At 35.2% G+C, this 121,896-nt stretch overlaps 6 protein-coding genes across 11 annotated transcripts; 4 read left to right on the top strand and 2 right to left on the bottom strand.

The window, feature by feature from the left end:
* Nucleotides 1–1,423: 1,423 nt before the first annotated feature.
* LOC121420377 lies at nt 1,424–33,255 on the bottom strand. 5 transcript variants are annotated; one of them, XM_041614999.1, is made up of 10 exons: nt 33,046–33,255; nt 29,922–29,980; nt 28,416–28,525; nt 23,362–23,504; nt 22,768–22,942; nt 21,920–22,038; nt 20,618–20,626; nt 18,648–18,695; nt 14,722–14,772; nt 5,932–6,021 (listed from the first exon to the last, which is right to left on the bottom strand). In XM_041614999.1, exons 1-9 carry the CDS (start codon nt 33,137–33,139, stop codon nt 14,759–14,761), a joined length of 771 nt encoding a protein of 256 aa, XP_041470933.1. In that variant the 5' UTR covers nt 33,140–33,255; the 3' UTR covers nt 5,932–6,021; nt 14,722–14,758. The 5 variants fall into 5 exon arrangements, with proteins under 5 accessions (XP_041470921.1, XP_041470926.1, XP_041470933.1 ...); XM_041615012.1 differs by lacking the exons at nt 14,722–14,772; nt 18,648–18,695 and adding an exon at nt 11,989–12,047 and having other exon boundaries at nt 5,935–6,021; XM_041614987.1 differs by lacking the exons at nt 14,722–14,772; nt 18,648–18,695 and having other exon boundaries at nt 1,424–6,021.
* A 485-nt stretch (nt 33,256–33,740) lies between these two features.
* LOC121420403 (enoyl-CoA hydratase domain-containing protein 3, mitochondrial-like) lies at nt 33,741–43,921 on the top strand. Its single transcript, XM_041615024.1, has 9 exons — nt 33,741–33,841; nt 36,378–36,520; nt 37,376–37,511; nt 38,841–38,946; nt 39,508–39,592; nt 40,830–40,939; nt 42,254–42,312; nt 42,904–43,010; nt 43,785–43,921. Exons 1-9 carry the CDS (start codon nt 33,758–33,760, stop codon nt 43,903–43,905), a joined length of 951 nt encoding a protein of 316 aa, XP_041470958.1. The 5' UTR covers nt 33,741–33,757; the 3' UTR covers nt 43,906–43,921.
* A 3,231-nt stretch (nt 43,922–47,152) lies between these two features.
* Nucleotides 47,153–60,477, bottom strand: LOC121420368 (leucine zipper putative tumor suppressor 2 homolog). Its single transcript, XM_041614975.1, has 12 exons — nt 60,355–60,477; nt 57,171–57,303; nt 56,665–56,763; nt 56,308–56,386; nt 55,424–55,538; nt 54,608–54,792; nt 53,492–53,647; nt 52,701–52,778; nt 52,000–52,083; nt 51,196–51,354; nt 49,980–50,147; nt 47,153–49,306 (listed from the first exon to the last, which is right to left on the bottom strand). Exons 1-12 carry the CDS (start codon nt 60,407–60,409, stop codon nt 49,103–49,105), a joined length of 1,515 nt encoding a protein of 504 aa, XP_041470909.1. The 5' UTR covers nt 60,410–60,477; the 3' UTR covers nt 47,153–49,102.
* A 50-nt stretch (nt 60,478–60,527) lies between these two features.
* On the top strand, nt 60,528–88,643 carry LOC121420358 (vacuolar protein sorting-associated protein 11 homolog). The gene is made up of 26 exons (XM_041614964.1): nt 60,528–60,607; nt 61,573–61,647; nt 64,217–64,390; nt 65,187–65,237; nt 66,041–66,210; nt 66,802–66,949; nt 67,639–67,728; nt 68,091–68,227; nt 69,215–69,276; nt 69,802–69,881; nt 70,420–70,499; nt 71,200–71,353; nt 72,001–72,147; nt 72,541–72,585; nt 73,497–73,643; nt 74,482–74,587; nt 76,606–76,739; nt 77,263–77,397; nt 78,144–78,232; nt 78,641–78,715; nt 79,708–79,885; nt 80,493–80,614; nt 81,223–81,318; nt 82,071–82,197; nt 83,201–83,266; nt 86,997–88,643. Exons 1-26 carry the CDS (start codon nt 60,533–60,535, stop codon nt 87,771–87,773), a joined length of 3,540 nt encoding a protein of 1,179 aa, XP_041470898.1. The 5' UTR covers nt 60,528–60,532; the 3' UTR covers nt 87,774–88,643.
* Nucleotides 88,644–91,206: 2,563 nt separating this feature from the next.
* Nucleotides 91,207–103,523, top strand: LOC121420353 (cytochrome P450 2U1-like). Its single transcript, XM_041614952.1, has 8 exons — nt 91,207–91,893; nt 92,684–92,857; nt 93,899–94,058; nt 94,688–94,821; nt 95,390–95,625; nt 96,164–96,280; nt 98,312–98,639; nt 102,512–103,523. The coding sequence occupies exons 1-8, from the start codon at nt 91,701–91,703 to the stop codon at nt 102,733–102,735; spliced, it is 1,566 nt and encodes a 521-aa protein (XP_041470886.1). The 5' UTR covers nt 91,207–91,700; the 3' UTR covers nt 102,736–103,523.
* A 2,219-nt stretch (nt 103,524–105,742) lies between these two features.
* On the top strand, nt 105,743–117,782 carry LOC121420339 (telomeric repeat-binding factor 2-like). Of its 2 annotated transcripts, none has more exons than XM_041614934.1 (9): nt 105,743–105,890; nt 109,617–109,858; nt 110,887–110,985; nt 111,675–111,821; nt 113,783–113,905; nt 114,698–114,749; nt 115,155–115,215; nt 116,406–116,551; nt 117,354–117,782. In XM_041614934.1, the coding sequence occupies exons 1-9, from the start codon at nt 105,743–105,745 to the stop codon at nt 117,617–117,619; spliced, it is 1,284 nt and encodes a 427-aa protein (XP_041470868.1). In that variant the 3' UTR covers nt 117,620–117,782. The 2 variants fall into 2 exon arrangements, with proteins under 2 accessions (XP_041470868.1, XP_041470874.1); XM_041614940.1 differs by having other exon boundaries at nt 105,771–105,890; nt 113,783–113,854.
* The last annotated feature ends 4,114 nt before the right edge of the window (nt 117,783–121,896 follow it).

Below are 121,896 nucleotides of genomic sequence, written 5' to 3'. Positions count from 1 at the left end.
GTGTTTATATGTGAGACAGACATTGTGTGTAATGTTTTCTGAAATACTTGACAAGGATTTGAATGGATGTTTGTCCTTTGATAATAAGGAAGGCTAATAAATTTTGTACTTTTTGTCACCAACAGGAATACTGGTCAGGTGTTGTCTTTTTCTGGTTCTGTATAGTCCATGGCTCTGTAACGCATGATTAGCAATCAATCACTGAATGACCAATCAAGATCAGTGCATGCACATTGGGCTCTATCCACTGAGCAGGATCCAATCAAAATCATTCTTTCATATCTGCAATTATTTGCAAGCCTTTGTGTTACAGGGCCCTGGGTAACATTTCACGAAGTGTCGTTAGTTTTACAGATTGCTTTACAAGCAGTAATCAACATCCATGCATCTGATAGGCTTTATAGAGTAAATAAGTCAGAATAATAAAAATGAGATGCTGTATGGAATATCTGTCAAACTGGTGGGCCGGTGTATCATGAATCTGTATACAATTAATATTTCCCCAAGAAACACATTCCAGTCGTCCATCAAGTTGGCGTAACAGCTTCATGAAACACCCACTGGGTCCACGGTTCATGAAACTTGGATAAGGTAGGGATGTGACGAGGGAGAAGTGAGCTCATGAAATGAAGGGTCATTTGAAGAGAATTCTCAGACTGTCAGGAGTGAGAGGGACAGAAAGGGCCAACAATCCGAGAGGGGAAACGGACAAGAGAGAAGGTAGTAAAAATGAGCTCATGAAATAGGATTAAAATGAGAGGGAAATAAAAATCACAGTGAGCTTTGAGACTATTATTGACATACATACATAAAAGAGACTATTTTGATGAAAAGGTTTGAGGTTCAAATCAAAGGCAGGTGATGTCAATTCTTTTAGATTATTAAATGTGGGGCATCAATTGCATTTATTTTGCTGATGAGGTATTTGCAAACCTGAAAAGTATATGAGCCTGCCATATCTACACGGGGTAGAGAGAGGGTTGAGGGAAAAAAATGAGAGGAAATGGTCCGTGGAGTGTATTTTAATTTGTCATCATTAGCATGTGTGGGCAATTTAGTCTGGAGACATCTGAATACTATGAACAAATAGGAGAGCCTCAGTCAGTTTTGCATGCATTATGCAATTCAGTAAAATATCCAACATTTTTTTTTCTTTTCCATTTATTCAATGTAATATTCCAAGGCCACAAATGGGCTATCCTTGATGCCCTATTCACAGGCCCCACTGTTCCTCTATATTAGGGGAAACATTTGGTGCCATTTTGATTTTGCCCATTTGTGATGTAATAAAAAAATGTGCACTGTAGAAATAATGGAAATATTGATTAAACGATCATGTGAAAATATGAACGTAGACGCTCAACATACTATTTGACAGGCACAAAGTTTCGACTAGAATGAAAGAAACATCACACAGTCCAAATAAGTCTACTACTACCTTTAATGGTAAAAAGATGATAGAAAAATCATTGCAATATAAATACTGCCCATAAATAATGTGAAGTCATACATCTTGTATCCCATAGAAAGTTAAATACAATTTAAAAAACATAACAAAAAACCCCATGAATTTGAAAAGTTTTACAAATTAATGATTCTCTGGATGAGACTTTCTTGTACAGTACAATATGTCAATGTAACTGCACTTTCTTTGAAAAGTGAAATGATAGATATAAACTGGACAAAAATTTAATACAAAGCAAAATTTCTATCTGCCATTACTTTCTTTGAAAAATGAAATCATAAAGATATACATATATCTTGTTATAATATACACAGCAAAAACAATATTGGTCAAATGTCTAATTGCACAATGTGATAAGTACATGTATATACTTTTCTCCATAGGGCTAAAAATGAAAAGGCATCCCGAATCACACTTCAAAAATACAATAATTGTCTTTTTAAAATTTTCCTTATTGCATTAAGATTCATTTTGGTCCAGAATACAGGTTATTATTAAGGTAGTGATACTGCATTTATGATACTTCCATTACTTTAGCAAATATTGATAAGCCTTGTAAGAATACAAAACAAAATGAACTAATTAATGCAGCACATTCCATACTACAAACGAATGTGATGGGAATATATAAATGACATTTTAAGAGACTTTTTCAAATAGATAAATGTTATTTCAATGTATTAGCACAAACCTATACCCATGTTTCCATATTACATTTCGAAATATATACCCATTTTTTTTATATTTAAGATGTTTCCTCCATGATACTCTTGTTTTCTTCTCATATTTCAAATTTCAAACAAATAATAGCAATATTGGTAAGATGTTTATGGTATTCCGAGAGAACAAACAGATCCAATACCTTTATACTCAATCTAAGGTCACATCAAAAACTAATTTTTTCTAGAAGTGATCTTTTTAAATAGATATTAAAACAATGAAAGACATACTCTATTTCTAGTTACCTAAACACGTACATACTGCAAGTAATTGTAAAACCATGCTCAATTTAAATTTGGGTATCTGTTATATTCATGGTACATTAGTTTAACATGCACAAACATTTACTCATTAAATGCTACAATGATTCAACATGCATGCTATTGTGATCATTACATAATGTTTTCAACAAATCATTTATTGCTGGTAAATATAAATATGAAGATATTATACAAAGAGTTAAACTGTACAGTACATGTGCATGAATATCCACATGTACTGTAAATTGTGGATTTTCCAGAATCCAAAATCAGGGTTTAACCTGAAAGCTGAGACACTTGTAGTAGTACTTGATATGATAACCTTTTCATTAGTTTCATGGAAAGAGGTTATTGAAGTACTTCAGAATAATTTGATAAAGTGCTTGAGCTTCAAGTGAAGATATGAACATTCATGATGGCATAAGTGTAGTACTATTGATTTATATAATTACTTGAATATTAATACTATATCACTGTCTCATATTACTGTGAAGAGGAATCACAGGCACATATATTCATATTATGCCAATTTCCAACTGTTATAAACAATATCCTCACGGACTGGTCAATATCATTCAAACTGCTCATTTTTCCTTCAAGAGTTTCTAATTACATTTATTTAAAAAAAAATTCTCAATTATTCCAAACACCAATTTGATGACAGTTTCTACACGTACCAACCACCACCATGTTTAGCAATCTTAGAAAAAATTTTAAGTAAGCACACCCAATATTTGGTATTGATGAGTTCAAACAAAATCATGAATATTTTTTTCTGCTATGAAACAATGGACCAGACGACACTTTCAGCTAGATTCAGGTTTTAATACAGTAAGTGGTAAAGAATTGCTCAAGGTTCCAGGCCCAAAATCACCACTTTCACAGGTAACACATTTGCTCCGGCGGTCTTAATATATCAGAGGGCAGAGGGTTTGAGAAAGGATTGTAAGAGAATAATGTTTCAGAATAATGTAAAGATAAGGATTCTGGTTTATTTAGTTTTGTAGGTTAGATTATGTTTGGGTTTAACATGCAGATTTTCCGTTGGAGCAATTGTCGCTGGAGCAAATGTCATGGAACCCTTCCACAAAGGTTAATTTAGGTACATGAAATTGATCATAAGGCTGATTTAATTGATCATTACATGCAATCAATTGTACAAATCGACTCTACGATCAATCCCTACGCTTTGTGATACAGGCTGTTGTGGCAAAACATGGCTCAAGTACATGTACCTTAAATAGAGCTACAAGGTTTGAACTTTGCCAGATGAGACATTAAGAATAGATTACCACTGAATTGGACACTGGACTTCACAACAGAATGATGCAAATTCAAAACACTGATCATTTTAATCTTAATATTGGGCAGTAGACACAAATAATATGAAATTTAGATTTTTAATAACTATATCCACCTACATGTATGTACATGATTCCCCATTACGGTTTTCTTTGACCTTTCACAGAAAGGAGAACGAGAAGTTATTTTCATTTTTTTCTTTTAAAGTACAGTTTAACATACCCGTGCCTGTAGACATCACTAAACAACATAAAACAAGTTGACAGTTTTCTTGCTTTTTATAGTGTAAAGTACCTATTTAAAGCATCTTTTTATGGTCCATATTGGACATTTTTGCATTTTTTTTACTTGAATTTGCAATCCTTAAAACATTTAATTTACAAAAATAGGAATTAGTCTTGTCATTGACAACTTCCCAACAAACAATTCTGGACGGATATATAGATAAGAAGAATAATGCATGTGAGAAGAAATGAACCTGAATTTTTCATCTTCTAGACTAGTGTATAAATGCATAACGTCAATGGGATGATAAGCCTAGTGTCTCGTAAAAGGTCAAATTTGTATAAGAGCCAGGAGTCAAGTTTGCCATATCTTTGGTACATACAATGGTGACCTTGTCTATGAACAGGACCACATCATCGACTCCATTTTTGCAGCAAATTGAGACTGGGTTCTGGCGAGCAAACCAATACTCACTAGAACTTGAGATAGGAATCCTATAAACCCCATTGATGTTATGCAGAAAATCCTTCAGCTTTTTGAAAGACAATACATTGATTGTTGTGTCTTCAGGCATTTCTTACCACATGAAATACAGCCTTCGACGCACTCTGGCTGTGGTTCATCATCGTAAGCTCATTGTCGCAAAATCATCACAGCAAACGTACACCACCCCTTGAGGACAACTTGAGGAAATATCTTTGGCACAGTTAGACCCCTTGACATCAAGCTTGGAGATTGAGGGTGGGGCTTTTTTATTACAACTTGGCCCCGTCTTACAAAGAGTTAAAATTGATCCAATCAATATGGAATTCTTTTTCTTCAGATAATAAGAACAATGTCCTTTGTAAATAAAGAGAAGCTCACTGAAATTTCTATAAAAATATGAATATACATCATAACTGGAAAATATTTTAAACAATCATGTAGTTTAGATGTTGACGTTGCTGGCTTTCCATAGTTGTGATTGATTGATTGGATCAATCGTAACTCTTTGTAAGACGGGGCCCTGATCATACAGAATAATCTATGCAATCAATCATAAAAACCAGCCCCGAGATCAATCACTAAGCCTAAGTTAGTGACGGCCCCTGGCATCATCAGAAGATATGTTGTTAATTGTGAGTACTATTTTTAGAGAGATGTCACAGATTGCTCACCAAGTTGTCCACATTACAAGGATGGAAAAGTACAGGAAACAAAGGCGAGCTTTCGGCAAATGTGTATTTGAGATAGCACTATGCAGGAGAAACCCACCTACAATATGGCGTTATCGGGACTGCTATTTGGCATCTATCAGCATCCTTTGATAGCTGTGAAACTTCTTTAAAACCAAACATGGCTATAAAAACATATTATCCAAAGATCTAAGCTGACCTTTAGGAATGATGCCAATGTTACATTATAAAAAATATCTTTAAATCTGGGTCTCCATTTTGACGAGAGCCTAGATTTCACCAATGACAGCCAGAAATTCACTATCTCCTTTATAGTTCTCTCTAAATCACCCTTTCAGCGATAACCTGGACGGTTTAAAAGTTCCAAAGCACAGTTAATAATACTGACCCCAATATTAAAAGAGGGTAAAGGTAGAGGGCAATTGATTGACCTACGACCCTTGATTATTTTCAGAGAGTGTTGCAAGTGATTTATCATCCCCCTGGTCATCATCCTTGTCAATAGCATCGACCAGGGCTTGCTTACTGAGCTTACGATGATGCTTCTTCTTCCTCTTATCTTTTTTCCTATCCTTGTCATCCGAATCGCTGCCATCGAGGGACATTGTCCTCGGCGTGCTTGATGTCACAAGCGGGGGCAACTCGATAGCATGTCTTGACCCTCTTTGCTGGAAGAGGTCATTGGAGTTGTTCGATGAGAAGTTGTCTAGCTGTTTCGCGGGCTTGACCTCAATGGGGGTTGTGGTACCGTTGGCGCTGGACTGGACTTCTGGTTGGACCTGGACTGGGGTATGGGCTCGAGCTTCTCGTCCTTCTTTGAGCTTCTTTTGTCGTCGGAATCTCTTGGTGGTTGTTGCAGTTGTGGTGGTGTCGGCTGAGGGGGGTTCAAAAGAATGGATAATGAAAAGAAAAAAAAAGCTTGATAATTTATTTTGTCTACATCAAATAGGCCTACCATCAGTTCTATGTGTATGGAGTTCTTAAGTGGTTTTAAGAACATTATTATTGCAACTGACAATGCAAAACTCCAAAAGCTGTCCTGTGCAAAGCTCATTACATTTCATATATCTTAAAAAATGACAAAGCAAAACAAAGTCAAATTAAGTTTCTTGTGAATTATCGACAATCGTCAATCTTGATATAAAAACAAATTGAAGTTTAAATATGCATGTTAAAGGTTAAATATGCATGAAATTAAATACTGCATGTTATTCATGTAATACATGGATATATGGGTAGCAAAAATATGATGCTGTTAAACAAGTGACAAAAATGGAGACATACAGTAAATGAAATGGATAAAAATGTTAGAATGTTAAGATGTACAGTAATAATGCAGTCTAACAAGTGAAACCCTGATATCAAATCAACAAAAGATATTATAGGGCCCATAACACAAGCCTTGCAATCATCTTAGAACATATTTTTTACAATTGATTGCATTGACTATAGTGTACAATCAATCGCAAAAATCAAGTGTATGATTAATCACTAACCTTGTGTTACGGGACCCTGTTAATAAGATCATTGACATACCATTGGTTGGTTGGGAGTCAGTTTTCGAGTGTTATTAGGATGTAGTAGGGCAGTTTGCATTGTTAAGCACTTGTAATGAGTGATATTGTATAAGAAAGTTGCTAAATACACAATGGAGAATACATTCAAATTGTTTTTTATTTGAGTTTTTTAAACAATATTATGTCATGCACTTTTCAATTTGAATGCATTTAACAATATTGAGAGCAGAAAAACTCACTCATGAAGGGCTGTTTCATAAAATCCAGATTTCTATGACAATTTCAAAGTGAGCATTAAAAGCAACTGAAACGGTGGCATTCGAATGGCCAAAAGCAACTTTGTCATTGTATTCCATCTAGCATTCATAATTAATTTCAGACAAATTTTACAATTCAGCACTGAGATCTTGGGCTTATTTAATGTCATAAAGAGTGAGAGAAAACTGTCTAATATTTTTGAAATTTACTTAATACATTATATAATTCAAATGGAAATTGTACAGTATTTTTAGTTCTCTGATAACCAGCAATACAGCTTTAATACACACATGTAAACAAAGATATGATATGATATGAAATAGTACATGTAGCTGTTATTACAGGCTGATTCCAGAAAGTAGAGCGAAAATGATTTAAAAAGAGGTCAAAGCAGAATGAAGGGACTTAAGCAGAAGACTGTAGAAAAAAGGATGAAGATTAAAAAGAAGGAAAGTTCTATATCCTGCCAATTTTACAAAAGTAAAGCTTTGCTTCATTTACCCTTTATAATCATACATGACTTCTAAATGAAAAAGAGAATCTCCAGTATCTTAAATAATCATCTATTGCAAAATGGTCAATATCCAAAGTGATAATCAAAGACCTATCCAATTTGATATTTTATGGAAATTATAGATCTGGGGCCCATTTCATAAAGAGCTACAACTGTTGTAACTTTGCTATTATGGCAACTACCATGGCAACAGGGCCCAGCAGCCAATCAAAATCAAGGTTACCATGGTAGTTGCCATAATGGGAAAGTTACAACAGTTGCAACTCTTTATGAAACTGGCCCCTGGGGGCATTTCACCAAGAGCTTGAGAGTGACATGCTTAAACCCCAATGCGCACATGTACATGTAATTTAACGCTTAATAGGCTGATCATTCACCATAGTGCACATCCCATGCGCATGATCTGAGCAACATACAACACGCAACTGAAATTTTAGTGAAATCTTTGCGAAACACCCCCCTCCCCTGCATTTCGACATGTTGCATTCACAGAACTCTGCAAAAAGTAGCACGGTTTATTTTCAATATCTCCGATGTGAAAATGATATTTCACTAGAAAAAAAAATTGAATCATGAAGGACATATTCCCTCAAACAAAGATTTATATGGTCCAGCCAAGAAAGGCTATTCCAAGAGAAACAAAATAGAGCATGTGAATACAAGATTTTGTTTGCAGATTGGTGGGCAAAAAGTCTCTTCCTGACCGCAGAGAAAAAATAGAAATATTCTACAGAAATGGAAGGCTGTTTGAACTCTAGCTCCTTGGTACAGCAAATGAAATACATTTTTACACATTGACAATGGTCTTGTTTTTTATAACAAAAATGGTAACATTACAGGTATATTATTTTTATATGTTAAATCATGTTTGTAGACATCTCCATAAGCTTTCAAAAGATTTTGGTTAGTATAACTAATGAGCCTGCAGAGAGTTAGCACATATGATAATCTTATCATTACTGCATTTCAAATAAGGCATTTCAAATAAGGTAAACCAGAAATGTAAAGGTAAGAGACAGTACAATAAAATAACCCTCCTTAATTGGTTCTATTGTGATTGCTGAGTTACATTTATTGGTAGCAGAATTCTATACAATTATTACAGAAACTACATCTTGAATGATCGCAATTTTTTTGCTAAACAGTTAGTATAGCGAAATTTGCTTCAATTCTTCCTCAACAGTTGTGTATAATGAATATAAATTATAACATTCCAAGCTTATCTTTTTTATTCTCTCTCTTGTCCAAGTCCATGTTTTAGCTACAATAAGTTAAATATGGGAGATTGATGTTTAAACATTTACCAATCTTGTGGGTAGTTTATATCCTGAAATCTAACCTTGAAATGCCTGGGAAAAAAAATCTAATTGAATTCCTCATTGGAATTACCCAAAAATTGTTTCATTTTTTTAAATAAATAATTTACTTGAACTGAAATATCGACTTGGGTCATTCTAATATTCATATACTAGTACTCAATTGATAATGGAAGAACTGCTGCACTGTGAGTGCTATAAATATAACACTGCCCACACTATTGGATCCTAACATCATGGAGGGTCCATGCTAACATATACCTACATGTACATGGTAAATTGAGGGGAGGGGGGCAGATGAAGGCAGGAAATAGGAAGGGGAATAGAGGCCAAAAGTTAATATACGCCCATGGAATTCAGTGAAATTTGTTTGTTTGTCAAACATTGCAAAATTTACTATATCTTCAGAAATATAAATACTACCGTGACAAATTTGATATCAAACAATTGGGATGCCGTTGGAATTAGTATATTTCATGTGAAATTCTCTTTGAAGATAAACAAGTAATATTCCTGCCAAATGTATTCTATTATTGTTATTATATTTTCAAACAACGTTTCATAGAAATATAAAATGTCAAATCTGTGATTTCTATTACATTTTCTATCATTATATGTCACCACTGAACAAATAAGTGTAATCTGAAATATTTGGGTTGAGAAGTAACTAGCAAAAGTATGTTTTTGTCAATTTTTTATTTCTAATTTGTCTAAATTATTAAGATTTTTGGGGAAAAAATGACACCATAGTATTCATCAGCTCCTGATGACAAAGCAATGTGATGAAGGGGCATGACGTACTCATTTGTTTGATATCAAATTCATCATGATAGCATAAACATTTTTCTAAGATACATTAAATTTTATGATGTTTGGCAAGGGTAAACATTTTCTATTTTCCTGGGTGTATGTAAACTTCTGGCCTCAACTGTATGTATGAGACCCTCTGAAATTATCTTATTTCTTTTTTTTGAGGAAAATTATGGCGGATTTCGCCATCAGCCCAGAGAACCATGGTTGTGGTTATTGTACATGGTACAAAACATTAACCCATCGCCTATTGTGATCCTTGTGCACAGCCTTTGGGAATCATAAAAATTCAGTGGTAAATGGGTTAACGTCTTGCAAAAAAGGTTAGTGGTTTTCCATAATAGGTTTATAAATTTTGGTATCCCCATGTCATACAAAATGGACAGTTTCTTATATATATGTAAAACGGTATTGCCGATTATATTATGTACACATGAAATAGAAAGTTGGAACATGGGCTTTGTTATTGTTATGTATGACAGCTACATGTAGATGGATCCTTGTCATTTGATTGGTTGTTTGATGTCGATCATTCAGCCCACTTTACAATGACATCACCATCCATGCAATTTTGGATCCATACGATTTAGTCCATTGCACGCTCGCCAAGATCACCTGCACCGGCGCTCAATGTTAAAAACACTCATGTTTGCAGTGAACATATTGAAAATGCAACAATCAACAGACAGCGCTCGTACTGCATGCACTTTTGCATTCAAATGTATAAATTTCAAATGACAAGGATTTTTTTTTTCAGGTGTCATAAAACAAATGTTCCCTTTTATTCATGCAAGGACAGAATACTTCATTCAGTGAAATACAAAATGAATGATCCATTCAACGAGGCGTAACCAAGTTGAATGGATCTTTCACCTCGTGAAGTAATCTGTCCAATGCACTCAGAAACATTTATTATTTGTAAAGAGGTATAGAAAGATTGAAACAGAACAAAAATTTTAATTCACATCAGTACAACAGAAATTATTTTTTACACAGGTTGTGGGGGCTAGCCAGGGTTTCTAAGATTGCATTATTTATTTGTTGGAGAAAGGGGTGACATCAGTTTATATTTTCTTTAGTGAGTTTCTTTTTAATTACAGCCAAAGTTTGATGAATGCTGAATGCTCTATAAGCTAAATGCAATTTATGTGTGCCAATTAGAATGCATTTATTACTACACCAAACCACCCACATAAATGATGCATATTACTATGAATATAAGTAAGAACTGGTCACTTAGAAATAATGATGAAAATTATTTTTCTGATATCATTTATCTCACCTTTTTTCATGACTCTATAAATTTAAGAACCTCAAGGAAAAAATAAGAATCAACCAATTTTACCATCATCATTACACTATTGGTGACCAGCCCTTATATCAAATGTACCCAACTATACTGTACTAATGATATATTGCATGTCGATCAATGCATTTCAGAGAAGAAAATATACCCAACTGTGGCAGATTTTTATTCAACTATAACTTGAACTGAAATGACATTTTCTTTTGAATATAATCAAACAATTGCACACACACTTTGATTTTCAATATTGACTCCCATCCGACCTATACATCTATTTATTTGTGGGTGGAAATCAATTAATTTTGGGTGAATCTATATAGATAGCTTCACATCCAGGGGTATTCAAAAATGAAATCTATAGGAGTATTTATTCATCTTCATTTCAAGGATGATAGAGTAAGATTTTTTTTTAATCTTGTCAAAATACTCTCTACCAATCTTCAGATATAAATGTAATACACAAAAATATTCTGTTGTGTATTTCATGTGTAATCTGCTATGATGGAATGCCAATACCTGTAATTTGCAATACTAATTCTCAATTGAATACCTCGGATTACTTTCATCCTGTTATGTCACTTCACCTAGAATGTAATGTACATCTATCCTGTAGTTATATCCTACTTATTTCTTCACGTACATCTTTAAGTGTTTATCGCTTTATGCTACCATCTCCTTGGCCTACTAAAGTGATTTAATTCATCTTAAGAATTTGTAAATAAACTTTACATCACATAACAACCTTCGATTTAATAATTTGAAATAACTTTATGCCTCAAGATATCTCTTACGTCCTACTTTTTGTTTAAAAAGAAAATGTAACTGAAGACGTATTTATTTTATTGTCTGGTACAATTGTAAGCATACTAGTAGCGCATACTGATGGAGTAGGTTTAAATGATTATGCGATATGTGAATGTCAGCAACTTTTTATTTCTTTTCTTTTTATTATACCTTCAAGTTTTCAGCTTCAGAATTTACACATCTGCATGAAGCTGGGTATACATTTTTTTCTTCAAAGATATGCACTGTCGACATGTAAGTAAATTTGTGTATTATCCCAAATAGATGTTATACATGTAGAATATAAAACTTTTGACTTGCATGAGGATCAACTGACCTGGTCATAAAATCATATTTAAGATGTCAACGCAACATTGACACCTGTAACATCTTCACCTGACAAGGAACATAGAAACAAAATCTCACGCATGAAACTGTTCTATTGAGATAAAACCATAAGCAAAAAAATGGATATATATATATATCAAACAACAAAAAAGGAACAAAAATAACAATGAGAAAATAACATTACAACTGATGGAATGGTAAAAAAAGAATCTGCAGTTTCAGCAAATATGGACCAAAATGTCATACTCATAAACTTATAAATACTACAATTTGGAAATTAATTTCAAGAAAATAAAGAATTACAGGCAATACTGGTAATCAGAAATACCAAATTATAAATGAAATTTACTTTCAAAAACTTTTCACGACTCTTTCATTCTAATGGAAATCAAAGCTTTCCCAGATATACACCAAAAGGGAGAGTAGAGCAAGTGATGAAAAATAAAAACAAATTGAAAATAAAAAAATAACATATATTAAACAATCTTTCAATACAATAATGCAATTGTTCACGCATGTGACATTTTTCCTATATCGCATAGGAGACAAAGTCTTACTCCTTGGAAAGATGAATTTGGGTTTAGGGGTTCTATGCTGACAAATAAAAAGGCTTACAAGTTACAAAAATATGAGGATGAAGCCAGTGGCGGACCATGACCCGGAGGAGACAAAGCATTGGAGGGGCACAGCATGCAGTGCCCCTCCAATCATTTGTCTCCTTCGGGTCACGGTCCGCCACTGGATGAAGCATGTACAGTTGTTAAAATAATGAAAATGTGACACCATATTATACAGTGAAAAAGCACTGCAGAAACTAATAGGTGAGAGAGGGGCTATGTGTACACCACAAGCCAAGTGCTGTCAGAATTCATGGTATTTTAGACCATGGAGATTTGTCATAAAAAAACATTTATTATGAATTTGTTTGACAATTTTCAATGAATTGAATTCATTCATTGCCAAATCATAATTTGTTGTGTAGAAAATACATTTTCATAAGACATCTCCCCAGAGCATTAATTTAGCCGTGGTGTAGAACTCTAAAGAATAAAATTTTGAAATAGGAACAAGAATAATTGAGCTTTCAAATGATTCACCTTCACAAAAATGCTCCTCTCTAAAATAGGTGTACTGTTATTCTAATTCTCTCTAGATCACTAATTATTCTTTCTTTTAAACTGCAAAATATTCTACTCTTTTGATAATAAATAGCAATTCGTTAGTGAGAAAAGGTCTGGTTTTCCTTTAAAATATACATATAGAAAAAAAATTCCAAGATCTGTAACCCATGTCAGCAAAATTATTGACCTTCTGGGATAGTAAATGAACCTAATTTCAAGAAGAAAAGGTATGAATTAATACATGCACAGAAAGCAAAATCTTACAAAAAATATAAAAAATAACACCTAAAAAACACCCAGAAACATCAGCATGCATCTAAATACATAATTTGAGAAAATAAGTGGAAAATATGTACATTGAACAAACAAATGCAGATTACAGTAACAGATCCTCAATCTCATACATCGCATACAAAATAAACCCCTTGCAACCACCTAATGTATGGTGGGCGGAGATGCAGAGTCAGTATAAGGAAACCATGTATACATGTACACTGTTGAATCTCTATACTCCAATCGCCAATGTTCTTCGACCATTTATATAAAAACAAAATTCCCGCATTTCTAATGCATAATATAGCTTTAATATATCGGCCACCAATTGCTTCCCTTTTTAAAGCCAACAGAGTTTTAAGACAATAACATAGATATGTATTATAAAACTACTTTTAAGGAAACCAACAATGAAAACCAATGCATGCAATGCTATACTATCTTAAGAGTAATTGTTGCAGGAAAGAATAATGTCAAGACACCAATGATGAACCCTCTTGAAGGTTTATCTCTGTACATGCTACAGTAATTTCATTCATCCCAACCAGGTTCAACATAAAGTACAGTATTTGACAGAAAAGGGGTACACAATCACACACAAAAATCAGGTTATCAGTGTAGCTCTTTCTTCAGTTTTAATTTCTTGAAATCAAACAATAATTCAAGAATAGAGAAGACACGAAGCGTTGGTCCTACAGAGCAAGCTGCAAACTATACTACATCAACTTATCCATAATGGGGTGTTATTACTTCATCTTAAGCTAAGTGTTTGATTGTAAGACTCATTTCTATGATTGATTGCATTGAGCATTTTGTGATCAATCTAGAAATCATTTTTTGGGCGGTCCTGTTTAATACTCTACATACAGTATATCACATTTCAGTTTTTGTGTTTATCTGACTCTTCAAGAGACATTTCTAGTGTTCACTTACAATTTGTATCCACTCCTGAAATTGATAGTGGATTGACTCCCCCCCCCCCCCGAAAAAAAAATAAATAGCATATATTGTAGCATAAAAAAAATCAAAGATGCTCATGAATGATAATACTCCCCACATACCAATCAATGCACAAGCCCAAATAAATTATAGCATGCTAAGCTTTTAACACATAATTTAAACCAAAGAATGAAATAAATGTTAGTAAAGCAAATGCATTTTCTTTAATGTGTGAATTTCTTTCTTAAAACCAGGAATACAACAAGCAAGGAAATCATAAAGACAAATGAAACAGAAACAAGCAAGAAGTCATGGCATCAGGCAAGAGGAAAAACTGGAATTATTTCTAGGAAAAAAAAACAAACACAAGGTGCGACGAACCTCTATACCTTTGTATGTGAGAACGGTGTCGAAGTATTGCCTATTTTATGCCTTCACCTCTGCCGATTTGTTACAAGTGAAGTAAAGAAGTGAGGTGAAAGTGAAAAAAGAAAGAAAACAATTAGTACAACCATTTCGGGAATGAATGATAAGAATTTAAGAAAATGGGGAGAGGGAGGGATATTAGAATATTTCAAGGTCAAAGACAGATAAATTTAGGACTTTGGACTGAGAACGACAGAGAGTTACCTCTACATAATGATACAGATATGTTCCAGTGTAATAGGATTGATACAGGAGTTCTTTTTCCAACCTGTCCCCTGAGTCGTCAATCAAAGTTTACCATTCAATCTATCAAACTTTAAGCGGTCATTGGTAACTTTTAAATTTAGAGCTTAGAGCTAACTCAATGAAATTGAAACCCTTGAACAAACAATAAGAATTAATCAAGGTTATCATGAGCATTAGAATGTCAAGGTCAGTAATGCAATACCCATCCTCCCATTGGCAATGCGACCCATATTTATGATGTCACACATGAACTCTCCCCTTTGTACACTGAAAATATGCATGTACCCCAAAACAGCTATTTTTGCTCATGAATTCTCATTTGATACAAAGTATTTATCCATTAAATATGTTTGATGAAGCCTGTATTATGTCCTCCCATGAAAAAAAATACCCAACTCTGTAAAAAGAGAGAATTCAAAATACATAGATAAACGTAGAATAGGAAATTATCAAAATGAGGCATCACACATCATGGTCATATTGCCAATAGGAGGATGACTCTAACATAAATAGTGATCAAAACATTCAAATGCTAATAACTTGTCCACACAAGCTAACTTGTTCCAATGGCTTCCATCTCCTTTAGACACTAGTAACATTAAATTAAACATTAAAAGTACTCATTAAATTTCAAAATGAAATGGCATAGCTTAAACTGAAATACATGTACGCCCTCAATAATGAAAAAATATATATTAGCAATACTGGTGAAATTTTCAATGAAACCAGACAAAATGGGAAAATGATTTCATGATTTTTTCTAAATGATACAAATATAGTAGGATTTGCTTCTTGTAAACAAGCAATGAAATGTAAACAAGCAAAAAAAAAAAACACCCTCACCATCTGTTGCAAAAATGATTGAATTCGCAAAGCATTTGAAACAGTGAAACTTGGGTAATTGATCACTTTTTCAGGGAAAGTTCAAACAATAGCTTCCTACCTTTAGTGAAAAGAGCTACATTTGACTTCTTCATAAAACTTTTTTTCAATAACTAATGCTGAAATACATAAATTGACTCTTAGCCAATCAAACACCATGATGTCAGTACAGTATACATTGTATCATTATTTTGTCATTGATACATTTGTAAGTTTTACGAACTAAGAAGTGCCCCAGGGACAGCTAAACTTGGAAGAACAACAAATACTGCAAAAAACAAACTACATGTACATGTAGTGTCATATATATTCTCACTAGTTGCAGTTCACTGGAAAGAAATGCCTAACTGAAATTTTCAGTGCAGTGGGGATCCCATCTTGCAAAGCATTCATGATTTCCACAATGTTCTTGTTATTCTGCCTTTTAAATGAACTTTGAAGAGCAATATGGTGGCAATAAGGTGGCAATAAGGTGGCAATAAGCCTATTCATGTGCATCATAAAATGATCATATACCATCTATATATCTAGACCTGTGCACAAATTGAGGGCTTCAATATCATACGGTAAAACGGGGAATTGGGTGACTTTCCCCCTGAAATTGTAAAAAAAGAGACTTGTAAGATAAAAAAAAAGAGCCTGGAAAATCCCCATTCAATGCAATGTTAAAGGGGAAGTTCACCCTGACAAAAAGTTTATTGTAAAAATAGCAGAAAAAATAATAAAAAATATTGCCGAAGGTTTGAGAAAAATTCATCAAGTGATTAAAAAGTTATTAGAATTTCAATTATTTGATTTGTGACGTCATATGCGAGCAGCATTTCTACATAGCGAATGGTAAAAAATCAATAAAATGTCATTTTCTCAGAAAATTGAAAATGGTTTTCACTGTACCTTTTGTATATCAATAGGCAAATCATTTCACACCCGATCATGAATAGAAAACAAAATTAAGGCATCAGGAACCATACAAAATTTGAATTTCATGCATTTTATATTACATAACACATGGGGCAGCTGCTCGTTTATGACGTCACAAATCCAAAACTTTGAACTCTAATAACTTTCTTACTCTTTAACGAATTTTCCTCAAACCTTCACCAATATTTTTTACTATTTTTTCTGCTATTTTTACAACAAAGTTTTCTTCAGGGTGAACTTCCCCTTTAAAGCTTATCCAGTCTTGCAGATTTATGCAGTAGGTTGTCTAATGTACCCACCAAAAAAAAAAAAAAAAAAAACATTGCCTGCAGTAAATGAAAAAAAAATACAGTATCAAAAAGTAACTGTATATTCACCCACAAGCGTAAATACACATACATTTGCAATTGCATTATTAAAATTATGAAACTTCAGCAACATGCACAAATGCTTCCGGAATGCACATTTCTGATTAAAAGTGTATTAAAGGTTGAAGCATTCTTGAATGTTCTTTTATATACTCAGGAAAATTTAATTTTTTTCTATGAACAGGAAACTAGTTTTAATGAAGATGCCAGGTTTCTGATAAAGCTTATTGGTGAGTGTGAATGAGTATGAAATTTACGGAGAAATGATTGAAATCATTACCACACAGGCCCTTCAACCCACCTTACAACACTTGAATTATGGTACATGTACCTCACATCCAACATACATGTATTTAACCCCAACGCTTTCCCCACTCTCATGTACTCATCATCACGCAGTCCTATTTACTATTAATTACGACAGATAACCATCCAAATTATGTATGTAGTCACTAAAAGTCATTAAAAGGGTTTCAGTTAGAAGATCACTAATATCACTGTCACAGTTAGCATCTGGAAATACACTAAACTCTTAAACATAATATCTTTTAATTTATGCTTGGCAATATGACTTTAAAAATATTAGATGACTTTCTGATAATAAGAATATGTTAAACATTTTAAATATTAAGGACAAGTGATTAAGAATATTATCAAAACACCCCCACCCCTTTAATCCATTTTTAAGTCCAAGATGCATTGTCTTTCAATCTGAGGGGCATGGTTCAATTCCCAGCCATGGCGTGTCTCCCATTAGCAAGAAATTTACCCACATTGTGCTGCGCTCAACCCAGGTGAGGTGAATGGGTACCCGGGCTGGTAGGATGAAATTCCTTGAATGCTTCAGTGCCTATATGGCAGCACGGCTAAAGCAGTGCTTTGTATCCTCGGGCAAATAGCAGTTTATAAATCACGCTATTATCATTTTGAGTCCACATTCGGCAAAAAGCAAACATTTCACAAATGTTGATGGCTATGGTATGATCATGATGTACATTGATATCAAACTGTTGGCCCAGTTATTAATTCCAGAGGGGCAAAAGAGAAGATTCTTAACCATTTACATGAGGCATTATATCTGGAGCCCATCAGCACAATGTTTGAATATTTCATTACAGGTTTAAAATAAATTGGGTTTTTGCCTTGCTGGAATGCTTACATTGCATCCAACAAGAATTGAATGTACTAGCAAAACAATATCAATAGAATATTTTTTGCATATGCAGTAAATTCAGTTTGTAACACACACCAATGCAGCAGAAAATAGTCAGTAGTTTCACTTTGGCATAGATAGTTATATGCATGAGATATAACAATAGTTTTTGATACTTTTCAAACAAATCCAGAACAACACACAAACATTGACAAATACATGCCCTTTAATGGAAAATGTAAAGCTGTGTATAAATAGATCAGATCAAGGCATACACATGTAGCTGTACAGTTTAAAACCAAGCAATTGCTTAGGTTACCTTTTTCTTCTTCCGGTTTAGCAACATTATCACTGACTTGTACATCTTCTGTATGTACAAAGATACAGGAAATGTTGAGATTATGAACAATGTCATCTGTAAGTACTACCATCAATTAGAACGGCACAAACTATGCGATTTCTTGAGATCAGAATTTCAAAGAAATTGTAAATAACATTAATATATGGACATTCAAACCAATAAAATTTTGGCGATCAAGAGTTCAGAACAATGGTAGGACCAGTGAAATCGATATTCAGTCTAGATAGAGCCTCCCTGTAGGAATAAGAACAAATTCAATTCCAAACAGTAATGATGACATCATCGGCTGTGTCTTGAAGCCGATTTGGATTTTACTCCAACCACAGGGCTTGCGCAAAGCAAAATTATGATTTCATTCTTCCTAACATTATGCCGAACAAAAAATGTAATCATTTTGCTTCTTTGATTTTTCACATTTAATGCAGACTGCGATTTATTACATAAATTGTGTCGCATAGTGTTTGCTGGGCTTGAAGTTAATTTCTTCCTTTTTTTAAAACACACCGGTACACTGTACAGTACTCATTGGCGGCGGAAGCCAAAAATCTTAGGAGGGGACAACCAAAAAAATTTTGACAAGCCCAAAAAAAAAAGGTTCTCAACCCAAAAATTTTAGGGGGGACGTAGGAAAATAAATTGACAAGCAAAAAAAAAAAAAAAAAAAAAAAAGGGTTATCAACAACAAATTTAGGGGGGGACCGTCGTCCCTCCCTCCTCAAATTTAGGGGGGGACACGTCCCCCCCGCTTCCGCCACCTATGACAGTACTCCAACAATGTAGGGAATACATGAGCCTCAAGGCATCAGGTAATTTTACCCTTATGACAGCCAATATCAAACCTTAAATTTACAAAAAGGAGTGTTTTTGGGTAACCATCTTTTCTAAGGTTGCCCTAATATCTACCACAAACATTATTTAAGAACATTTAGAAAATCAATATTCTAGTATTCTACATGTACACACAGCAGAATAAAGGCTATGCCTTTACAACATAATTACTCATTGAACAATAAAACTAGCCCTTGAAATGAAAGATAAAGCCCCAGAAATTCGGCAATCACCCCCAATGTGACTGAAATAGCCTCTAGAAACAAACAAAGATTCTTACCCGGTGATATTATCATAACGGCCTAATTGTTTTTTAAAAAGAGGCAGGTTATGTGAAAAAAAGAGGGAGCAGGGCAGGAGTGAAAAAATACATTAGGAAAATTTTCAATGAGATAAGAAAAGATAGAGATAGAGGTTGATTTTTTAGAAGTTTTTGACAGAAAAGAAAGAGGGATATGATACAAAACAGAGGAAAAACATAGAGAATTGATTTGCAAAAGAAAAGAATAAACAAAACAAATACAAGAGAAGAAAATAACAGAACAGGGCATGGAGATAGAAGAGGAGATAGGGAGGGAGCAATAGAACAAGAAAAAGAAAAAGGAAGAGAGAGAGCAAGAGAAGGATAAGGAGAAAGAAAAAAAATGTAGATAAAGAAAAAGAGGATGAGAAAGAAAACTAAAGAAAAATATGGAAAGAGGAGAAATGGCCAGATGGGTGGAGTGAGTGGGGTGGGGGGTAAGAAAGAGGAGGAAGAGTTCAGAAAAAGGACCCCAAAAAATGTGAAGAATAATAAGGAGAAGGAAAAGATCTCCCTGAACCATCAACAGAGGACAGTACAACATGGATGAAAAAAAAGATTACATACAGTGTAGAGGTACATAGATGAGGTACAGTGTGTACAATTCAACATGATATTTGAACAAACTAGTAATTGTATCAATTGAATGTTGAATGATACCAGCTACATGTAAAAGCCCATATAACATAGCTAGTATTACAGTTTGGCAGAAATGTCCCATTGGTATAGTATGCAAAGTGCAATGAATAGCACATTATATTATTGTTTACAATTCTTGAAATGTTCAGAATCAAATTACCTTGTTTCGCTGGAAGTTATTAATGCAAAAGAGAGAAATAGTGGATTAAAAAAGCACACAATACTAATTTCTACAATGACACAAGATAAAGAGCATGGTGACTGAAATGATATCACACGGCAGATCTTCGGTCCTTCAATTACAAAAGACATTAATAGACTGAAATATTAATGATTAAAGGGTGTTTTATAAGATGGAAATTTGAAATTCAAATTCAAATTTAAATCGTAACATATGCTCTCAGGCGGCCGTGAGCCGAGTCAAAATCAGCCGTTATGACATATTAACATGTAATAGCTACATATACATGGTTTAAATAAAAATGGATAAAACGGCTGTTATCAACTCGCTGCACGGCCACCGTTGAGCAAATGTGTCTGAGGTATAAGATAATGTTTTAACTCAAAATACACCAGATAAGCCATAACTTGCTTGCCGGAACTGCCATGCAATTAATAACCTTGCACCAAGATTCTTGCGTTAGAAGAGTTTACACATGTCATGTACAGGAAATATATGTACAGTGCCTGATCACTCATGCATGGAAAAAAATTATGCTTGGCATTTTGCGAGGACAAACGTCCATTAACCCGGCACTTTAGTATAGGCCTGAAAAATGAACATTGCAACCCTGCAAAGGCACAAAATTGGTTTGATAAGGATAGCACTAAGCCCTGATACATATTAATTGATTGGTTGATTGTGGTTTAAGAGCATTGGACCCATAATTGCAAGGTTGTGAGTTCAAATCACAGCTCTGCCATTGCCTCCACTTTGATAAAAATACCCAAGAGTAATATCTGTCATCTAATAAGGTAAACCACTGCCCGATTAACTTAGACGGAAAACATTTCCTATGCTATTGGTTATATACCAGCTTGATGTTTGCCAGCAAAAAGAGCTGTCCTGCTGGGTTCCTAGGGAGCTACCATGAACAGAAACAGAAACATTTTTACAATTGATTACATTGACTCTGGTTTATGAGGCGAGACACAATTCACAAAATGTGAACAATCTCCTCCCTCCCACAAAAGAAAAAAAAATAGTGAAGTGGAGAGGCAGTTTTCCGGACTAACCATAGCAAGGTCTCATTTCTTCTCCAACCCATTCCAAGTTGTGTTGGCTTAATCATGGAAATTCCTCAAACTCTGAGAGGTGGGACCTTTAATGTGCTCACTGAGGGAAGAAAGTTCAAACAACAGTGTAATTTAATAGTTTGGAAAACAAGAGATCAATTCCTGCCATGAGGCAAAGAGGTCAGCCATCAGTCAATGGGAAGCTACCTGTTTTATTCATACTCACCATTGTTATCTTCGCTGCTGTATCCACCGCTCTTGACGGCTGTGAGAGTGATCCCTTCATCTCCCTTGGATCCAAACTGCTTTTGTCTCTGCTCTTGGATCTTCTTCTCCCCACGCGACCTGAAAACAAGGGTAGTAACATTTAACTGATCTCACACACAGTCTGCCACTTAGAACAATTCACACAGAAGGACAGTTAGCGCTTCGATGGGAATTACAATAAACAGTACGACATTATTTGAGATTCGAAGTAATTTTCTTATCATTCAACACTGAAAATGCGTCAGGATCTCGTTTTGTAGATTTTGACATGGAGTTCAACATGTCATACATGTATATGCAGGTCAAACTTTGCATTTGTGAGTGAAAAGCAACACTTTGTTTGGATTTTACATAAAGTACATGTAGGCAATTTGTTAGTGTCTACAGGCATCTCCTACATGTATGTCAAAGAAACACTCTCATTCAATACACAGTATATCTGAACCATGGAAGCAAAGAAGAATGCTGAAGTCGTTTAAGCTCAAACGTATCAACTCTGAGATTTTTGCAGAAATTTCAAGTGGAAGTTTGATTCTAGTATAAGTGGTGAAATTCTATGTTCCATTTTTTCGTGATATAAAAAGATTTTGTTCAATACAAAATTCAGATTCAGACATTGTACTATCAAATACATAAAAAAGCATTCAGCAAACTCCCATCTTTGCACATATGACTGCCACCAATCCTTGCAGCATTTAAGAAATTCTTTCCAAATTCATCCCCCGGGTGGAGAGCGGCAAATGTGGATTCATGTTTCATGAGTTTCATGACTACTTTGACCATGAGAACAGTCATTATAATACTCACTGCATGCAGGTCAGACAGACGGCCAGGAGCACAACAAGGACAAAGAGCACGCAGACGATCGGGATCATGATTTTGTCAAGGCCGGTGTCCAGCGCAATGATGCGCTTGTCACCGATGAACACAAGTGCCTGGCCAGTGGCATTGTTGATGTCTGCTGCATTCTCCTCCACAATGGCTACAAAGAGACAAGATATTGATTTTTCGAGAAGAAAAAATTTGATAGTTCAGTTAAATATTTCTGTCTCCATAAACCATAATCAAATAGATTTTAACTTTATACTTCATTTGAAGAAAAAAAAATACAGCTCATACAGTGTAAACATGTTGAAGGTATATGGGCGTACAGTATTGTGACATTGTGGGGTAGGGGTAGCAAAATATTTAAAACCAAATAAAAATATGAAAAAATATTTCAAAAATCAGATATAGAGTCTGCACAATCACATTTGCTATACTGTAAATTATAGTTTTGCTTTAAATATGTAACATAGTGAAGTCAAAATTTAGGCCAGAAATGTAATTTTTTTATGATAGCGGTCTTCAAAATTTACGAAAACAAAACCATCTCAATACTGCAGATAGTAGAGCTCTTACTTGCAACTGTGGCTTTAGGAACGACATACTCCATGGCGGCGTCAGAAGCCCTGTCGGCCTCAGGAATCCTTACGTAAAAGGTCATTTTGATGTCCCCATTGAAATACTCAGGAGAATTTGCAGAGAGTACAACGGTAAAGGGGCTGCAGAAAGATTGAAAAATATATAAGAAAATATGATTTACATATATCATCATTTTACAATGTATGTAACTATATTAAAATCCTGTTGGACTAGGTTGCTGATTAAAAGATAAATTTCATTATTAAGTACAAATTTAGCTTTATGCTTGAGGAAAACATTACTACAAAAAATCTACAAGACAAATGCATTTTCATGGATTTCCTATCAAAGCTATATTCATGTTTAGCAGACAACTATGCATGGCTGATCGCTATAAATTAGCTAGCTTGTATAGGTCTTCATTTCTTAAAGTTATTTTTGAAGTAACACAACTTTGGTGATTCCTTCATCATTTTCTTTGATTAAGGTATCAAACTTTTGAGACATGCTATTTTCTTTTTGACGTCCAGATACTGTAAGCCAAATGATTTCAAAAAATATTCTTTCTTCAGATTGTTTCTACTCACTCATGAGTGAGTAAGTAATCACATAATCATAAAAAGGAGACTTAAAGCATTACACTGATCATTTTATTTGTGACCAATACATTGTAAGTTGGGGGTGTAGTGGTTAAGACTCTAGTCTGTCAATTTGAGAGATTCCCAGCCATGACGTGTTTTCCTTTGATCAGCAAGAAATTTACCCACATTGTGCTGAACTCAACCCAGGTGAGGTAAACAGGTACCTGTGGGAAATGATTCCTAAAAAAGCTGTTAGAACTGGAATCGGTAGACTAGCTTTAGGAAAAATACAATCCTCACAAAGTTTAAAACTATCCTTTCCATTTCAACCATATTCTACATGTTAATAATTATCTTCAAAACAAACAGAGAAACTATAGTTAACAATATACATGTAGTAGCATGCAATACACATATTTGCTAAATGATCAATGTGCAACATGTAGGTAAATAACTTAATTGATGGACTAGCTTAAATGCTACAGCTACATGTACACTGTATATGCACGTCTATAATATTTCACGCTATTAAAAATAAACCTCAAAATCACCATAGAAAATGTTTCAAATGTGATAAAGACAATCAAGAAATAAATTGGAAAAAGAACAATAAACTAAAACTGAATGCTCAATGAATGAGTGCATGTATGAGTATGATTGACGAATATCAAGCATACACAAGCCTTGTAAAGGGCGTCTGTGTACATATATGCACTCTCGATGATTAATCTATCAATAATTAAACACCCCCACACATGCTCACCCAACAGAGTTCTTTCAGCAAAGCATACAATGAATAGAACCATGCTTTTACTGTATCACAATCCAACATTTCATTAATCATGATCAGTGATCAGTATTGTCAATGTTTTACATGCATCTATGCAAATTTCCAACACAAGAATTATGAGTAAAGTCTGAGGATTATTATTTTATTACACATCATGTAGCTCCGTGGAACTCCATGCCTGTACATTGTAAATTTTATTGTATTTTATGAATCATCCAATTTTATTCATTTTATGCATTATAATCCATTTGGGTTTATGTAGAATAAAGTATATACTGACTTTTAGAAGTATCCTTTTGGCCCCGGGGGGGGGGGGGTGGGGGTGGTACTTCCATTGACAAGTGGATACCAGGTGCAACCATGGGTTTCAAAAAGCACCCTAAACAAGTATTTTCCATATTCTGAATATGCATCCCTTAACAAGTATTGGCCCTTTGAAACCTTACCCTTGACAAGTATTCAAAACTAGTACCCTTGATAAGTATTTCCTGAACAAGTACATGACCAGCGATATTTAAATTGTTACGTCACATGTACATGTACCTGAACACGGACTTCGGCTTTACCTTTTTTACATTGGGTTTTGTACCATCCCACCTCCCAAATCGGATTATAAACATGTACATGTACATGTAGTGTTGGGGCAAAAAGTACATCCTTTATATAAAGCATTTCATTCTTTTTTACCCTCGCAAATTTGACCATAACCACGTATGTAGCTTTCCTAGCAAAATATACCCTTTTTTCAGGGTTTTTTTTTTGACACCCTTATAACGTAACATACTTGACGTGCCCAATCTTAAAAAAAAAAATCATTTTATATGCCCCCCCTCCCCGGCTTTTGGCCTACAAATGAATACTGTTTTATTATTTAATTCAACCTCTGAGGTGATGCCTGGGTAATTTGATAGGGGGTGGTGTTGAACTAAAGGTGTTGTCTGCCATTTTCCCCGGGGGGGGGGGGGGCCACTTCCATTCACGAGTGGATACCATGCGCGACCATGGGGTCTGGAAAAGCACCCTAAACACGTAATTTCCATATTCTGAAAATGCACCCCTTAACAAGTATTGGCGTGTGAAACTCTACCTTAAACAAGTATTGGAAACAAAACGATACTCTTGGCAAATACTCCCTGAAATGAACCCCTAAACAAGTACAGGAATGTTTTATTGTTACGGGTCCTTCGGTCGTAGGCTTTATCTTATTTGGTTTAGTACGACCCCACCATCTACACCTCGCGCAAATCGGACTGTGAGCACGAAGTGTTGGGGCAAAAAGGACATCCTTTATAAAACATTTTAATTTTGTTTTATCATCCCGACAATTTCGACCCTAAACACGTAATTTTCCTAGCGAAATAGATACCCTTTTTTCATTATTTTTGTGTTTTTGACACCCTTATCACGTTACGTACGTAACGTGCCCTATCGTGAAAAAGACATCCTTTTTACGTGTTTTTTTGGTCGCGCATGGTATCCACTCGTCAACGTAAGTGGCCCACCCCCCCCCCCCGGCCATTTTCAACACCCAGCCCTCTCAATTCACATTTTTTTCATATCCCCCCTCTTCTTTTTTTTTCTTCATGTTTATTGCACTGAGGGCTTTAACTTCCCACCTTCTGCCTCTCTCTTCCAGCAGCACCTCCTTGTTCATCCTGCTTGACGAGTAGAAAATGTAAATAGTAGTCTATTGTCTATCATTACAATAGACAGTAGCCTACTCACAATGTACATGCAACTCTGTATGCATGCGCTTCATGTAATAATGGAGTGTACAATATACTACCACTTATAACACAAACACAGGGAGATACTATGCTTTGACAAATTATACCATGCTTGAGTGATTCTGGTCCACTGGATGTACAGTATACATCCCTGAGGCTGTTTAATGATCCAATGCACTATAAAAAGTGTCATCTTCAGATGGCAAATACAGGGTGAATAGTTAATCCCTCTTCCTCTTTTACTACTGAACTACATACACATGCAATAAATAGAAGTAGACACACATGTAGGAAATGATATATATATAAAAACATTATTGTTTATCTATCAGGGTAATCCTTTTTTTGTAGATATATACATGTAGCTATCAGTAGTGCAATTGGTACAACATTCTCCTTTTGAGAATTAGGGGAAGGGGGGATACAGCATGAATGAGTGATCTACGTGTAGTACTTGTATGAAGAATACTACTTTTATAAATTTATGAAGATCATACCTGAGATATCAGAAAAAATTAAAAAGAAGTAAATTAAGTACCTGTGGTCTAGAAAAGCCCTCACCTACATGTATTTCACTTATGTGGGCATACCAGCATTTTACCAGATTGGAATTATTACAGCATAGTACATACTGTATAAGTAAACATTACATTAGACAGTTGTCTCACATACAGTGTAGGAGATATTTATAATTTAATTATTTAGTTACTTGTCAGTAGTTATTTATTTGGGCAGGGCATTACACCTTTAAATAAAGGCCTTCATGTAACTCTGATGCCCTTGTGATTTGCATCAATGTCCCTCTTAATGACATTGCATTTCATGAAGTCCTTTTGTAATGTTCCCCATTCTATACTCTTATATAAAAGTACATGAACCCTTCAAAAAGAGTTCTTGTCCTGCTAGAATATCAACTATGAAAGGTAATTTTTCATTTGTATCTCAGATAGATGCCTTGCCATAAAAATAAACAATTCATCAACACAACAAGAACATACAATGTATATATACCGCTCAATTATTATGGAATTACGGTAGTAAACGATCTGAATGACCTAATTGCAGATCCCATATGACCAAATGTATGTATCCAAAGTTGTCAAGACTACATGTAGTTCTAAAATGGATACAATATGGATCAGTCCACTAATTCTTCAAACTTTAAATATAATTGTCATCCAAGTATGTCTGAGTTACCCATTATTCCATTCACATACTATGAGTGAACAAGTCCTCTTCAAGCAAATATCCATACTGTGTAACTTACATGTATTCATCTTTTATTCAAAGCAGCACTCATACAGAAACTATTTTGAGAATATTTGCCCTATCAAATATTCCTCCCACTTCCTGAATTGGTAGACTGTGACCTTCAACTAAACCAAACTATTAAAACACAGCAGAAAAATACCAGTCTTAATTTGGATATATAAACAGAAATACAATTCTCAAATCAAAATGCACTGTCTTAAAACTTTTTTGTAATAATTGAGGCATATTTTTTTTATTTAGGTCACATCTTTATATCAAAAATTTAAGTCACTTTCAATTATCTTTACATACAATTTCTATGATAATCTAGACATAAAGAACAACATATTGGCTTGTAACAAATCCAATCTTTATGTGCATTTAAAGGCAAGATTCACACAAAGCAAACTTTAGATTTGATAATCAATAACAGAATAAAAAGGAAAACAGTATTGTGAAATTGATTAAAACTTGCAAGCAAAATGCCCTTTTTTGTTTTGTTTTTTTTTATCTGGAAACAGTAATAAGCATGATATTGATAGAATACAATGAAGTGTAGCTGATGACATTACACACTCACTTTTCCTGATCTATTTGATGGATGAAATCTCATCTTTCCTTTCCTAATTTCTGGGATTAAATTAATTTTTCATTTCATTCTTCATCAAGACAATACATCTGAACAAGGCTTTTACAACTTACTCATTGTATGCAGATATCTGACAGGAGGCAAAGTTACTTGAATCCATACAATAGTTGTTCACACTTGCAGTTACTGATGATGTAAATCCAACAGTCATGTCCTGGTCCCACTAAAGATTATAAACAACAAAGAATGATTCATATTAAAATGTATGCAAAGCGGAGGGAGGAGGGATAATTGATGCGAGTGTGAGGTGAATCTGGCGGCCCCGATCATAACAGCAGATTTATTACTTCTGACTTTTATTGAATAATAATTTCAAGTTCCCTCTGAAATAAAATAATTTGATACAATTGTATCAAGCAACTTATAAGAAAACAATAGCAGCAACATTCCCAGAAAGTTTGAGTATGCCTTGCCTAACCAGTCATCAAGTATGTACTCACACTGCCAATTAAAGAATCATGGAATATGTGAACCCTAATAACATAACATGTCATGAACAACACACTGGTAAATACAAAGCTAATTTTTTTGTAATCCCAAAACTTTTCATTTTGAATTTTACTTCTCTTTTATGTAACTGAATCAAGTCACTTGTGTGCCATCCATTATACAATTGGGTATCTCTTCAAAGATCAAAGCATCATCCCTTTTTCTACTATTTTCCTTCATATGCATTTCTTAGAAACTGGAAACTGAATCCATAACTGCCAACTCTGGCAAACAAGAAATAGGTACAGATTTCTACGAACTTTCCCCAAATAGGAATAATTCCTCTCCAAGACTACATAAACATTTTCAAAAAATATGAACGTGTAGATTCCATTCTTTTTCCAAAAATAAGAATTATAAATGTGAAGTTTATCCTGACAATATTGGTTTTAATAAAATCAGAAACATTACAAAAAATATTAGAAATGGTCTGATAAAAATTCAAAGAATAAGACAGTTATGATTTTTTTACATTTTATAATTTGTGATGTTATATATGAGCAGCTCTCTAATATATAATGTCATTTCCATATTTATGATTGATAAAAATGGTTCCATTATGGATGGGGATATGAGTTGACGTGCTTGATATGCGCACTGCACTATCACTTTGATTTTTCTTTTTTAGAAAATGGCATTTCTGAGGGTTTATATCACATAATGTATATTATGGAGGAGCTGTCCACCTGTGACGTCATGAAAGCTCAACTTTAGACACTCATATTAAAATCCCTTATTCTATTAAGGATTTTCATAAAACTTTCATAAATAATTTTCTTTTAATTTTTTCCACTTCAATTGAAACCAAAGCTGTCAGGATGAATTTCCATTGTAATATGAACAGTTTGCAGGTACATATATGTGAATTATGAAGAAAAAAAATAAAAGTTCAGACCCACTCAGCAATCTTTCACAATACATTACATTCAACTTTGCACTCGTAGCCAGAACGAAAAAAAATGACTGTAAATCAATTCTTCTGCCTCGGCCAATTGTCCTGGTCCTGAGTATAGAGTCAAGTGTAATTACACTCAAAAGATTGCTGACGGCCATTGTATACCATTACTTACATTATCAATGTCATAGATTTCATCAAATCTGACTTCAAGGGAGTCACTACTAATTTCATCTGATAAATAGAAATTAAAAAAAGTAAAGGAAATCTTTTTAAATTCACACATAAAATCATAATTGAAAACAAATGAGTTTCAAATGTACTTGTTGTTCATTAAGAAGATGAAATAAAGTTCTAAAAAACCAAAAAAAAAACAAAACATAGATCCATATCTGACTATATACCGTTCACCATTTCAATCATTTTGGGGGTTTCCTTCACACAAGCATTTATTTTACCATCTCTTTAATAACCTCTGCAAACATAAGCAATCATACAAAAAACAACTTAGAATCAAGTACTGTACCAAAATTTACCGAGGATAGGACAAACCCGGGGCAAATCCTTTTCCTCTCTAAAATATGCCAAGTCTGTCAGGGGTATATAATTCAAACACATGTAAGAACTTGGTTCATACTTTATTCTAAAATACAGTATATAGTTTAAGACGGAAATGACTTTTTTTAACTTTGTGTCACATCTCTCGCGTGTATTCCCTTTAAATCATTTAAACAGATTGAAAATGTTACAATGAGTAACCCTATATTGCATTCAAAACTGTAATCCATTTATACAATAATCCCTCAGCCAGGGATTCATAACACTGTATCAGCCCAAAGATTGTGCAATTGTTTCACCATGACAAACACCAAGATAGCAGCGCGGCGTCACCATCAGCAAATTTTTCTTGTAGGGACAGTGATTTTACGCGATTGCGGAAAACGGACGGAATTCACAGAAATGGCCTTTTGAAACGGAAAGTGGCATTTCAAACTGAAAATCAAGGAAAACATATTTTTCTTCAGAATACACACAACAGTATCAGAAATAACTACAAAATCTCAACAAAATATGAATATTAAATGGCCAAAACATGATCTCACTTCACTACAATCACGACAATCCACACATCGTGACAGCTCTTCACTCCATCACAGTCGATTGTACCCCTCACCCTGGCTCTTCCCAGCCGCGCCGGCGGGGTACGGTTGATCTGCCATATTGAAAACATTTTTTGTTTTGAATAATATTTCATTTTCTTCCTCTTTCAAATCAATAAGTTTACTATCGCAATTGATATAAATAAAGATTCTTTGCATGTATACAATAAATAAACAATCAATCAAACAAATAAATATATCAATATCAATGAGATTACAAATATTTTTAAAATGATTACAAATGAAGTATAAACTGCCAAATTTGTCTTCTATAACGATGTGAAAGCAGAGGGGAAAACCCATATCAATAAAAGATTTTAAAAAATACTTTTTTTCCCTGAATAGAATAGAAATAATCTCTTTTGAACATATCAATTGTACAAGAATAAAAAAAAGGGTAAAATACTATTTCAAAGGTTGATTAGAGGAAGGTAATTATCCTAAACGTCCCTACACACTCACCTTACCCCAATACCTCCTCCCCCCCCCAATCTCTCTCTCCCCAGACACTCATACAAGCTCACTTCAAACTCAACACCACCCATAGCTCCCCCCCCCCCCCTCTTCCCCGTCAAAAAACTCACACATCCATCTACACACGTACACCCACACACGATGCATCCTGCTCTGGCACAACTATCTGTATTTGAAGAAATAAACAAAACAAAACAGAAACAAAATGAAGCAACCAATACATCCATATAGTATTAAGAAAGGTACATGTATGCATTGATTTGTTCCCATTTCCTTAAGTGCACCCCCGGCTTCCCTTATTTGAACGCTATTTGATATTCCGTATCTCTATACTTTCTGTACGGTTGGCAATATTCCGTTTTCTTGAACTAAAAATAATATACTTAATTAAGAATATAATATAGTTTATTTAAGTTACTCTTGTAATATTTCCAGATATCCCCATGAAAATTGCTTTCCAACTGTCACTGCCAAGTTCATTCAGTTGAAATATTTGACTCATCTCTTCTCATAATCGCCTAACCTCAGGACAATAAAAAAATAAATGTTGGTAAGACTCAACTTCTTTTTTACAAAAGGAACACAAATTATCTGTCTCAAACCCAAATTTAAAAGGTTCCCTTTTCGTGTACACAGCCCATTGTAATTGTTTGTATTGAAATTCTGTGTTTATTGCATAGCAGGGAAAAAATTAATAATTTATTTTCCAGAGCTATTTTGAGCTCACTAGCCCAAATATCCTAATTTGTGTTAAAGTTTACATTGGACCCTATATGAATTTCAGGGGCTCCATTTTAGTTTTCCAGGGCTCTTTAGGGCATTTCGGGGAAAAATCGCCCCGAGCCCCCATGTACTTTTTCCCTGTTGCATAGCATTGCACATTTCAGTTTCAGATATATATATTTTTTTTTAAACAAGTGCACACCTATTTACCAATAATGCACATAGCATTTCCATTTATTTGAAAGCAGGATAAAAGAGCATTGTAGATTAAATGCCTTGCTCACGGGCATAGGTGCCGCGGCCTGGGATCGAACCCAGGACTTTCCATGTATAGTCAGGCGCCTTAGACCACTCGGCCACGGCACCTCCATAACATGTACATGCAGATCGTGTGTTGCTGCTCTCTACATTAGTGTCACAGCACGATCTCGAGATCCAAAATGGCGGATAGAACAAAATTGTTGACTGCTCAAAACGATGTCCAAAAACAACCCCAAAAGTATCTTAAAATTTCATTCAACCGTAATAATGCTTAAAATGTGAAAGGTGAGGATTTATTCATGTTAAATGTGTTTGTCAAAATATTTTGTATACCCGCATAGATCCAATTAGAGCGGATTCTACTGCGTTGTTGGTACAGTGGCAGTACAAATTTTGACCAGCGCAAGTGTTGCGTTTATTAGTGCTACTGAATGGGGAAACGGAATCGTTAATTTTTTATGTACACAAAGTCTATGGGGAAACAGAATTTCCGTTTTCTGACATGCTGAAATTGAATTCAAGATTTTCTGAAACAGAAAAAGCAATTTTTTTACACAAAAAATCACTGTCCCTATTCTTGCGATTCTAAAAAACAAACAAACAAGGCACAGTCAAACCCCATGTGTCTCCAAATTAACCATATTTCCGTTTTCTGACATTTCGTAGAAATAACACACCAACCTTGCAATGTACACAAAGCTACATTAAAAAATGCTCCAAGGATTAGAAAGAGCTGCACAAGCAGCTTTTCACTCAGGTATCCACGCCCTTCCATCGCTTGTTAATGCCGCTCCGCTCTGCTGACCCGAGCTGATTGAGGTACACTGCCGCACTGTTGCTGTATAGGCTCCCGGCTGGCGGCTTCCCTGACCCTGTGTAGTGTGTAACGGTACCGTACTGTAATTGTAAAAAGAGATGAGGGCAAGTCCGGGATAAGAACATTCATAAAGCTAAAAAATAATCACTAATATGATTGATATTATAGCTTGAAGTGTGACTTGACATCTATGATTTCATTAAAAGCTAAATGATTAGAAAAATACAGTTACATTCAACAAAATAACTGAAAATAAGACTTACTTTGATATGTCTATGATGACTTGCGAGGGATAGGATCTCTGTTATGTTGCCAAGCCTTTTATCATTTAGACAAATCCATTTTATGTAGAGGGAAATATTTTATTATTGAGAGGAATAATTCTATAAAAAAAGGTTCATGTTGAATTTATGCAAGAAGTATTACAAAATTGCACTAAAATTGCGCTATAATCATGTAATTAATGGAAATTTTCTTTGAAAGATACAAATTTACTATGGTGATAGAAGGAGATATACCCCCACGTAAATTTATAGTGTGCTTGGCATGTGGGCGTGTCTTCGTGTTAACATCAAAATGGCTGCGCCCATGGCCTCGTATTCTGCGGTAAAACTGGCTCTAAATCCAGTAAAAACATGCCACTTGTGGAACTCTGTATCGGTAATATCTCCCTTTCATATCTCAGTAAAATGAATTCGTATCATTGCCCATGTTTTTTCTACAGGATGCACTGCAGCTGCCCGATCTAGGTTCGCATGACTGATGATCGCTTCCGTTTGTACCCACCATCCTACCCACTCATTCTACCCGACGAGTCGCACTGCACTCCGTAGACTAACTACAGCCCACACACAGCCAGGGCCGATTGCACGAAAGGGTCTTTCCAAGGCCAGGACAGTCTTTCGTGTCGCCCTTCTTTTAATTTATGATATGCTATAAGCGGGTGTTTTTTGAAAGGCAGTGTATACAGCCACACGCGTGTGTCTTTACCATCCAGCCACACGCGTGTGGTTATATCCAGAACACCTATCTGTGGATACCGCCACACGCCGCCAGTAATAACAGTAAAACACGTACCGCGGTATGTAGGTCTGACCGTCTATATCACGATCAAAATAACCTCATTTCTTCATTAAATTCTTACATTCTAAACCCCTTTGATATCCTTAGATCGTTTCAATTTCATTCTCACCGTCTTCTCTTCTCTCCTTGCTTTTCTTGTCTTGTTACAAACGGTCGTCTGTTTAACAGCAAATTCTCTTTTTCTACTTGTGTCGATTCTGGCTTCCTTCACGGTGGCAGACCCATACAGCGTTAGCGCAGCGCAGTAGTAGACACAGTTTGGGTTTCGTACGCGCACATAGCCTAGAGTCAGTAGAGAATCGACACAAGTAGAAAAAGTGTGGAAATTTGCTATTTAATAGGCGGCCTTTTGTAACAAGAAAAGCAAGGAAAGAAGACGGTGAGAATGAAATTGAAACGATTTAAAGAAATCAGAGTGGTTTAGAATGTAAGAATTTAATGAAGAAATGAGGTTATTTTGATCGTGATATAGACGGTCAGACCTACAAACGCGTTTTACTGTTATTACTGGCGGCGTGTGGCGGTATCCACAGATAGGTGTTCTGGATATAACATAGAGTTATATAAACCTAAACACTTATAACCACACGCGTGTGGCTGGATGGTAAAGACACACGCGTGTGGCTGTATACACTGCCTTTTTGAAATTTATGATAAAGAATAAGATTCTTTAGCTTGCTTTTCAATCAAATATTATACAATTTCATGATATAGGCCTATCACATCATTTTATAAAAAAAACATTTTGTATTATTTAACGGACGAATAAAATATGTTTGCAGATGATTTATTTAAAATGCTTTTCACAATCACATGGCGCATCATAAAAGATGGGCGACACGAAAGACGGTCCTTGCAAAGATGCTTTCGTGCAATCAGCCACATACCATAGCTGTACGACCGTCATGACCGTAGGCGTAGCCAACGGCCAGCTAGTCGGTCGGTGTGTTTGCGAAATCGCTCTGACTTAGCGGCTCACAATTTGTGGCAAGATTTGAAGTCAAGACAACACTTTAGTTTAAATGCACCACGCCGACCACGGCCACCCCACTGTTATAAACATTTGTTAAAAACTTGCTTGTGCAGTTAATGAACAATGGAATTTAATTTGTCGAGTCCAGATAAAGTGCCCAAAACAATAGACCAAAAGCTTCGGTCTTTGTTATGTTGGTTGTTCAGCTGAACTCCGTTGGCTTCACTCACCAAATACAGAGACCGAAGTTCTAGCGCGATCTGTACAGGGGACTCAATGGCCATATGTTTATGTACTTAAGATCGGATAAAACGGGGAAGTGAATTTGCGCGACAGCCGAGGTAAATCACTGTTTTTGTTCCTTTTAACTTCATTTTTCTCTGTTTTTTGGCAATTAATGCCAAGAGGGAATATGAATTTGCATTTTGGTAGCGTTTATTTTCAAAAATTTTATTCATTAAAGACAAAAATTGAAGAGCCCCGACGGGGGGATTTTGCATTGCAAGTCCCCTAATGGTGGCTGCACGCTAGCGAGCCGTCTGTGTACGAGGAGAAGTTAAAAAAAAAATGTTAAAAACTCCTCGAAACAGACGGCTGCCAGCTGTCTACCAAAACAAGTGACAAAAGACTGAAAAGTCAAAACAATAATGTATTGTTACTGACACTGTTACTGTTAGTGTTAGACCTTTATTCATTATTGTTAGATGCAATCTAATCGTAGACTGAAGTTTTAAGTTCAATTTCTAGTGAGTTTTGAAGATGATTGTTACCTCAATTCACTCAATATTTTATTTTTTGATTTTGCTTGACAATACCAGTACGACAATAGTAATACACCAGGCGGTGCATGGACTGTACTGTTTCCAGAAGAAGAAGAAGACAATGTATTTCTATGGGAATTGTTTGTATTTAACTGATGTTGCTACACATATTACAATATTATGTAAAAAAAGCCTCATATTTTTATTATTAGATTTGAACAAAAAAAGTCAGCATTTGTCTCTGAGAATTTGACAAGCAAAGGGGACTAGGGCCTACACACTGAGAAATAGAACCCTCTAAAGAGCAAGCAAAGACTGCAGTATTATGATACTGTGAGTGACTATGTTGTTGTTGTTTTTTATTAATAAATCCAAACAGGCAAGAAACGTTCTTCCATCTTTCAACCAGGCAATCTTTCACAATGAGAAGAGGAGATTCTGTGCAGAGAGTAGTCAACCTCTCACCCAGGTCACTCAGGTAGACGGCATCAGGAAGATTACTCTTAGCAATCCTAAAAAGAGGTAAGTGGCAGGTCTTTGGTACTGAGTGGTAGTCAGATTTGGTTTGAGGGGCAGGGGGCTTCCCCCCCCCCCCCGAAAAAACACCCCAAAACAATAATGATGAATAATAATCTTACAACTCATAGATTATGAGTTGTATTATTATTAATTATGATTGTAACAATGGTGATGATGATGATGATGATGATGATAATGATGATGATGGTGGTGGTGGTTGTGGTGGTGGTGATGATTGTGGTGGTGATGATTGCGATGGTGATAGAATGAGAATGATGATGAAATTATGATTTTGCTGCTTCTACTAGTTCTTCTGCTGATGATGATGATGTTCTTGACAAGTATGGTGATAATGATAAAGATGATAATGCTACAATGAGAATTGAATAAGAATAAAACTCTTCCAAGTTCCAACACCGTTTTTCCAATTCCAATTTTCTAATGCACCAGATCAAAAATTCATTGTTTGACCAGTCTATGCAGATCAAAGCAAATATTTGCTTCTCTTCTTTTACTTAACATCACCTTTTGAATATTACAATTCTTTTTAAAATCTGGTCAAACATTGAATTATGATATTAAAAAAAATATCCCTCCATGATGATACACTATATTGTGTATCTTTGTATTGTGTATCACAGAGGAGCTATGTGTACCAGATCAAAATAAATTAATTTTTTTTCCTCGCTTTTTCCACTTTACGACACCTCTTGAATATTACAATTATATTCTTTTCAAAATCTGGTCAAACAATGAATTATGATATTAAAAAAAAATCCCTCTATGATGATAGACTTTATTGTGTATCTTTGTGCCTGAGTCTCCCTTGAATTATAGTTTTGTCATTCTTTACAACAGGAATGCTCTTTCACTTGCCATGCTTAGCAGAGTCACAGAGGAGCTAACTCAAGATGTTGATGATGGCAACCTAAGGGCAATCATCATTGCTTCCCAGGGACCAGTCTATTCAGCAGGTCATGACCTCAGGGAATTGGTGAGTTCAGGGCCTAGTCTTACCTAATGTGGAGCGTTGTGGCCCAGTGGATCAGTCTCCGGACTTTGAAACAGAGGGTCGTGGGTTTGAATCCCAGCCATGGCGTAATTTCCTTCGACAAGAAATTTATCCACATTGTGCTGCACTCAATTCAGGTGAGGTGAATGGGTACCTGGCAGGAATTTGTTCCTTGAAATGCGTGTGCGCTGTAATCTTACTAATTACAGCTGCCAAGCTACAGCTGGGGTAATATTATCCAAGTCCTTTGGAAGCGCATAGAGACATTATTCATGATTATGATATGCGCTATACAAGAACTGTTTATCATTATTATTATTATTACCTAGGAGTTTGATTGATCCAGTCCATCTAAAGTATAGAATTCTTGGCCCGAATTACAAAGGTGATTTTGAAATCCATCAGTTAAACCCATAGTTAATGCAGATTTCATGTATAAATTATGCTTATTTATGTGTACTAAAAATATCCAATACTGATGCACGCTTTTGTCACAGTACACAAAATTGACGCCTGTTGCCATCGTTGAGTACGCTATTTTATATATGAGTCCACTGTTATGAAGCGTGAACTCAGGAATAAAATCATTTGAATAACCATGGTAACAGGTGTCAATTTTGCACACTGTGACCACACTGCGCATCAGTATTGGTAATTTTTTGAGATGCATGGTAAATTAAGCAGAAATTATACTGGTAATCTGCATAAACTATGGGTTCAACCAAGGTTTTCAAAGCCACCTTTGTGAATTAGGGCTCTGATGATGTATGACTTGAATGTCATGCATCACATTATTGATCCTTTGCCGAAGCCAGGCCTAATAGGCGATTCCAAAGTCCTTTCTCAAGATTTACATCATGTTATTAAGCCACTGCTGAAGCTTTAGCTGGGTTTTAAAAGCGATTCCGAAGACCTTACAAAAGTTATATAACATATTATTGACTGTGTGCTCAAGTTTTAGCCTTGCTTTAAAGGCAATTCCCAAGCAATTACGCAAGTTCACATTTATAACCTTGCCAAAGACTTAGCCGGGCTATAGAGATGACTCCCAATCACCAAGTCCTTCAGAGAGGACTCAAAACCAATGGTCCTCTTCTTACTTGTATTCATAGACTCTGATACATCCAACCAATTATTTTTGCCGGGCAATAATATCCAAATCCGTTAGAAGCTACTGGAGATGTTAAATGGTATACGATATTTGATGCACAAGAACTAAATATTACTATCATTATTATTGTAACCCAGGAGAATATTAAAAGTAATCAGTATATTGTGTATTTCTCAAAATCAATGTCTTTCTGTCTACAGACCACCAGGACAGGTCGTGCCTACCATACAGAGGTGTTTAAGAAGTGCTCTGAAATGATGATGCTCATTGAAGATCTTCCTGTGCCTGTCATTGCTCAAGTCAAAGGTATACCACACGAATAGGCCTTTTTACTAGCTATTAAAGTGATTCAAATTTATGCATGTTTCTCTCCTGGTAGCCTACATGTAGTAAAAAAAATTGGTATTTTCACCGAAAGTGAGAAAAAGAATACAACATTAATTGTTGCTATGTCTGGCAAACTTTCAGGATGTCGGAACAACCTTTCTTTAAAGAGCATCCCTAAAATTAAATTGTTATAGTGAATTTTATAGTTACATGTTTATTATTATTATTTTTTCGGGGGGGGGGGGCTTATTGGGCCATCATGCCAGAAGACTTCATGTACCTTCTCTATCCTTTTTGGAGAGGGGAGGGGAGCATTATTCTTGATTGAAGCTTTAATAGGTGCTTATTATTCTAGTAGAAATAGTGTTAGCACAATGACCAATAGTTCACAATCACAAAATCCCACTTTTGAATGCCATAATAAACAATACTTTATACTGCACAATATAGACTAATGAACCCCTATAAGCAACAACTCTGCTTTATTCTGCTTTATTCATATCCAATATATCATTATTTCTTGGTTATGTTTTCTTTTAGGTCTTGCCACTGCAGCTGGATGCCAACTGGTAGCCAGTTGTGACATTGCCGTAGCTGCAGAGACAGCTAGATTTGCTACCCCAGGGTGAGCATCGCAACTATACTGCTATAGGAGACATGCCCCCCCAAAAAAAAAAAAAAGCTAACAACTGGTCGTCCAATAATAATAATAATAATAGATCATTATTATGCTTGAAAAAGCACATTCCAAGCTTTAAAATGATAAAATACTTGTCAAAATTGATCAGCAACCACCCACACAAGTACTGTTTTGAATATAGAAGAAATTCTGTATGAGGAAGCAGGACTTTCCTCATGAGGGAAGCATTTCCTTAACTGTTGTGAGATAAGCCCGAATTGTTATTTTGACTACCAACTTTAACTGATTTTGTATTTTTCTTGTCAGTTTGTTCAATTTTTTGTATTTATTTATTTCATTTCTGTTTTATATAAGTTAATTGTGCGCCTTGAGTGTCATCGACAGATATGTGCGCTATACAAATCTTTAATTATTATTATTATTATTATCTTGAAATAGATGAACTTTATGAAAATAATGGCAATATACCTCTGGTCTAGTCTGCAGGCATAGACTTATATTTGATGCTTCAACCAATAACAGGTCTAGAGTAAAGACTAGACTCCAAAGACTCTATCTGTGTCAAATAGAGCCAGCCACAGAACATAGTGAATCTAGTCTCACTAATTCAGAATCTGCATTATGCACTATGCGATTGCAAAAACCATGGGTCTGTGCCCGCAGACTACCTCTGGTCTGCATCATCCCTCATCCCCCCCTCAAAAAAAAGGCTGTTCTATGAATTGATTGAACTCAGGGCTACAAACGAATTTAGTTTTATGGTTTTAGTATCTTGCAAGCTTGCATTTTATCAACTGGTCACTTTTCAAGATGTGTCCTGAGGAGCTGCCATCAACATTGTTGTCTGACAACTTCCCTTGATTTTGATTGGCTGAGAAACACAGTTGTCATGACTGTTACAGGGGTAATGGCTGGATAAAACAGACATGGGAAGCATTTTGTCAAAGAACTTGTTGAATGTTTGATGACTAAAAAAAATGTTTTTTATCCTAGAGGATCTATTGTCCTCGGCCAATCAAACTCAAAGAATGTTGTCAGAGCCAACAACTTGTAAGACAAATATGTTGATGAATTGCTTTCCTAGCCAGATAAAACATGCACCGGGTCCTTCCATGATAGCTCCTCCAAAGAAAAGTAGAACAAATCTGAATCACCTCCATAAAATAATCACTTTATTCCTCAAAGATTTTTAATAGATCTCTAATTTCATTTCATTATTCAGTATATCAGTAGGTCTGTTTTGTTCCACACCTGCTGTTGCTATGGGCCGAGCAGTCCCTAAGAAGATTGCGATGCAGATGCTCCTTACAGCCGAACCCATCACTGCTGAAGGTGAGTGGAGCATTACTTCAGTTTTGAGAGTAATGATAATACCATGTGAGGAAAAGATTGTCTCCCCAAAAATTCTCAATTTAAGAAACAAATATATGAATGCATAACTATTACATATGGCCAGAAAGAGTATATTCTCAAATAATTTGATACTATATTTATGTGGTATGTGTTAACACGTGGATGACCAGGAGGTATTCTTTGCAGTATGTAAATTTTGATTTGCCCCAAATTAAGGCATGACTGCAATAATGTCAGTGATGTCATAATCCTACAAGGGTTCCATTAAAATCCATTTCAAAACAATTTTTCAGTAATTTACATTATGATTTTTTGATAAATGCATTTTAGTATCCATTTTAAAGTTAAAATCATTGAAAATGGATTAGCAATTATGTTTCCTAACCCATGTAGGATTATGACATTGCCATCTGGATTCATTCATTGCAGTCATGCCTTAATTTGGCTCAAGTCAAAATTCACATCACTGCAAATAATACCTCCTGATTATCGAAGCGTGAAGACATACAACGTAAATGTGGTATCAAATTATTTGGGCGAAGATACTCTTTCCAGCTATTTCTATTGATTATGCATTCATGATACATTTATTCCTTAAATTAGGAATTTGTGAGGTGTGAATTATTTCTTACTCTCATGGTAGTTTAATTCTTTGTGTATATCAATCTTTTTTTATGAAATGGTGATTAGGATCCTAATCGATTGATTGGCTGAATTATCATAATAATAATATAGAGTATTTCTAAAGCGCCAAATCCACATTGATTATGTGCTCAAGGCGCTGAAATATACTTGGTATATCATTATTACCCCGGCTGTAGCTGAGCGGCCATATAGGCGCTAAAGCATTCAAGGAATAAATCCTACCGGGTACCCATTCACCTCACCTGGGTCGAGTGCAGCACAATGTGGATTAATTTCTTGCCGAAGGAAATTACGCCATGGCTGGGATTCGAACCCACGACCCTCTGTTTCAAAGTCCGAAGACTAATCCACTGGGCCACAACGCTCCACATTATGTCATTATTATGTCACATGACCCGTTTGCTAATGACTGGAGCTAGTGGCTAGTACTATCGACCAGTCATGGTTTTGAGATGCGAATGGATAATCAAATAACCGGTTTCCACATCACTATATTATAAAACAAATAATACACATCATTTTGCTCAACAATCCAAATGATTTTAAAGTAGGTACAGTACTTTGTGTGTGTTTTTCTTACTGGTCCTCCTGATGATATGTAATATCTTTATGTTGATCTATTCTATGCTCTTATTTTTTCATTTACAGAGGCTCTGAGACATGGCTTGATCAGCAATGTGGTACCTGAAGAAACAGTGGAAGAAGAAGTAAGAATGTGAATTTCCTCCTCAAGAACTTTTTCAATGCAAAGATTATTCCAAACCTTGAAAATAGATTGGATATTTGCAGGGAAGTTTTGATATTTTTCTAACAGGATATGCAAACTTTACAAAGAGTCAATGATAAACTTGTATAAATCTCCATTGGAAAGCTTATTATAATCATTTCTTATATGAAAATAAAGTATAATGAATTTTTATTTATGATATACATTCCTAGCAGACTACTATGTGTGTGATGACCATTTTACTTTGTTAAAGAAGAGTTCTTGGGTCCTATTCTGTATAGGTGCTGTGGCTGAGTGGATATTAGTCTCCAGACTTTGAACTGCAAGGTCTAGGATTCAAATCCCACCACAGCACGTGTGTCCTTAGGCAAGGCATTTATCTACATTTGCCACTCTCCACCAAGGTGGAGTAAATGGGTTCCAAGTAGGAAGTTTATGTATTTCTTTGAATGTTTGAGTGCCTGATCAGAGTATCCATGCTAAAGCTGGCGTAGAATTATGCACCCATTAAAAATATGTAAAGCACTATATAATGTTGGATATTATTATTATCATCATTATTATATAACAGACTATGAGGATAGCCCAAAAGATATGCGAGTACAGTGGATCTGTCATCTCTCTTGGAAAAGCCTGCTTCAACACACAAATGAAGATGGACAGAAACTCAGCTTATGAGTAAGATACAGTTTTAAATTCGTAATCACAGTTTAATAAAAAAGAGGTTCACTTATTTGTTTTTCACTCAAATTTGTTACAAATATATTTTTTTTTACTCTCTTCTTTAGAAAGAAAATTATTCAATTCAATTCTTTTTTTCCATTTCCATTCAAAACATAATACAAAGTAATACAAAGTTATATAAATCAATTACAATTTTACAGACGAGCATTCTTACTTTGTAAAACAATAAATATGAGTAAAACATATTAAACTTGAAATGAATAATGATGTAAACATTTCCTCTTCAAAATGTTGGCACTTGGCATTTTTGGCATTTTTATATGGAAAGTAAAAAAAATCCAAAACATTGCCAAGACAGTGTAATGATTGATAAGCTACTACTTTTTATTTGGGAATGGCACTGTACTGTCTGTTGTATCAATTTATTTCCAACACTTTTTTTTCCGTCAAATTCTGTTTATATCTTATTCCATTTGGGATATCTAGTATTGTCTCTTGAAGGAGACGTGGTATCTCTATGGGTAACCATTGTGCATGCAAATGATTTTCGCTATATATTGACTGACTTAATGCGTAATGTGGCATTATGCTCAGTGAAACTGGTATATAAAAGACCACAATGTTGGATTTTCAGCCAGTCAGATGTAGGCCTATAGTTATAATTATTAAACATTTAAATTGATAGTGTGAAATATCTCAGTAGTCTCATTTCATTGCTTCTCATAGTTTAACTTAAACTTTTCACATTCTCTTTTTTTTTACCTGCAGCCATGCAAGTGATGTAATGGTGAACAATTTATCTCTGGTGGAAGGGCAGGAGGGAATTGATGCATTCGTCAATAAAAGGTCACCAGTCTGGAAGCATGGCTTTGATAAAGCGCATGATTGAGACATTTCTCCCCTTCTACTTACTAGCTGTCTTTCTCTCTTCTCTCTTTTTTTTCTCTTCTCCCTCCCCCTTTCTCTCTCTCTCTCTCTTTCATTGCCCCTTTCTTTCTTCTTGTATTTCATTCTCTTTCTATGAAAGGTGATTACAAGATAACAGTACCAAGTCTTCCATGAGCACGAATTGTAATATTGTATTTGCACCTCCAACTCATAACTTACCCATTTTAACAAAGATTATTGTTTGTATGCATAGATTTAATTAATCATTAAGACACAATAAGCAATTAAATGGTTATATTTGTCTCAGTCAAATCTCTTGAAAATTTCTTCAATTTACCAAGATTTTACTTTGAAGATTCAAATAACGCATTTTTAATATTCTTGTGTGAAAATTGCGAGCTTGTGCATTTATTTGACTTATGAAAGGCTGAGTTGTGCAGACCGTCACTGCATATTTTTAATTCATAACTTGTCAGGAATTATGAGAAGAAACTTCCCCCCCCCCCCCCCCCCCCGTGACTGATAACTATGATCACCTCTTGGACATTGATAAATTTATTTGCTTTTATTCTTTGGTTTTACTTTTCTCTACAGTGTTTTGATGAAGGTGGTAGGTCTCTATATTTCTTGAAAGTCGGTGATATGCTTTGTCAGTTTTCACCAGTCAAGAAAATTTGGATTTTAAAGTTTTATTAATAGTTTGTACATGTACATGTATGTGAGGAGTAAAGTGTGCTACAAATTTCATCAACCTACTTGTGTTCTGAACAGCAGAGAAAAATAAACATCCAAATAAATGTATTCCAATGAAATTCAATTTGCATAAATTAAAATGCTTGATAAATCATGGGTATCCAAGGATTTCTCTTTAATTTATGTGTGGAACATATATTTGAAGCAAATTCTGACATACCAATGAATTCATTGCATGGATTGATGACTTATTTCTGAAGTTGCGATGTACTTGTTATCCAGACTTGCTAGGTCTCACACCCTAGGCGTGAGATTCCAGCACTTCCAAACTCTTACTCATCCCCCCAAATCTCTTTCTCATGCCTCTATCACAGCCTATCCCCGAGTCAGGGTCCAGTCCCCCCCCTGAAATTTTTGTGACACTGGTCTTTGAATTTGGCATCTCTGGTCATCAAGTATCTTGGATTTTGAGAATAACTTGTCTGTAGATTCATAGTCTAGTTCATACCACTGCCAAACAAATCAGTGCTCATGACTGAATGACTCTACTGTTGTGTATATTTTTAATTTGAAAAGAAATCATGTAAAAATTGTATATTTTCAGAGAATAAATATAATTTATCAGATCTATAACTGTTTTCTCTATTTAGAGTTCTTGTGTGCTACATCATGTGGTAAAAATGCTTTATATGAAACTACCATGGGTCAAAATTCAACAACAGGTAATTCATGTCATTATGAAATTGAGAAAAATTCAAATTTTTCATAAATCAATGTTGCCGCATGTAACACACATGCGAGCAAGTACTTTTTTAATGATTTATTACCCATGAAGATTGAATATATTTTGGTTATAAAGCATGTATGAAATCATCGTGTCGATGCAAGAACGCCATGAACACCACACTTTCGCGCATCACATGTGCACAAAAACACCTTTAGCAGCACGCATAAGGGCATTGCATAAATGGGATGCGCGAAAAATGTTTTGCTGAAGGTGTTCTTGCTCGACACGACGATAATTGTCTGACAACAGGAGCAGCGTGTCTGGGGCCCCTCTTACAAAGAGTTGCGATTGATCAGCTCCATCTTATTTTGTATAAAAAACAAAGAGCTTGTCATGCTCTTTCATGCAGAGGCTTTTCTCCTAAAACCTAATATTTGGTGAATATTTATGTTGATATAAATTTTCTCAACGAAAGGCAACTAATCACATTTTCATTTTTGCTGCAAATTGAGGTGAATGGAACTAAACAAAATACATGTATACACTTTCAATTTTCATTTTTATGTTTCACTATAAAAAAATACTTGAAATCAGAATTTTCTTTTATTTAAAAACAACTTACTCAATGTAATGTTTGTGAAGATTTATGTAGATTTTATGGTTTGGGCAAATTTACAATGTTTGTAATATGTAAATCAACAAATGTATGAATGAATAAAAACAAAGTAGACTAATACTGACTGATTGGAAAATTTTATTTTGAAATATATGTTTAGAATATATATTTACATTTACAAATTACAATGTAATACATTTGACAATTTCAAATAACATCTAATAGCTTTTCTTCAGTAAATGAATACAGCAGAAGCTGGAATGCTTTACACACTGAAAATAATATAAATATATATGTGACACTGCAAACATGGGAAATAAACAAATCAGGAATGAATTATACTCGCACCAATGGATTTGGTGTGTACATTAATTTCCATTGAATAAAGGAATGTAAATGGTCTTTGAAATCAACAATCTTTGGAGTAAAATTTCTTTCTAAATACGACATCCACTATCACTGTTGAGTATTATGACCTTGTATCTCAAATTTTAATGAAAATTACTTGATTTATTTGGATCCTCAAAGTAACATAAGCAAGTTACATTCTCTCCAAATGCAGCACTCTATCATCCAAAATGAAGCAACTGGCATGTTAAAGATGGGATTTGTATTCCTTAACTTTTTGCACTTGTATTTCTTTATGCTCTCCTTCATAATGACCTGTAATAGATAATATTTAGTAATGTTGCCAAGCAATTATATTTTACTGTTATATGAATTTATTGTTCACAGGTAACATCAAAATAAATCAGTTATCTACATGCAAAAAAAAATAAAGGTTGAGTCCATAAAAGAACACAATTGGAATTCATGTTTGGTGTTTTCTTCCAATAATGCACAACAAATTAAATCATACTTTTCACACTTGCAAAAGGTAAAGAGACAGCCTCAATATACTTGTTATAGATGTAATGGCAATAGGATTAAAATGACCCAAATAAAAGGAAATTGCAAAAAGAATCACACATAATATAGATATTAATTTTTTACAGAGCATGGTGACATTGTTCTAATACAATATCTATAGAACTGGAAAATGAGTGGAATGATCAACTATTTTGTTGAAAAAGATTAGAAAAATGGATGAGGTACTTGTTTATGATAAGAGGCTACAAAACACACTGCAACATATAAACTTTTATTCTCTCTGTCTCTCTTTCTTTATTCATGAGTGAGAAGATTCAATAAAAATATACATACACACATATCGTTCTGAAACATTTTATTTCCAAGAATACTGTTGTGGGCATTTCATAAAGCTGATTGTGAAGTTACGCACAACTTTAAGAACTACTGGAACATATTTCTTCAGTGGAAAGTCAATTACAGGTGTACATAGTGATTATCATGAAGCACAAGAAAGGGTCACTTGTCATTAATAAAGTCACTTGTAACTTACAAACAGCTTTATAAAACTCAAACCCACCTGGTGTTAATGTCCTAATACGAGATACACTAAATTTTGCCCTATGGAAAAAGAAACTGTGGTGTTTTCTTTAAACCTAATGAAAGTTTTGAAATAATAATTTTAATGTTAAAACAGTGTATGCTTCTTAATACAAAGATTGGATTTCAACGAAAAAAATGGTTACCAGTCGTGTGTAAATGTGGGTACCGTAACTTACAAACACCTTTATAAAAAGACCGAGCATAATGTTAAGAGTAGCCACATACGGCTTAGTTTTGCTGACAATAAAGTTCTAATCCTATTCTAATCACACGCTTTGATTCTAACTTTCTTTCATTTCGCAAAACATTTACAGAATGCACAAAGACAGATTCTAAACAACTTTGCATGTATGCACCGCAAACCTCTAATACTACATGTATATACTCGTAGGTAACAAAAACAAATCTGAACTTTCTTGCAGCTAGAAATCACAAGTACGTGGACCATCAACTTTGAGCCATTCGATGGCTAGTATTGTACAAAAAACGATGATGTAGGCACAAGTAAACAGACTTATGAACTTGATGCACTTGTAATTACATGTGGTTCCTTGGATGCTTGTTCATGCATTCAACTTGATATTCCTAAGTTGTCTTCCATGTTCTGGGGCCGGTTGCTATCAAACCCAACTCCAAAAATTAAACGTAACTTCATTTTCATTTTTCAACCAATGAAATGCGCTTATTAGGGACTTGCGCTTGATTTCTTTAGTCGCATTTCAAACCAGCACTTTTGGTAACGGGCTCCAGAACAGAGTCATGCTGTAGGCATCTTGTCAAAAAAATCCCCCAGAGGAATTATTTCCTCTTTTGCATGAATTCATGATACACCGTAAGTCCAAGATGAAAACACCACAAGATCAAGTATGATCACATGCGCAGCGATGTAACTAAGATACACAGTCCTGTGTGTAATAGACATTTTTGCAGCATTTGGATGGGTTTGCCACTGCACAATGTATTAATAAGTGTGTATTAAATGTGTACATACATAGTAGCGCTAAAAAGCATGACGATTAAGGTAGTAAGTGTAATAGCGTGATTAGGAATGAAAATCGTAGTAATTACAACCTTTTCTGAACAGCTCTGGGAATACTTTGAAAATTAAGGCACACAAGCTTCAGGTAGATATGTCCTGTCCACACAATACAATCATTTAAACAATGAAAACAGCATGAACTAATAACAGCATCATTAATTACATTGACAATCACCAACATTCACTCAAGTTGGGTGAGTTATCTAAGCACTGATGAAAAACCTCTTTTCCTTCTTGGATTCACAGAAAATATTGTTTTAATAGCACCACTCATGGATACTTTTATGAAGTGAAATCTTCCAAACAAAATTCTTCTTTGTTTTTACAATATTACTTGAGGTTGATCAAATCATATCATCTGGATGCACAATTCATCTAGAACTATATCTGTGAGTGCAGATTTCATGGATATGAATCACATCTTGACAGAATAAATTCTTCTTTTGAAACTCACCAAACCTTGTGTTTGAGATCATTTTCTTTTACTAGTGTATTTTGGATATTTCATTGATATCTGTTTCAGACATTTCCCACACCAGAAAAACTGCCTCTGTGCTACTTTTGGTGTGCGGTCACGATATTCATGCAAAGCCGACATCAGTGACTACAGAATTTTCTACCCCCACCCCTTCCCCTTTCCAAAAACTCCTATGGTGTCTGGTACCCATGTTTCATGAATATTCTGGGGTAATGGACCTGGCTGTCATGCTCTGGGAGAGCTTCTTCATGCTTTCAGCCATCTTCTCGAACTCCGACCATTTCTGAGTCTGGATGGTGCTTTCTGCAGCAGACTGCCTAGAGGTCTCGTCCAGCCTGATCTCCAAGGTGTGGATATGACTGTGAAGCCTCATCACCTCGTGCTCCTTCTCTGCAAGCTGATCCAAAATAAATTTTGGGGTAAATGTAAGGATTCGATTGTGTTTGAACAGGATATGAATAAGGTTACGATCAAAAGTTGGTTTACAACTTATTTGTCGCTGGTTTGGGTAAACTTACATCACAGGACACACACCCACACAGACATGTATTAAATTCATTAACAATTTAATTCAATATGAATAAAGCATTATGCTCTTGTAGAGTACACCACCAGTAAAAGCAAAGAGTCTGTAACATGTGTGATATTACACAGAAAAAAATATACAAATCTATCATGATGCACAAGGATCTGAGAAACATATTCACATCAAAGGAACAAAGAGAGGGAGAATGGTACTGTCAATGTTTCCGAGTGTGCAGAGTTATAGCTTGCTCTGAGAATTAGTCATCATATATTGTTTTAACCCTTCTACCTGCACCATTCCTCATCAAAAAAAAATTATAAAGATAAAAATGAAGAAAATTTCATCTAACATTTTAGATATGCTGCTAGCAACATTAGGAGCACCAATTGAGCACGGGATGCGCACCGTGCCTGGAGCTGCCAGGTGCAGTGCACATTCAATGGAAATGGCTTTTGTTTTTTCAATATGCATTACAAATTGAAGAAAAAAGCCCTGAAAAATTAGTCCTAGCTTAAATTTCAAGAGTAATCAAAAGCAATTTTACCTGCTTTTGAAGGTCAGAGACATGATCAACAAGCAGCATCTTATCCCGCCTGAGCTGGGCGTTCTCCTGTTCTACCCCGCCCTGTCTGCCCTCAAGCTCAGCAAGTCGACTCTTAGTGGTGTTATGGGTGAGGGTGTTGTGGGTGTGTCTCTCGTCCTGCTTCGACAGCTGATTGGAAAAATGTCAAAATGAATGAACTCACATGATTCAATTAGTCAAAAACTTTCAAACTATTCTTTCAAGCATATATACATCATTGATTAAATGTTAGCATATTTACAATAATTTAACCTAATATACCTTCTGTATGAAAGAAATCATAAGAAATACTGTGATAAGTTAAGTTGGGTGAAATACAAGCTTTGACAAGCATGTTACATACTTTCAGACTGTAGATTTCACCTTCCTGGATTGATAGATACAGGATCTTGACCCTCTTCTGTTTTCTAAATCTGTAATATGTATATGACCTTTTACTACCCCTTGCCTGTCACCTTTCACACTTTATAGTCTTAGATATGTTTTGTTTCATTCTTGTTCAGCCCTATGGTCCCCTCCTGTTTTCATTTTGTTTTGCCAGTTTTTTTTTTACTACTTTATATGATAAGCTTGTCATGGGGTAATAAGAGGGACAGACCTTGATAGGTCAATGGTCTCCTGCCTACCCCTCACATCTACCTCATGACAGTTTTGCCAGTAAATTGCCAATTCGTCCACTGCTAACTCGTCCATTCGCCACATGGTCTACCTTCATATAGTCTAATGCCATTCCATCCATTAACATTTAGTCTAACAACCATTTGGTCCAATAACCATTTGGTCCAATCATCACTTTGTCTAATCACCAGTTTGTCTATTACCGTTTCTTCTAATAACCAGTTGGTCTAATACCCATTTTCTTTTCATTCATTTTGCCTTGCTTTGTTGTCTTTGTTTGTTTTCTGCTTATCGTCTTGTATATAAGTTATAATATTTTGATAAGTTATTTGTAATTTTTAAGAGATGTGAAATAAATTGAATTGAATTGATACTTATGAGAAAATGCACAACATAATTTACTACCATTCTGTCAAATTGATATTATCTCTATTTCCAATATTACATTATCAAATTTTATATTGTAATTAAGCCCCTCTTTACCAGGCAAATGACTTTGCTTCGGGCACGAAAGTCTGGAACAATGTGATAATAATTCAAAGATCAATCATTGACAAACCTGTTTCATAAGATGTGCAACTCTTTCTCTCTCCTGCTTGAGGGCTTCTCTGGCCTGATCAAGATCAAACTTGAGCTGTTTCTCTTTATCCTTGACGGTGACAAGCTCGGTGATGTGCGTGGAGTGACGCGTGTCGCGAGACTCTCTCAACATCTTTTCCTGTATACGGTAATGACAGCTGGATTTAATACAGCGCTTTTTGCAAGACGATACAAAGTACAACTATAACTACCCAGCCTTTTACTTGAGCCACCACTTTATCAGCAGCGCTCAGTGCATTTAACAAATTAATTCTCCAAGTTTACAGCACAGTGCAAAAATACATACTACATGAACATGAAATCATTGCCATCATAATTGTTGTTGATGTTGTTAATGGTATCATCATTATTATTATAAGATCATCATCATCACTGTCATTAGTATCATTTTTTTACAAAATACCATTTTAAGGTAAATAAGTAAAAATATTGCAACAATAAGAGATTAAAATCCCTTTTTAATATAACATGTACCATGTGTATAACCTACACCTTTCACACAATTTTCTCATTTCCCTCTTTTTCAAGAGTATGAAACAAATTCTTTTCATAAGAAAAGTTCAGTTTTCATCATGATGATCGCATTGATCCTAATAAACATGGTGATTGTATTCATGATCATGAAAATCAGAGACAGATCACCCAATTCGTCCTCATGATGAATTAAAATTCTAGTTATTATTATTATCATTATAAGATTATTACCATCATCATCATTTTTTGTGTGTGTGCAAAATACACTATATTTTGTTATTATACTCACCCTGTCCAGTTGTTTTTGTAGTTCTAATACCTGAGCTCCCATCATAGCATTCTCTTTTACTAGATTGTTCACATCCTCAGACATCTAACATTAACAGTGAAAAATGAAGGTGGAAAAAAAACACAGTAACATTTTGTTTTCTATGTCATAAGTTTAATTTAATCGCAGTCTCCATTGTTCTACATGATTATGTTACTAGTACCCCCCCCCCCCAGTATTGTGATGGGATAGTGAAGAGGGCATTTATCAAATTAAACATTTTGAATATTGTCAACAAAGATAATGGACAAAAAAAAATACACAAGATATAACTGATTCATCTCTCACAAGTCAATATACAACAAAGAGAAATGCATAAAACCACAAACAAATTAATAAGTGTTTGGTTCCGCAAAGTCATAAAATAGTCTTAAAACAAACATAATGAAGCTTTACAACATGCACTCATCGGAGTAAAATCACATGAATGACTTTAACACAAGAGAAAATAATATATAATAGAATCGAAAGAGACAATGGACACTAGACAAGCTGTGATTGGCTGTCAAATTATTTGAATTATAAAACTGCAACAGAAACTGGTGTTGCCAAATGTAGCTGTCGATTGTAATTCCACAGTATTTCACGAAGTGAGTGGTGTTCTGATTTGCTTGCATTAACAAAAAGAAATGGTAACTCATAAAAGAAGAGCAAGGACTTACTTTGCTTTTTAGAAATCGATCTTGCTCTGCTTTCATCTCAGTCTCTTTCAGTTTCCGCTGCAATTGTCTGATCTCCTCCTGTATTAAGGAAATAACAAAATGAAAAGATATTAGTCATATTGGGGGTGTCATACGTAAAATCATGCATTAACAAATAGCTTTATGAAATGTCCCCCCCCCCACGATATGATCAGACAAATTTGTCTTCACAAGTACAGTAAACAAGGTAAAAAAAATTTGGTATCTTCTGCTTCCTATCATTAAAGCAGATACTTAAACCATCGTTTATTTACGTAAACCTGGTGGGTGTTTCATTAAGCTGTTCGTAAGTTAAGAGTGACTTTAAGAACGACTGGTGAACCTTTCTTACTCGCTAAATAATCACCAGAGCACATTTAATGGTGTATATTATTTACCATAAGAAAGGATCACCAATTGTTCTAAATGTTACTCTTAACTTTAATACGAACAGCATCATTTAACAACCCCCAGGGGGTGTTTCACAAAGAGTTAAGTGTGACTCATAGTCATACTTAAATGCTGACGCGTACATGATATGCAACGTGCAATCTTATTGATCAATACACAGTAGGGCGCATCCTCTTTTATACTGAACGCAACTAGACATTTAAGAGCGATTCTAAGTCATACTTACATCTTTGTGAAACACCCGCTAGACTTAAGAATATGGGTCTTGATATTCAGAGTTTGGGTAATGGATGAAAGGGGAGGCAGGGGGGGGGGGAAGAGGAATCATTGAGAATACATTCAAAATCGCCAAGCATTTTTACCCTAAATTCATCGACGGCTTGATCTTGTATGGATGCTGTGCTAGAGTAATATTTGTCCTCCATTTCCTGTAGTTGGGTTTGGGTTTTCAGCAGGTCAGTCCTCTTTTCTTCCAATGCAAGCTGGGTTGCTCTCAAAGTATCAGACTTCTGCTGAACCTGAAAATAAAAATACCCTTGCATAAATTAGACAATAATTTCCATTCACAAAAGGAGAGAACAAGAAGATATCTCTGTATTAAAGTGTAATGACTTGAATTTTCCAAACTTGTATTCATTTTCTGATTGTTCACATACACTTATCAGCACTTGACTGAGGGGCATGTTTTTAAAGAACACAGTGTCAGCTTTCAAATTTTTGTATTGCATCATCAATCCTAATTAATTCATTCTTTTCATATCTCTGTATAATCCAACCCCAAAACAACACAATGTTACTGAAAACCAAACAAAAGTAATAAAAAATATTGTAAACTGTTTACTTCTGCCATTATGACAGTCAGGGGTTAGGGGGCACTTAAAGAGTTTTGACTTTAATACAAGTAGTAATTTAATTCCACTATTATATGAAAATAAAGTAACAAAGGTAACACATGCTATTTAAACCAATGAGACTGCAAATCAAATTTTTAATGCTCAATAGGAACTCAAGCATGACTTTCAGCCAAACCCAACCCTCTGTACATTACTATTTTCATCCAACTCCAGTTCCCTAGTTATTCCCAAATCTAGAGAGGCATGGGGGTACAGGCTTTTGCACACACTGGCTCATTTCTCTGGATTGATCATCCTATGGTTATCTGAAAATAAATTTCTGTTGACCTTATAAACATTACCTGAAGACACGTCTATTCACTGCTTCTTATTCTTAATTGTCATAACTCCTTTTTTTAATTTTTTTATTGCAAAGAGTATATATTTTTTTTTCAGACTTCTTTCTTTCATTATGGCTTGGGCATTTCGCAGTGCGGATTTGGTGCATCATAAGTCATAACTATTATTATGAATATTACTTCATTATCCCTCTGGTTTAACCATAATCATTAGCACTCCTTTCAATATGACCAACATGTTTTGTTCTTAATTCAAGAAATTAATCATAATTCATTTATTCCTCACCTCTGACTCAAGCATCTGAATACGATGTTCTGCGGTAGACAACGATGAGGAACCCTTCTCTAGCTCCCCCCTTGCCATGGATATCTGCTGTTCTCTATCATGTATCTCTCGTTGGATCATCTCGTTCTGTTTCTTCAGCTGTACAACCTCCTCCACCAAGAGTTTCTTTTCACGCTGGTGACTGTCTGTAAAAATTTAATTTCAAGAAAAGACATAAAAATTATAGAATCTCAATTTTAAACTCTCTCCCAAAATTATATCCATATGAAATCTCTTGATATAATTCATGTATGACATCATTGCAAATCTATACATCTATCTATATGGGGACTTTCTTGAGATAATTTGTCTCTGATTCAAGCATCATATGAAAAGGTTTGTTTGGTTTTTTTTTGCTCTTATTAAAACAAACTTATCATCAGGGTGAACTTCCCCTTTCAAGGAGTGAACTACCCATCACTGTTTGGTCTCTCAATGACTGTGTGTTATCAATAGATATATCATTTGAGAAAACTATATGTAATACAGAGAATAGAGTAGCCAATAATTTCTTTATATGTAGAGAAACTAAAATGATTTCGAAAGGAAAAATATATGTGTTTTTACTGGGTATCATAATTTTTGTGCTAGGAATGTATCGAGTCGTGAAGTTGTGTGTTATCATTCAAGCAGTCATATATTACAAGACTACATTGCTGAGAATGTTGTATTATGGGTAATAAACCTGGCCAGATATGAGAAGTTAAGGACTTGAGGTGGGGCTATGAAGGCTGCCAGTTCGTAGGCCCTTCCCGACTAAGGGACCACGCTATTTACCTGATAACATCCTGACCTTGCCATCCAGTCTCTCTTTTTCCGTACTGACCATGTCCAAGTTTGATTCTTTCCTTCTCACTTCCAGGTGTAGACTGTCAACATCGGTCTGAAGCTCCTATGGAAGCAGAAAGTAATAAGAGACGGATTCGTACTTTGCCATTTATTATGCCAATTTATTATAGTAAGAAAAACTATATAGGTCTGTAAAACAAACAATTCCTCTTTGCAGTATCATTAAATCTTCAATAATCCATTACTACCAAAATGAGAATTACATTGCCCAACTGAATTTCAACAACACAGATTTAACAAAAGATGGTTTCGATTGAAAAATTTCTTTATTGTTTGATTGTTGCATGTCAAATCATTTTGTTATACCGTACTTGTCAGTTCATGGGGGTCTTTTTTTATCAATGATTGTATTATCACTTCTTGTATTCTGTATTCATCTGTTGCTTTTTGATTGTCAATAAAATCCCTATGAAGGGGGAAAAAGTGTTAAAAAATAAAAAAATGTATATATTATGCCAAGGCCAGGGTTACAACATGATCCTTAAATTAATAAGTTGCAAAAAATGAAATTGATAAAACTCTTTCCTGCAATGAACATTCTACTAAATACGGAAAGTTTAGGAAATATACATCATTGGCATACATTCCAAGGAACCAAATCCAACTTTTGGGATTAGAACATTATTGCAGATATGTTATGCTGGATGTTTGTCATGGGCTGGACAATCTCAGACATTAATATAATGGCCTTTCTTTGGACAGGTTCTTCATTCACCTCAGGAAGTCAGAGGACAACAAGCAAAAAAAATCATAACAATGAGTTGTTAGTTCCAGTATTCCTTTATTACAAGTTTTTAAACTGAATGACATACCTTGAGTCTATGCAACATCTTGCTAGCTTCTTCTGTCATCCTTGGTTGTAGTTCAGTTGCTTTCTTGGCTTGGTCTCGAGTGCAGAATAGTCAAGGTCAAAGAACATTAGGGTTCACATTTCTTTTCAATTTTCCTCACTGATATAACACATAACCTTATGTCTTACTTATGACACAAAAAGCTCCACATAACATTTTGTGTTGAAATATGGCATGGGAACCAACCTTACTTGATGAATGTCCATTCATTTCTCAATAATGTTTCCAATATTAGCCTATAGATATTTTTGCAAAGTGGTGTGAAATACTTATATTTTTTACATTTACATAAGTTTATCATTTTTTCACAAAGGATATAGAAAATTGGCTTCCAGCTCCAGAAAGTAGATCTGCTGCTGTAGATTTTTGATGTATTCTGCTTCCAGGTTGTCATAGTCTGATCCTTTGGTAGATTTCCTGAGAATGTAGAAATAGATCATTTTAATGATGTTCTCACAAATACTTCTTTTAACGTCTAAGGATGTGTTTAATGGAGGCTACTTTTAATCGACATATATTTTGTAGACCATATCTTAAAACAACTTGCATATTAACAGAGCCTTGGAAAAAATTTTAGTTGCATTTTATTAAACATAGAAAACATCATTACAACATATACTATCAAGAAAAGAAAAATCCATGTTGAAATTATAATCTTTCATACATAGATAATTTGAAATTCTTCTCTTAGTCTTTAAAAATTTGAAATATTATCTACTTAAAAGTAATATGGATTTAAATTCATTTGAACACAGCAAAGAACAGAATTTGAAAGATAGAGAAAAACCACACACTAATTCAAGAAAGAGAACTTGAGGACCTACATCGTTCCGGAACCAGTTCCAAAATTGGCAGCAATGTTGGCCGAGGATCGCTTTGTCAGACTTCCCATGCTTCCACTGCGGCGAAGTGAAGATCGTCCCGTTCCAATGGTTCCTGTACCGGAAAAACTGGGTCCTGTATTTTGAAAGAAAAAAATACATTGTGAAAGTGCTTTGTTGATTAAACATGAAGTAACTGGTAGTGCTTTAGACCTGGGGGGATGGGGTACTCGACCAAAAAAGTAGTAGGTATGTGCCGCGGGCCAGACAAAAAACAGGGGCCTTGGAGCGGGCTTAGTGTAAAAAGGAGGGTCCTCGGAACGGGCTTCAGAACTACAAATGTTTGTGAAAACGGGTCCTTGGAACGGGTTGCCTGCGTGTGAGTGCTTAAATGCATCCCTATGGAACATGCATGCTAGCCCAGGGGCACAGGCGCTGGGTGCGCTAGCGCAGAGGCTTTTTCACCAAAAATGCGGTTTATTGTAGCAGATCAATGCGAATGGAACGGCGTAACGGAAAATATGCGAAGCTTTGGAGCGGATTTCTTTCTTCTTTTGTCTCGATAAAAAGAAAATGCTGCTTTAGAGCGGCTTTCTTTGTTCTTTTTCTCAATAAGACAAAAATGCTATGCCTTTGAACAGAAATTTGAGTGTGAAAATGGGGGTCCCCTCCGCGGCACATACCTACTATGCATTATATACTGATATTGATATTGGCCTTGTCAATGTCAGTGGATGATCAAAACATGCACAGTTCTAATTGAAATTCTAATTGAAAATAATCTCGTGCTTTCCTCATCTTTTATTGATCAATTCCCTATACCAACCTTGTTTTAAGCACTGAAATCCCCCCCCCCCCAAAAAAAAAGTTGTAGGATGGGGGGTCGGGTGCCCGGACAGTTTATCTTTTTGAAGCCTTCTTTTTTGTCTTTGGATTTACACTAAAAATATGAAGTCAATACTTGTAATCATCTTCTATTTTGTTCTTTATAATATTTCCTAACATTTTGTACCAAAAATTGATGAAAGTTTGCTTGTAATTTTTTCAAAATGACTTTCTAAAATTGATCGTCCGGACACACCCTGTCCGGACACACAAGAACTGGGATATGAAAAGTGTCTTGTGGTGATGTGCTGGCATACGAGAATAAAATTGACTTTCACTGTGTCACTGTCATTGTCAGTGTCAATTAAGAGTATAAATTGAATTTAAATATCGTAAATTGTGCATTGCATTCTAAGCTCTCTTCCAGCTCAAAATCTACTGAAATTAATATTGGTATTTTTCAACAGGACAGCGTGTACCAGGGTGACCAGACGTCCCATATTTCCGGGGATTGTCCCGTATTTTGCTCCTTTGTCCCGGCATCCCGAAAAACCGTTCCCGTGACACCAATTTGTCTCGTATTTCAGAATATTGAACAAAATGTAGTTAATACATTTAAAAGTGACAAATTTTCATTAAATAACCAACAGATGACGAAGCAGAGACAGCAATAAAATTGATAACTGAGTAAACTTTTGCAAGTTATGCGGTGATTTTTTTGCTAATCTCACATGATAAACAGTTTTTCCACCAAAATAATCACAAAATCGGCGAGAAATTCTTATAATTATATTATGGATTCTCAGATTAATGATTTGGAGATGTAATTGGAGGAACAAGTTATTGACTTTTAATAGATCTAGTTGTATCAGCTTTCGTTTTGAGTCTAAGTGTGTAAGATGACGCGATGTTTCATCTAATTTTTAAGTTTGACAATATGTTTCACTTTGAAATTTTATTCATTTTTAAAACATTTTACTTTAAAAAAAATTAAAATACCTTAAAAAAAAACACCAAATAAGATTAAGATTTTTGTTAGATGTTTGGATTTTGGGGGTTTGCTAGAAGTTTGAACTTTTTTCCTCTTTCTTTCTTTTCTACCCTATCCTTCCTGCTTGGCCTTTTTGTTTCATCTATCTTTATTTCCTATCTTTCATTCCTGAACATTTTTTTCTCTCTCTCATTTCTTTCCTTCCTTCTCTTATACTTTTCTTCTTTATCAAATTCCTATTTCCTTCATTCTTTCTTTCCTTAAAATTTCCTTGGCTTCCTTCTCTCTTCCTTTCCTGTTTTTTTATCTTTCTCTCCTTCCATTATTTTCTCTTCTTTTTTTGTTCTCTCCTCAGTTCATTCTTCCCTCCCTCTCTTCCTTTCTTTATTTTATTATTTCCTTCTAATTCTTTTCCCTTATTCTTTCTTTCTCTTCCTTCCTTCATTCCTCCCTCCCTTCCCATTCTTCTTCTTTCTTTCAAGAATGAAAGTAACATATTTCTTTCCTTCATTCTTTCCTCCTTTTTTTTCTTACCTTTTTTCCTTTAATCCTCTCCTTTATTTTGTCTTTCACACATTAATTTATTCCCTTCCTTTCTTTTTCTTTCTTTCTAACTCTATATTCATTTCAAAGAATGATGGAAACCTTTTTTTACCTCTTTTATTCTTTATTTCATCCTTCTTTTATTCTAAATTTCTGTTTTTTTTTTCTTCTCTCCTTCATTATTTCGTTCACCCTCCCTTCCAATTCTTTATATTTTTTTTGTCACAAGTCTAACACTGTGTGTGGGCTTCATCTTTGTTTGTTGATTGTCCTGTATTCCATTTTATGAAATCTGGTCACCCTGGCGTGTAGATCTGGGACTTTTCCTAGCTTGTTACTGACTATGCACACGTCCACACAACTGACTAGACATCTAAGTATGATAACGTGCCCCAAGTCTATGCAGTGCCCCTTCTCTGTGCATATACTAATCTAATCTCAATTTCTGCATGATTCTAATAAAAAAGATAACTTAGAATAATTATAAACTTTACACTAACAGTACAGTAACACCAGCAATATTTTGACAGATTAAGAAACACTCAAAACAAAATGGTGGAAAAACATTTGTTTTCAGGCATTTCATGTGACGGCCTCAAAATGCACCCTGCCCTTTCTCATCCAAATCCCCAAATCGTGTGTGAAGTGAATGGGTGCTGACTCAACCTAGGCCTAGCCCGCCGAGCGCCCATCCCAGCCCGCGGGCCCGGCTCAACTTAGGGTCGGGAGTCTCTAGCTCTGACTGAGCTCAACAGTTGTTGCAATAATCTGGCACAAAATTATATTCGATGCCACATAAATACGCTCACAAATTTCAGAATATAATACCTTTTGAAGACCTTGTCGGACTTTTGAATCTAGCCATACTTGAAATGGACGTCATCTTTGTAGAGATTCGCAGATATTTTAGGTCTGCAAAAATGTAGCTTTAGTTTGGCTTTGCTTTGCCTCTGGCTGCGCTGGAAAGCGTTACTGGCAACGGGGAATCCACGGAGGTCAAAGGTTAATGGGGAGGGGCCATCGCGCAGACAGATTGACGACAACTAATTTCTTTTCTGTCTACAAAATGGCCTTTTTGCAGGTAATTTCATTGGCTATTCGATTCTTATCGTTTGGTATAACTGTTATAGTTCTTCTTTTCTCATTAAAGATTGATTCTGTATTGTGTACTTAATCTATCGTCCTCTTCCCGACAGGATTTATCATGTTTTTATTGTACAGTCCCATTCGTATGATTTTTACGCTGGTAGGCCCTAGACTGTATATTTTGTTCTTTTTAAATTATGTTTCAGTTCCATCCTGTCTTCAATTTCTGTTTACCTGTCGTTGCCCCTTTTCCTCCTACTAGTTTGCCATTACATTTTGTCTATTTTTTTCAAGGATTCATCTTTGCGTAATACACATCGTTTTAGAATATAGATCTACATGAGCTAATGTTGGATCCATTTAATTGAATTCTGCTGCTGAAAAAATGAAATAATGAATTGCAATGAGCCTGATAAAATTTTGATGGGTGATTGATCAATGTAAAAGATAGAAATTGATAATGATGAAGAAGATGATGATGATGATAAAGATTGTATTGATGATGATGATGTCAATGATGATGATATGAAATGATGATGTGATGATAATAAAGATGGTTGGTAATGGTTTTTGTGATTGTGATGATGATGATTGGGATGGTGAAGAAGATGATGATGGTGATGATGAAATTTCAAAAGTTCTCTGAAAACCTGGTTATTCACACATGCTTTTTAGTAATCATTCTTCCCCTTTTTAGTCGGTTTCCATTTTCTTTTCTTTATTGCACCTTGAGCATCTTTTTATGATGGATACCAATGCATTACAAATGTTTGCATTATTATTATTATTATCATTATTTTTGTTACTATCATTATTATTATTGTTACTATTATTATTATTGTTGTTACTATGCTGGTGATGATGATGAATTGCTGTCAACTTTTTTTCCAATATGCAAAGTAGCTATTTTTTACTTGATGATTTTTTTGTCTTTACATAATTGGGAAAAAACATTTTCAGTGGAGGAGGTTTAATTTCTTTGACAAGGACATTGTGAAGTACCCTGACAGCACAGAGATCTTTGCAAAGCTGAAGGTAAGAATGTGACTGATTCATCCTCATAAGGTCTCCTCTCAAGGGAGATTCTACATGTACATGTATGCGTGTCGAATAGGACATTTCGACAACAATTTCTAGTCTCTTAGCTGAATGCTTCAGCAATAAAATTTTTCTTTTTTTGTCCATGATAAAGTAGTAGGTAGTGGTGTGAAAAAAATAATAACCAACAAAAAATGTTTGATCATGGGTAAATTAGAGGTGAAAATGTTGTGTGTCATACGGGACTCACATATGTCCCGTACGACACGCAACATTTTTACACCTCTAATTCACCCATGGACAACATATTTATGTTGGTTGTCAATTTGTTACATGACTAGCAACTAGTATATTATTACCACAAAATGAATTGAAGTTCCTCATTTCTTTGGACAGCACGTTCAAAAGTGTTGTGAAAATGGTGAAAATGGTTGATTTTTCTAGCATGGAACCGCCCTTAAATAGGAATCCAACCCAAATAGAAAAAACTTGTTTTTAGAGGAAAAAGAAAAATTAGACAAGTTGATAGGTGAAAGTTCGAACAATATTGGACAAACAATATGAAAGTTATGAATTTTTAAAAGGTGTAAAAATTGGTAATCACCATATCCATGGAGACTTCAGATTGGTCGTATGTGATGTCATAGTGATGTAGTAAGGCAAGGGCTACTCTTCCATGTACTCCCAACACATGAAATGGCTAAAATGTCATTTTATTTTAATGTTATACTTCAGATTATATTTTTCTTTCATGAGGACATAAAACCATATGCTACGTGGGTTATATTTAGGGTACTGCCCCAGGGGAATGGGTAATGAGGAGAAAACTACAAATCCCTGATAATTAAGTACATGGCCTAGGTGAAAGTTGTCCTTTCTCCTTGTCATAATTTACTTACACAGTTACCAATTTGAAATTTTACATCGTCTTAAGGATATCAGTTTTAAAGCAGCCATAAATTTCTTATCGTTTGTCTGATTTCTTTCAAATTTTCTTTATTTCTACTTTCCAACATAACATTTTTGACCAAGGCTGGGTTCCTCTTTAAGCTATACAGTGCGTATCAAAAAAAAGTTTACTTTTTGAAAAAGCTCTGGGAATTATAAAATATACAACATGTGGGTAATTTTTTCACATTTAATCTTGGGTTTGGGTCTCATCCATCCAATGAAAGTAAAAGTTTTGACAGAATGTTAAATCTGTTTGCACAGAAATGCTCGTTTTCACGCTGCGTCGAGGAGAAAGGGTGAAATCAAACTTACCCTGCGAAACATATCTCATACATTTCCCTTGCACTTTTAGTCAATTGAAATAAAACGGATACATTCAATCATTTTGTAGCAATTTTGCCACCAAAATTGAATTTTAACACTTCTTAAGCACAACCTTTACCCTTTTGATGCCAGCTGGATCTGAGGACATAACTGAATCTGAACAAAAGTTGATATCAGACATCTCCAGAATTTTTTCACTAAGTTTTTATCATTAAAAGTGGATTTACATTATATTTTTCATTTGATACTTGTTTCTCCACACTTTTCCCAAGCTTGACAATGATTAACAAAATGAAAATCAAGTTTAAGCCATTTCATATAAATCATAGCTCAGTGTAAAGCAAATATCGTCATGATGGGCTCGGTGTGTGGGGGAATGGAGTGGGGCGCAATGCACTCTTCGTGTTTTGGGCAAGGAAACAAGTTAAAAAAGGTAAAAGATATCTTCACGTCAATTTTACTAGCTAAATTCCATGTGTTCTTCATGATCAAGGTCTACTTTTATTCGCATAACTATTTCAGAGTACTGCGCAAATCATTTCTCACTAGTTTTTCAAAAGTAAATGGTGCTCACTCAAGCAAAAACATTTTTTGACAGTTATGTCGTCATTCGCTTTAATGGATCTGTACCAATGTTAAAATGCGGAAAAATCTTCAGGATATTACAAATGTAAATAGGACTTTTTCTAAGTGTAAACTTTTTTGATATGCACTGTATTGCATCAGTAATCTTATCCATGTTATTGGTCTACTTTGCAGTACTTAGATTTATATTGTTTGTTTAACTCAATTATTGTATTATTTTCATATGAATAAACAAAAAAATTGAAGAATTAAATGATTTTCTCTGTGCTGAAAAAAAAATTAACCAAAATCACAAAGTTTGATAATCAGTTCACCTCTTGAAGGAAGCATGATATTCTGCAATGTTCAATTTTTATTGGGTAGATGGTGTATCTGTTTTAAATATGAAAAGTAAATGCAGTTTCATATGATATGAAGTTTGAAAATATTTTCTGTTAATATCATATAAGTTGATAATATATTGACTGTAATCTTTCAAGATTTAACTTTAAAGTCAGTGTATGATTATGTTATATGCAGATGTATTTTGACAGTTACCTGAAAATATATTTTCTTTATAGAACAAGTGCTAGTAACCAAGTAATAATTCTTTTTAACATGCCAAAATGTTATTCTTATTCTTGCACATTTATGCTATTTTGTTTCACTTATGAACATTGGTTCCATGCATGTCACTTTTTTTATTCCTCACTGACTATGTTCATAGGACATTGACATCACAACATGTGCAAGTGGGCGTGGCCAGGTTACCCTGGGTGACTCGGAAGGCAACCTGCTGTTCTTGGACCGGAACCTGGATCTGGATGGTTTTAAGGCCTATGAACTGAGAGTGACCCATATCCACCAACTCAAGCAACATAATATCATCTTCACTATAGGGGTAATTGTATACAGTCAAGCCTGTTTTCACAACCACCTGTATAGGTCCAACTTTCTATGAAGACTACAACATTTGTGTCCCCCTTGAAAAGCTATACCCATCCAAACATGTATGATAGGAGCATGTCCATATATAGAAAACCATTTTATTTATGAGTCCACTGGTTTTATTCATAAGTCCACTCTTCAAACAGTGGTCTCATGGATAAAATAGCGTATGTAACCATGGAAACAGGCATCAATTTGGCACACTGATAAAAGCGCACATCAGCATTGGGCAGTTTTTATACATGCGCCCGATACGTGCTAAATTAAGCATAATTTATACAGGAAATCTGCATAAACCATGGATTCAACCATGGGATTTCAAAACCACCTTTGTGAATTCAGGTCATAAAAGAGACGGAGAAACACAATGATTGGGAAAGGAGTTGGTAGGTGAAATTAAGTTGTACACAATTTGACAGGGAGAGGGGGATACTGATTAGGTGATATTTATTGAATTTGTTCAAATGTAAAGAGTTATATGGTGAAAAATTTGTACATTGTATAGGTGTTATCAAATCTGCTCATGTTGATGCTTTCACAAGAAAAAAAATTATTTAGTAAAACTTATTTAATAATAATAATAATAATACATAAGATTTATATAGCGCACTTTCCATCTTGATTAGATGCTCAAGGCGCTTCAGAGCAGAACAACAAAAACTATTTACATAGACATGCAATACATGTCTGAACAATAAGGCAATGTCTATCAAATGTAGTTGTTTCCTTTGTTTTATTGACATTTATAGCAAGATGAAGCTGGGATCAACCCTGTCATTAAAGTCTGGAATCTAGACAAGGTACCGTAATAATTATTTCTATATTGAAAAGTACATGTATTCTAAGGAGTTACAATAATTTGATGTTTTGCCATTCTTGTTCTATGGTGTTTACTGATCTATACCTATCATGTCTTTAAATCATTCATTCTGCCTCTCATCTAGATTTTTAATTTTCTTGCAATTTAAAATTATGTATCATTATCATAATTTTTCTTGTTATTCAAGTCAATGTAAGAAAATGTTTATGTCCCCTCTGTAGATAATATATTTATCAGTTTGATTGCCTCCCCTATGAACTGCAAAACTATGCAATTTAAAGTGTTCTTTTATATCTTTCCTGTTATATGAACAGGTAGATTATGTTATATTATGAATTGTTTGGAGTTAGACATTATTTCTTCTTTCTGTCTGAATTAACAAATAAAAGTAACAAAGTTTCTATAAAATGTAGCATTTCAAGCCATTTAGAGCCTCAGCTTGTCATTCATAAATCTTGGTATAGCAGGCCGGTCACTTTCCTTATAGTGGAAGACTGTCTTGCTTGTACAATACATTCCATTGCATATGTACATGCATTGTCATGTAAGGTATAGCTGAAATGAATTCCTTCTAGAATACATCATTAATGAACCTGGTACGGTTTATTTATACAGAATTAATTGCTTTCTTTTTATTCAATAGATAATTGAAAGAGAAAAAATGTTTTATGTACATGATGTATAATTTTTAAATGGAGGGATATGTTATTATTGTTTATGAAACTTAGGTTTATAAAGTGAATAACAACTAACATATTACATTTTTATGTATCTTTTTTGAAGCGTGATAAGTCCAACAACCCATCATGTAGCAGGATAACTCGAGCTTTGCCTGGCAGCAATGCAACGGCCAACGTGACGGCAATAGCAGTCAGCGAGAATCTGAACATGATGGCCATTGGCTTTCAAGATGGGACTGTGACACTCTTCAAGGGTGACGTGACCAGGGATAGGTAAGAATAAATGCTGATGACAATAACAACATCAGCGATGGTGATGCTAATGATGGTGATGATAACAATAGCGATGATGCTGCTGATAATAATGAAAATGATGATGATGATGATGATAATGATGATAATAATTTTTATAAAAGGTGGTGGTGGTGGAGGTTGCACTGATGATGATGGTGGTCATGTTGATGATGATGTTGATTATTATTATGATGTTAGTTGCAATGATGCTAATATCAATAATTATCCCTATGATTTGAATGATGGCAATGGTTTTGATACTGATTCTTATGACAACAATTTTTGTCCTTTCAACATTCCTAACTAAGATTGTTCATGTTAGGTATTCGAGAAAAGCTGAATTCCAATCTTTATGTAATCTTTATGTTGGAAAATGGTTTACATATCATGCCAAATTACTTTTATGAATCAAACATTAAATGTAAAAAGTAATTTCTGCTGTTTGGCAATATATGGTGCCTATGATTGATACATGTTTATCGTATAATTTTCCAGAGTCCTAAAAATTTATCATAAGACTGTGCCTTACCATATACCGAAGAGTCTTTTAATATTTCATTATGTATACAGACACAGCAAGTCGCCAAAGGTTGTTCATAAGGGTCGTACACAGGTGACCGGTTTGGCTTTCAGGCACACTCAACGCAGTAACGTTCTCTTCGTCTCAACAGAAGATGCCGTCATTGCTTGTCACATTGGCACCAAGGATGTTCGTACAGTGAGTATAAATATAATTCATGATGATAGCATTGGTTATAATGATAATTAGGATGATGATGAGGGGGACGGGGTGAATTAAGAGGAGGATAGTAATAATAATGATCATTTTGATGATTTGTTGTGGTGGTGTTGGTGGTGGTTATGATGATGATGTTGATGATGATGATGATGATGATGATTATGTTGATGATGATGATGTTGATGATGATGATGATGTCAATGATGATGATGATGATGATGATGATGATGATGATGATGATGATGATGATGATGTTAATGATGATGTTGATGATGATGATGATGATGATGATGATGTTAATGATGATGTTGATGATGATGATTATGATGATGATGATGATGATGATGATTATGATGATGTTAATGATGATATTGATGAAGGTGATGATAGTGATGATGATAGGATGAGAATGATGATTAAATGATGATTTTGCTGCTTCTACTAGTTCTGCTGATGACTTTGATCATGATGATCATGATGTTCTTTACAGATATGGTGATGATGATACTGATGATGACAATGTTACTTCTAATGATGATGGCATTGTTGTTGGTGATAGTAATAGAAGTGATGTTACTATAGTTGATGATGATCACGGTGATGCTTATTCTGACGATTATTACAAAAAATATGTTAAAATCTTTTAATTTTCTTTTTGTGTTTTATAGGAAACTTTGGATCACCATGGTTGTTCATCTCACTGTGCTGTCATGAGTGATGCAACTCAAGACCATCAGTTTGTTATTGGCAGAAATGATGTAAGTGATCCTCTCTCTCACTTAATATTCAAAATTTGATGTGTATTTTTCAATGATATGTGATTCATGGTACCACAATATGAATTAACGTCGTCCCAGGTCTTATCTTTCTTTGAATGGTTGAGAGATATTTTCAAATTTTGAAATTCTTTCAATTCTTCTTACGATTCAAATAAACCATGTCATACTTCATGTTTGTTTCAAAGAGAACAAATTATTTTTTTATTGGATGTAGATTAAATCTGTAGAAGCATTATCAATACTGAGCTATTCTTCATATATATGCATAACAAAAGTTTCACAAAGTAATTTTTTCATTTCTAAAATTTAAAGTCACAAAATCTGATATCTTTCATACTTAGGCCGTGTACTTCTATCAGCCCGATGGGCGTGGCCCATGCCTTGCCTTTGAGGGGCGTAAAACCATACTCCATTGGTTCAGGGGATATCTGGTGGTGGTAACAAAGGATAGTAAGACAATACCAAGACAGATTGCTGGGTGAGTTTTGAGAGATAGGTGGAAAGATGGATGAATGATTGATGGAATGAATGAATGATGGATGGATGGATTGGATGGATGGATGGATGGATGAATGATGAATGGATTGGATGGATGGATGGATGGATGGATTGGATGGATGGATGGATGAATGGATTGGATGGATGGATAAATGGATGGATGGAAAGATGGATGGATTGGATGGATGGATGAATGATGAATGGATTGGATGGATGGATGGATGGATGGATGGATGGAAAGGCAGATTGATTATTTAATGAATGAATGTTTTAAAAAAAATAGAAGGGTGGCTATAATGATTATGATATAGATACTTAGATGAAAAGATCTCCAAATTGGATGGATATATCAATAGATAATTAGCTGTGAATTTATTGATGCTAAAATTTGATGGATAGATGGATTCATAGATGTAAAATAGATTGTTGGAATGATGTACAGATTGAAAACATGGATGGGTTGCATTATTAGGCAGAAAGATAAATTGATAAATATGTTTTCAAATGAATGGTCTTATGTAGATGTTCCATTTTAATAGGTGATTTCCTGCTTTGAATGGTGTCAGACATCTCTTTTGTGTAGATATCAACTATATATGGCAAACTTAATTAAAGAGAGATACATCATGATATAGTTTGATCCCCTATTACATCTTGTCAGAACACTGGAAAGCATAAAGCACATCCTCTCCTGTTTCTTCAAACTATCATTAATTTTTTCCCCCTCGTTCTCCTTGGTATTGGGTCAAAGTTCATTGTGTATATATATATATATATATATATATATATATATATATATATATATATATATATATATATATATATATATATACAGCATATTGATAGAGTTTCACAACTAAATAGAGAAATTAATGGATAGATGCATTGTTTTAGACTTTATTGTTAGATGATGATTAAATTGTTTATGTCAGCATTATCTATCCTGGTACATCTTTCTTTCCTTTAGAGAGGGCCTTGCAAGGATGATGGACACGGTGACTGTCTATGACATCCAGAATAAGTTCATAGGTAGGTTTACCTTGGAACAAAATCTACTTGGAGTTATCCTGTAGTTGATGTAGTAGATTAGTAGTAGAGCCCATTTTAAGTCCTAAGTATAAATGAATAAATGAATAAATAATAATAATATAGGATTTGTATAGCGCATGTATCCACCTTGCTAGGTGCTCAAGGCGCTCCTATATTACCCCGGCTAAGCTAGTCTTCCGATTCTGGTGCACACAGCTTTATATATTCATGGAGCAGTAATGATTTTTTAAAATCACTGTACCTCTGTAACAATCAAGTAGAATTCTATCATATGGAGTTTTTCAAACTTTTTTATCAAACAATGTAACTACTCAAAAGCTTCATTCAACGTTGCAAGAAGAGCTAACGTACAAATCTTGCAGTTACATGTACCTCCCGACTACCAACTTCTACAGAGGCCAACCGGTTCCAGTAGACAATGTGCTATATGATGGGAAGATTAATTTTTGAGTGCATGTGATTACTTTTCTTTTAGCTTCATACGTATTATTTATTTGTCTTCAGCATATTCTGCTCCAGTCCCGGAAGTACTGGACATTATCCAAGAGTGGGGCTCCCTCTATGTCCTTGGAGGAGACAGGAAAGTAAGTAGATATCTAAGATGTAATTGAATATGAGCAATCAGACCCAATAGTCCTTTGATAAAGCATGTTTATGTTCAGTTACAAAGCAGTGCACTCACACTACTCCTTTTTGGGGTCACTAAAACAATAATTCGGTGCCTGAGAATGATTTTCCCTTTAGCAGTTTACACTAGTTTTTACCAAATTAGGATTTAGACTTTGACAATAGTCAACAGATATATACTTGCCAACTGTCCCTATTTTGGGGAAGAAAATCACCAATAACAACTTTATGTCCGTACTTTTGTGAAAGTTTGTCCATATGGTTGTCTAGAAAATTTTGCAATGTCCCTTATTTTGGACTTGCAGGGTTGGCAGGGTTGCGGATATTTATAACATTCCATTAATTTCGGTACATACGCGTACCATGGCTTTTGATAGATAAATCAATGCTCTTATTTCATACTAATATGTAATAACATTTTTCTATCATGGATCTTGATTGCAGCTTAGCATTGCAGTGGTTGCTCAAATTATGATTTTCTTCTTCCTGTTACAGCTGTATCAACTCCAAGAGAAAGACACTCAAACTAAACTGGAGATGCTGTTTAAGAAGAACCTGTATGTCATGGCCATCAAGTAAGTATTAGAATGACACTTTTTGTATTGCTTTTACAATGGTCAGATGATGATGATGATGATGGAAGTGATGCAGAAGGTTGGGATGATGGTGGTTTGGGTTGTTAAGATTGTAGTGGTTATGGTGGTGTACGTAGGGGGAGGTGGATGGGTGGTTCATTGTTGTCCAGTGGATTAGTCTCCGGACTTTGAAACAGAGGGTCGTGGGTTCAAATCCCAGTCATGGCTTAGTTTCCTTCAGCAAGAAATTAAACCACATTGTGCTGCACTCAACCCAGGTGAAGTGAATGGGTACCTGGCAGGGATTTATTCAATGAAATGCCGAGCGCATGAAAGCTGTCTAAGCTACAGCCGGGGTAATAATATCCAAGTCCTTTGGAAGCACATAGAGACGTTATTCATAATGTGTTATGCGCTATACAAGAACTGACTATTATTATTATTATTTAACTGAGATGACATTTGAAGATTCTCAGATCAAACTTTAAGTTTAAACTTGGAATATCAATTTGATGTACACTTTTTTAAAGAACAATTGATACCCAGATTGGTTATTTTCAAGCATCCAAGCTTATGTAAACAGTTCAAATGTAGCAAACATTAATTTTGCTGAGAATTTGTCACTGAGTTTATGCGTAATTTAGACATTTCATTGCCATTATAGCTACAAATAATACATTACACTTACTTGAATTTGCAGTCTTGCCAGGAGTCAGCATTATGACTATGATGGATTGATCGATATATTTACCCAATATGGAGATCATTTATACAGCAAGGGAGACCATGATGGGGCCATAGCACAGTACAAGAAGACCATCGGTAGATTGGAACCTTCGTACGTCATCAGAAAGGTAAGAGGATAGATCGAGGTAATGGTGGTGGCTGGTAGGAAGAGGGAAAGGAAATGGATGGAGGAAGACGGGAATAAGGGAGTAGAGGGGAAGAGGAGGAGGAGAGGAAAGAGGAAATGAGGAGTTTAAGAAGGACTTGAATAGATTGGAACCTTTGTATGTTGTCATGATGGTATATAGATTGGTCAGGGTAGTAGTGATGGTTGGAAGAAATGGGAGGAAGAGGGATGGGGAGAGGGAGGAGAAGGAAATGGTGGGAAGAAGAGAAGGAAACTTGAAAAACAATTCATTCATTTTACAGAAATAGGAATAAGCAAACAAGTTTACACAAACTTGACGTGTACTATGATCTAATGATAAAGCAAACTTATGAGTTTTACTGAGAACTCTTGCTCAATATGATTTTTCTCAGTAATATTACTTTCAATTCAATTCAAAATAATTTATCAAAAATACTTTCTACGCGGCAAATGCCGAATTGCAAAGGTTTACATTTCAAACAAAATCATCAATAACAAGGTAAAAATAACTTATAGTACTACAAACAAATGTCCGTAGATTTAGATACTTATACATGAAGAAATTGTAATATTTAAGATATTCCATCAATATGTAACCTCATTTTACCCCTGTCCCTCCTTCTGTAGTTCCTTGATGCTCAAAGGATCCACAACCTGACAGCCTATCTTCAGGAGCTCCATAAGCAATCTATAGCCAATGAAGATCACACAACTCTCCTGCTCAATTGCTACACTAAACTCAAAGATACAAACAAACTTGATGAATTCATCATGGTAAGTCAATAAGACAGTTTAGGGTTATGATGCAACAGATCTTCACAACATTTTCAATTGTTTATGTATATTGCACAAAAAAAGCATGTCATACTTCTGCAAATTAATGATCACACTCTCAAAGGACAGTTTAGTCTACATACCAATCTACATACATGTATTCAAACCCATCACATCATTTTCTTTGCTTACCTTTGAATAGTCTGATTGGTTGAAGATAGTTTTGCACTCATGTGTCCCATTAAACACTTATTTTGTTTTGAATTAAGAATTATCCTTATTTAGGTGTTTACAAAAGTGAGATCTCTCGATAATTTCCTATGGAAATGCATGTAATCTTGTTAAGTTGTACATGTAAGCTATTATATTAGGAATTCTCCTTTTCCTTTCTAGACAAAGGATAAGGATGTGGACTTTGACGTGGAGACAGCTATGAAGGTATGTTCTTGATTGATTATAATTATAATAATAATAATAGTAGCCAATTTTTATAAAGCGCCTTTCCCAGAATGGCTCAAAGCGCATTACGGCATTTTATATTGATATACATGTATATTGATTAAGTGGATTGTAATTAAATATTTGATTGAGAGCATACACATAACCAAGCATTTTATTGCTGAACATGTAACATTGCTTTTGACGATCAGTCATTAGTCAAGTAGTATAACCGGTCACACTACTAACATTTCAATGAAATGCCAATTAAAAGCATGAACATTATTTCATAAAATTGATATTACTCTTTATCTTGTTTAAGCATTCAATGATTACCTGAATTGGTACATTCAAACAATCTACACACCATGGGTATTTCTCTAACCATTGAAATTGTTTCAAAGATACCCTTTGGTATATTTCTTACCAATGCCTTCATTGTTTCATATGAGCGCGTTGGTGATAGGTATATCCAATGCCCTCATTGTTTCATAGTTACCCTTTGGTGATAGTTCTATGCCCTCATTGTTTCAACAGAATCCTTTGATGATAGTTATTTCTATTGCTCTCATTGTTTCTCAGGTACCCTTTGGTGATAGTTCTTACTAATGCCCTCATTGTTTCAAAGGTGATAGTCCTTACCAATACCCTCATTGTTTCAAAGGTACACTTTGGTGATAGTCCTTTAAGAAGATAAAAAAGCATGACAAATTCAGTCTTGGTCAATTGAATTGCAATGCTGGTAGTGATATACACGATAGATGTTGGTTACTGTGTTTCAAGATTTGACATAAATCACAGCACTTAGAAAGACGGGACCCAAGAGTTAAACCTAAGATAACTTAAACTAACACTTCCCATTGATTGGTAATTTTGAATGTTACATTATATCTTGTTGTTTCCTATTGAAGGTATGCAGGCAAGCCGGGTACTTCAAGCATGCCCTTTTCTTGGCAGAGAAGCACAAGCAGCATGACTGGTATCTCAAGGTACAACTAGAAGACATCAAGGATTACCAGAAGGCTCTGAATTACATCAGCACACTAGAATTCTATGAGGTATGAACGATCTATACCAGAGGGTGGGGGGGCGGGGTTCTTGGTATTTAATTGGTATGTAGGCAAGCTGGTTACTTCAAGCAAACCCCTTTCTTGGCTTAGAAGCACAAGCGGCATGACTGGTATCTCAAGGTACAACTGAAAGACATCAAAGATTACCAGAAGACTCTGAATTATATCAGCAAACTAGAATTCTCTGCAGTAGAGAGGGGGAGGGGATACCTGGTTCTTGATAAGTATGTAAGCAAGGCAAATACTTCGAACTACAATCCCACTTGCCTGCATTGGTTCTGATCTATTAAATGAAATACAGAAAGCTTCGACTTAAATTCTACTGAAAATGTTAATTGAATATATAAACGCGTTGAAGATTCAGAAGAAATGTTTGAATTCCTTTGTCTTCATCAAGCAAACGTTTAATAGCGAGGTGTTGTGTTAAAGGTTCATTGTATAAATTAAAATCCAACGTGTTCCAACCACATGGCATTTATGTGACAAGGGCAGTTTCACCCTTGATAACCATCTTATCCTTTCTTTTTGCAAAAGCAACAATTGTATAGAGGGGCTGTAGTGATTTTGTAACTTGTTATATGTGTTCTACTGTTGATTTCATTGCCATTTCTTATTTAATAGGACTAGTTGGTATGAAATTTCCATGATGGAATATTTCTCCTTTGTTGCCCCCTATCAGGAGGGATAGGACAGCGATTCTTTACTAAATCAAAAGGAGTATTCGGTTAGGCATTTTCAAAACGATTTCCCCTCTCATAGAATATTCAAACTAAGATATGAAATTGTAAGGCGCTCACTTTTTTTCTTTTCATCTCATCCCATTTAGGCAATGGATAACATTAAGAAGTATGGTAAGATCCTGATGACTGAGGTACCCAAAGAAGCCACTGATTTCCTCAAGGTCTTGTGCACAGACTACAAACCAGCAGACAGTGAGTAGTTCATCACTTTATATATTGTCATACATCATGGCCAGTATTCAGTTAAAAAGCACAGATCGAATAAGAAAATTTCTAGACATTTTTAGCAAAATGCTTGTACTCATATGCAGATTGCTTCAAATTATTTTATTTTATTAAGTCAAATTTATGCAAAATACTTACTAACAACCATTGTGACGTGACGTCAAAGCCAAAATAATGTGCGATGTATGTATCCATTGTCTATTGAATGTATGACTGTGCATACCTTGTAAACTGTATGCAAGCCAGAATTTAGCCAGGTGGATGTTTCAGAAAGCTGTTCGTAAAGTTACGCAAAACTTAACGCACGACTGGTGACCTTTCTTGTGCCACACTATCCCTATGCAGCTGACTTACCACCTAAGATCATGTTCCAGTTGTGCGTAAAGTTGTGCGTAATTTTACAAACAGCTTTATGAAACCACCACCTGGTGGGTGTTTCATAAAGCTGTTCATAAGTTAAGAGCGATTTCAAGAAACGACTGGTGATCCTTTCTTGTAGTAAATGGTATGTTCATTAGAGATGGTTTAGCGCGTACAAAAGGTTCACCAGTCGTTCTTAAGTCGCTCCTATCTCACGAACAGCTTTATGAAATGGCCCCCAGGTAGGGAGCTGACCTAGATGTTTAAGCACAATCCATAACCAAATGAGACGATTGAACAGCAAACATATATACATGCAAGTATTTTACTTAAGCAGAATACTGAGTAAAATACTTCAAATTCTTGCTTCGGTATCAAATTGAAATCAAAGGACCATCCCCAGCAATTTGCTGTTTGTTTTGGGGTTGGCTGTTCACATGCGCATTTGACACACTGTGAAATGCAGAGTTACATTCGTTTTTAAGAGTGATTGCATGTCTTATGGAGTGTTGCAAGAAACTGCAATCAATTGCAAGTCAATTTCAGGTCCCAAAATTAATCGTAAGTCTTGCAAATAATTGCAAAATATGCAATTGATTGATGGTCTCAGTGGTCTGTTTTTTGTATCAACAGGTATAAATTGTTTTGCTTTAATTAAAGTTGTTCTATCGCTTGGAAATTTGAAATTGATTGCATGTTTTCATGCATTACTCCCCTCCCCTTACCAGCCTTACAGGGTTCTGTGTGATTTTGTAAATGTTTATTTCACAGCCCAAGATTCCATGCAATCAACTGATAGAGAACAATCCAATGGTAATTAATTCTGAATAGCAGCATGCCACAAATGATTGCATGGTGTTTGAATTCTGAACATGATCAGGATATGGTTGTTTTGCACGTTCTGGGGCTAGTTTCAGAAAACATGTTCTAATATAAACTTTTCAATTATAGTTAAAAGCTACTGAAATTCTTCAATCTGATTGGTTGATGGTGCATTTGTAACATCAATTTATTTTAACAAGTCTTTGTGAAATGGTTACCTGTTCTATGTGTGCACCTGTTTTTTGTCTTCAGTAGATTATTTTTGTTGATGCCTGTAAAATCAAGAAGGGAGAAGTGATATTCTCCTCCTGTTTTATGAAGAATGTCAGATTTTTTTCAAAAGAAACTGCACATTTGTACTAAATTATAGCATAATAAACCATACATGCGAAGCTGCCTTCCATGCATCTGTGCAAAATTTTATAATTTCATTGTTGAGATAAACAGTTTAATTTATTGCTTGGAATAGATTATATGGTGAATCATAGATTTTGGTGAAAAAAATATTTGTTGCATGTTGCATGCAAACAAGTTCAGTTTTTCAACAGAATGGCTTTGTAGATTTTGGGGAGCATAGTTCTTGAACTTTTAATCCTCAGAAAAAAAAAAAATGATACATTGTTTAAAATGGCTAGTTGGATGTAGAAAGTAATGGACTTTGACCTATATTTCTTCATCAGTAAATAACTAAGGGACAATAAAATACTTAGAAAAATTTGATGCTTTTCCTTGGAGAATTATTAAATTTATTAAAGGTTGTTGTATGCCGAGGTAATTGTATCTGTTTTCTTCCTCCTTTTTAGGGCCCCTAGTGGACCCCTCCACTCTGTCAGGGGGGATGCCGCCTCCTATCCAGAGGGCCTCTGTTGAGGAGTTCATCCATATCTTTGTCAACAACTCAGCGCAGCTCATGGAATTTCTAGAGCATATGATCAAGGTATTCATTTTTCAAATGCAACTGTCTAAACTTAATTCTTTTTGTACACTTTTAAAGATAAATGCTAATTGTGGTAACAATTTCAAACTGAGTTTGAACCCCAAAAGATGAATAAAATGACTATCAAAGTGTTTATATGTTTGAATAAGAATATGTGTGAAGTGATTCTGGTTGAAAGTCTATATTTGCTGAGTTATTAATAAATTAAGCATGGAATTTCAATCAAGTGTTGGGTCTCTTTCCATGCATTAATACTACACTTTCCCTTATGTACATATTTGTGTTGATGATCTTCAGTGCAATTTTTTATTTCAGCTTAGATTTCTTGAATTTACAAAGTTAGGTTTATACTCATAAACCAGATGTCGATTCATGATGATATGGTGACAATTTTTATTTAAAGACTTTTTCTTAGAATCCTTATTTGCTTTAACTGCATTTCTGTTGCTATAAACTGTCTTTTTTTTATTTGATGTCTTTCATAAAAAAAAATTATGGTTTGATTTCTTGTCCTTTTCATCAGGTCCAGACAGAGTCTTCCAGTCAGATCTACAACACTCTCCTTGAGCTCTATCTCCACGACATGGCCCACGAAACAGAAAAGCGCCCTCGTTTGGAGCTCGAGAAGAAGGCCATGGCATTGCTGCAGACAGGAGAAGTAAGAACTTCATTTGATATTTGCATCGGTAGTAGGCTGTATTCATGCTTCCATTGCAAAGACAGAATCAGCGTTATTAAAGCTGTTTTAGAACGCCAATCACAAACATGGTTCTGGGAGTGTTGTTTATGCTTGATTTTTCAGAGGTGAAATCACGATCTGCAGCTGGCTTCGCATCACTAGTTTTGTTGTCCCAGAAAGAGAGGTCATAGATGTCATGAGTTATAGTTTCCATGTATACTACTGGCTTAGTGATATCTCCTCATCATAACTTATGTTCCATTATTTTGCTCCCTGAACATTCATTGTAATGACAAATTAGAGGAATATTAACAACTTTAGTACTTAATTGACTAATTTTACATGTACGTAATTTATTAGCCATTATTTAAAACATTAAATGCTGTATAAATGAATGTAAGAAAGAACGCAACCATGGTTTGAACTAGACGTGTAAGAATCACTGATTCTGGCTTGTAAATTGTAAGTATAAATATACCCTTAGCTGAACAAATTCAACAACTAGACAGGGTTTAGGATTTAATTTCTGTACATGTGTATTTGATTATGTTTGCAGTGATTTATTTCGCCAATGACAAAGTGCATGCAGTCCTTAAAAATGTTCCAGCTTTGATAGGATTTGTATGAGAAATATTAAATTAGAATTTCTAAAGTAAAATAAAATATTGCACAGTTCTCCCCTTCTGTTGTACCCAATGAAGTTATTTCTTTCTTCCTGAAAACAGACCAGATACGACATAGACCAGGCTCTTGTACTTTGTCAGATGCACAGTTTCCAGAAGGGAATTCTTTATCTCTATGAAAAGGCTCAACTGTAAGTAGTCATTTCTCTGAGAAATATACTTTTTTTTCTTTCTCTCTCTCTCTCTCTCTCTTTCTTGCTTTATCTCTTCTTTCTCCCCTCTCTTTTACACCCTTGCCCCCGGAAACACACACTCTCTCTGTTTTCTCCATCTTTTACCATCTTTTGTCTTTTGGCTCCTTTTCCCATTTCTTATTTACATACTTTTTTTATGATCTGTTTTCATCTACAGTATCTTCCTTTCGTGTTGCATTTATAGAACAATTAAAAAAAATCTCTTCAAAGTCTTATGTATTACAGTGAAGTTGATTTATTCCACTTTATTTTGATGTTATTATTATCATTTCATTACTTTTATTTCTTACTAAGTGTTTATTGATTCGGTTTGCAGCTAAAAGTCTATCTCTCTCTACCTTACAGCTATCAACAGATACTCCATTTCTACATGGAACATGACAGCTATGATAAGATTATTCAGACGTGCAAATCCTATGGGTAAGTAATAAAAGAATACTAAACATACTCTATTTTGTATTTCCATTGAAAATCTTGTGATTTATGATTCAGTTGTAATAATAATGCATGCTTTACTTCTTCCAAAACTTCTGAGAATACCATGTCATATTGCATAGAACCTGTTATTCTTGTGAGGATGTGATCATGATAGTTTCCATGGAATCCTTGATTCGTTTGTATGTTAGCATTGTTGCCATGTTAATAACCTATGATGACAAGGTTCTAGTGATAGTAAAAATTCACTGTCAAAATCATCTTGAAAAATTAAGCAAAGAGCTTTGAAAAAAATTTCAGATTACAATGTTATTGTCATAAACATATACTGTGTTTATCATTGCGTTGGATAATTCCTTTTACATATTGATCGCTTTGTTAAACATGTATTTATGTGCACGGAAAACACTCGAATAAAATCAAGCATTTTAAAATGGGTAGGACTGAATGCTTCTCTTTAACTTAAATAATATCTTGAATTCCTTTTGATGATGAAAAAGTGAAAATAGCATGAAACTACATATAGATAACTATATTCTCTTATACATGTCTTTTATTCTAGTCATAATTCCTTGAATCCTTTAGTAGGTAGTGAGTAAAGTACAGATTCACCCTGACAACTTTTGTTTTGTGCACCACTCATTGTATCAACATGCTCCTTAGTTATTTCAAAATTTGCCGTTGATATGATGACATATTACTTTATATCATCTTTCACTTGGAATGTATAGGCATTTTATTGTATGAGCAAACAATTATTGTTTGTACTTTTTTCTTCAAATTTAAAAGTACTTTCAAATGCATACCACATAAAGATTTCCTTTTCTATGACCGCCTTTCGTCAAATTTAAAAGTACTTTCAAATGCATACCACATAAAGATTTCCTTTTCTATGACCGCCTTTCGGTATTCCTTTAATCTGGCTGTCCCCATTACTCAGAATTTCCTCAACCCTTTGCCTTTTTTTACTCTGCCAGGAACAAAGATCCTAACCTGTGGGTACAGGCCCTCTCCTATTTTGCCGCCAAGGAAGAGAACTGCAAGCCGTTCATTGTTGAAGTCCTCTCCCAGATTGACCGAAGGAATCTGCTGCCCCCTCTCTTGGTCATCCAGACGCTGGCCCACAATTCCACAGCTACGCTGTCGGTCATCAAAGTGCGTAAAGGAAGTCTTGATTAACAAATCCAACATCTTGCAAAACTGCTCACAATCACAGGATGATTTAGTGACCAATGATAATTGTGTAGGCAAGACAGAATATTCATATCTCCAATATGTGATTCCTATGAACATACTTGTAAAAAAGAATAAGGGGTTGTTTCACAAAGAGCAAAGTGTAACGTAAGTCTTGTTTAAGTGCCAAATTACTTATGGTATTGAATGCACAATATGAACAATATTATGATCTGACCAATGCGGTGACGTGTCTTGGAAATTCAAGTGTGACTTTTAGCCAAACTTAAATCTTTGTTTATACAGTACCCCCCATTTGATCCTATATTGTTGTTGCTTTCTGATATTAGTTCATCTAAGTGATAACATCATATTAATTTTTTTAAAGATGCTTATGAAGATGATTATTTGTTGTTTGTAAATGATTTTCTCTCTCTTTATTAGGGAACTATCTTTTAACTTGCTTTTTAGTCTCTGATTTCATCAATATGATTTATTGTTTATGTTACTTTTGTGTATACTTCATGATTTTATGACTCAAATGGAAAGATTAACCTTAGAAAAAAAAATGTATCCCTGAATTCTGCAGGATTATATTGTGAGAAGACTGCAGCAGGAGAACGATCAGATTGCCGATGACGAGAGATTGATCAAACAATACAGAGAAGAGACCAAGAAGATGAAGAGCCAGATTGAAGAAATGAAAACAAGGTAAGATTCAGATTCCTTGAAACCATTTGGTTTGTCGAATTAAGGACATCGCATATCTTGCGATTGATATGCAGCGTGATTTTAAAACTTTGATGCAGATATTTAGAAGAAGACATCTGCAGGGATTCAAAATTCCAATTTAGTCTGATACTTTTTTTTTAGTTTCTAGTGATTTTCCAAATTGACAGTCAACATAAAATGGTCTTTATATTTCATCTTGGAATGAATAGTAAAGGGCAAGAGTAGGGAAGGAGTCTGGAAATGTACATGAATCAACAATATGAATTTCATTAATTTAGATGAGATAATCATCCACAGGTCACCTCAATAGAAGTATCTAACAACTTCTGATCATATTTTTCTCTGTATCACTTGTCTGAACATCTTCCTACTTGCTTTCTTTTCTCTTTTTCTTCTTTTCCTTCTTTGATTTCTTATGTATCTCTGTACCTCTTCTCTTTTTTTTCCTTTATCTCTCTTTTCTTTGTTTCTTTCTCATGCCTTTTGTCTGTTTACGTATCTCTGTTTCTCTCTCTCTCTCTTTCTGTCTGTCTTTCTCTCACCCTCTATCTTTATTTATTTTTCTCATTCCCTTTATCTATCTAAAGTGCTAAGATGTTTCAGGTATCTAAGTGTAGTGTGTGCAATCATCCGTTGGAGTTGCCCTCGGTTCATTTCCTCTGTCAACATTCCTACCATCAACAGTAAGTTTAATCACTTTTGGCAAAACATTCAGTGGGAACCAAATTTATTTAAATTATTTCCATTTTTTTTATTCATTGGTTTGAAAATTTAAATACATGTACATAATACAATGGTCCAAGGCCCAAAATGAACATGTTTAAAAAAAAAAAAACTTTATCCGATAGATTGTAAAATATGATAACGTAAATAGGTGGCTAAAATGAAAATAAAAAAATGCTGCACTTTTTTATTCACCACATGTCCTATCTTTTTTCCTATCTGTAAGGGTAGGAGGCATTCTCTTGATGTGGAGACTTCCAAATTGCTTATATTATTACAACGTTCTGTAGGTCAGGAAGAAATTATTTTCAAATAAAATAACATGGAAACTATAAATACATACATCTTTTTTGGACCTAACAACCTCTGATTCGACCTTACCTGTCATTCTCAATAAGATATAGAGATTAATAAGTTTGATTTTATTTCGCAAAAATGACGTGACTTGTAGTTGTTATAGAGATCTGAAATCAAAGCTTGTGTAATAACTGTTCTTTACTTCAGGAAAACTAAAATATCCAATACATAAAATAATTTTGTTGGTGTTGTTGATATTATTATTTTTTATTATTATTTTTATTTTCATCATTATCATTATTGTTATTATTATCATTATTATTATTTTAATGATTTCTTAATACTCTTATTATCATTATTGTTATTATTATCATTATTATTAGTATTGTTATTATCATTATTAATTTCATTACAGTTGTTTTGAGAGTTATGCAGAGAATGAGCAGGAGTGTCCTGCTTGTCTGCCTGAGAATCGCAAAGTACTAGACATTATTAAGGCTCAAGAACAGAGTAAAGACCTTCATGAACAATTCCATCGACAGGTAAGACATCTTCTGCTTGGATCAAATAACCCATTTTAGAGGGTTCACACAAGCCGCCAGGCTGGAGGACAGGCATTAAAACCTCATCATCAAACCATGATCAATCATTGTTTGTATGGTTTAATGCAGAGTTTTCCCATTGTTATGTCCTCCAACGTGGCTGCTTGTGACATCATCACCCCTCAATACAAGGATTGTCCTAAAGTTAAAAATACTGAAAGAACATGTCAAAGATAACAAATAATTTGCATGACTTTATCCTGACATCTCAATAGTCAATGGCAAAGCATCAAAATAAAGACCTTTTTTATTTAACATGACACACAGTGAAATGAAGTAATTATTAGTTTTGATATTGACCTTGTTATGCATTTTTTTTCATCTTTTATACACAAACTCTTTTTTGCTCCTTTTTCATCTCTCTTTTCTATATTCCCACTCCTTTTTCTCCCTGCTCTTTCCTCATAATCACTCTCCCCTTCTCTCTTTCCTATTTTCCTCCCGCTATATCTTTCTCTCCCCCCCCCTCCCTCCCCTCATCATTCCCGTTCTTCCATTCCTATCTTCCTCATTCTTTCTCCCTTTCTCTTTCATAACCCACTCCCTTCATTACACCTGTCACTCAATTATTCTTGTGCAAAAATTCTCCTTTTCCATTTCTTTGTCTCTTTCCATCCTCCTTTTCTCCCCTCCCCTCCCCAATCTCCCCTTTCCTCCCCTCCCTCTCCCCTCCCCTCATCACTCCCTCCCTTCCATTTCTATCTCATTCTTTCTTCCTCTCTCTATCATAACCCCCTCCCTTCATGATACCTGTCACTTAATTATTCTCCCCTCCCCTTTCCTCCCTTCCTCTCCCCTCCCCTTTCCTCCCATCCCCTCCCCTCCTCACTCCCTCTCCCACTTTCCTTGTCTTTACTCTCGACCCCTCTCCCAATCATTTCCCTTTCTCTGCCACACTAACCCCTCCATCGTGCTTCCTCGTGTCACTCAATCATTATTGTAGCTGGAAAAGTCCCAAGATGGATTCTCAGTTGTAGCAGATTATTTCGGCAGAGGAGTTTTCAATAAGGTATTTAGACAATTTCATCTTTAATTCGATCACACTACAATGCCATTTTCCTGTCAATTAACCTTCCTTGCATCTTGTAGAATTTGTTTGCATGTGTAGTGTGAGTAATTCTTATAGTATCACAGGTTTATATAGTGTGTTTTCTTGTCTAGTAATTGTGCTGGTACTGGGTATGTGTTTAGGTAATGGTTTGTGTTAGTTGTGGTGGTGTGCAGTGCATTTTGATATATTTGTGTTGATTATTACCCTTCGTTTTTTGTGTGATTTCATTTGATTTCTTATAAAAGGTAATATTCTAATTTATATAGCAGAGTTACTGAGTACTTTAATGTGGTACGCAGCAGTTGTGCTGTGCAAATTGTTGTTGGTCATTTATATGTGTATAATACAGCTACTCAATTTGATATCTATGTACATCATTGTGCATTAAATAAGTAGTAAAAATTCACTGTGACATCAATTGCATTCTCTGCCTGAATCACCTGGCACTTTCCCAAACAATAATAATTCTCACAAGAAATTAATTTTGTCATGTGATAAAGCCAAAATTAGTACGTAAACTCAAAGCCAACACTAACCCTAAAAGTTACCATTATTATAAACACAAATCCCTATCACAACTCTAGCCATAAGATTTTTGAGAATTTAAAACGGGAGCAATCGTTACTGGAGCAAATGGCATTAGCCAGTCAGAGTCAATGTTGCATACACATTTTGGCCAAAACACTGATCGGGAACCAATCAGAATTGTTCTGTCACATTTGCAATTCATTTCAAAACTCTGTCTTAATACTTAGCACTGGTTTTAACATAACAACATTTCTTGTTTTCCTCCTTATTTAACACCCCTCCTTAACTGTGCTTTACTGTATTGATGGTGGGTTCCTATTCAAAGCTCATTTGAGCAATCTTCTTCAAAATTCTTTGATTTTGTAGTTTGTAATATGTATGTTATGCAGAGAAATTTGTGTCAAAATCACTTTTCATGAAAAACACCTACGATCAGAGAATTTTTTGGCAGGGCGTTTTTCCTGAAAACAATGATTTATGATTACTTTGATGAAAAAAGTTACTTTTATAGTAATTGCAGTGGCAGAAGTTGCATCTTTTACAGTTTGAAAGTTTTTTGGCCATGCTGTTTTTGCTTCAAGTTTCTCCGCATGATCTTTGAATATTTTAATGTGAAAAACTAAAATTAATTTCTTCTTGGAGTTTGGTTTTAACATTCGAGGGCCTGTAACACAAAGAATAGGGATTGATTATAAGGTGATCAGTGTATCAGGAACATGTAATATAAAAATTAGCTGTACCGTGTGATCAGGTGCTTAAAGTTTGTGTTATGGGTCCTCTGGCCTGGATTCACAAAGGAGGTTGACCATTTGTGAGGTTTAACTTCTCTATGCATACTGAAATAAAGATTAATTTAAAAAAAAAATTGATACCAACTGGACCTGGGCCCAGAACATAAAGCTGACGATTGATCATTGGGATGATTTTTATGATTGATTATACACAATTTATGATGCAATCAATCATAAAAATCAGTCTTGCAATCAATTGCTAAGCTTTATGTTACAGGGTCCTGGTTTTATATGCTTAGGGGCACATTGCACAAAGAATTGCAATCAAATGCAAATCTACACATCTAAACATAACTGAATTTTCAGTCATGAAAATCATGCATTCTGGACCTGTGATTGATTTTTTTAACTTCAATTTGAAAGCAACTCTCCCTGTAACAGCCCCCAGATGACCATACCGGTGAAGTGGGAGGGGTCAAACCGATCTCTGGTTCCAACTTTTGTGAATCCATCCTTATGGCCCATATTCTGAAGTCCGGTTTAACTAAGACTCTGGTCTAAGTCTTTTTTTAAATCATGGGGAGCTTAAAATTTCAAAATTGCATTTACCTTTATATGTCTCCTATATTTACTTGGCCCCTTACTAATGTTTTCATTCAATTCAATTCAATCCTTTTTATCATTCAAATAGGTTAAAAAAGAAATATTTACAATGCAAACAACTTAGAAATGCATAAAATAATACAGAGTAAAACATATCATAAATAAGCAAAACATTGCCTTGATTAAATATCATAATTGAATGAATGAAAACTTGAGAAGAAAAGCACAGAGGCCTTGTTAGAATAAGTTCCCAAAATGATGAATGATGAAGATAACTATTTCAGTAAATTATTCTGAGTCAGTATTGAATGAATGAAGTGTCAAATCAAACTTTTTTTCTTTAGAGATACAGTACTTATCATAATTGGCTCTCCATTGTAAAACCACCACTCAAGTCCAGAGTTTGAATTAAACCCAACTTCAGAATACGGGCACTTCTGTGTCTAACTTCTTTATTGTACACCTGTCTTTCAATCTATGTCATTGTCAGTTGATAGTGTCGTCTGCCTCAATTGCCGACCACTCTCTGAACGATTCTCAGACACCCTCCTCTCACCTCGACAACCTTTCCTTCTAAAAGCATGAAACCAAACGGTTGCCTGCTGTTTGCATTTTGTCTTTAGTTTGCATTTTTGTAAGTGTTTGATAAGATATGTCTAATGGTAAAGCACAGTTTTGGTAAGGGTCGTACCCAGGGGGAAAATTTTACATGGAGGCTCAAGACAATTTCACCCCCGGAATACTCAAACGAGCCCTGAAAAGTAAAGAAGAGCACTTATTCAATGTTGCAGATTTATAAAATATAGCCCCCCCCCCAACAAAAAATAAATAAATAAGATAATTAGATTTTAAAGAATGTAAAAAAATAGTAATAAAAAATGTATAAACAAATAAATGAATAACTGAAAACAAAAAACAATATGAAAAAATAAAAAAAATATTTTTTTCTCATTCGTACCAGTCATTTTCCTTTTTACATAAAGATTGAAATGTGATCTGTTTCTGTAGGAGAAAGTAAAATGCTGACAGCATTTGGTCTCCTGATGGATTGCAAATTTACTGTTCATAATATTGACATACCTTCAATTTATTATACTTTCATGCAGTGCATTTTTCATACACAGTTACATAAATTCATAGCTTGCCTTCAATTTATAGCTAGCATTCGTCTTATTGAAATTAACATGCATATGCACATATGTAATCTGCAAGTTTATTCAATTTGTGCTCATGATTATGTCTGCTACACATTTTGACCTAAACTGAAATTGTGTTTTACCATTGCATTGTTCTGTTCACATTGGTTTTTATTCATTATTAATCTGTGGTAAACTGCCATAAACAATCTTTAAATCTAAAAGGGAAATCAATATTCAAGAATAACAAAGAAGAGGTAAAAAAGTTTGAAAGCTTGAACAATGACACGGTGTATATTCAGTTTCATTTATTTTTTTTATTCATGTAAATTATAGAACGCTGAAAGCGCGTTATGTAGCGTTTAATTTGTTCTATTTTTGTACAACCATTTTGTCTTGATATTGTGAACAGTGATCGTCACAGTGAATTAGTGTTATGTTGCATGTATTATTTGTTTATATACTGATTTAATTTAACATGTTTTATTACTGTCTTAAGTTGTAATCTGTGACTTCATAGCTATGAACTAAAATGATTAATGGACAAATGATACAAATTTGCTGTATTAGATAAATGCTTCAAAGACATAGCATTTTTGATGATTGTATATTTTAGGTATTATTAATTTTCTTGTAGTGTTTATTCTAACAAATGATTCAATATTCTAACTTAATTATTATCTTGTATAGGTCACCCTCCTCACAGACTCATTTAGTCCTGCTAAGACGACAACCTCAAATCAAAGGTCACAACCGAGCCAGCCAGCAAGACCACCAGCCCAGCAAGCCCAGCCAATCAGGTCTGCAGCGACGCAAGCCCGACCAAACCCTAGTGCAATTTCCAGTGCCCCGAGACCACAGGGAGGTATACCTACCCAACAACCGACCAAAACCCAGGTTTCCAGGCCCCCGACCTCATCCACGCCAAGCTCCCGCCAACAGGCTCCCCCGCAGAGACCCGCCACGCCCCCAACAAAAAGAACCCCGCCCGCTTCCCAACAGGCTCCACCAACGAGGTCCACGCCACCTCCAACACAAGCCATGGCAAGCAAGCCCATCAGGCCTGCCGATCCCCCGAAGAGGGTACAAACCCCTCCCCAGCAGAGCCAAACCCGCAGCACCCCGCCCGCCAAAGAATACAACCCGTTTGACGAACCCGATGAACCGTCGATATCTACATCCCAGCAAGGGCGGAGTACAGCTCTCCCCGCTGCCATGATGAGGCGGGGCCAGGCCAGCGGTAAAGGTTCGGGCCAGTCATCCCCTGCAGAGTACAATCCATTTACCAATCCAGATGGCCAACTGAGCAGGGGTTCGCCATCATCCACCGGAGGACAGCAAGCTGCTCCCCGCAGGGCGCCTACTCCTCCTAATCCATTTGAGGAGGAACCTAGCTCGACTGGAAAGAATCCATTTGAAGACGATATGATAGATGACGAGGATAAGAATAATCCTTTTTTTAACTGAAATTCTTCAAATCGCACCGGTACAAAACGGAAATGAACTCATAGACATTGCCAGTTGCTCAATATTGTATTTATCATTGAGATTATGCTTGATCTTGATCTTGTTATATTTTACAGCAATTTTGGTGAAATGTGATATACAATGCCTAATCAGGTTTTTTTGTTTTTTGGTCTTTACAATAATATTTTTTAACCTTAAGATGAGAATAAACACTGACTGTTGTATGGTATTGGTTAATCATACGCCATATTAATGTTTATAATTATGTTCAGGTACTTGTCAATTCATTATGTTGATGTTATCGATATCTCGACAATTGATCTCTGGCCATAGCATTTATTAAATACACATAACGTTCCTTTATTCGCCTGGAATTAAATGTTTCTTTATCAACTCTAGCTGTATATGTATTTATTTTTTTTTAGTGCTTCAAGCTGTAATAATTGCTATATTCTATCATAAATTTGAAAATATTGTATTCTAATACTCACCAGTGTGTTTGCAGTAAGTACCAAGTAGGAGATTGGTCTGTTACTACACGTATCGTAGATTATCATATTGAATGCACTATCTATTTCTTTAACAGATATACATTGTATCTGTAAAATAGTCCAAAATGCAAATTCTTATTCAGATTGTCAACTAACAGTTCTGTCGATTTTTAGTTTTGGATAAGACATTCCTCAGCTTTGTTTGCAGGTATTTTATATGCCCGTCCTAGATGGTACGTATTATGGTATCACGCTTGGTGTCCATCTGTCTGTCTCTTTCCTCCGTCTGTACGTCCGTCTTTCTGTCTGTCCGTCCGTTAACTTTCCTTGTAAATGCAATAACTTCATTTTGACTCAACCTAGGCTCATATAATTTGGTGTGTATGATACTAGCATGGATCCCAAGCAGCCTATCGATTTTGAAGGTCAAAAGGTCAAATGTTAAAGTCACAGTGACATGTTTTCATCTAAGCATTCTGCAGTCCTTGTAAATGCGATAACTTCAGATCAACTTAACCTTGGCTCATATGATTTGGTGTGAATGATACTAGCATGGATCCCAGGAAGCCTATAGATTTTGAGGTCAAAAGGTCACAGTGACATGCTTTCATTTTACCCTTCTGAAGTCCTTGTAAACTTGATAACTTTAGTTATAACTTGATAATTTAAGCTAGGCTCAAATAATTTTCCAGTTTCTCCTATAATGGTTCTTTTCCGTATCAAATAGAATGCCAGTAGCTCCTTTAAAGGCTTGACTCTACAACTGAAGAAGCATTATACACCATCAATTGTGCAATGAAATGTATGTATATTTGAAGATACAATCTTTGGGAAAGTGTCAGTGTACAACATTGCACTTTTGCAGCTGTAAAGTATTCTGTACTATTCAGGTGCAATTCTGGGGGCAAACAAGTATAAAAGGCTTCCTAATGATCAAATCATAATTGTGTTTTATTTACCATGGCTAACCACTTCAGTTATGAGACTGCAGGCCCTATATAACATGTAATTATGACGCTTCTTCGATCTAAATACTAAGTTCCAAGAAAGATGGCATCATGTTCTCCTTTGCTAAGTTCTTGGAAGGACTCGCTGTGGATTGAACCTATGACCTGTTCAAGAGGCAGATGTTCTACCACTGAGCCACCATGCTGGGGGTGCACATAAAACCTAAGTTATATGCATAATTCATAAGATTTTTGTTTAAAATTTTATTTTTGCATAATCGTGCATTAATTTCAAAATGATTTTATGTCATCAATCCAACAACACATTCTTGTATTTTGTATGATGGGCTACATGCATACTATGTTTAGATGAATGGAGGAAATAAGTGACCAAAATTGTAGACACCCCCCCCCCCCCACCATATATTGGGTACTGAAATTTCCCATTCTGTTTAGCACTAAAAGCAGTGTTATATAATGGACTATAAACTAATTATCTAGTAAGGCGAAGAAATTTCATTAAATTCTATTTTTCCTCAAACTTCCTTAAAATTCTTAATTCATTTTTTGCATTCTAATGTAATCATTGATGCACGTATAACATATGAGGCACTTTTATATTTTTTTCCAAATTGTTTTCTAACAACGATAAGAATATGTAACCTTTAATCTGTTTTTCATTGACCATAATGTTGTTTACATTGTTATATAATGTTTGCTAGTTTTAGTACATGTATTTCATTATTCATTTTGTAACACAAACAATCTTTATCAAGAAACACTGTTGTGTTTTTCCAGTTAAAGATATATTAATATTGCATCTTGCCTTTATTATTAGATTAGAACCAGAGATATTTCTCTTAAGTTTGGGTCAGTGTTTTTTTTTTATAAAACCTATACTTATCTTAATTTCCAATTGTGGAAGTAAATAGCAGTGTTGGAAAGTTATCGTCGATATTTATATGTTTAAAAAGAATATTGATACTCATTTATTTGGCATTTGTTGATATTGTCACAGAGAAGAATATAATGTACAAAGTACAATAATGTACAAAAGGTGAATGCATGTAAAAATGTAAAGAAATTGATCATGAATATAGTTGAATTAAATGTAATTGGAGACTTTATATCTAAAGATTTATCCATGTATCAATGCCTAATTAAGAAAATGTAGACTTTGCAGGGTAAAGTGAAAGTCAAATAAATAAGATAAGCATATAGAGAGAAAGAAAGACTAAGAAATGAAAGAAAGAAAGAAAAAAAGAAAGAAAGAAAGGAAGGAAGGAAGAAAGAAAGAAAGAAACTAGTCAGAGAGATGGAGATAGTCTGAGAAAAGGGTGTATGAGAGAGAAAGAAAGATGTGTGAAGGTGTTTGTGTGTGGGGGTTTGAGAGAAAGAGAAGGGTGAAAGAGAGGGGAGATAGTGTGGGGAAAGGGGGGGTGTGAGGGAACATGAGAAAGAGAGGGAAAGGTAGGAAGAGAGATTTCCAAGGAATGCAGTTAATTACAAAGCACTATTTTAAAAGCTCCAAAGCAAAATGACAATAGATATGGGGAGTGATTAATAAAAGGGGGCATATTGATTTAACATTAGAGAAAAAAAACGTTCATACACAGAGGATTGGGTGGGGGTAAGGTGATATGGAAGAGATAGAAAAGGGGACAGATATATGGATGATGTAGATTTGATGAATAGAAGTTATAGAGGTAACATTAGAATAAAAGCATTAGAAAAAGAATAATTTCTGTTTTTCTCCTACTTTTTCTTCTTTTACATGTTTCATGATTTTGGAGGTTTAATCATATAAATCATTAAAATTCTTGATGACTTGTTAAAAAAAGTTGATAAAAAAGACAACAGGTCTAGCAAAAAAATTGAGGTAACAAACATCTAGCGGTATTAATTATAAAGGGATCCAGTTTTCTCAGATTATTTTATTTAAAAGTAACTGATATATAAATATGTTAAAGAGTAGGAATCGCATTCAGATAGCAAATTTACCATATTTTGTTCATGTTAGTTTGTGAGTACTATTACCATTTCTTTTTGTGGATATACGGAAAGAGGTTACGCACGACGCGGTTCAAATCCTTCGCCACAAAGGGAACAATATCCATAATCGCAATCGGAAAGGGGTATTCTTCCGAAACCACTGGCGCTTGTTGTCCAAATCCTGACACTATTCACATTGGCTTATCAAGCGTGCACTAACCGTATTTAGGTAAATCCATATTATAAATAGCTGTATGACAGACAGAATTATTATGGAACCAACTCGTCGCGTCAAAATTATCGGACAAACAGCAAAGATCAAAAGCGACGATATTTATCTCGGTGCAACACAAATCGACTTGAAAGTTCAAGTACTCTTCCATCTTTGAATATAATAATTTGATAAATCAACACTCTCAGTGGACGCCGACGACCGATAGTCTGGAGAAAAGAGATAAATAACCATTATTCACGAGACGTAATAAGCGAAGGATATTATGTCACTTGGTTGTGTAATCGGAACGTTTGCTGGCCTTGGGTTGCAGTCGATATTAGTTGGGTTGTTTGGCGCCCTTTTGGTTATCTGGTGTTTTGGATCGCGAAAACAGACGACATCCAACCTTCCACCGGGACCCACGGGATTACCGCTGTTAGGATACCTGCCTTTTCTCAAACTGCCGCCGTTCAAAGGTCGGAATATAAGAACTTTGAAATCAATGTTTGTTTTGAAAGATTATATTGTACAGTATATCTCCTTCGATCCTCTACAACTGATGTAAAATTTTAATTCTCTCGATAATTTTCCCGTCCTGCGTCAGTTGTATGAATGCCTTTTGTATATCCTACCCCCTGATTAATCTTGCGTATACCTACAGTAGTCATCAGCATTGTGAAATTGATATTATTGGATAAATGATGATTATAAACATATAAAACTGAGAATAAATATCTGCGGATTATAATGGCAGTCGCATAATGATTTATGTTTAGTTTTATTTCACACAACTTTTATTTTGCCGCGAATGTTATCACCTAGAATAATTATTCTTTCTTCATTATCGATCATACACGTCCTCATAAAGCAAGATAGTCTTTTCATGTAAAAGCGGTCTTCGATCGTTATTACTATTTTGTCTTGTTTTTTAAGTTGTGTTGTGGAGAACGAACTTTTCCCTCACGTACAACCGATTCTATGCTTTTGGGTGAATCTCCCATTTCCACAGATACTTTTTTTTTCTCTATAAATCATAAATTATAATTCATCTACAAAATGTACCATATTTTGTATATATCTTTATATGTTTATTATCATTGATGCTGTTGAATATAATTATAATGACAATGATTCGTATCGTAAATATTTGTTACAAATGTATGAAAATGATTTGTAACAATATTTATGTCATTTCTGTTGGAAATAAAATCTGAATCTGAATAGAAACTATAAACATTGATTCTCTTTGCAATACATTACATAAAGGTTTCACACATTTGACAAAGCAATATGGCGGACTGATCAGCCTCCGACTCGGCACCAAACTCTGCGTGGTCCTCAACGATGTCGACTCTGTCAGGCAATCCCTGATCAAGGAAGCCGATGTCTTCACCGACCGCAACGTTCCCATCGAATACTCGCTTGCTCTTCCATTAGAAGGTGACGAAATCATAAAAATTATTTTTCAAAAATGACGCATTTCAAAAATTCCATATTCTTCAGAGAAAGAAACTTTTATTTAATTTTTCGCACAAGACCACACCTTTACTCATGTTTGATGATCTCTACGTTTTTCACAGCGAAAATTATTATTATCGTTTTATTTGGCCATAAAAAAATACAAAACTTGTACAATGTAATTACAAAAATACAATTTGATATTGGATAATTGATTATGGATAAAGTAGAAATGAAAGAAAAGAAGAAAGGAATAAGAAAACGGTTTTCCATGGGCCAGGGCTTGCAAAAGTAGTATTCCAGAGGCATGCGAGCCCTCATAGAAAAACCGTTGAGAGAATATTGCACTTTCCAATATATAAATTTACACATTATTAAAATTCATATACAACACATTCAACAAACATTATTTTAAAAAGTATGCGACGCCAGGCAAGATATAAGAAATAATGAGGGGTATTGGGAAGAATTTGAAAGCCCATGCCGGACTGATTATAGAATGTGTGTACAATGCTTAACTTAACATAACATAGCACGAACATAACTTAAATTTGTGTGAGGTACTAGAACCCGAAAAGGTGCGAATATAACGCTCTTATATTCAGCAAAAAAAAAAAAAAAAACAGACACACCCGACATTGATGAATGGGTGACATAGTTGATAAAATCACCTTTTTTCTTTCAAAGCATTCCTCAAGTTCAAATGTTCAGTTGCCAACTGAACATTTGAACAATTGGTATATACCGAACGTATGAGCATTTTCAGGCGGCGTACATTTTCTATACAGAGGCATGCATTAGCAGATGAAGGAAGATTTAAGAAGATACCAACAAACCTATAACATGTATAAAGGTGTGGTCCTCCAAGATGTGGAGGACAGAGCAGAAAGTATCTTGTCTGATGATGGATTTTAAGTGTCATTCCAAACGGTATATAATACATTATTAGCACTTGAGCAAGGGTCATATAAATATGATAAAGTATTATCAATGATTTTCCGTTCTTACGCAATGTCTTTTCAGGAAGTCTCGCGTTTGCCAGTGGAGACAAATGGAGAGAACTTCGGACGTTCGTCGCCAAGTCGTTCAGATTGTTTGAAGTTGAAAAGGAGAAGTTGGAGTCTGTGATCGTGAGAGAGTCGGAGCGACTTTGCAAGGCTTTTCATGATGAAGCAATTGAAAGGTTGTAAACTAGATCTAGAATAATTCCATATACATTCATGATGAATAACGTGCTTAACAATTGAAGATATCATTATCACAAGGGAAACTAATGAAATCTATTATTGAAATCTGGAATCTCTCATAATAAAATTTCACAAAATGATATCGAGGACAATGACTTTGTTGAAAAAGTGATAAACGTAATATAAGAAATCGATTCACGAGAAAAAGGAGCAATTCTTTTACAATAGTTCTTAATGCGCTCATCTCACTCCAACTTTAATAGCATCACCACCCCCCCCCCTCTCCCTCTCTTTCTCTTTCATTATCAACCTGTCCCTCTGATCTCCATCTATCTATTTCGGGCCCACCATAATGGTGACTGCACTAACCTTGGCACCAATGGGCCTGCGGTCTATTCTAAACTTGGTGCTCCTTAATTACTATTGCATAAGTAGGCCTATACGTTATCTAGTATTTTTTTTAAATTCACCCTTATTTTCTTTATAAATACGTTTCTTTATAAGTTTTATAAGTTTTATATAATGTATAATTATCAGACTGATTAATGTTAGTATCCGATTGTTAGACAATAGAAGACAAACAGAACATTAGCGCTTATCATTATCTCATTATCACACCTTCAAGCTCCTCAGGTGGGGATGCCTTTGACCCACATCACATCATCAAGAACGCTGTCTCCAACATCATCTGCAGTCTCTGTTTTGGTCAAACTTACGAGTACTCGGATCCAGAGTTCAAGCATATCCTCACTGTTGTAGGTTCGTACTGAATGTTAATTCTAACAGAATATTTTTAATTCCGAAAGGCGATTTATCAACTTATGAACATTCACAGAGAGAAAGAGGGGGGTCAGATATACTAACGTCTATGAATAATAGATGATATATAGTTACTTTTTACAATTCGATATACAGGTCATCGTAATAATTTCTATACTAAAAGAACTCTGTTCTGATAGCAATACGTCAGTTTCATCCATTTGAAACATAAGAAACATAAAAAATAGAAAAGAATATATATATAATATAAATATGAGTATATTTATGAAAATAATTTGATTAATTCTTCCGACAGAGGAAAAGAGAGAAGAGAAAGAGATAAAACAATCCCCATCGGTCATATTTCAAACTTGTGACTTACCCAGTTTTTAAAGTTGAAAACTTCAAGTTATACATAATGAAAATTAGAATAAAGGATGTTAATTCCTTAATAAGGGATTAAATGTATTATTTTTGCCCCGAATCATTACATGATTTTAGGGTGGAGTGAGAGTTAGTATACTGCAAACTCGTGAGAACCTTTATACCTTTCTTTATTCAATTCTAGGAAATTCTTTCCGGAGCTTATCACCGTCTGGGCTCCTCTTGGTCAGTAGATATTTCTACTATACCCCGCTCTACCGCGAAGTCCGCCACGACCTCGCGGTCCTCCAGGACTTCATCCGTGGGATCGTCCAGCGCCACCAGGAAACCTTTGACCCGGACAACACCCGTGATATCATCGATATGTACCTGGCAGAGGTCAGACAGCTGAAGGAGGATGGAAAGGAAACATATCTTAAGGTAGAAGTTCAAGTTAGAACGGGCGGGTGTTTCATAAAGCAGTTCGTAGATTACGAATGACTTTAAGCGCGACGGATGACTGTTTATTACGTTTAATGATATATTCCTATTCCAATCCCTTGTAAAGTCCTACGTATATTTACGAACAGTTTTACGAGTCACCCACCAGAAATGTACATATAATTATTTTATTTAGTAGTCTGGCACTTAAATTAGTCTCAATCTTTTACCTAGTCTCAAGGGTCTAGGCGTACAGCAAGGTTTTATTATCGACCCTCTCGTTTTTCGGATGTATGATTACTATCTTCATCTTATCTGATTTATTATTTGTTTATGATAGATATATACCTATCAACCATTGTTTAATTGTCATCATTGATATCTGGTGAGGATGAACACTGACTATCTGTTCTGTTTGGTTTCTTAGAAGGTATTAAATTTGTACCTACGATTACAGAAAAAATGTATATATATCATGTTAGGAAACGAATACCGATTTTCAACTTTATAATTCGATCTATTTTGATGTCTCACATAGGAAGAAAATATCTGGAGGGGTGTGTTCGATATCTTCCTCGCTGCTTCTGAATCGATGACGTCAGCATTGCGTTGGATCTTACTCTACCTTATTGCATACCCGGAGCTACAGAGAAAGGTATTACTAAACAATTAACACAATTCGTGGGTTTCGTCTTTTTGGAATATTAATAATAAGTGATAAAATGCAACATTTATATAGTTTTTAGTGCAATGCTTCTAAGCGCTGCTACTGTGACCCCGGTTTCACAAAGGCTACCCTGATCAGGTGCTCGGGCATCCAAGGATTCCTTTGTAGTGGGTACCCATATATATACCAGGGTGAAGAGTGGCAAATGTAGATAAACGCCTTGCCAAAGGACGCGATTGTCATTGTGGGATTCAAACCTGGGTGCCATTTCATAAAGCTATTCGTAAATTAAGAGCAACTTTAAGAACGAATGGTGATCCTATCTTACGCGCTAAACCATCGCCAATGGATAAATCATTTAAAATAAGAAAGGATCACCAGTCGCTCTTAAAGTCGCTCGTAACTTAGGAACAGTTTTATAAAATATCCACCCGGACCTTGTGGTTTGGAGACTTATCCATTGAACCACAACACGTCTATTGCAATCGATTCATACGAATTCCATGTTGGCATTATGTGTACCATCTATTCATACCGACTACATAAACATATGTGTTTCTATATAAACAGTAAGGGTTGACGAGAATAGAAACCGGTTTGGTTCAAGGGTTGGTTGACGAGAATGGACATCGGTCTAGGGAAAGGGGTAGGTTGACGAGAATTGACACCGGCTCGATGCAAGGGTTGGTTGACGAGAATTGACACCGGTTGAGTGCAAGTGTTGAATGACAAGAATTAACACCGGTTTGGTGCATGAGTTGGTTGTGAGAATTGACACTGGTTTGGTGCAAGGATTGGTTGACGAGAATTGACACCGGTCTACTGCAAGGGTAGGCTGACGAAATTTACACCGGTTTAGGGCAAGGGTTGGTTGACGAAAATTGACACCGGTTTAGGGCAAGTGTTGGTTGACGAGAATTGACACTGGTTTGTTGCAAGAGTTGGTTGACGAGAATTGACACTGGTTCGGTGCAAGGGTTGGTTGACGAGAATTGACACTGGTTTGGTGCAAGGGTTGGTTGACGGTAATTGACACTGGTTCGGTGCAAGGGTTGGTTGACGAGAATTGACACCGGTTCGGTGCAAGGGTTGGTTGACGAGAATTGACACTGGTTCGGTGCAAGGGTTGGTTGACGAGAATTGACACCGGTTTGTTGCAAGGGTTGGATGACGAGAATTAACACCAGTTTAGTGCATGGGTTGGTTGACGAGAATTGACAACGTTTTGGTGCAAGGGTTGGTTGACGAGAATTGACACCGGTTTGTTACAAGAATCGGTTGACGAGAATTGACACTGGTTTGGTGCAAGGGTTGGTTGACGAGAATTGACATTGGTTTAGAGCAAGGGTTGGTTGACGAGAATTGACACTGGTTTGGTTCAAGGGTTTGTCAATGAAACACACACCGTTTTGGTACAAGGGTTGGTTGACGAGAAACGGCACTAATCGCTGCTTGAAAAAGGCTCCATAAAACATTCTGAAGCTGGATGTAAACCTGGTGGGGATGTATATAATGGGTTAAATAGTTCGATGTACAGTGACGCTGGAATATTTTGGTCAAATGAGTTTTGTGATGGCAAGTTTTTTTTTTTTTTTACTTTTGACAACGGTTCGACCCGAAAGCGTTGTCTGCTTAGAACATTAATTTCCGGTGTCTCTATGGATCTAGTGATGCATGTCTTGGAGTTTTTGGAACAGGTTATAATAACTGGGTAGAGACGTTGCGTGCTACCTCTGTGTTCTAGTTTTGACTCTGGGAAATGCAGCTCAAAATTTTGGAGGTTCGTCCTAGCTATATATACCCCTTGATGCATGGCCAACGTGAGGTCTCACGATTTTCCACATTTTATGACCATATTTGGCGATAATTGCGTTTTAATAACAATTTCCAAAACTTTCATTGCCCTCTGATATACAAAGCAACGACATTTTTATTTTTGCTCTCGTTGCGCTGCCAAACAAGGCAACATCTGACAGCTGTACTCGAAGTCTTTGATATGATGTGATTCTTTTTATTTAGATACGAGCTGACATTTTGCGAGTCATCGGGCCGTCTCGTAACCCAACCATCAAAGACCGCGACGAACTCCCGCTCGTCGAAGCTACGTGCATGGAAGTCCTTCGACTTCGACCACCGGCTCCTATGGGCGGTCCTCGACAGGTCAAGAGGGATGTTAAGGTCAAAGGTTATGTCATCCCGGAAGGGACGCTGGTCCTGACTAACCTCTGGCACATTCATCAGAACGCTGAAAATTGGCAGGATCCTGAGCGGTTTAACCCGAGTCGTTTTTTGAATGAAGATGGAAAGGAGTTGGTGAAGAATCCGGCTTTCTTGCCATACGGAGCAGGTAATCAGGCCACTTTAGAGAGTTCTCAGATGACGGCACACAGTGGACGGCATAAGAAACCTGAGCATCAGATCATAAACCGTGATTAGTCACGGTTTGATCCACAAATATCTGTGTGCCTTCTAACATGTCTGCCTCTGGGAAAGTTATATTCCTGAACTATTATTTCGCTCCCCACTTCACAACTATATGAAAGGCACCCTGTTATAAATACTGATTTAAATGCAATGATAAACAATGATGAACTAAATAAATTAACAAATGCTATGTCACGGAATTTAGAAGGAGAGCTCTCCATCGACGAGGTTTATTACGCCCTAACAAATATGAAAAACAATAAATCTCCTGGTCTAGATGGATTCACTGTTGAATTTTTTAAACATTTTTGGAAGGAAATCCATATATTTTTAGTTAGATATTTAAACTCTTCATTTTTATCTGGTATGCCTTACATACAGAAGTTGGGAGTTATTACTTTAATCCCAAAAGGAAATAAAGATAGACACTATTTAAAAAATTGGAGACCCATATCATTATTAAATGTCGTATACAAAATAGGATCTACTTGTATAGCTAATAGATTGAAGAATGTACTCCCTCTTCTTATTCATGAAAATCAGAAAGGGTTTATGTCCGGACGCTTTATCGGAGAAAACATCCGCTTGTTATATGATATATTATTATATACTGAATTAAACGATATTCCCGGTTTATTGTTACTTATAGATTTTGAGAAGGCATTCGATTCAATTTCTCATGACTTTATTCGCAATGTACTACACTTCTTTAAATTCGGTCCGACCATTGTTAAATGGTTTGATGTGTTTTATGAAAATGCTCAATCTTGTGTTTTAATCAATGGACACCTGTCTCCCAGATTTTCAATAGAGCGAGGCTGTCGCCAAGGAGATCCATTGTCTCCATATATTTTTCTATTATGTGCTGAAATACTTGGCGTTTTGTTTCGACAATCAATGTCAATAGATGGTTTGAGGATGCCCTCTGGTAAATGTCATAAAATATTACAGTATGCAGATGACACTCTTCTGACATTAAACGGTTCAGAAAGAGAATTGAGTAGTGCTTTTGACATCTTGGAAAAATATAAAACAATTTCAGGTTTGACTGTTAATATAACAAAGACACATGCAATATGGATTGGAGGATACAAGAACAAGAAAGACTGTATTCTTGCCAACAGGAATTTGAATTGGGTATTTGATGAATACTTCAGATATTTAGGTATAGATTTTTGTACAGATCTTCAGAAAATGACAGTGCATAATTACAATGAAAAGTTTAAAGAAATCAAAAGTCAAATGACTTCATGGTTGAGACGTTACCTGACGGTCCTTGGAAGAGTTACGGTTGTCAAGTCATTGTTTGTGTCTAAATTGAACTACTTAATTCTTTCTCTCCCGAATCCAAGTGAGTTATTTCTAAAAGATGTAAATTCCCAATTTCATAGATTCATATGGGGAGAGAAACCAGATAAAGTAAGTAGAAATCAAATGTCTCAGAGTTATTCTGAAGGTGGAGTAAAAATGATAGACATAAATCTGCATTGCCAGTCATTGAAAATTTCTTGGATGAAAAAAATGATAAACGGTTCCATTGACGGTAATATTATTTGTCTTCTCCACTCTTTTTTGCATAAAACTAAAAACTTGGATCTTTATATGGGAAATAGCTATTTTTTTAGACTGGCACACGAAATTAAAAATACTTTTTGGAAAGAAATGTTCTTAGCGTATAGCACACTGTTATCTATGCACTGTAATGATATACCTTGCCAACCCTTATGGAACAATGATTTTATCAAAATAGGTAATAGCTCAATTCACAGTAGATCTCTAAATAATAGGGGTGTTCGTTTTGTTAATGATATTTTAGATGTACATGGCAATTTCCTCTCTTTGAATGACCTTCAGGAAAAATACAATGTTCAAATAAATTTTCTTTTTTACCGTGGATTATGTGATGCTATAAGAGACGGTTTTAGCAATGGCACACACTTTAGCAAGTTCCAAGAACCTATTATCCCTGATACAATAGCACTTGTTATGAAATATGATAAAGGTTGTTCACACATCTATACGATTCTTAAAAAGAAAAGAAAAGTGGAGTGTAAAAGTTTTCTTAAGTGGAAGTGTATATTCGATATGAATGACAAGCAATGGCAGTCGTATTGCTCTATTGGATTCAGTTGTACTACCGATGTGAATTTACGTTGGTTTCAGTTCAAAATAATGCAACGCATTTTATATACAAATGAAATATTGTTTAAAATTAATTTAGCTCAACAAAAAGAATGTACTTTTTGTAATGTACACCGTGAAACAGTCACTCATCTACTTTGTGAATGTACATGTATTAAACATATATGGGACAAGTTTGAACAATGGATATTTCTTAAAACTGGAAATAGAATATTTTTCTCTAATAAAGAAAAATTATTTGGCTTAAGAGGTTCAAGTAATCATGCATTAAATTGTTTATTGATAGTGATACGGCAAATGATTTACACTTCCAGAGTAAAACATCAATTACCTGTTTTTGATAATATCAAATTTGCACTTCAGAACTATTTCAAGAATGAAAAATATATCGCAGAGTCAAATTGTAAAATGGTAAAGTTTACAAAGAAATGGTTTCAATTACGTGCCATGTTTACATGAGGTGATCTGTTCAGTTCCGTTTCCATGTACAATTATACATATGAATATTATTGTTCATTTACTCCTCGCTTGTTTCTTAAATTGTTTACTATTATGTGAACCTGACAGTTCAATTTATATATTTGTTGCAATTACTGTTGTACTGTATTTCGTTGTTATTAATTTGATTTGTCATTGAGAAGATATCTTGTTATGTTTGAATAATAATAAAATCCCTGTGGAGGGGAAACAAATTGAAAAAAAAAAATTATTTCTCTCCCCACACGCAGCCCCAGCTGTATTATAAAGTTTTGTAGCTCTTGCTAAAATCTAGTCTTGGAATGTTCCTCGGAGAGAGGAGAAATTATGTAGCGAGAATTCGATAACTCAAGTATTAAATCATGTATGTTTGGACGTGGATCATGTATGTTGCGCGAAATGTAGGGAAATATTTTTATTCAATATTATCATTAATACTATTATGCCTATTATTCTATGTGAAATGTATAAAACGGGGGATTGAGTGAATGGGAAAGCGCAAGAGTTGGTCAAAGAAAAATGAAACGGTGATGAGAAAAGCTTGCACTCCATTCACATAAGCACATCGCTCTTTAGTTTATTGTAATTAAGTGTGTCATATGCTTTAATTCCCTAAAACTATAGCAGCAGTGAAGACATATATGCATCAGTATACAAATATCCGTATTTTTTTCTTTCAACTCAAATCTCGTATTTTTTTTATCGTCAAAGAAAATCTAAATGATCCCTATTGTTAATGGAAGGGAAGTATTATGATACCCCCATGAAGCCAATCGGTAATGACAGATTACATTTAAGACAATTTCAAATACGTCATAAGCTAAGAGGTCTTTCATGAACATAATTTTTCTTTTGGCAATTTGTCAGATCTGACAACTTTTCTTGATTTCGATTGGCCGATGAACACATGCAGTTCTTGTAGTAATGATGGATAGAACATACTTTGGCGGATGTTTTTATCGGATAGAGCATCCGACGGGTCGCTTTAATTTGTAATGCTTCCTCCAATGAGTTGTGAAATTGAGAGGATTATGCAGCTTTTGCAACAGTTTTATTGATAATATTGGATAACTGACAAGAGAAAACACCTTATTGAGCTAAAATATGACTCATGTAGCTATTGTTTTGAAATAACCATTCGTGGTTTTCTTCCATTTTTTATTTTCAATTTATCAGGTAGGCGTCTATGCATTGGAGACCGAATCGCTAGGATGCAGATGTTTTTATTCCTAACCACCTTAATCCGAAGGTTCGAATTTTCCTTGCCGGATGGCGATGTTCCCGATTTCAACGTCGATGGTGGCAACTTCACTCTTTCCGCAGTGCCCTTCAAAATCATTGCCAGAGAAGTGGAGAGCAATATGGCCCCTACCGCCGTGCACACACAAATAGAAGATTGACCTCTTTTCCTTTTTATTTTTTTTTTCGTTACAAAAAATTAAGAAAAAGGGAGATGTTAATATAAAACCATTCTTCCTTTCTCGTATTGTGTTTATGTACTTGTGTTACATGTGTATCCCACCAACAAGATTTTACCTTTAGGGAATTACGTCTTCTTTCAACAAATCTGTTCTATATTATACTATATTATGACAAATTATTTTGTATAATTCATGCTGAAAATTATTTTTTTTTTAAAATTAGAAAAAAATAAATGATTTATTTTAATGAATTAATTTAGTGTCGCAAATATATCTTAGTTCTGTAACCAAGAGCTATTCTTGATCAAATTTTATTGTGAAAAGTATGCCTTATTATGTTATGATTATTTTGATGATGAATTTAGACATCATGTAAGGGGCACTAGGTCACTCCCCTGCATCCCCCCCATCCTTCTACCGAAAGTTGTACTAGTTATTAGTTATCCTGTGGTGACAAGTGCTCCCTCCCCTTTGAACTTCAGGTGAAGTGTAATAATTCAGGTGGATCAATGATCAATGATTTTTTGACAATAAATTGTTGTTTTTTCCGATGAAGAAGCCCCTTTCTCACGAAACTAAATATGTTCCCTATTTTCTGTGCCCCCTCCCCCCATGCCCCGTTATGAAATGATACGAAGCTGCAAAACGGATTTAGCTGCAGACGCCTCACTGATCACAATTCTAATACTTCGTACTTTTCATGTTTTTAGAATGATAAAGTGGTGTAATGATGGCAATTAAAAATACTTGTAGTGAATAGGTGTTTGAACACGTTGGTACCACTACTAGCAATACCTTCAGCATCATCTATTCAATACATGATTCAATTAAATAATAATCTAGAGAAAATATGCTTTGCTCGAGGGCGTAAGGGTCGTGCTGACTCGTGTAGGCTATCGAACACTGGACCTTCACATGCGCCTTAGTCGACCACTGGGTCATAATAGTAACTTTTTTGTTGTTGGTTCGGAATTTCGTAGTGTAATAATAATTCTTAACAATGAAAATAAATGTAGATATATCTTTAGAATATTTGAATGGTGATTGCGGTTAACATTTTTCAGTACTTAGAGCGTGAGTAGAGTGAGAGAGATCTAGAGAAAGGGGTGAAAGTGAGAGAAAGATTTGGGGTTGATTGGACTATATAATTCCATCATGTGTGTCAATCCGTGTTCATTGTTGGAGGTTAACTGATACATTTTCCCCTATTCTGTCGTACGTGTCTTTTTTTTAGTTTTTTTTCTTATTATTTATTTATTTTTGTGAGGGGGGTCAATGGCGTGGTGAGTATTAATATCAGGGGACGTAAAGGGCACAATTTATATTATGCTGCAGGCGAAGCGATCAAGTATGAAACAAATCCATTGGGGGATAAATTTTGACATGATTTTTGTTAATGTATCATATATCATAGTTTTTCTATCATTTTTTGTTTTCTTTTTCCTTTTTTTGGGGGGTGTACATGGCCCCAATCCACACATCTATATGCCATCAAATCTTTATATTAAGTCTTTAGTTTTAGTATGTGTTAGCTTTGTTCATCAACAAGACTAAGTACATACGTGTATATACATATACGCAAAAGCAAAGAGCGGGCTGAAATTTTAAAAAATTATCTGAAAATAAGCCATTTTCAGGGTTCTTGCTGGTTTTCATGGTTATTTCCCTTATTTCAATCTTTGTTCTCCACTTATTTTACAACATACACTGAAGCAGGCCTGAATTAAAGAATACTAACAACAAGCTTAAAAGTGTAACCTTTATTCATCAGAAAATATTCATATCAAGAAAAAAAAGTGACATTCAATAGGGTCGTAAAATTAACGGTTCGTAATTCTGTAACACGCAAATTGCCTAGTATACCTCGATGTTTGTTAATCTGAAAACGTAAAAGGGTTCGTTAATCCTAACGTTTTGGCCTTATTCCGAAGGTTCGATAATCCACAAACGAATGAAGGTTTGACGTTCTGAAGGTTCGTTAATCCGAAAACGAAATAAGGATCGTAATTCCGAAGGTTTGTTAATTCGAAAACGAAGTAAGGTTCGTTGTAATTCCGAAGGTTTGTTAGTCTCAAAACGAAATAAGGTTAGTTAATCATTTAGTTTTGGACTAACAAACCTTCAGAATTACGAACCTCATTTCTTTTTCGGATTAACGAACCTTCGGAATTAAGAATCTCAATTTTGTTTTCGGATTAACGACCCTTCGGAATTACGAACCTTCGGAAATACGAATCTTTGGAATAACGAACCTTCGGAATATCCGAAGCTTTAGAATTACGAATGTATGAGAAATAAACAAGGCACAGGCCGGGGCACATCCCATGCGCTTGGTCGTGGGGAGTTGCGATTAAAAAAATGTATATAATTAGTGACCTTTTATCACCAATCTGTTTATGAAAGACATGGTTTCATTGAACTTGAAGAAAAAGAATGATGGTCATCATCCGTATACACGGCCGTCAATTATCATGATCATCTTGTAATCCTTTGGTTTTGATAATGATAATGATAATCATGAATCACATTATGTTGTCCGGAAGTTATTGGGGATGAAAACACACGCCATCCCTTCCACCTGAAATATTGGGGAGATATATATATATCCCACCCCACCCCCACCAAGACCTAATTTTATTTTGTTATGTTCCTTTTTTAGTAGGCCTATATATTTGCTCTAGGCTTACATGTATCTCAGCTCTGACTGGAAAACATGTGTCAATTTGCAATAAATAAACCGGGAGTGCTACACTACGGGCGGCAAGGGTGAATACCACCATGACTTTGAAAGAAGTGAAGAGGAAAAGGAATGGGAATACAAAAAGAAAGAAAAAGGGAAAGGAGGTAAACCCCACAACTGGGTTAGATTTGGTGGCAGAGCCAGAGCAAGAGTCTACTTTTCAAAAAAATTTAGTAACTCAGAGACACCATTAAACCCGCGCCGCGGATGGAGTTTTGATTTATGATTTGAAATCAAAGAATTTTCATGGAATCTAACACCTCAGAATTTCTCATGAAAGCAGATGACTGCGAAATATTTGGATGGATTTTTGACTATGCTGCATGGATGGCATGGGACGAGTTCCAGCGAAATCATACCGTCGATTCCAGAACAGAAAGGTCATTCATGACGGGTACGTTAAAGCGCGCGGTGTGTCGGGGTGGAGGGAGCTGCCAGGCGCTAAGGAGGAACTCCCGAGTGCCTGAGTTACGGCATCCCACTGCATGCCACGACTGGTGTGAGGTTATACCGGTATCATAACCTTGTCCATTGAGTGGTGTGAGGGTTCTCTGGCCTAGCCAGGCAGGCGCAAGTTCTTCGTAGAGTAATTGTTAGCTTTAAATACCCTCTAAGGAGCCAGGGGCCGATTGCACGAAAGGGTCTTTGCAAGAACCGTCTTTCGTGTCGCCCATTTATTATGATGCACCATTTGAATTTTGAAATGCATTTTAAATAAATGCTAACAATTTATTCATCTGTTGAAAGTAAACAAAACTTCAAAAAGCTTTGTTAATAAAATGATGTGATATGTCACTGATGTATCATGAAATTGTATACAAATTGATTCAAATGCTAGCTAACAAATTTTATTTGTTTATCATACATTTCCAGAAGAAATATCCTGCATACAGCGCATCATAACAATAAGAGATTGGCGACATACATGAAAGATGGTCCTTGGGCTTGGAAAGACCCTTTGTGCAATTGGCCCCAGAGCGTGTGCCTGTGCTGTGGAACATTTACTAACACTGGTTGGGAAAAAATGAAACCGTTAAGTCTTCAGAACGGTCAGAACCCCCTGAAATTCCGCTTTTTCTCTCAGACATGAATGATGAATCCAGCAAGGCGAGGCATAGAAGTCATGATGATTAATTCCTTATTTGTAACATGAACAGAATTGAGGTCACTGAATCTATATTTAGCACTCTCACTCAATCCCTGTAATTGAGATCTATGTCCCGCAGGGGTAAGTGAAAAAATAACTGTCCCATAATCAAGGACAATCTCAATTTCTCAAGACATGATTTGTCGTGGTTTATGAGGATATCCTTGTTTTCTTGAACAATCCCAATTTTTAGCTCATCCGGCCCGAAGGGCCAAATGAGCTTATGCCGTGGCATCTGTGATCCGTCCACAATTTCAAAATACTACTTCTTCGCCATTTTAAGTCCGTTTTCAATTCTGTTTGCTTTATATGATAGCACTAGGTGGGGGATTCAAAACTTCTACACAGAATTTTGAAATTCATTAAATATGCTAATTTATGCACAAAAAAAATGCTTCTTTATTTGTTGAACAATTTTGAATTTTTTGCTTCCATCTGGTAGAGCAGAGCTTCACGAGGTTTACCAAACTTTTACACAGAATTTGAAATTTTGACTGGAACAATTTTATGCTAATTTATGTGAAATTAATTTATGCATATTTTCAAAAATTCACATGAAATGCTTCTTCTTTCTTTGTTGAACGATTTTGATTTTTTTTTCTTCCATCTGGTAGAGCTTCATGAGGTTCACCAAATTTCTACACAGAATTTTGAAATTTTGATTAGAACAATTTGTATGCTTATGTGAAATTAATTTACTCATATTTTTAAAAATTCACATAAAATGCTTCTTCTTTAATTGTTAATAGATTTTTTTCTTCCATCTGGTAGAGCTTCATGAGGTTCACCAAACTTTTACACAGAATTTTGAAATTTTGACTAGAGCAATTTTTATGCTAATTAATGCGAAATTAATTTATTCATATTTTTAAAAATTCACATAAAATGCTTCTTCTTTAATTGTTAACAGATTTTTTTTCTTCCATCTGGTAGAACTTCATGAGGTTTACAAAACTTCTACACAGAATTTTGAAATTTTCAATAGAAAATTATCTATGCTAATTTATGCAAAATTTATTCATAAATCACAGAAAATGCCTCTTCTTTATTTGTTGACCAATTTTGATTTTTTTTCTTCCATCTGGTAGGGCTGCATGAGGTTCACCAAATTTGTACACAAAATTTGGAAATTTTGTCTTGAAAATTATTTATGCTAATTTATGCAATATTATTCATAAATCACACCAAAAAAAATTCATGTTCATTTGTTGATCAATTTCAATTTTGTTTGCTTTATATGATAGCTTGAGGTGGTAATACAAAATTTCAAAACTCACAAAAATTACTTATTCATTTGTTGATTGATTTTGATTATTTTTATTCCATCTGAGAGCTACATGAGATTCACCAAGGTTCTACACAGAGTTCAGAAATTTTGACTAGAAAGTCATTTATGCTTATTTATATGAAATTTATTCATAAATCACATAAAATGCTTCTATGTCATTTCTTCATCAATTTCAATACTCTATCCTCAATTTATGTCACCAATATAATTCACTACAGTGTCAACTGGGCTGAAATTAAAATTGTGTTACATTTCGTTGCGAGATGCCGGATGAGCTCCACATCATTGATGTGGTAGTTGGACCAGCACCTCTACTGATTTATATTTTTTCAAAACAAAATATTTTTTTAATAGACCCAATTATAAAAAAAAAGTATTTTGAGAAGGGGTTTGACTTGCCACTGTTTGCTTTGTTAGCTAATTGAGCTGATTTTAGCGGACCTTCGCATATTTGCGATCAATTATGGTGTTGTCAAGAACATTATGGACATTGATATGATTGTGGATGTAAAGATAATGCACAAGTCCTACATGTAGGTCACATGACCAAGGTTACAGCCAATCGTCATTTATGATGACCCCGTAATGAATTAAATGTTTTATGGTCGCATGAATGGTGTTTCTTTAAAATTATTCCATCAGTTGTTTGCATAGTCAGCACTGCTGTTATTGCTATTGAACCGCGTAATGCAGGCGAGACTGCCAGAGACATTCCACTTGTTTAATTTATTGTCCAGTCTACGAGATAGAGATGTTTAGTTTTACTGTTCGTGTAGACAGGAATAACCGTCGTTTCTGGGGATTTATTCAACAATTTTTGACATTTTACTATCATCCCCATTCACCGATTGTAAAGTGTTAGTGTGAGCTCGCATGTGTTATCACGCCCTCCCTTTTGTCAATTGACTGTCCAGATTTCGATGTAGTTTTTTACATTGAATTTACACTCTAAGAATTTATTAACTACAAGATATCAATTTATAATTTCTAATCAATTAAAAAATGTAAAAGATTTATATTGAAAGGTATGAAAATGGTACTTTACCGATGTTTTCTTGAGAATCACTCCCAAAATGGCAGCCAAAATTACAAATGAAGAGTGCATCGACAACTTACGAATGTGATATCGATATTGATTTCGATATTAATTATAATGGGATCTGCTCCACATGCGAGCTAAACCGCTACGATCACAGGTAGCAGACAACATTCGATATATTGAGACATTAACGATAATGACGTCATTCAAGATGGCAACTTGCAAGAAAAACCGTCAGCTCGGGTGAAAATGTCTTAGATGAATGGTTTCTGGATCATCCAGAGGATTTTTATCAATAACTCCGGTCCAAGGTACACAATCACTTATATTTCCCTGATAATGGAAACCATGAAACTAAAGCTAAAGTTATACGTTGGCTGTTCGTACGGGCCTCCAAGCTCTTCAGTCTATGTATTGGTGAGTGAGCCAACGTAGTTCAGCGGAACAACCCAAATACAGAGACTGAAGCTCTTGGTCTAGGATTCATGGGTGAAAATTGGTTGCTTGAATGAAACAAGGAATCTGGAACTTAATAGTAAGGCCTACAGTTTGAAGTGAATGATCTATTGTAAAATTTTAACAGTGATTTGCGATTGATTACTTTAAAACAATTTCTTGTAAATCCCCTTCAATATTTTTTTGACAGGAGTGATGGAATACACCCCAGGGGTGAACCAAGAAAGGATCCACCATGTTGAGTTTGTCCATCTCCTCTGCCTGTTGGCTGACGGTGAGAAGGTCGACCTGTGTTACACCAGGGGAGATGAAGCCCATCGTACACCCCTGGAGATTGCCTTGGATAACGTCACCAAGCTCGAGGAAAGCCTGAAACAGAAGAGCCCGATGCGGAGCGAAATGGCCGAAATGAGACGACTCATCAAGATTCAGGTGAGAAAACGTTCCCTTTTGTTTTATTCTGCATATGACTTTTGTTGGTGTGAACTGGGTCATTGTTGTTGCCATACATGTGAATCGATACACTTGTGATTCCATACTCCACAGACCACTGCTCCAGTGGATCATAAGTGAGGGGGGAAATTCTCCCTGGTGTAAATTTGGTTAAATAGAAACACACACACAACAAAAAAAGAAAACATTGGTGAAGATTTGCCAAAAATCCATCCAAGAATAACATGGTTTTGGATTTTTGACATTTTTGTAAAATGTGCTAAAGAGCAATTTTTTATCAGCAAAGTCCCAGTCACACTCCCCTCTAAATTTCAAGGCAAGAATTCCTGATTCTGAAATAAAAAATGTATAAAATTGAATTTGAAGCATGTCAAAATTGGGCCCAATAAGGGGAAGAATGATCGTTTTGAGGAGACAAGAACCACATGAGGTTATTCTTCATTTGTATAATTTTTATTCTATGTGTCATTTTGGTTTGTAGACTAGGCTGTTGTTTGGTTTGATTGTGGATGTGTGCAAATACTCAATTTTTTAAGATAATAGATTATTTTTTTCATTGTCAGAGTTTTCAAAGCACAACAATTATTATCCCAGCATTAGTTTGAGCTACATATGCCACTTCATGTACCCAGATACCTCACCTGGGTTGATAGCATTATACTATGGATCAGTTTCTTGCTGAAGAAAATTACACTCTGTCTTACATTTGAAGACATCTGTTTTGAAGTCCTTGAGACTGGGCACTGGGCCACAATGCTCCATTAGTTTAACATGTTTCCTCTGTTCATACAGGCCGTTCTTGCTCTGTTGACGGCTCAGGACACAAGTCTGCTAAGGATATTCTAGCCAAAGCAGGTTAAACGATCAGTTTCTTGTTGAAGGATTACACTTTGTCTTACATTTGAACCCATGATCTCTGTTTTAAAGTCCAGAGACTAATCCACTGGGCCACAATGCTCCATTAGATTTGTTAACAATGTATCAACATGTTTCCTCTGTTCATACAGGCCGTTCTTGCTCTGTTGAGGGCTCGGGATACACAGTCTGCCAAGGATCTTCTGTTAGCATTGTGGCCAAAGCAAATTAAACGATCAGCAGAAGACAAGGTAAATAAAAGCAAAAAAACAAAAACAAAATATGATGTGCTGGACACCGTTCTCATTATACTTTCGAAAACTAGTTTATTGGAAACTGGTTCAGGAAATAAGTTTAGAAGATCGCTTTGCTAGCGTTCCCATTTGATCACCCGAAAATGGTTTTCAAAACCACTTAACGAAAAACCATCTTGTTGCCATGGGAACACTCAGTGGGGTGACATGTTTCGCGCGAAATTTGAAACCACAGCATCGGCATACAGTGTGTGGAATAGCACACTCGAAATGTGCGAGGATCGCTTCCTGTTGTGTCCACACTAAATTCAGTTTAACGAGACAAAGCAATCTTCAAAACTCCATCGCAAGGTGGTTTTCTGAACCGGTTTGGAAGATCACTTCCAAGACCTCTTTGACCGTTCTCATTACTCATTAAACAAGTTTCCAGTATTAAAACTAGTTTTAGGACAGTAGTTAGAACGGTGCCTATGTATCCTAGCAGTCAGGAAAGACTTTCACATGTACATTTGGGCAATTTTTAAATTGGCATTGGTCATAGATTGCAAACATTTATTACTGATAAGTTCAGTTTTTGGGACACAGGGCCCTCCACTCCTGTATGTATACAGGGGAAAATTCATCATCATAATTTTATTCAGTCAGCATTTTGACTCATGAATTTAATCACTGCTCTTTCTATACAGGAGGTTGTGACTACTCTGAATGCCATGATAGAAGGCAAGAAGAACAAGGCATTTGATGCGGCACACAGCCATCCGAAGTTCTGCCAGTCGCTGATACCCATCCTGAAGCAGGTCCATGACCAGTTCAAGAGGCCGTTCCTCATCGAGGTCAGTTCAGGTTTTCTCTTCTGCGTGTTGTAATAAGGACCCAATCTGATTTTTTGCTCATTATTGCTAAATTTAATGCAGCAAATGTCAAAATCCTAGTAATTTCTAGTGAGTGGGCTGTATGTGCGCATAGCCATAGAACTTGCACTGTAACTGCATTGGCGATGTTGAATTAGGGTTTCATTAAGCTGGAGCTCTTCGCCTTTACAACATTTAATTTTCGCAGTATACAAAATGGATTTCATGTTGATACTGTTCTTTGGTTTACTTGTGAAAAATATCAGGTGAGACATTTTTGTCTCCGATTTTCCGACGGCGGCAGCGTCAACATCAAATCTAAACCCAAGCTTAAGTTTTTGAAATAATATCATAACTTAGAAAGTATTTGGACCTAGTTCATGAAACTTGGACATAAGGGTAATCAAGTATTACGGAACAATTTGCCTTGGTTTCAGGCCACATGACCAAGATCAAAAGTCATTTAGGGCCAATGAACTTTGGCCATGTTGGGGGTAGTTTTTGAATTGCCATCGTAACTTTGAAAGTTTATGGATATAGTTTATGGATATAGTTTATGAAATGTGGACATAGGGGTATTCCGGTATCATTGCTCATCTTGGACAAGTCGTAGGTCACTTGATCAAGATCAAATGTCATTTAGGGTCAATGAATGTACATGTAGTAGCATATTATATGAGTGGTGTTTTAGGGGGAATAATTATATCATAGTCATTTCCAAAGTCAGCACTGCTGCTATATTGAATCGCATAATGCAGGCGAGACTGCCAGAGGTGCTCCACTTGTTCCACTTGACGACAAGTAGTGTGAATTCTCATTATTGCAGTTCACTGTAATAGGATGTTTACATGTACATCAAAGCTTTGCCATAAAAAAAGTTTGCTGGGCATTTGTGGTGATTTCCAGGTAATCTATTATGTTGACCATATAGCAGGTTCAAGATTAAGTACTGTAGGTGACAAAAAGTAATATTGAGAAAGGGTGTCCTTAGTTAGAACCAATCTGATGCACCAGTCGTGTAATTCTTATTCCCTTAGAGGATGTTAAGTCTTTTGATTTCCGTTTGAGTGCTCTGAAATTGAAAGAATTTTCTCTGCAGGTTAAAGCGAGAAAATTTATCAAGAGTGACATTCCATGCTATGAAGTGAACATGTACATTGTATATGGTTAAAGGTCAGCTCCCTTGAGAGGAAAACTCCCCTGGTGACTTCATCAAATGAGCTGTTGTTTGGGTAAAAGCTTTCTCCTGGGAGATTTTTCCCCTTGCCAGTGAGCTCTCCTCTCCAAGTGGTGTGCTTTAGGGTGCAATAAAGGAAGATGAAATCCTGCAAACCAGTTGTGAATACAAAAAAGAAAAATAAAGAAAAAACAAATCAATGAAAATTTGAGAATAAAAAATGAATGAATGAGCTTCAGATCACCAACACTTACACCGAACATGAAATCATGATTTTTCCAATCTCTGGGGGTGTGAGTGGTTGGTGAATCAGGAAATTACATGTAAATCATCAACACCAGCTTCAGCAGACAGCATCCAACACCAGCATTCAACACAAACTGCCAGAAATATGTCATATTTTTCAAGGTCAATCCCAACACCAGCCTGATTTCAAGTATGGTGTTGGTGTTGTCACATCACCAACACCAGATTTAATTCTGTACTTCAAATTACCCATTGTTCATGTGGGAATCGTAAATGGAGGAGTTATCCCATACTTGCAAACTGTCCCTCTATATATTTTTTTCACCTTCTCTGTTTTGGTGTCCCTTTTTATGTGAACATTTGCCCATACATGAAGGCTTGTTCTTTATTATGAGGTTGTCCTTTGTCCCTGTTACATGTACGTGTGGACTTACAATATTGGCAGGTAGGTTGTCCATGTGATTTTAAGATTCCCTTGTGGATGAACTTTCACCTTTACTGTTCATGGATTTCTTTATAGGTAATTGCCAAGAAGAAGGACATCCAGACGGCAAAGCCAGCTACCGTCATCCCTCATAGTCAATTAAAGAAGGCATGTGGACCCAAAATGTGGAAAAAAGTCCTTGAGGCATCAGAGAAAATGGTACTCGTATCACTTTCTCTCCCTCTCTACTAACAGTATAGGGGTGTTGGAGATAAATGCCAGTTGTGGTGACGATTTCAAAATGAGTTCTTACGGAATCCACTAAAATGACCACTTAAGTTTTTGTATGTATGAATTAAAAAGTATGTGTCAAAAGATTGGCAGACAAATATTAATAATATATCAGGTTAGCCAACTTCACTTAAAAAGATATAAAAAGATCAGCAATGATATAAATCATTTTTGCAATTTTTAAGTGGTTACTTCAGCTTTAACTTCATATTTCAATAAATATAAGTTATTTCTTTGTCAAACAAAAAAGTGAAAAAGAAGAGAAAAAAGGGACAGAAAAATGAGACAAAAAAGGAGAAATAGTAATAAAGAATAGAGGACATTATTTATTGATTTTTAAAAACCGATTACGATTATGGTCCATTACGATCGGTTATGATTTCATGCATGTTATAGAGCATATCCGGGGATGGGGAAAAGGGTGTGGTTAATCTACCAGAAAATATAAGGAATAATATTCCACATGATAGTTTACCAAAATAGCAAAATTAAAACAGTCGTTACTCCCTTATGATACTGGTCCAAGAGCCTCTTTATTCGACTTTTTATTCAATATTGTAAGTTTGATCACAAATTTTGAAGATAAGAAAAAAAATTACTGTTAATGTTATTTTTTTCATATTTTGTTTTTCTTATAAGTTGGTGAAGATTTGAAGATAAAGGAAAAATTCCTGTCAATAATGTTCTTTCATATTTTGTTCTTATTTTAAATTTTCATAGGTGGAAGAAGGCAAGGCCTCCAGTTCAAGCTCATCTCCGAGAAGTACTCCAAGTAAGATGTTCAAAATTCAAGTTTTGCGGGCTGCCAACTATTAAGAAAAATTCACAATTTCATAGCAAACTATGTTATGTTGGTACGTGTGCACCAAATAATTGTGCACTTAAATTGGTCCTAATTTCATTTTATTACTCTTTGAGTGAGATTGTGTTATGGGAAGCCAGCAAGAAATGAACCTCATATTTGTCTCACCTGCATAGCAGAGTGAGACTATAGGCGCTGCTTTTCTGGCGGCGGCGCCGTCAACATCATATCTTAACCAAAGGTTAAGTTATTGAAATGACAGCATAACTTAAAAATTATATATATATATATTGTATAGTTTTAACATATGAAATCCCAACATTTGACAACCTTCGCATCAACGAAATGATTTTGCGTCTTGGTAATTTTTTTTAGGACGTGGTCTAAAGTTGCCGGCTTCATCAACTTCAGAAGAAGAGCCTAGTCCTGCGAAAAGGTGAGAAATTAACATTTTTAATTGGCAAGTCCTCTCCAAGATAAATTGGTTTGGATATGAATCAAATGATAGTAGACCCAAAGGTCAGTCTTTACTGATTTTCCCTTATGGGCAATGAAATGTGAACGTCAGACCCCCTAACACAAGACTTTCCGTGAAGGAATTGTCTTGTTCTTGTTCTTATGAAAAGTTATAATGCTCTCAAATTATCAAGACTAGAGCAGTTCATGAATTGAAGTAAGTACGGAGAAACAAGGTTGACTATTTCATGGAATTCTGAAACTGTCTAAATAAGGACAAAAAGAACACCAACAAAAAGTAGGCTGAAATGCCCACCCCCCCCCCCCCCCCGAACATTTCAAGGCAAATGATTGTAATTGCAGTAAAAAACTGATTTCATGTCTGTAAAACCAAGATCAATTTTCACAATCCCATTTTAGACCAAGATCTGGGACAGTTGCACTAATGGAACTGTAGGAAATCATGAAATATCAAGCTGAAAAAAAATCACCTGAAGATCAGTAGATCACCAACATGGATAAACACTTGTGGGACATTGTATTATCATTGCTTGGAAAAATGGCACGACATTTGACTGGCATGCCATGCTCAAATATATTCAGCAATTTCATAATTTCTTCATGAATCCTTTGGTACACACATTTTTTGTATTTATTTATGCAATGGTGCTCAAAGGTGAACCCCACCAAAAAAGTGAACATTTAAAGTGTTCAAGTTCTGCCATGTTTTAAATGAAGAGTTTGATGGCAAAAGGGGTTAGGTCCACTCCAAGAAAATCATTTGTTTAACTCTCCCATACATGTATTGCAATATTCATATGCAAAACTTAATTTTCCTGATACAATACCATGTGAACATATGATTATATAACATATAATTATAATAGTGTCCTTTGGCAAGGCGTTAATCCACACTTTGTCACTCTCGACCCAGGTGCTAAATGGGTACCCGTTAGGATGCGAAAGATATTGTATGTTCGATTTTGCCAGCGCCATAATGAGGCTGCAAGGAATGCTCTCCAGGGAGTGGAAATTGTGCAATTTCGTGCGGGATTGAAATGAATCCAATGTCCGGGGAAATATGCTGTAACGCGCTTTGAGCCATTCTGGGAAAAACGCTTTATAAAAATTGGCTATTATTATTATTATTTTATTATTACCTTGCTCCAGGGGAAGAAGCATCCGATCGCTGAGGTATGGACAGAGTTCCAAGATTGCCAAGAAGTCGTCGGATCCTGAAAAGAATCCAGAGAAAGTTGAGTGGGACAGCATCATTGACAGTGATGAGGAAGGTGAACTGAAAACGAGGATAAATGGTAAAAAGTTTGTTCTATTTCTTATTCTACATTTATGGTTATTCTTCTGTGAAGGTAGAATGGGAAAACATAATGGACAGTGATAGTGACTGAACTAAAACATGAGAAATAAGAACTGAAAATATTGGATTTGTTCTTCAAGTAAAATGAATGTGAAATTTAGAAGCTCGTATTCTGAACTCCACGTTAACTTACATGAAGATATAAATCTATGGTTTAACTATGGATAGCCAATCTATCCATCAATCACAAAGAGATTGTGTTTGTTTAACCACTAGACATTATATATGAATGATATTTGCGATGCCTTTCTTTTCCATTAAAATCATCTGAAAGGAGTGAAGTTGATATCAGAAAAAAAATGGTTACTGCAGAATTTTTATGTCTTTGGCTTTCCATAATTTAAACTCATATTGATTTTAAACAAGAGAAATCACAATGCAGGCTATTGGATTACATTGAGAAACAACATGTATCAAGAATAACGATGTACAACTTAACATAAAATGGGGATAAAAAAAGATGAATTTATATGAAGGGTACTGATTTTTTCAAATGCACTATGAAAATGTTATGACCTCTGACAAAGTTTCAAGTTGTCATGTCTGCATTTTGAGGGTTTCTGTTGGTGAGGCATCTTTTGTACACATATGTATGGAAATCAAGAGATTCAATTCTGTAATTTATACATAATATTAAATCAGGAGGATAATATGATAATCTACAGTGTATTGAAATCATATTAATCTTTGTACTACTCTTCAGATTCTCTTTCATTATAATTTGTATTTTTTTCTATCAGGTGACAAATCAATCAACACTCCTGTGATAAATGCCACCCTTGGAGAAATCCCAGGTAATATTCCACATCGAAAGCATCACAAGAACCCTACACCAACAAAGAGGAGGCCCTGGTCTTCGGAAGAAGAGGAGGAACTGAAGCTTGGCATCAACCGCTTCGGGGTCGGCAAGTGGGCGGAAATCAACGAGGCTTATAGTTTCAACAACAGGACAAACGTGCAGCTGAAGGACAAGTACAGGACAATGGTGAAACAAGGCCTTATTTAGACAGATATGAATTGGACTATGATAAACTCAGGCCTCAGCGTCAACTTGTCGTCTGGCGAGATGACTGCATGATGAATACAGGACAATGGTGATTCAATGTCTCCCTAGATCAGCAACTAGTCGCCTGGCTAGTTTGTGAGACAGCAAGATAAGTCGAGGAAGAAGATAAACAAGGCCTCCGCAGCGACTTGCCATCTTGCTTCTTTGTTAGACAGCAAGATAAATCAAGAAGAATGGTAAACCTAGGCCTCTGCAGTAATTTATCATCTTGCTTGTTTGTTAGACCGCAAGATAAGTCAAGAAAAATGATAACCAAGGCCTCCGCCACAACTTGTGATCTTGCTTCTTTGTTAGACTGCAAGATAAATCAAGTACAATGGTAACCCTAGCCTCTGCAGCAACTTGTCGTCTTGCTTGTTGGTAGACAGCAAGATAAATCGAGGACGATGGGAAATTGAGGCCTCCGCAGCAACTACATGTAGTTATCTTGCTTATTTGTTAAGCAGCAAGATAAGTAAAGGAAGAAGATAACCAAGGTCTCCGCAGGAACTAAAAATCATCTGGCTTGTTTGTTAGACAGCAAGTCAAGTACAGTGATATACCAAAGCCTCCACAGCCACTAGTTGTCTTGTTTTTTTATTACATAGCAAGATAAGTCAAGTACAGTGATATATTAAAGCCTCCACAGCAACTAGTCGTCTTGCTTGTTTTTTAGACCGCAAGATAAGTCGAGGAATTCAATTTCAATTCAATTCAATTCATTTATTTTCTCTTTCAATCTTTTTACATTTACAATGATAGTTCAATAGACATATTTACAAAATATAATATATAAATCATTTCTATAATACAATAATGCTATGAAATCGAAAGAGAAGGAGACCAACTAAAAAGCAGAGCTTGTAGGGTGGAGGCCCCCTTTCATAAGTACATTTTATGAATAAAAATATGATAAAATAAAGAAATAAACAATACATAATACAATGAATAGAAAATTAACAAAAATAAAAATTAATAAAAATAAAAATTAATGAATCAGTAGGGGAAGGCGGGGTAAGTTGTGACAGTTTTTGCTTTTTGCATGTTAGAATTGATATGATTAATAATCTTGTCGAAATAAGTACCTTGCCTTGAAATTTCATTCTTCTGAAATATTTTCCACCTATATATAACTTTCTACCCCAACACTGAAAGTCATCGTGACCTTTGAAAAAACCGATGTCAAATGGCTCAACTTGCCCCATATATGGGGTAAGTTTGAGCCACCTTCTGGGGTAATTTGAGCCACAAAAACTATGTACAAAATGTATGGGGGAGAACCAGCATGTCAATTTTTTGTTTAAAGTCTTTTCACTTGCTAATTCTCTATAAATACTAACATCCTTTAAAAGGAAAAGAGCAGTCATGTCAATTTGCTCCTTTGAGCCTGCATTTAAATCGACTTTTATGGTTTGTTTGTTTTTTAAGATACATTACCATAGGAATTACCATGGCTCAACTTACCCCATGCTGTTTGGCTCAACTTACCCCAGTCCGAACTTAGTGCGATAATTTTGTATCGACACATTTATTATGCATCCATCATATAAAAGACTATGACAAGAATGAAGATCCATACCTGGACTAATAATGTTGTTATCATGTCTTTATTATATTCAAAGACGTGTGTGTTTATAAAGCACTTATCTATTTCACACTCTTTTTTACTTTTTTGGCTGAAATTCACATTTTCCCCTCTAAAAAACTACTTTTTGTTTCAAAGTTGGAAACAATGTGGTGGGGTTAGGGGTTACGCTATGGGTCATCAATACATGACACCACCACAATGTCTGACTCATTCATTATTGGCCTGGGGCTGGTGGCTCAACTTGCCCCTATGCTCAACTTACCCCGCCTTCCCCTATACACTGTATACAGAAATCATAAAACGATTAAACATATATACAAAGAGAAATTAACAAACACATTTACATATTAAGTTCTGAATTACATAACTTTGTGAAAAAAAAAAAACGATAATCTAATATGAATCCAGAAGATATTTTTTCAGTTTTCCTTTGAAATTTTGTATTGAATTACATTGTATAATATCCTTTGAAAAAGAATTCCATAATTTTGGACCAGTAAAAACAAATGTCTTCTGTGCAAACGATGTTCTATTCAGAGGTAAATGAAAGGAACTCGCCTGGCGAGTAAAGTGCTTATGAATTGTATCATTTTTTACAAACATATTATTAAAAGGTAACGGTAATTGTTTATTAATAAACTTGTACATTAACTGTCCGAGTTGAAAAGAATAACATAACAAAGGCCTTAGCAGCAACTTGTCGTCTTGCTTGTTTGGTAGACAGCAAGATAAGTCAAGGACAATAGTAAACCAAGACCTCCGCAGCAAAGTTTGAGATTTCACAATGTTTGTCGCGAATACTGCGCATCAATTTTCATGCATGATGATGTCACAATGACCTTCTTGCATGATAGCATTTTTACAATTGCTTTCATCCAAAATATTAAATGCCAATTGACCAATCAGATTGCTGGTATTTTGATACCCATTCTGTAATATGTTATATTTGTCAGCAGTAATCTGTGTAAAATTTTTGTCTATAATGCTGTATATTGATTGATTGTTTTATTTCCATGGAGTAATGTTTCATGGTGAAATAAGTCATTGCATATATAGGAGGGGACAGTCACTAGTACAAATGTTTGAAAAAGGTGCCCCTCATGTAGAAGGCTTACACTATATATCACGTACAGCATCAACCCGGGAATTTTGCTGCATGTGTTAACAAATTGGTGTATTGCCAGCAAAATATATGTGTTTCATCGCAAGTTGGGCGATCATTTTCTGTTAATCTGCTTACCACTTCCTTACCTTTGGTTGACCTGGTATGACTGAGATCAGGACCCCGTAGCACAAAGTTTAGCAATTGATTGTAGGGCTTCATTTTATGATTGATCACGCACAATAATCAATGCAATCAATGGGAGAAAGCAGCCCTACGATCACTTGCTATGATTTATGTTATGGGACCCAGTGCCCTGTTTCACAAAAGATTGTTGTTCAATTAATCGTAATTGGAAGTCCATGGTAAACCATGTACAAAAAGTTAAAATCAATTGTAAAAATGTTACAATCAGATGTAGATATTATAGATATATCTTTTAATGTTGCACCCCCTGGAAGTTAAGAATATTTTTTTTAATGCTGAAGCTAATACCGTCCGAGGCAATTAAAAACTTGACACCTCACAAATCCGCAATTTGATACCATATTTATGTGATATGTCTTCACGCTTGGATAATGAGTAGGTATTCTTCGCAGCGATGTAAATTTTGATTTATGCCACAAAGTAAGGCATGAATGCAATTAACGAACCACAGATGCCATTGATGTCGTAATCGTACACGAGTAAGTTAACATTTTTGCAAATCCATTTTCAATAAAATTTACTTGAGAATTAATAGGTTTTTTTTTTAATTATGTAAATTACTGAAAAAGTGTTTTGTAATGGAATTGAATGCAACCCTTGTAGGATTATGACATTGCCATCTGGATTCATTCATTACAGTCATGCCTTACTTTGGCACAAATCAAATTACATCACTGCAAAGAATACCTCCTGATCATCCAAGCGTAAGCACTTACCACATAAATATGGTATCAAATTATTTGGGAGAACATACTCTTTCAGGCCATACAGTGTATGTATGATAATTATGTGTTCATGACATATTTTTTCCTTAAATCGAGGATTTGTGAGGTGTCAACTTTTTTACTCGCATGGTATACTGAATGAATGTATACAAATAAAAATCATTTTGAACATCGTAGCCATGGATCACATATTTGTCGTTGATTAAAGGGGAGTTTAACCTGTCATCTTGTTTATTTCAATAGAAGCATAAACTTTGGCAACAATGACAGTTACAACTTTTTATAGTGCCAAAACATGCGAGCAGCACACTGCTCATCGTATGTCATGTAATGTAAATTCTATTGATTGCCAATTATGAATGGTTCCTGAGTGATCAATTTTCCTTTGTAGAATGTATACGTGAAATGATTATATTGACTGGCCTTGAGGGGAACGTCAAATATATTGGCCTGAGTCTTTAGACGAGGGCAATATGGGTCTTTGAGGGCAATATATTGGATGTTCCCCGAAAGGAGAACCAGTCAATATTTTTATTATCATCCAAATCAGATATCTAGAGCAAAAATCTTGATAATGATGATATTTCTCTTAAGAATAGAGTTCTATTGTGCCATG

The sequence above is a fragment of the Lytechinus variegatus genome, chromosome 1, assembly GCF_018143015.1.
Source record: "Lytechinus variegatus isolate NC3 chromosome 1, Lvar_3.0, whole genome shotgun sequence".
NCBI lineage: Eukaryota > Metazoa > Echinodermata > Echinoidea > Temnopleuroida > Toxopneustidae > Lytechinus > Lytechinus variegatus.
The sequence above is the reverse complement of the archived record's forward strand: the minus strand, read 5'-3'. Positions and strand labels throughout refer to the sequence as shown.

Excerpts from the sequence above, each read along its gene's own strand:
- LOC121420403 (XM_041615024.1), top strand. The coding sequence starts at position 33,758 with ATGGCTGCGCCCATGGCCTCGTATTCTGCGGTAAAACTGGCTCTAAAT. Across the intron at positions 37,512-38,840 it reads GTCATGACCTCAGGGAATTG|ACCACCAGGACAGGTCGTGC; the intron begins GTGAGTTCAGGG and ends TTCTGTCTACAG. Across the intron at positions 38,947-39,507 it reads TGTCATTGCTCAAGTCAAAG|GTCTTGCCACTGCAGCTGGA; the intron begins GTATACCACACG and ends GTTTTCTTTTAG.
- LOC121420353 (XM_041614952.1), top strand. The coding sequence starts at position 91,701 with ATGTCACTTGGTTGTGTAATCGGAACGTTTGCTGGCCTTGGGTTGCAG. Across the intron at positions 91,894-92,683 it reads CAAACTGCCGCCGTTCAAAG|GTTTCACACATTTGACAAAG; the intron begins GTCGGAATATAA and ends CATTACATAAAG. Across the intron at positions 95,626-96,163 it reads GAAAGGAAACATATCTTAAG|GAAGAAAATATCTGGAGGGG; the intron begins GTAGAAGTTCAA and ends TGTCTCACATAG.
- LOC121420358 (XM_041614964.1), top strand. The coding sequence starts at position 60,533 with ATGGGGAGGGGCCATCGCGCAGACAGATTGACGACAACTAATTTCTTT. Across the intron at positions 72,586-73,496 it reads ACGTGGAGACAGCTATGAAG|GTATGCAGGCAAGCCGGGTA; the intron begins GTATGTTCTTGA and ends TTCCTATTGAAG. Across the intron at positions 81,319-82,070 it reads CAACATTCCTACCATCAACA|TTGTTTTGAGAGTTATGCAG; the intron begins GTAAGTTTAATC and ends ATTTCATTACAG.
- LOC121420368 (XM_041614975.1), bottom strand. The coding sequence starts at position 60,409 with ATGACGTCCATTTCAAGTATGGCTAGATTCAAAAGTCCGACAAGGTCT. Across the intron at positions 56,387-56,664 it reads GAGCTGGAAGCCAATTTTCT|TCGAGACCAAGCCAAGAAAG; the intron begins ATATCCTTTGTG and ends ACTATTCTGCAC. Across the intron at positions 50,148-51,195 it reads TTGCACATCTTATGAAACAG|CTGTCGAAGCAGGACGAGAG; the intron begins GTTTGTCAATGA and ends TTTTCCAATCAG.
- LOC121420339 (XM_041614934.1), top strand. The coding sequence starts at position 105,743 with ATGGAATCTAACACCTCAGAATTTCTCATGAAAGCAGATGACTGCGAA. Across the intron at positions 111,822-113,782 it reads AGAGGCCGTTCCTCATCGAG|GTAATTGCCAAGAAGAAGGA; the intron begins GTCAGTTCAGGT and ends ATTTCTTTATAG. Across the intron at positions 116,552-117,353 it reads ACTGAAAACGAGGATAAATG|GTGACAAATCAATCAACACT; the intron begins GTAAAAAGTTTG and ends TTTTTCTATCAG.
- LOC121420377 (XM_041614987.1), bottom strand. The coding sequence starts at position 33,139 with ATGGAAGGGCGTGGATACCTGAGTGAAAAGCTGCTTGTGCAGCTCTTT. Across the intron at positions 23,505-28,415 it reads CAGATATCTGCATACAATGA|CCCCTTTACCGTTGTACTCT; the intron begins GTAAGTTGTAAA and ends ATCTTTCTGCAG. Across the intron at positions 22,943-23,361 it reads TCCTAAAGCCACAGTTGCAA|CCATTGTGGAGGAGAATGCA; the intron begins GTAAGAGCTCTA and ends GTCTCTTTGTAG.